General features: G+C 45.1%; 5 protein-coding genes across 9 annotated transcripts; all 5 read left to right on the top strand.

Moving 5' to 3' along the window:
- The first annotated feature begins 488 nt into the window (after window positions 1–488).
- ATP13A3 (ATPase 13A3) lies at window positions 489–59,509 on the top strand. 4 transcript variants are annotated; one of them, XM_032697621.1, is made up of 34 exons: window positions 489–569; window positions 1,682–1,735; window positions 21,984–22,077; window positions 23,974–24,147; window positions 24,907–25,077; window positions 25,392–25,462; window positions 28,072–28,152; window positions 29,901–29,970; window positions 30,824–30,958; window positions 31,684–31,756; window positions 32,482–32,613; window positions 33,610–33,789; window positions 36,677–36,834; window positions 37,491–37,679; window positions 38,516–38,577; window positions 39,177–39,327; window positions 39,416–39,532; window positions 40,212–40,229; window positions 40,319–40,472; window positions 40,558–40,678; window positions 41,914–42,038; window positions 42,910–43,088; window positions 43,551–43,673; window positions 43,756–43,835; window positions 44,502–44,544; window positions 44,637–44,746; window positions 45,605–45,701; window positions 46,391–46,463; window positions 47,280–47,457; window positions 48,124–48,311; window positions 48,750–48,838; window positions 49,012–49,092; window positions 52,783–52,872; window positions 54,332–58,864. In XM_032697621.1, exons 2-34 carry the CDS (start codon window positions 1,698–1,700, stop codon window positions 54,527–54,529), a joined length of 3,843 nt encoding a protein of 1,280 aa, XP_032553512.1. In that variant the 5' UTR covers window positions 489–569; window positions 1,682–1,697; the 3' UTR covers window positions 54,530–58,864. The 4 variants fall into 4 exon arrangements, with proteins under 4 accessions (XP_032553512.1, XP_032553513.1, XP_032553511.1 ...); XM_032697622.1 differs by lacking the exons at window positions 489–569; window positions 1,682–1,735 and adding exons at window positions 17,548–17,586; window positions 59,434–59,509 and having other exon boundaries at window positions 54,332–54,500; XM_032697620.1 differs by lacking the exons at window positions 489–569; window positions 1,682–1,735 and adding an exon at window positions 17,549–17,586.
- On the top strand, window positions 59,496–66,086 carry LOC116791532 (platelet glycoprotein V-like). 2 transcript variants are annotated; one of them, XM_032697625.1, is made up of 2 exons: window positions 59,496–59,592; window positions 62,750–66,086. In XM_032697625.1, the coding sequence occupies exon 2, from the start codon at window positions 62,776–62,778 to the stop codon at window positions 64,690–64,692; it is 1,917 nt and encodes a 638-aa protein (XP_032553516.1). In that variant the 5' UTR covers window positions 59,496–59,592; window positions 62,750–62,775; the 3' UTR covers window positions 64,693–66,086. The 2 variants fall into 2 exon arrangements, with proteins under 2 accessions (XP_032553516.1, XP_032553515.1); XM_032697624.1 differs by lacking the exon at window positions 59,496–59,592 and adding an exon at window positions 59,605–60,197.
- A 5,964-nt stretch (window positions 66,087–72,050) lies between these two features.
- LOC116791611 (leucine-rich repeat-containing protein 15-like) lies at window positions 72,051–77,133 on the top strand. Its single transcript, XM_032697815.1, has 2 exons — window positions 72,051–72,147; window positions 73,769–77,133. Exon 2 carries the CDS (start codon window positions 73,774–73,776, stop codon window positions 75,547–75,549), a length of 1,776 nt encoding a protein of 591 aa, XP_032553706.1. The 5' UTR covers window positions 72,051–72,147; window positions 73,769–73,773; the 3' UTR covers window positions 75,550–77,133.
- Window positions 77,134–78,128: 995 nt separating this feature from the next.
- Window positions 78,129–80,838, top strand: CPN2 (carboxypeptidase N subunit 2). The gene is made up of 2 exons (XM_032697804.1): window positions 78,129–78,274; window positions 79,048–80,838. Exons 1-2 carry the CDS (start codon window positions 78,263–78,265, stop codon window positions 80,677–80,679), a joined length of 1,644 nt encoding a protein of 547 aa, XP_032553695.1. The 5' UTR covers window positions 78,129–78,262; the 3' UTR covers window positions 80,680–80,838.
- A 1,020-nt stretch (window positions 80,839–81,858) lies between these two features.
- LOC116791737 (leucine-rich repeat extensin-like protein 5) lies at window positions 81,859–87,395 on the top strand. The gene is made up of 2 exons (XM_032698029.1): window positions 81,859–83,239; window positions 84,756–87,395. The coding sequence occupies exon 2, from the start codon at window positions 84,759–84,761 to the stop codon at window positions 87,393–87,395; it is 2,637 nt and encodes an 878-aa protein (XP_032553920.1). The 5' UTR covers window positions 81,859–83,239; window positions 84,756–84,758.
- Window positions 87,396–106,168: the final 18,773 nt, after the last annotated feature.

The following is a 106,168-nucleotide window of genomic DNA, read 5'->3' as shown; positions in this document are numbered from 1 at the left end:
GTCCTGCCCCACAGAGCTCCCCACAGCTGTCCCCCCATAACCCTGTCCCTCCATGGCCACGTTCCTCATAGCCAAGACCTCCCACAGTTATGTCCCCCAATATCCATGTTCCCCATACCCAAGTCCCGATATCCATATCCTCATATCCATGTTCCCCATAGCCCTGTCCCCCCACAGCCAAGTCCCCATATTCCTGTCCCTATACCCCTGTCCCCCATATCCCTGTCACCCCCATGTCACCCCCATGTCCCCCCATCGCCCCCCCGCCTCCTCCCAAGCTCCGCCCCCTCCCCGCTCAGGCCCCGCCCCCTCCCCGCGCGACACCCGCTCTTCCGGCGCGGGGCGGGGCTGGCGCGTGCCGCTCCGCCGTCACTTCCGCGCGCGCCCCGCCCCGCCCCGCCCGGCCCCGCCCAGCGCGGCCGGCGCGTGCAGCCGGTTGGCGGCGGATCCGCGCGCGCCCCGCGAGGCAGCGGCACCGCGCGCGCGGCGGGCGGGGTGGGGGGGGAGCGCCGGTCCCGCGCCGGTCCCGCGCCCGCCCCGCCGGCGATGGGGCTGCGCTGAGGCCGCCGGTGAGTGGGGGCCGCGGGGCCGCGGGCACGGCCCGTCAGGTGAGGGAGGGTCCGCGGGGCCTCCAGCGGTGCCCGCGGCCCCCGCCGGGTCGCGACGGGGCCGCTGCCGGGTCGCGGGTCCCGCGGCCGGGGTAGCCCCGCCGCCCGGGGATCGGAGGGGGCGCGGGGCCGGGGCGGGAGCGCGGGCGCCCGGCGAGTCCCGGACACGTGCGCGCCGGCCCCGCTGCCCCGCGCTGCCCCGGGGCCGTCCCGGGCTTTGGGGCTCCCTCCGGGGAGTCTCCAGCCCTCGGGCAGCGCTCCCGTGGCGCTCCCTCCCTGCCCTCAGCCCAGCTCCCGGCGGGGCCCGCGGTCCCGGGCGCCGAGCGCGTTCCGCTGGCCGGGCACACGTCAGCGTGTGCTGCAGTGCCGGGGCCGGTGCGGAATGTCGGTGCTCCTGCACCGCAGAAAAACTTTCCCAGCACAGGATGAGGACTCAGTGTGTCTCGTCCTTTTTTCGGCACATGAGTCAATGCGTTCTGCTGCTGCTGACAGAGGTTACCGGGTGCTTTTCTATCAGCTGAGCTCTGGAGACGGGGATCTCGCACTGCAAGCACCTCTGACAGCCACTGCGTCATCCCAAAGAGGAGGCCTGTTTATGCTTGTTCAGGGGTAAACAGCTAGTGGGTGAATTAAACACTGAGAACTGAAATGGAATTGGTACTTAAGGTGAAGAAGAACTTGATGAGTATCTGCAGTATTGGCTCTAAAAGCTTGCTGCTGCCACCAGTGCTCTGGCTTGCCTGCTGGGATCAGTGTGTCCCTGCAGGTGCTGTGGTTGGAAGACAGTTTTGGAGCCCTTCAAGAAGCTGAGATAACACAGCCTCCAGCAGTGGGAGATGGTGAACTCCAAACTGTTCTAACATGAGTGCTGAGGGTTGTCTGGCCGTGCTGGCTGGCTGCTTCCTCTTTGTTTGACGTTTCTGAGAGTTTTATTCCAGCTTTAGAGTTGGTTAATGTGTTTTTTTTCCAGTATGCACTCATTAGGACTGTACGGTATTTTCTTAGCAAGGGCAATCAAGGTTACGTTTCATTTAGCCTATTCATTACCCTGACTGTTATTTTTTTTATTGTAGGTGACTCAGACGTTGTATGTATGAGATTTGTCCACACACTGGCTCTTCAGACAGGTTAGGGATGTTTTTCTGCCATCAGTTCCATCGTGTCTGAAATAATTGCTACTTTTACCTTTTCTTAAAGTAAAAACTGACTTTTGTACAACACTGTTACGTCCTGTAGAATATTGATTTTCTTGAACCTGTGAAGAAACAGCTTTTTTTTTTAGCATTGTTAAATTTACTCTGTGGTATAAGTCAGGCCCTCATAAACTTAATGTCCGTGTGACAGTGTAATGGGTGACAGCAATAGGTCTTTACTGCACATACACTGAAGGGATGTTTCTTTTGGTATGTGGCATGACAGTGAGGGCTACATACTGCTACTCTTGTAAGCTGCTTTTGCTTGTTGCCTGATTACAAATACGTTTTTACAAAGTTTAAAGAAAATATACTGCGTGAACTTTGAACTCAGCATGGAGGGTTGCAGTGTGAGCACCTAGATCAGCAGGGAAAAACTGATGTGCTCCAAGATTATCAACTTGTAAAGTGCTTCAGAAAATGAGTAGGAGAGATCTTTTTAACTTTGTTTTTGACCAAAGCTGACTATCCATGACACAGGGAGGCAAAAACAGTGAAAGGGATCTGAGCAGTTCTGCAGACTCTTCTCTCCAGCAGAGGTGCTGGACAGCAGCTTCCACCTTCCTGAATACCTCCCAGGAGCAGTGGTGCCTCCAACAGTGCTTTCTAGACTTTGAGCTCATTATGCTCTCAGCCCTTAATTTTTTTGTTGGTTGTCTTCTAGAATCAAGTGCCTGTTCCTGTATTTCATTTGTTTCTGCTCTAGGGAGGACTTCATGACTTGGGCAGGCACTAATTCATCCCTAACACGGAGAGGGATGAAACGTCCTAGCTGCCCGGTCAGGCAGCTTGCAGTGCCTGGCAAGGGAGTGTGGGGGCTGCTGAGCAGGAAGGGAAATTGCATCACGATGGCTGAGTGATTGAGAAACTTTGTGATTCAGTCCTGTTCTGCTGGTGTCCCATGTGACAGGCATGGTGCATCAGACAAGCTATTTTGCTGTGGTCCTAATAAATTATTTTAAAAAACAAATTAACCAAAAAACTGTATTGATGTGGAACCCTCAGATTAATTTTTCTCGTTTTCCTTGAGGAGGTAGTATCCTCACTGTCTTCTGTGTGGAGTATAAAACAGTCAACAAGACACAGATTTTCAGTCATAAGGAAACAAATTCCATTTGTTCTGTGCAAGTAAAATACCTTTTTATTGTTAAAGCCAAATCCAAGTGGGTTGCCCAGGTCATAGAGGAAATCTGACATGGAAAGGTCAGGTTTTCCTCAAGCATTTTGACCATTGCACCCTTGTTCCTTTTTCTGGGAAGTTTCAGATACCGTTTGCTTTATTTCTGTAAACAACAGAAATCTGCAACAAGGGATTACTTTGACTTAACTTGTCCAAGGTCTGTTGCAGAAATTATTACTTCTGGTGTGATAAATGTCTGAGTTTAGTGCTGTGCAGGCCAGGCAGAACGGTTGTAACACTTTCCTTGTTTAATGTCTGTGTGGTATGAACCTGATGGCAGCTGGCATGGAGAGAAGAGATTTCATTCCTTTCTTACCTTGTGAAACAAAATCCTTTAGTTAATTATTCAAATACTTTGAGTTTTGGAAATTAGAAAAAAAGGGTTTCCTTAGATTTAATTTTCTCAGTGCCAAAACAATATCAATGTAATATGAAAATGCTTGTGCAGCGTGTTTAAACTCACATTTCGAATGTCTGCAAGAATTGCATTGGAGAGCAGAGCTTTTATTTAAGTGCATGCTTTTTTTGGGCAACGATTACTGGTCTCCACAGCATGGCACCTAGTGTGGTCAAACCTGCTTTGGGTCTGGAGTCATGCTGTTGTGCAGATGAGTAGGCTTTGTGTACTTTCAGTGGTGAAAAAACCCAACATTCTGACTAGTGCTTGGGTCTCATTATGTTTAGCATGTGAGAGTTTTCATACAAAACAAATCCTAGTCCAAAAATCCTAATTTCAAAATTAAGCACTGAAAAGAAATGTTTTAAATAACTGTAAAGCTAAAATGTTTCCCTTTCACTGTTGCACAATGAGCTAAAAATAGTTTTCATTCATAAAAAAGCTGCTTCCTTTGTTAAATAATCTGTGTAGCAGAGAACAAAAGTTCATTTTGTAGTAAACTGTAGTTGTATCATAGCTCCAAGCCTGACACCTTATTCCTGATTGAAATAAGACTGTAAACTTTAATCTGTGGTTGCTGAAAGGCAGGCTTAAATAAAAAAGGATGGGTGATTCGCAGTTTCTGTTCAGGAGTTATGGATGTGTCTACACAAGAAGCTGAAGTGCTGTATCTTGCTGCTCCTTTTCTAAAATGTACAACTTCAGCACCATCTTTGTGGAGCTCTGTGTGTGGGTTGGGATTGGGAAGGGGTCCTTCTGGCCGTGGAATCTAGCAACGTGATCTGAAGTGGTGCAGTGTCAATGGCATTCATAATCCTATCAGTCTTGCCAGAATTAGCTGCATATTGCATTCATTCTGTATTTTCATTGTGTTTTTCGTTTGAAAGAATTTAACCCTTTTTTTTTTGGTGTGATTCTGGTTTATTGGAATTGTGGCATTGCATCGTTCATCTTAGAGCAGCTCTCCGGAAGAGGACCAGGTACTGGAACTGGTAGCAAGTCCATTACTTTTTTTAGTTGGGTTGAGCTTTTTATGTGGTATTTGAGACTAAAAGACCATCCTTCAAAATCAAAATACCCAACCCTATTTTTTAACCTTAGCAAAGTTATGTGATGGTGATATTTTCAGTTTAGAGGGTACATATAGCAACAAAAATGGCAACTCCTTTAAATTTTATTCTAGCTAGAAGATGTTAAAATGAAAGGTGATAAATGGCAAGGCCTGTGAAATCAAAGCTCTTGATTCTTTTAAAGGGTAGGAGATAACAGTGTAATGGAAAGGATTTTGAGAAGCAGAGAAAGTACCAGCTTATTTTATGAGCTTTTACTGACTTTGGATGCAAGATTGAAATATATGTAGGGTGTGAAAGTAGGTCACATTATGAAGAACATGTATAACAGTCTAGTAGAGGCAGATATTGCAAAGGCCAAAGTGCAAATGGAATGGTAACTAGCAAGAGGCATAAAAGCCTTTAAGAGTATGTTAACAGTAGGAAGAAGATAGGGAAATGTCTCACTTGGGAGGGTATGTAGCTACAGAAGGTGCAGAACATTTGAAGTTCTTAGTGCCTGTTTTGCTTGTCTTCTTTCACATAGTTGTCATGCAGGTGCTTAATCTTATTAATACTTGTGATAAGGTAGTATTTTACACTACAGTGTACTTCCCCTAGATGTTTGTCTGCTGGCCCTGATAAGCTGCACTGTACAATTCTCAAAACAGCTCAAAAATATTGTTTAGAAATACTCAGAAGTAGTAGAAGACTGGCAAAGGATGAGTCTTCAAACAGTTACAATGGAAGAGAGATGAGGAAGAGGAGTTGAAATCTGGCAGTTTCCCTTTGTCTCAGTTTTTTCCATGAGTTGAGATTAATAAGTAAACATTCTATTTTCAGGTGCTTGGAAGATACAGTGGCATGAACTGATCTGTGGGAAAAGTAATTGTGTCCAAAGTCTTAGTGTCTTTTTACTGAAAAGCAAAAGGCTCTGTGGCTATGGCAGAGGCAGTGGAGGTTCTGTCTCCTGATTGATTGATTTATTTATTTAATAAGATTTGCCTCATTTTAGTGGTCTCATAAGTAAATGGATGCATGATCTGGGGGTAGATGAACCTATCTGGAGAACTGTAATTAACAATTTGGTGTTAAAATGAGAGGTTATGTTGAAGAGTTCTGTCCTGGGTACAGTTGCCTTTAATGAAAACATCAGTCAGCTGGCTGATTAAATGTACTTATTAAATTCTCAGGGCCTATGTGTTGGAGGACATGATGAGAGTTCAAAATAACCTCAAAAATAGCATGGCATTCAATAGGGACAAATGCAGAGTACTGCACTTAGGCGGGAATTGCCAGCTGTGGAATTGCAGGGTGAGGAATAACTGGTTAGCTACTAGAAAAAGGACCTGGGGGTGTACTGGATCACAAGTTGAACATGAGTCAGTGTCATGCTGTTTGCAGAAAAGGCAAATATCTTCCTGGGATGTTTAAACAGGAGTATTGTCTGAGAGATGTAAAGTTTAAATCCGTTGGCTTTATTTGCTGTTGGTATACAGTCAGTGTGCAGACAGCATCTGTTTTGGGTGCCAAAATTCAAGAAGAATTTGGACCACTTGGAAAGAGTTCAGAGTAGAGAAATGAAGTGATCACAGTTCGAGGAAACAACTTCATAAATGTGGAAGAAAATCCAAGTTATTTTGGCAAGAGATGAGGAGTTTAAGGGGAATGCAAGAGATTTCAAGTATTTAAAAGATTTGTAGGAAGGAAATGCTATTTTCAGTGACCGTGATGGGCAGGTTGAAGTGGGATTAAGTTCCATCACGGAAAACATCGATTAAGCTTTTAACATTTCTCAGAGTAAAAATAGTGCTTTAAGAACTCTTTTACTGGTGGCTATGAAGAACAGGTTTGTATTGAGAATAGACTAAACTGACTGTTGATGTCCCTTTCATCTCATTATATAAGATTCTAGTTTTAGTTGGTGTCAAGTTTGAGGCAAGGCGGGAGAAATACGCGTGATTCCTTTTGTCCATCTCTTGGTCGTACCGTTTGAGTTTAGACCTTGTAGAGGTTCAAATGGTTAGAACCCTGGTGCTTGTATTGGTTTGGAAACGTGGTGTTCTGGGTGTTACTGTCTTCTCTTGGATGCTGCCTCTTGCCAACGGAGCAAGTTTTCTTGTGCTGTCAGGATGTTCTGCATCTCCATGGTGGAGTTACTGCGTGGTAGCAGTGTGTGTGTGAGTTAAGCATAGCAGAGCACTGATGAATTTCCATTCATTTTAGTAGTCTTAGTAGCTTCAGATTACTGCTTTACACTCAGGTGATAATTCTATAATGCACAGTTACAGAGGTCCAGCTTTGGCTTTGCAGATCTTTTTGAAGTTCACGTGCTTTGGTGTATTCACCAGTACCAGGACCCTAAGTGATGGACCCATTGCAAAGTGGAAGGTGCAACTGTGAGTATAGCCATGCTATTTTATATATTATTATTTTCATGCACTCTTATAATTGCTTTTGATTGTCTGCAGTTGTCTGCATGATAAAACAAAGGATCCAGCTATTCCTTCTATTTCAGCAATTGATTTGTAAGAAAACTGGAGTGTGTGAAAGCACTTAATGCTGTGCATTTTGCTGTCATCCCATGTCTCCAGATCAATGAAGAAAAGTACAGTTACCCTTATGAACTCCACCCTTTAGATCTGTCGTGGTGTTTAACATCAGCAATAGCAAGAGCTTATCTTCTGGAGGCTACATTTAATGCAGCAGCAGATAGCAGGAGCTGAAAGTTCAGTGACGTGGGTAATGGTTGGCCTCCAATGTGGAGATCATACAGTGTGTGGGCAGTTACATTGCATTACCTGCCTGACTTTACCTTTACCCTGTAATAGTATTTATTGAACTGTATAACTTTTGGGTACAGATTCATTTCCTGAAAAGTCTTATTACTGTTGAATTGCTAGAGAATTTTTTCTCTGAGGAGAGGGTTAATTTTTCTTACCTCTGTTTCTCAAACAGGAGGACTATTTTTATCTTAGAGGGTTCTTAACATATCTGCCATTGTCACTAGGTTGTGAAGGCTTGATCCAAAGCCCAGTGAATTCAAAGTGTTGTTCCATTGGCGTGAGTGCTCTTTGGCTGAGGGTGCTGCTGTCTGGAAGTGGTGCTTCTGTCACTGTAGCAGTACTCCAGATCTGACAAGCCAGCAAAAAGTTCTTTTCAGACCAACTGGTAATTCAAAGGGAAACATAAAAGGGCTGTCCAGTGTGCAGTTCTGCAGAGTGCATTAACCCTATCTTCAGCTGGTCCATTGAGTGAGGACCACAAAAATGTTGTGTTTCAAGAGAGGATCCTGCATCATAACCATGCTTTATGGCTAGAGGCAACCCTACTGAGCCTTAATACTGAATATTGAATATTGAAGACTTGTGTTGTGGAAAGGAGTAAAGGTGTTAAGTCCAGTTTGGACAGCCAGGCTTTAAATGCCAAGAGTGTATGGATGAAACAGCTTCTGCCTGTTTGTTGTTCTGTGGGGTTTTACTGCTGCAATGGCTATCTAGTGCTTGGGTGAGATCAACCTGCGATGAAGGGCATGTGTCTGGAGCAGAGGCAGATGTTATGTGTCTGAGTGAACCGAAGAATGTGGAAAACCAGTTATGCAATCTCTGTTGGTTGAAAGTCTGCTTGGGCTCCTGACTTCTTAACTTTCATTAGTTCACCTACAAATTTTAATTTTTGTTTGCAGTATAATTTGCATTTTTTTATGACCATTTCTTCTCCAACAGAAATAACTTTAGTAATGAACAGGCAACAATGTAGGAACACATGTTTCACCACACGAATTGCATGGCTTTTGTAGGGGGAGAGCACAATGGAAAAATAACTCATGGTCTTGTCAGCCTGACAGTCCTTGCTCTGTAGCATGCAGATGTTGGTATCCTCATAGCACTCTTCCTCTACCACCCTTTCCGTTATCCAGCAACATCCCTTCCCCAGAGAGAGACAGGTTTTGTCAGTAGTGAGACTGTTGGCATAATTGCATCCTGAGCATGTGTTGTGGAGGACTTTTATGCCTCAAGCTGGTTCTGGGATACTGGTAGTGTTTATAACACCAGTTCTTAGCCTGTGGTCAATTCAGTAGTGACTATCTGTGTGTTAAATTGCAGCTGTCTCTTTGCTGGAGATTACTGGTCCACATAACTCCACTGGTAAAACAGGTCATAGAAGTCTTTGGCTCAAGTTTCAGTGTGAAGTATTTTGAATTCGCGTAGTCTGTATCTTGTTTGTGGAACAAATGTAAAGTACCTAATTTTTTTTCCTGCTTGCTGTTATCCTCTGATGGCATAAATGATTGGAAAGAAATAGTATATTAAATGCCATAATTGTTTGTCCACCTGAAGTCAGGTAACACTTGCACGAACATTGATGGATGTGGTAGAAGAACTCACACAGCCTGTAGTCAGACAGTTGTGCTGGTTTATTAAGGTACTGTCAAGAGAAGATTGGGTTGAAAATATTTTGGTGTGCACCCTGAGAAAATACTTTTTGTTGACCTATTGCTAAATTGAAGTAGTTCACCTTTTGTAAAGCTCATTTTCCTTGAAGACTGTAATTTTTGGTATTGTGGATGTTGAGCTGTACTTATGCAGTTCAGTTTGCTAAATTTGTGGGACAGTATTTTGTGGTGAATCATCTGTTTGGTGTTTCATTCTATCCTCCCATTTTATCTTTGCTAGATTCCTGAAGTGTGTGTTTTATATCTATGCTTCCCTCTGTCAGAGAACATCTTTGTTCATGGATACTAATTTTGATTTTAGCTAGGTTAATATTTCTTAATTTTGAAAGTGTGCTAGTGAATCTACTATATATGGCTATGAAAATGGGATTGATACCTATAACATCAGCTTGAAAGATAGTAAAAATTCAGTAACTTGTGGCTGATTAATTTCTTAATGTTCCACAGAAGTAACGTAATATTTGGAGCTTCAGACTTTTTCAAAACCTTTTTGATAGTTTTTCTTACATTCAGATTAAGTAGTTGCTTGGCAGTTTCCTCTTCTGAATGTTGTGGCCAAGGAGAAACCAAAGTGCACGTTCATACGATGAGTTGTGGTAGTGATTGAGTTTTTTACGAGTTCTTTTGTTTTACCTTGAAAAAGGAATGCATTTTTAAAAACTCCGTGAGGTCGTTGTTATGTTTGATGGGACTCGATGAGGAGGAATGTAGTACTGAAGTGATGGCCAGTTTGATTCCCTGCTTACTTATGAAAAGTCATTAAAATATTCATTTTACATCTCTCATCTGGTGAGCCACCACTGTTTGTTCTTGAGTGAAAACGTACTGGGTGTGATAAGTGGGATCTCAGACTCACAGGGTGTCTGAGGTTGGGAGGCAACTCTGAAGGTAATCTTGTCCAGCCCTCCTGCTCAAGCACAAAATCATGTCCACATGAAGTGTATTTTTTTAAAATATACATAATAGTATTTAATGCTCCTATTCCATAGATGATTTTTTTTAATCATCAGCACTTCATGTAACCAGCAGATTAACTAATAGTTTTTAACTGATCTTAATTAGCTACTTGTGTAGTGTGCTATTTTCTCATTTATTTGTGGCATTAACGTATTATTTGTCACATGCAAATCCTTGTTGGGGATGAGATGTTGACAGATACTGAGGAGACATTGAAAGATACGGACAAGGATGATCAGAAGTATGGAATGACCTCTGGAAGGGAAGCTGTTAATTGTTTCTGCATGGAGAGGATTGAAGGGTGTGGGATAAAACAGTTTTATAAAATAATCAGAGGTGTCAGGAAGGGAGTAAACGAGGCATGACTTTACTGTCCCTTCAAATACAAGAAGTGGGAGGCTTCAGCTAAAACTGTTAGATTGAGGGTCAAAATCCTTCTCCATGAACTCAGGTGTTCTTTGCAGGATGTTGCCAAGCTTAAAATGTGCCCTAAAATGATTTTAAAAAACCTAACAAAAATCCATTTACTATTAAATAAAATGTTAGGGTATTTGGCTCATGAAGCTCTTGAACTACAAGTCTCTGGGACTGGAGAGTGTGCACTGTGGAGCATCATTACATGACTCTACCAATGCTCTCTCCTTGATTGCTGCTCTTCACAATGCTGGGGAAGTGCACATTAGATCTGACCTTTCTGGACTGTTTTTTTGTTGCTCTATTAGCCTTCAGCCTGACTTTCTGTTCTTTGATACAAAGGGTATAGAATAAAAGCTACTCAGGCATGTATTGCATGTGAAGTATCGTGGCAGTCATTAATGGTGCTTTAGGAAGCTGACCTCTGTTTTCACCCAACATTTATGAAAAAACAATGCTAATGGGGGAAATCTGAGTCAAACATCTGGACCAGAGGTATCTGAGAAGAAACTACTTTTGAATATTTGGCTAGACAGTGGTGATATTTCAGTTAGTGAGGTCAATGCTTGAGGAAAAAGCGCTCCTTGATACATTTAATGTACTTGAAACATTTCTGTCTTGCTTTTAAGGAAGCTAACTTTGCTCCTTACAGCAGAGAAGATGGATATAGTTACACCTCTTAGTACTGTTATAAAAAATTTTGTTGGCTAGGAAAGAAAGAAAAATTCTAAAAAAGGTATTTCAAATGCAGACATAAATTCTCCCCTAACATGTCATGTCTAGAACACTATTTCTCCTTTAAGGTAAACCTGTGGGATGAAAGTTAACTATAAATTGAGTGATAAGCAAAAGCTATTACTTATAGGAGAAGCAAGACTTGAGACCTTTACTGACGGTCATCAGTGCTGAGAAGATTGCAGCAGTTGAAGGGAGATCTTGTATCAGATTTTTGGAGTCTGTTTCTGTTATACAGGAGATGTCTCCCACTGCTCATGCTGTGGAGGTCATTCCCAGGAGGCACAAAAGCACTGCAAAGTGCTTTTAAGTGGAGCTATTTAAGGTAATGATGAAATGAATTGTAGTAGGCTGAAGGGAGATCATTTAATTTCATGGATTGTAGAAGCTCTTCTCCAAAATATAACAGTTTACTAAATCTCTCAAGCTCTTCTGGGTTTGTAGGGCTGTTCTGAGTGACTGAGATGTAGTAGCTGGATGGATGTGGGCCAAAGTTTACATTGCAGGCACGGAGGCATTGAGTTAAATGTTACAGTCCTGTAAGTCTATTCTCTTCTTGTCTTTGTCAACCTTCTCTTCATGGAAGGAAAGAGTGGAACTTTTCCTCCTCGGTTTTCTCATGTTACCTCATATGGTAGTTGTGAGAGTAAATTTGTTATGTTCAGGAGCTAAGATGTCAGGTTGTATAAATTCCTGTGCATAAGGAAATTGTCTTCTACAGCAGTCTGATCTCTGAATGGAACTGCTCTGCAGATTTTTCTGTTACTTATTTCAGTCACTGTAGGTTTGAGATCAAGGCAAATACATTGTAATACGTGACATCTTAAATTGTATTAAATTCTTTTATACAACCTTGTAACTTTTATTTTTTGTGTTACATGATATTTAGAGTTTTATCAGTTTCTGTCATGCATAGTATTTCTATTGATTGATGGGTTGGTTGCACACAGGAACAACTCTTTCCCAGAAGTGTTTCTGATCTAAGTAAAGTGAATGTGCAACATACTTGAGACTCTTCGTAAATTTATTATGACTATTTAAAAAAGTGGTGTTTTCAGTAAACATTAGAAACCCCAGATTCAGTGGATAGATTTTCTTATAGAATAAATTTTTAGAAATGAGTACAATTTGGTGCTGTTTCTGTTATTCTAGAAAATACTCTTGTGTGTGCATTTAGCAGTTACATAGTTGAACTTAAGAATCTTTAAGTTTTACGTTGTAACTTCAGGAAACTGGAGAAATACTGCTGCTTTGTCTGAGAAGGATTGGCTGAAAGCAGTGAAAGGTATTAAGTCATACTAAGGATGGGAAAGAAAGATGCTAAAGCCGATTGCTTGCTTATGATGAGTATGACTGTATGTGCCTCTGAGGAAACAAAAGTTAAATGTCTAAACTTTAGAGGAAAGTTCATCTCTTGTGATTAGTCTGGTTGTGCTTGATGATCTGCCTGAAGGCGAAGAGAAATTTGATTCAAATGTTCTTATGTTAACCTCAAAAATATTTTCCAAGAATTTAGAGGAAGAGGAAAAAAAGTCATTGCCTCCTTTTATTGAGCATCCATTCTACAAAAGCAAATATATCCCAGGAAGCAGATACTCTACATCGCACAATAAGGCGGCAGCCACACAGGAAAGGTTGGGCTCTTGGCACAGCCCCTGAGGGGAAATGCTTCCTTGAAAGGACCTATTGTTGCTGGGTCTGGGTCTTTGGACTCTCAGTTCTCCCCTAGAATGGTTGTGGGTCTCTTGGTGCTGGCATGGGGCATGTTTGCCATCTCCATTATCTGGCCATAATAGTGTTGGCTATTTAATCCGATAGAAGGACCGAGTAAAGTTCACGCCTCATGTGAGAAAGGAATGTTTTTTTGGACAGGACTTCAGTGCTCAGCTATTGAAAACTCATGCTGGGTGTAATGGCACCATGCCTTGCCCAAGGTATTTGAAACAGCTTAACTTTCTCTTCCAAGAATAAATAAAACATTTCATTGTCCCAGTTGTCAGTCTGTGAATTCTAACCCAAATGTCTGGAATACTCTTCCAAGAGAAAAAAGAAACAACAAGCATCCAAAATAAATGTATGCCTTGTTGTATTCCCTGACTGTGGGACAGGTCTTCTTTCCCTCATGGCAGCTAGGTAGGAGATCTGGAAACCTGAAAAGGAAACAAGGAAAGACTGTATTTCTGTGAGCTTGAGAGTGGGAACAAGCTTTGGGCAATTTTGGCTTTTGGTGCTTGATTTATCAGTTTAAAATTTTCATTAATGTGAGTAGCTACTGCCTGAAGTCAGATAAATGAGATACTGAAAAGGTTAGGTGGTAGAATCTTGTGTAATTGTCCTTGAGATGACCAACAGCTCTCCTGAGTTCTCTTCTAACATATCTTCAATTTGTGCATGTGCTGCTACATTAATAACACATTTCTATGTGGTCTGAGAATAGTGGTGTGAAGACCAGGTAGAAGGTAAGTTTTGAGTATAGTATTGGTTATAATACTTTGTTATCATGATGAATTGTGTTTATTGTTAGATGTAGAATTATCTTTCCTTAATGTAGCATGTACTCTACTATAAACATTGCAATTGCTATTACAGCCTGCAAAAAATATACTTTACAAAGAATACACTCTACAAATGTAAATACAATTTTGGTTTGGTGATTGTTGGATACAATGGTCTTCCTTAAGCCTAAACACAGAAACAAAAGCTTGTATTATAACAGAAAGCCCAAGATGGGAAGTGATAAAATAGGTATTGAGTGGAGGGCTTTGTTAAAATTTAGCTCGTGTACTTGTAAAATTTCCATGTATTCATTAAACTATTATGTCATTCTTATTGTTAGAGCTTGGTTAGTTGACTAAAGTGTTAAGCTTTGTTTGTAGTACAAATTATAACCTTAACTCCTTTCAAAATACAGTTGGAGGATTTTTAATCTTCCATAGTTCTTTTAGTTTGTATGTCTTACCCAAGCATCTGTTGTCCATGATGTGGATAACTTTGTATTTAAGGGTTCAGCTGCAAGGTACTGGAGAATTGTAAACTGCATCAGCTTCCATTTTTGTAAGGTGCATTTCTCAGGGTTAGGGTGCCTCTCAAGGAGAGTATCTCTTGTGTTTGTAATGTTAACCACATGCTTGTAAAAATACAGATACGTTCAAATAATACTGAAAGCTTTACAAGTGCATTTAAACTACATGTGTAAGCTCATGGTAGTGCATGTTGAAGTAAATGTGATAACCTTTTGTTTTTTGCGGGCACAAAAACGTGATAGCCCCGGACCTTTGGCTAAGTGTATATCACCTGTGGAGGGTTGTGTTTCAGTTTCAAGGTGGTTTTTGAGTGACATGGGTTTTATGTTTCGGAAACAGGCAAAGAGACTCTCCCACATGGTGTCAGAATTGCCAGGTGGTGTGAGAAGTCTCTAGCATTGTGCTGCAGCTCAGGCATATGGATCCGTCCAAGTCCAGGGTGTAGCATAATCCCGTCCACCACAAACCATGGCTGTGGTCCTGGGTACAAAGTGGGAGTTGTCACTGCAACAGTGACACACACCAGAGCAGCAAAAATGCCGAGTGCTGGCACACCTGTGTACAGAAGCTCCTTGGAGACTGAGAATCTATAAAAAAGAACTTGGAAACTCATTCTTTTGAGGAGGTCATGAGACTAATGATGAATCCTGATAACACACTGTTTGGTGACGTCATAATGTGCATTTTAGCAGAGCTTTCTTATAGCCTTTTAAATAGACTCCTAGCTTTTTAATTGCAAGTCTAGTAAAAATGGTCCTTTTTTCATTCTGAGTGGCTGCAGGTTCTGCCCATCTGTTTCAAAAGCCACCAATGGAGAAATTTTAGGAAAGAGTACATTATTTTTATAGATGCTGAAATAGGATATCTTAGGATATAAAGGAGAAGGACTGGAAAGGAAATGTGGGACTTATGTCCAAGACACTGTGGGCAGAAATTTTGTTTTCATGTCTTGAAAGCTTGAAATGTGTTCAAAATTGCTTTTTGGTGATGGATTTTTAGCTTGTGTAGCATATTATATACTACATTTTGAGAAGAACGTACTCGTGAATATTTTTTAATCTTCGTTTTTTTCTGGTCCTTTCTTTTTCTTAGCCTTGTGTTGTTGTCAATTTATTTATTGTTACAGCATGTTTTAAATGAAGCCAGTGTTTTAGATTCAGCTTTTCAGGTATTGTGTGTGGAACTCGTTGGCAGTTGGCATGGGCAGGAGCTGCAAGCTCAAGCAGCAATAGCTGATAAGACTTTTCCTTCTATTTTTATAACTCCACTTAAAAGTGCACTTTTTCTGGAGCGTGTTCTCCTAAGCTATACCTAGAACTTTTTTCCTTGCCTGCTGGCAATTCTGACTTGAGGATAAATATTAAAGATGCATTGAAGGTGGATGTATCAAATGCAGCTTTGCATGGCCAGTGCTGCCAAATCTGTACAGCCCAGGAGGTCTCATTAAGCAAGATGCAAAAGAGATCTCGGGTCAAGGGCAGATTTTTTTTGTGTCTGCTGAGAAATGTTTTCATGGTCTGGGGGAAAGGTGTTCTTAATCTTTCTGGAATAATTTTGAAGAATTATTTTCATTGTTTTTTACCGCAGTACTTAGATAAGAGATACTGTGTTTTATATGCATATGGGCATATTATAACATTCAAATTTGAAATACATTTAATATTCAGAGCATCTTTTGGCATTTGGCCTGAGTGCAGAACTGTCTTCCAAAGCACCATTCTCCATGGATGTTTCAAATGGCCCTGTGGAACACCTGGTGCACAGCCCTTGTAAGGTAATGTGGAAAGGTGGCTTCTATGTCAGGACAAAAGAATCAGTCTTTTTCAGTCACTTTGGAAAATGAACTGCCATCCTCTTCTGTTAATGGTTGACTATAGCCCAGGCTGAGTTTTCATCTTTCCCAAGAAGCTGGGTGTAGTTTGAAATGGAATATATTCTCAGAAGATACATTCATTCCTCTCCCTGGCCTGTTACGGCTCTTCTTGCTTGAGTATTTCTTCGTGTTTAATTTCATAACTACCAGTATGGCAGAGATTGAGCATTAGCTGATGTTTTGTGTACATAAGGCAATTCTCTTATCTCCATTATAACTCCATTGCATGAATCCAGAAAAATTTTACTATAATGCTTGGAAAAAAGGACTATTTGGTACCTGCTTTCAGTATGTGGGAATCTCATGTAACTGGAACAAGAATAAGCCCTGGTGATAAACATTGCCTTAGTAAGGTCTGTTACCTTGTGAGGTTGATTCCTTATTGGGGTAAAGTGCAGAAATGTTTAATTTCTGTGTGACCTAAATAACGTTTGGGTTTCTAGTTTCAAAAAAACCCCCTTTTTTTCCTGTGTTTTGGCACCTAGTCAGGATACAGTTGAAGATTACTTCCAAAATATTTTTTAGTTCAGAAATCTTAAAGGCTTTTAATGGCATTGAGCTGTTTAGAAACTTAATTTTCAACTCCAGAGCTGTAAGGTGTCTCTTAGTGTAGGATGCATTTATTGAAAATAAGTTCTGAAAGAGGAGGTTTAGCCTTTTCAGTAGCCCTTTTGGATCCAGGAGAGCCAGGCAGGTCACTTGCTGAGACAATAGATCAGGATGTCAGTAATATGAATCATGTTTGATCTACACCAGGATTGTTTTCTAGACAGGTCAGTCAGGGTTTTTTCGTCTTAATTTTCTTCCTGTATTAGTTTACAGTGTTTGATTTATTTCATGACAGTGATTACATTGAGAGCTGGGTAAGATTTACTCATATTAGTCTTTGCACATAGGTGGATTTGAAGTTTGGCCTGTCTCATACACGTCTCCTGCTTTTTCTGTCTGCCTTGCTACACGTCTTTGTTTGCCCTTCATGTTCTTGCCAAAGCAGAGCAGGTTGAGCCTTGTCTTGTACAGAAAAGTCACTTCTTTCTGTGATATTCAGGTAGTGACCAACTTTCCTTTCTTAGCTTTGTAGCACTTGATCTCTAAAGGTCGTCTCATTTGGTGTGTCTGATTGCTTCATTTATGCTCTGTGATAAACTTTAAAATGCTGAGAGTGAGAAATGTGTGTATTTCTGAAGTGCCGCCTTTGCCATCGATTAGCTCCTCAAAATGAATGTTGTTGTCTTCACTCACAACCGCTGTAAATACAAGGAAGGGTTTGGTCCAAAGCACACATGCTTTTAGCTGGACAGATAGTATCAGGGCTCGTGCATGGACCTGCAACTGTCTGCAGGCTCCTGGTGAGGCATTTGTCCTTTGAATAGAAGGAGCTGGACCGGGCGGCTGATGCCTGGAAGCGCAGCCTCAGCGCAGCCTCCGCGCCAGCCCGGCCACAGTCTTGCAATTGTTTGGCCACACTGGAGGGAAGAGGAAAAAAAAAAAAAAGCATTCCAAGCAGTGCCAAATTTTCTTTGATATGTTAATCTTTTGATAACAGTTTGAAAAGCCCTTGGAGACTTTTTTTAGATTTTAGACAAAATAGTTCATTTGTCAGGACTTCCCTTGTAGATAGGGTCTCCGTTATTAAGAACTGCCTCGCCAACTCATGGTAACAAAAGCAAGTGGAGAGGACAGCTGCTGGACTGCTTGGTGGTAAGAGAAACTCTTAGTTATCACAAGATTTTTTACAAATATCTGAAAAGAATAAATAGGGAGTGTTTAAGATACAAATGTGTTAGTTTATTTACTCGTGTATTTTAAGCAGACAGGTGATAACATAGCATAAGCAAATGTAATAACTTGATAATTTTTTGTGAATATCCACACGTGGATTTTACTAGACTTCGGCTTTAAAAATTATATTTTAATCTGAGAAGCTTGGGTTTTAAATTACACACTGATTGCAGGAAAGCTGTAGTTTTTACAGACCTTGAAATTTTTCTCTTGAAATTTCCAGTTATAATGAAAAACTGGAAGAATAAACTGATGGCAGCAATGTGTATATAAATGAGTTAGGGTATTATTATATGTAAGGATTGTGGAATTGGGACAAATGAATAGAACAGAAGGAAGATATCTTTACTTCCTACCTCCCAAATCAAACTTTAAGGGTAAAATTTACACTGAAGTAGTTTACTAATTATGCCAACTGTTAGAAAACTGATTTAAGTTAAGCCAATAGTCCTTTGAAAGTGTTGCTTACAGAACTCTTCAGGCGTACTGATTGAGACTTGCTGTGGTGTTTTTAAAACAATTTCTTTAATAGACATACCATGAAGTCACTTGCAACTTTATACTGTTGCTGCAAATGTTTATTGCCTATAAATATTTTGGTAAAATTGCTTGGTATCTTGGTTGTTTAGTCAGGCTAGAACAACAAATACCTATTGGTGTAGTAATTCAGAAAAGGTGCACCACTTTCTTCACTCTGGGGGATGCATTTAGTTTTAGGCTGTATTTTGCAAAGTTGCAGATTTACTGCTTAAGCTTGTGACTCAAATGTATGCTCTTAGAAGTACTTGCAGTTCAGACACTGTTCACCTGATCTCTAGACCATTTGTTAAATTTATTAAGTCCCTAAGTTATTCTAAAACGTTAGGAGTGATTTCATTCTTTTGATCTCGGTGGCAAGCAGCATTTCTTTTACAAACATTTTTGATATTTCCTATCTCTGTCTCTAGAGTATGCTTAACTATACAATAGCTCCATAAGTAAAAATTATGTGAATGGAGTGACAGTAACTTTCACTATTTCCATTGGTTTTAGCCCCTTTTTTGTAAAGGTTTCTATTTTCAGTTTGTTAAAGGGGGAGAGGATTTCTCCAGCTATTCACTCCAGGGAACTTGGACTGGAGAGAAATTGAGCAGCAGCGTATACTGTGCATCAAAGACACGTTATATTTGGATATTCCTATGTCCATGTTGCTTATTGCAAGTGGATTTCAACCTCACTTCAATTTGAGTACTAGTAAAATGTCATACTCTGTCATGGTCTGAAAAGTCCAAGGCTCATATTTAAATCATTGATTAAAGATTTAAATGTTTAAATGTTTAATTTCCCCCCATATTATAGAAGAAAGTAAAGATCAGAAGCAGATTGCTGAAGTCTTTTCTGAATTGGTGACATTCCTTCAGTCTGACCCAGCAGCCTAAAGTCACCCAAGGAGGGCAGCCCTGTGGAGTCCCTGTGGTGGTGTTCAACCCCAAATTTCAGCAGGGCAGTGAGAGACAAACAAAGCAGTTACCTGTTTGAACTCTGGATGATGAGCCTGTGCTGATGGTGTGCTGGAAGGGATACAATTGGAGAAAGAGTGCTGTTCTTCGTTGTGGAAAAGAAATTATTTTCATGACCCATCAACTGAGAAAATATCTCTAATGTTTTCTACGTATAAAGATTTGAATTTGAGTTTAATTTTGAAAATTACTGGCAGTATGTGCAATGTTGAGAATGTGTGTGTTAGTTGAAGGTTGCTCAGTAAATGAGTATAAAATAATGCAGATGGAGCTAATGATGCAAGTCAAAAGTAGCCTCCTAATGCTCCTCATGGATTCCCTGTTTGATTCTACCCAGGTGTTCATAGAACTCATTGAATCACAGGAATTATTGCTGGTGTTCTTAGCGCTGAGATTTCCCCTTGTGCTTCTTCAGACCCACAACTTGATGCTCCTTCATTGTACTGGAACAGCCCCAAATGAAGGCAGTTGCACTTCTCTCTCGTGCTGCCGTGGTGTTCCATAATGTGCCTGTGCTGACGTGTTGGCCATATGGAAATTCCAGTTGAGATCAATTGATCTGAAATCTGTTTGCAGATATTTTGCTCACTGGTGCTTTCCTGTATCAAGTTGTTGCTCGGTGTGTCTGTCAAGTTGGAGTGTTGCCTGCAGGCACTGTTTTTGGTGGTACCATATATTATAGTGGGAAAGTGCGTGTTCGTTTAAGAGCACATTAGTTAAAGTATGATTAATCTGATAATTCTCTTCTGGAGCTGTGAGCTCTATTAGAAGTGTAATTCTGTAAATACACAGAACTTTTTTTGGCTGCGTGACTTCTTGATTGAAAATGTGATTTTATGGTGTACATAAAATTGTTTGATGTGATTAATTCAAAGATTGTCCTCAGGAGCTTTTTTAGCAATCCCGTGTAGATTTAGGACAGATTTTTAACTGGTTTCATATATACCTATATCTTTCCCAGAATAAAAAGCTGCTTAGTGAAGAAAAGGGGCAATTTAAGCAAAAGTGTGGTTTAGAATTTGCATGGCTTGTGTGTTTTAATTTCCAAATAAATCTGTGGTAAGATTATAGATTACTGTTGGAATAGCAATAGAAAATTTTCAGTTTAACAAGGCAAGGAACATGTGAGCTGGTGTTTCTATGAAAGGAGACAGTTGTTGCCAAGTTAGCTTCCTTCTATTCAGAATAAAATGCCAACTGTATCAAGCACTCAATTTATGAAGTGCTGAGCTGCTTCTCACCTGAGACTGAGCTCTGTGTAGTGATGCAGTTCTCTGCTTTGAGTGTGTGTTTTTTCTGCTAGGATCTTATTTAACAGTGGGAGTGGATTTCTGAGGAGACCTAGATTTGGGCAGCGAAAGAAACCTTTTCTGTTGGGTTCCTGCTTCATTTATAGGGTTAACTGGAAAGGAGGTGGTAGGTTGCAGAAAACACATGAGGATGTGATGATGTTGATAAGCTGCAGGAGTTGGGAGGAAGGACCCCTTGAAGTTGGCACTGCTGATGAACGTAAGTGCGTGGATCTGAGGGCTGGCTTTGAGGGAATCTGACTTGGAGTCTGGTGGTTTGGTTTGTGAAAATGTTGGGGAGTTAACAACAGCAAATAAGTTGGTAATGGTTGTGCTACCTAATACTAATAACAGCCTGAAAAAGCACAATTGCAATAACTACTTGTGCTATGACTTAATACTTGAGGACTGGTTACATGCTGTGGTAGTAAGTGCTGTTTTCTGAGAGATTTATGTAAGTGCAGTAAATAAAATCAAAGGCTGTACCATGTCAGTGTAGAGAATTATAGTTAATCTGTGTCTTGGCAGGTGAGCACTGGCTGTTCAGTGGTTTTAACTGTGGTAGTTGGTCCTGTGGAAATATGATATGGGTGCATTAATTAGACATTGTACACAATTATCAGGACAGGGGTGCCCAAATGAAGGTTAGATGCAGTTTTAATTTCCAAAATTTAGCTTTCTGACATGGTATTTTTGATTTTAGTTGTTTATGTGATGCTGAAAATTGTGATGAACCTCATAGTATGGTGTAGCCTTTGTAGTTTTCCCCTATTGCAATAAGGATCTCCGTGCCCTACATTCATCTCGTAGACAGCTTCATATTTTTTCATGTCTTTCCCTATTCATGAAACTTGTGATTATAATCTGTCCTCAAAGCACCTCAAGATCAGCAACTGTGAGAGATTTACAAAGAGAAATGAACCTTTTGATACAAATTGAATACTGAAAAAAGGGAAAAGACTGACCATTGAGCATGTCTTGATTTAGAAATACTAAACTGGGGACCAAACCTTTTTTAGCATGTACCTATTTTTCTGCTCGGATGAGAAATGCACATCTCAGGGGTACAGTGCCTTTCCCCTCGAAGGATAGCCCAGCTTCTGAAAGCCTCTGATTGGCGCTATTACATGCAGAGTAGTACAAATGTGTAATATTGACCTACTTTTAAGCTTCTTTTTACAAGTTTAATTTACATTTCCATCATGAAGCTTGTAGAATGTACCAAAAACTGCTTACTGCATGTAGAATGTTAGTGAAATTGATACAAGCTTCCTCCCCCTCTTTCCAAGCCTGCTGTTTCTGCAGTATTTCACTTATATTCATCCTGTGTTCAATTTTAAAGCTTTATAGAGCTCCTTGGATCATTACTTCTGGAAACCAGTAACAGTGCAAATTTAAGATCTGTATTAATATTTGGCAGTGTTTTATGTATGTGTATGCACTTACAGAAAGTTAACTTGAAACAACCTCAAACTTAGGTATAAAATCAGTGATGTTGCATCAATTTTTAATTCTTTTGTTGTTGAAGGTCTTCCATATCTCAAGTCGAGAAGTTCCATATCATACTAAACATGGAGAAAGAAGAAAAGAAATATGTCAATAAAGCAGAGGAAGATGAGATGGTAATGAATTCTGTACATCTATTTTTATACAGTGAAAGAAACACATTTTCAGAGTTTTCTGTCTAAAGTGGGCATATCACATCAGGAAATGGACTGTCTCAGTATAAATAATTTATCAGTTTTATAAGGTTATCTGTGATAATATTTTTTTGTTATTAAGAAATCTAGTCTTGGGATAGGACAGGTTTTTGTTGAAAGTCTTTGCAAAGGTTTTGGATGCTGGTTGAGGTCACTAGTCCAATAGATAGCACATTTTGGTACTTAACATTTCTTTTTTAAAATGAAAATAGAAAAGAAGTGGGTTGTGGGTTTTTTTGGTGGTGATTGTTTGTTTTTGTTTGTTTGTTTGTTTTTTATCTCCAAATCCTGGAGCTTTTTTCTTATCATTTAAAACAGGTTAATGCTTCATAACATGACTGTACTTTGCATACTCTTGCATATTTTTGTTTATGCAGATAAGACCCACTTCTGAGGACCTGACAAGAACTTTTGTGGGTATTTAGTAGCACATAAACTTTGCTTCCTGCTGGAGCGATGATACCTCTTACCGTTTGTCCTGGAAGATGCAGCAATAGGCTTTGACAGGAAAATACCAGAAGTTGACTTGTAAATTTCTAGTCTATTTGGGTATATAGGGATTTATTTTTTTTTCTTTAGAAATGATAGGTTTCTGTGAATTAAAGTCTTTATTCCATCCTTGTGCACACAGCTGGGAAAAGTTGCTCTTCACCAGACAGCTCTAATACAGAGAGTAGGCAAATACGTTGTACAACAGGAGATGCTTATGGCCTGATCACTCAAATAATTGCTTTTTGGAGGAAATAATTTAATTTTGCCCTAAAAAGAGGCATTAACTTCTCCCACTGTCTTTCACCCTCTGATTTTTATTGCTAAGAAGTGTTTTGGGAGTAACAGAGAATGGGCTTTATCTCTGCTTTTTTGTCAGCTGAGAAGGTGGCAAAACAAATTTTTTGAAAAGCCTTTTGTTAGGGAAGGAGTTTAAACAACTTCTAATACTGTTTAATGAAAAGTAAAAAAAAAATTGCAAAAAAGTTGATGTCAATGTGAACAATGGGTGGGACTCAATGGGAAACTTCATTGCCCTTTTACAGCAGGAAATATAATCTAATGATGTAATGTGAAACTCAGGAATGTAACACAGCATCCAGTAAGTCACTAAATTATTTTCTTTTCCTGGCTGTCATCAAGTTAAGTTGGTGCTTGCACACTAAATACTTTGAGGTTTTTTAGTGGGAGAAGAGGATTTTTGTAGCTGGTGAAAGTTACAGAACCTTTGAGTCTGACTTGCAGTTTATAATGTAGCATTTCTTGTTAAATGGCAGGCAAAATAAACCACTAAAAGTAGTGTTTGATAAATGTATTTACAGGTTTGTTTAGAAAGTATGAAATCCAGCCTGCAGTGGTAATTCAAAAGTGTATATGATAGCTAATCAAATGCTAATGTTGTAAAATCAGCATTTGACAAAACCACATGCTTTTGCTCTTAAATACTTAGTGACCTGTGCTGTGTCACAGTCAAAAATGTCATTCACTGAGAGTTAAGGCAGGTTGTGTTGCAACCTCAGTCCTTAGGGAGCAGTGCAGAGAGGAGCCAGGTACTGCAGTGAAATGTTTTGCACTGTGTGGGTGATCTGCCTCTGTCAAGCTTTTACTGTTGTTTGTATTTCTGACCGAGCAAAACAGTGTTCCTTTTTGCTGCCACTCCACCATGTACTAAATGTTTTTAAATCTTTCCTTACCCCAGAAAAGCAAGAAGAGAAAATGGCTTTGAAATTTGATTTTCTTTAAATACTGCATGCTATGAAAAATTAATGTTGGCATCCTGAGCCAGAGTAGTTAAGAGGGTCATTGTTACTTGTTTCTGCTTCCATGCAGGAGATCTCTGGCTATGATCTATGTCGCTGGAAGTTGGTGCTAGTTACTGTAGGAGTGATCTGTTCTGGTGGATTTCTTCTCCTCCTCCTCTACTGGATGCCTCAGTGGCGTGTGAAAGCAACATGCAAAAGGACTACGCTCAAGGACTGTGAAGTGGTTCTGCTGAGAACAACTGTAAGTCTGCTTCTCCCAGTTTGCAGTTCTTTGCCATCCCTCTTCCTGCTTGCTGGAATACACAAATCCTTGCCTGCAGTGTAGATGTGGTTGTGTTTTACAGCACGGCAGAATTGTTGCTCCTTGGTACTGTATGTAGGTTCGCTGCCTGTATGGGAAGACTGACAGCTGTTTGCAGCTGACATAGCACAAAGTCTTTAGCTTTCCATTTTAAGAATTAAATACATGAATGCTGTTGTCATCAAAAGTTACAGAACAGATACCTTTTTCATATAAGCTGATAATGTGGTTTGCAGGTTTCCCCTCCCTTGTTCAGCAAAGATATATTTGTTGAAATAAGGTGTAACTGTTGACCCCAGTGTGGTTTGATTTCAAGACATTTTCTTCCTGCACAATTGCTGTGTGTAGTCCCTGGTTATGATCTTGTGTTTAGTCCTCAGTTATCAGAAGGTGTGGGGTGGGTGCAGCAATCCCATAGTTCCTCCTACTGCAGAGTAGTTGTGAAGGCCTGAATATGTCAACCTTCAGGTACCAAGACTCATTGCTTACAAAAAATAGATCTTTTGTTGCAAAAAATATGCTTTTAGAATTGCGGAAAGAAAATTATTCTTAAGGTAGCTGATACTGAGGATATGTTCTGTAATTATGGGTGGGCTTTGCAAATCTTTTATCTGCAGTTGACACATTTTGCTACAGCTGTTGTAGTAAAATGCTGTTTAAATGCTGTTTCAAATAACTCATTTCCCCCCTCTTTTTAAGGATGAATTCAAGATCTGGTTTTGTGCAAAGGTTCGCGTTATGCCTTCTTTGGGAGCCAATCCTTTACAGAATCCTAACCCTATAGTACACAAGGTTTCAAATGGCCATGCTGTTCATTTCTGTGAATCTGCTGCAGAAGAGAATAAAAACGACTTGAAAAAATATTTGCCTGTAAGTACACCTGCAATACTGTGCTTGCTAATTATCAAGTATCTCAAGTACTGCTGAGAGTAAACACAATACAGCACACATGAGCTTCTACTTTTGTCTAGAAGGCTAACTCATTCTTTGGGTGGAACACAAATCTTCTCAATAACCTTTTACTGGAAACTGTGGAATGCTTGAAAGATTATGTTGAAAGAAAAGTATTTGCTTTTCAATGAAGCTTTTCTACATTCACTTACTGTCGCTGCCCAGAATAAAGTCAGTCAGAAGAGAGGTGTTGAGTGGTGCCAGTTTAATATCTGTGTCTGTTGCCTTTGCAGATTCGTTATTTCACACATCACAGTGTGAAGTATTTTTGGAATGATTCAGTTCAAAATTTTGATGTTGTAAGGTAAGAATACCTTTTGCTTTTGTGTTGTGCTTCAGACATTTTTTAAAAGGTACAATAGAACATGCTGAAAATTGGTGTCATATTCTGAGCAGCTGTTTTAGGTCACTGAGTCTTTGTTTGAACCATAGTGAGCACAGGGAATTCAAGTCAGTGTGAGTTTGGAAGAAAGGTGTTTATTTGATCTGCCTTGATCAAGCATGATTCCTGCAGGGTGACAAGCTGCATGCCTCTGCAGGCTTTTTACCTGTTCTTGGAGTCCTATTTGAAAATCAGAGCACCTGTTTATAGATAGTAGTTGTACTTCTGTAAACTCTCAAAAAGTTTGCTTCTGATGGAATAAATTACATTTTTTGTGTTGCTGCTGAGCTGGACCCAAAGGGAGAAGGGGAATTCACCAGATATGTTGTTGCTCGTCTTTGTGTAGGTCTGCTGCAAATGAAATGGAAAGTTATCAGCAATTAAAACAGTTTAAAGAAATGATCATAACACAAGCAGTTACAAAACTGAGCAATCCTGCTCTGGGAGGGTGGAAATGTCTCAGTTCATGTGTAAATAGTTAAAAGCTTTGTATGCATTTTTTATGTTAAGCTTCCCATGAATTACAGTGGTGCAGGTAGTGACACTTGTCATTTTGCATTACAAAGTCCTATTTTCATGCCTATGGTGTTCCTAAATTAGACTGTTCGAAGGGAACATTTCCCACAGATGCGATTAAGAAACTTTACTTGTGTGTTAAGAACAGGTATTGGAAAAAAATCATATGACTCCATGTGTTTAGAAAAAAATGTTGTTCCTTAGCATTAAAGCACTGACTTGAAACTTGGCATTTGTTGGCTGTCTGACTGTGCCTTTTGATGTTCTTGTGATAACTCAGTCAATTTATAAGCCCCGGAAAAAAATCTCAGATATGCCTGTGAAGTTATGTGAGCATTTATTCAATCACATTCTTGCTGATAAACCAAACTTTCATTTGTTTGATGTATTAGCCATGGCTGAGCCTGACCACTTGTTTAGTCAGGTACAGTAGCTGAGCTGGACATCGTTATTTAGCTGTTGAATAATAAAGAGGAGAAAGAACTGGATCTGAGACACTCTGGATATTGTTAGAGCACTAAATCACTTTTTCACAAGGTCAGATAAAAGTACCAGTTTCCTATAACTTTTCTCTAAAGTGAATGGTCGTTTAGTGAAGTACTGGATACCACATGCAAAATAATAGCTGAGCTTATGAATGATAAATAATCTGAAAAGAGGTCTTAAAAATTTGTCCTTTGCCAAGATATATTTTCTTATTTTGCTCTTCAGTTCATGTGTATAAACCAAAAGTTGGTATTACCTAATAACATGGTAGAGAATCAAGTTAATACTTGAGAAGAGACAGTATATGAGACAAAGGCCTTTAAAGTAAAATCTGTAAGGCAGGCAACACACTTGTGCTTGTGATCTAAGCACAGTCCTGCATCATGGAGAGGATTCACACTCTGCAGCTGCTTATGCAAGTACCCAGGGACAGAACAGTTTGATTACATAATGAAAGATGTAGCACAACACAGAAAGGAGGCAAATTAAGATTTCTTGGGCAACTAATTCAGTTATGAGAGCTTGAGTTTCATATCATTGTTTTTATATTACCATCATATTAAGATCACTGTTTTTAAACACAGGAAATGCAAGTGTAATTGTTCTTAAACTAAATCAGACTTGGTCACAAAGCCAAAGAGGATGCAACTCTGACCTTGGATGTCTGTTTTGTTTTAGCTAGTGTCAACTGAGTCTCTGAGTGGGTTGATGAGTGCTTTGTATAATAAACTGTGTGCACACAGGGATTTCTTTTTTTTAATGCCCTGGGAATTCAGTCTGTACCAGTACTGTAAAAAGCAGAGAACATCCTGCTAGAAGGTAATATTTTCCTGTGCATCCAAAGTATGTCCATGAGAAAATGCCTGGATATTGGGCATGATACTGTCTGATTTACTGAGTTGGGTAGTTAAAATGATCCCATAAGTGCAAACATAATGATGTTTCAGATGTGCTTGCTTATCTGCAGATCTTCTGAAGTACAGCATTTGCTTTCACAGCATGTAGAAAAGTCCTGTGAAGATGAGTCTTCTGGTGTTAAGAAAGAACTGAAAATGTAGACTGTACTTTTCCTGGTCATGGACAGCATTTTGATAGCAAGATGCTGCCAAGTAGCTGTGGTACAGATTTATTTAATAAATTGACTAATAATTATTTCTAAAATACTTCCATTACTGCTTAGAATCAAATGAAGATAATTTGAAGAAATATTAATGCATATTGATTGCTCACTTTTTAGAGGCCTTTGAGTACTAGTTATGCAAGTATTTTACTTCATTTTTTTAAGTGTGTCTCATTTTTGCTTGAAATAGGTATGACTATCCTGCAGAGTAAGACATGCCAACAAAAAAATCTGCTGTTAATGTTTCATTAGTAACTACAGTTCTGACAAAAACAGCTTAAAACATAGACTTGGTTGTTTTATAATACAGTGCACCTCTTGGCAAAGACCTAACTCTTTTGAGTTACTGAAGACTTACTTATAAATATCAGGTTTCTTAAATAACTCATTGACTTTTTCCTTTACTCAGAGGTCTAGATGAGTCTACGTTCTGCTCTGCAATTCACAATGAACACAGCACAGGACTGACAAAGGAAATGCATGATTACAGGTAATATTACAGTATTTGAGCTAAGAATTGTTTTTGTTCCATTACCTGTGCTCAGAGTACCAACAAAACTAGAAGGCAATAGAGTGAGCAGTATTTGCAGACAGGCTGCTACACTTCTTCAAAGAAGGCTGTTATATAGATGAAATCATTGTTTTTCTTACCTGTAGATTAAGTAGGAACTAGACTCTGATATTACATTGACTTACTTTTCTCAAGCAACACTGACCATGGGAATTGGATTGATTAAAGTAATTCAAAATATATTTCTGAAATTTTATTTAGTGCTTAACATTTTGAAATAGGATGATGGTACAAAAAGATTAGCTAACATTGTTTTCAACCACTTTGACAGGTGTACAGTGAAATTTGGCAGTTGATATAAAACAATGTAGTTATTTTTTCCACATAACTCACCTTTAAGCAGCATAAATGTTACCACAACATACTGTCATTGTTGAAGGACGTGTATGGGTTCAGGGGCAAATAGACTGATGCCCAGTGGAAAAGTCCATCAGGAGTTGTTTAGCTGGAAAGGTTCTTGCTTGCCTCAAGCTGCAGATTGTTGACAGCTCGAAGGGAAAGCTGAGCAAGATCACTCTGCTGCTGCTTGGTTTCTTCTAGTGGTCATTGTGAAATAGGGGATAGTGTGCTAGATGGCTAATAAGGATTATTGGATACCAGGAAGTAGCAAACCTGACCTAAACTGCAACTAATTTCTGATTATTAGGAAGAGCAGGCTGAAGCTTCCCAGGTCTTAGGACTTTGAAGTGTGTCCCATAGCTTATGTGGCTCTGTCTCTGGTTAGTTGGAGCTAAATGCATTTTCCACTTTTTCTTTAAATTATGATTGTCAAGAAATAACTTGGGGGAAAATAATTACTGTTTTAATATGCTGCTTTAGACTAATGGTGTAAATATGCCTGTCAAGTAACGCAGATGGAGTGCATAGGTAGAGAAGAACCTAGTCTAGAAGAAAGGTCTTAAAATGTAATTTAATGGCATGTAGTTCAGGGATTTCTTAGTTCTCAGTTGTGAACAGCAAACTGGAGTATATGTTGTGATATTTATTGTTAGTATTCTAATTCATTGATACAGTACGAAAACTAGAATAGTTTCTGTTGCATTCCTGGCTGATTTTTTGGAAAATGAGACCTTCTTAGAGGTTAAAATATGGAAGCATCTGCTTGCTTATCATTTCATTTTCTGGCAGTTTGTGTCTTTTGCTACAGTAAAAGCCTTTCCCCTAAGATCATATTTTAAGGGCTTTTTCACATCACTGAGATTTAACCATCTTGGATCCCATCAGAACTTAGTTTCTTGCTCCTCCTTTCATGATTTGCCTTTCTTCATTCTAAGAATAAAAGTAAGATACAGGACCTTGAAAACTGTGTCTAACTGTAGGGTAAGAGATAACACCCGTTTGAGCTTAGTTTAATGAGAATCACACACTGGCTTTCAGAATGACATATTTAATAACACTGGACCTATACACAGGAAAATCTTGTTATGAAAGAACTTAAAATTAAGTTACAGTTTAAATTGAAATATAAAATAATTACCTTTGTATTGGAACATCTCACTGTGTAAATGTTTTCTGATAAGCACCTTTTGAAACAATATGATAAATAAAAGGTGCCACAGATTTAGTAATATGTTATACTTTCCCATAGTAGCGGAATTACTTTCACATCAGTAAGACTCCTGATAAAAATCTTACCTTTTTTTTTCTATTTTTCTTTTTTGATACAGAAAAGCATTCTATGGAGTAAATGAAATTGCTGTGAAAGTGCCTTCCATTTTTAAGCTTCTGGTTAAGGAGGTAAGATCTTTTCTTTATCAAATTAAAGAAAAAAAACTATATCATTGAAAGTTACTGTAAGTGCAGTGACTATTGACTATTGGAAACCTTTCCCCAGAGCCCAGCACTGTAAAGCAAAATTATATGGATGATTTTTACTGAGCTCTTCATCTCTCCTTTGAGCTAAGGCTCTAAGATGCCTTAGCTGTAAACTCTTCAGAATTCACAACCTGACGCCTTAGCAAGGACATTAGAAAACGTGTCAGAATTCTTGGAAAGGGTCAGCACCTTATTTAATTTTTTTAGTTAATTTAACACATAAAATGACAGTGTTCTCCATGAGGAGCCCAGGTATCATATATTACAACATATGTGGTGTTGTTTATACTTCTGTTGGATTGGTTCCATTGTCTTTGTATCAGGTGGATTTGAATAACTGGCTTGTTATCTATGTGCTGTAATAATGCACAACAGAATTTTGAACAAAGAAACTCTCCAACCTGAAATAACAGAGTAAGAACTTGAGGTATCAGTGCATTTATTAATAAGAAATAGAAAATAACATCCCAGTTCATTTAAGAATTATCACTGAAAGTGCATCAGATGTTCCTGTCATTTTGCTTTGAAGTGTAGGGGAAAATGCATACTACAGTCTTCAAAATCTGCATTTGTGTATTATTTTAGTGAGAAATGTGCTTTCAAGAAGTCAAGGAAGTAGTGGAAAAGTGGGATCAGCTTGGCAGAACAGACAAAAACTATGTATATAGAACTGAAATGTTTGTCTGCTTCATGGAGGATGATAATTCTGACTTTCTTCTGATGGAGAACCTGTGTGACCTTTTGGTGTAACTTTAATGTTCTGTCACTCTTCTAGGTTCTCAACCCTTTTTACATTTTCCAGTTGTTCAGTGTGATATTGTGGATCACTGATGAGTATCACTACTATGCATTAGCAATTGTGATCATGTCTGTAATATCCATTGTTAGCTCACTCTACACCATTAGAAAGGTAAGTTCAAAGAAAACAAGTGCATCTTTTTGGATTTTTACTGATTACCTTATTTTACTGTGAAATTGCCTACAAATCTTAAAGAATTTTTCAGAGTTATACAGGTAGAATATTGTTACACGTTTTGCCTTTTTGAGCTGAAAGAATTTGGATTTACAGTTTTCTTTGAGACTGCCTGGACACAAGTTTATGTACTAAATTGTATTGACAGAGGACTCTGTCTTGCATTGTTTGCTTCTGTTTGAAAAAGCCCAACAGAGCTGAGCACCAGTGTAACGTGTGGATGTGTTAAATTGGTCATTCAGTTTTCTTTGTAGACTTAGCTGTAGCTGATGGAAATCAAAATAGTAATCATCCTTAAACTGCAATCTCTGAATTCAGACCAGAGGGGGAAAAAAGCCCTCTTACCTTTCAAGTTCATACAACTACTGCAACTTTCTCTGTTGTATGTGAATGACCAAATGTTTTTATAACATTTTGCATGACAGCATATATTTGCTTCCAGAGTGCTGTTTGAAATAGGAGCCTGTACAGGTTGATGCACTCAAATTTTATTTGCCCATAAGTTTTCTAAATTATGTTCAAGAGAATGTTTTGAGTAACATTTTGTTGTTAAACAATGTTATTACAGAATCTCATCGCTTCTACTTGTAGAGCTAGAATGTACATTTAGAAGAAGAAGACAAGCTATGCTTTTCAATAAAAGTCTTTTCTTCCCTTTGCAGCAATATGTTATGTTACATGACATGGTAGCAGCTCACAGCATTGTAAGGGTTTCTGTCTGCAGAGGAAACCAAGGTAAATTTCACAGGTGGTTTGGAAGGTTGAATTTAAGTTGTTCATGAAGTGTGAGTGTAAAGTGAACGTGCATCTGTTCTTTCTTTGACAACATTGAAATGTTTGAGTTTCTTAGCAAATTGCATGGGAAAAGGCGAAGTTGCAGAGTGAATGTAGATAGCATAATCTGTTGGGATTAGCCTTCTGGATGGTATTTTTAGTGAGCCTCAGGTTTGTTCTAGATTAGGTGCTTGTCCTCTTCCTGTTTCTCGTTCTCTACCATTCCACTTACGTAACAACTTTCATTGTAGTTTCTTTCTTGGCTTAAAGATGTGCATGCATTGGGTCTCCATTACAGTTTATTACCCAGCAAGTTGGTTTCTGGACTTCTGCTCATTTGGATACCACAGCAGTTAAAGTTGGTTGGTTTGTGGTGTGTGATATTGCTTTGTAAGACATACCTTTGTGTTGGACTCATGTCTTTTTACTGAAGTGACACTAGTTAATTGTTAATCTCTCTTGTACAAGCTTGATTCCTTTCATTTGTTACGATGAACTATAGTCATGTGTTTGTGATGGAATTGGGCTTATCAATGGCTTTTTCTGTATATTTTTAAAATCATTTCATGCCATTAATGAAATGTAGTCTTAATTGTCACCACCTGGATCTTGGCTGTGAGGATCTTTATCAGATTTTGTAGATGGTGGCTATTTTCAAGTAAACTTTTTTGTGTTTTAATTCTCAGAAATAGAAGAAATCCTTTCCACCGACCTAGTGCCTGGAGATACCATGTTGATTCCATCTAATGGGACAATTATGCCCTGTGATGCAGTACTTCTCAGTGGTACTTGCATTGTAAATGAAAGTATGCTAACAGGTAAAGTAAGCTTGCATGGCTAAATGTATTAGTTTATACCTGTGTTTATGCTTTACTTGCAGTATGTACTAGCAGAAGTGGATATGTTTATTTTGCTTGAAATGTGCCTGTTCTTGCAATTACACATACTCCTAAATACGTATATACTTGTGTTCTGCTTGTCTGCAACAGCAGCCTGGTGCTGTTTGGCAGTCCAAATATGGTTTCTTATTGAAAAGATGTCTTTGTGATAGTTTGCCTTCCTACCTTTTCACTTGGTGTTCTCAGTGCAGTTTGAATTCTACAGCATTGCTTCTTCAGAAAATTTTTTCCCAAACTTTTTAGCTTCTTCCAAGAATGAAGGTAGTGAATAGAATTTTATTTAAAACTGCAGATTATTATCTCAAGTTGTGCCTGCATACGCTAAAATCAGAGACCTGATGTGTTTGAAGAACATATCAGTGAGTAGGATGGACTTTGTATTATTCCTAGGATAATCTACCCAAACTGACAGCTTTTAGAGGACTGTAGTTCAGAGATTGTGTTTTATCATGTTCAATTTTTTTGAATATACTTGAGCCTCTTGCTGCTGCTAGCAACTAATAAAAATGGATTGCAGCCCTAGCTTGAGTGCACTTGGTCACCAAAGGAGCTGAGAGTAATTTTCTTCAGCTTCTAATTTTTCTGAGTAAAGATGGGGTCATGCTTTTCAGCAAGATAAGGAAGCTTGTCCTGTTTCTTTCAATGAACTGTATTCTACACCTATGTGATTTGAAGTAAGAGGCACAAAAGCTGTATTGGTGAATAAGGAATAGAGTTAAATAAATAGCATTTGGGTAAGAAATCTGGTGAGCTGAGGCTAAGAGGTGAGAGACTACCTAATAACATGCTGGAAGGAAGATTGCTCCCATAATCTGCCCCTGTGCTGGTGAAGTGAGATTATATTGTGTTACTTGTAGTTGTGAAGGATAAAATGTCCTTCTTTGATCTTGCTTAGAGACTCTTCTTCCATTTAAGGTGAAAGTGTTCCTGTCACAAAGATTAATCTGCCGAATCCTTCAGAATATCCAAAAGCAATGGGAGATGAACTCTACAGCCCTGAAGTGCACAAACGGCACACTCTGTTCTGTGGAACCAACGTCATTCAAACTCGGTTCTACACTGGAGAGTTGGTCAAGGCTCTGGTAGTGAGAACAGGTATTGATTGCTAAGTTTGTCACTTGTTAATGTACTACTCCCTTTTGTAGGTGTATGTCAACTGGCTGATACTGTTAAGCTTGGATAAAGGAGTATGCCCCAACTAATTTGATAAATGTCTTAAAACAGTGATGGAACTAGATGGTCTGGAGAGTATCAGTGACAAGCAAGAAAGGGAATCAGTCTTCAGCATCAATTTAAAATGTATTTGAATGCATTTTCAGACCCTTTAGATGTCTTCTATGGTGTGTTGGTTGAACTATGTGGGTCTCTTAGAAAAGGTTTGACATACCATCAGATTGGGAGGGTAGTGGGGAACAGCTGATTTTAGTGGAGTCTTCGACAATGCCAAATGTTTTTCTTTACCCACAGTTTTGTCAAAGCACATGGCATTTGCGTAGAAAAATTAGTTTCATCTCTCTGTCTACAGAAATCCTTATTCATACTAATATGTAAGGGATTTGGGGTTAAATAATACAGATGTTTTATTAAAAACAATTGCACAGGCTAACATAGTTGTGGGATTCTGCTTTACAAAGATCATCTTAAGAAAATTAGTACAAAATAAATGAACACAAGCTATAATCCAAGGTACAATAGAATTGGATAGAAGAAAATGTTGACTAGACTGCTACTTAAAGCAAGTTTTCCACCAAATTACTTCATCCTAATTAACCTCTTCTTTCTCTGATGTCTTCTCTTGACCTTCTATTAGTCTATTTTAGCAGTAAACATTCTGATTTTTTTTTTTTTTTACACTGAACTCATTGATATATTCCTAGGGGCTTTTATTAGTCTTTTTTTTCAAAGAAATATTTCTCTTTCCTTGAACACTTGTGCCCTTTAATAATGTCCATCTCAACTTGTTTTGTTTCTTAAATAAGAAATTTCATGAGCACAGCCTGAAGTGCAGGTACAGCTGGGTGATCCCCAACAGCAACAGAAATGAACTGAGCTGCTGGAGGTGTATTCCTTCTGCTCTGCAGGAAGGATAACACTTTTTTTTGAAGTTTGACACCATGGTCTGTAACCCTTACAGGGAGAATTGTAGCTGCTTCCAACATGCTGAGTCCTACTCCCCTGACATCTGAAGTCATGTTTTTAGTCTGCTCTTTGCCTGTGACAGTGAGTTGGCTCCTGTTGTAAACAGGATGAATTGAGCTCTGTGGACTTTGTTCAGGTTTTACATATGGAGAAGTATGCTTTTCCTGCTATGACTATATATAGAGAGAGGAGCAAAGTGATATAAAATCCTTTGTTCTTCTGTCTGGTTTGCAGGGACAGCTTTTAGGCAAGTAGGGAATTTCCCTCTCCACAGAGCTGGATAGATGTCACAGCACTTGTAGCTTCTTGTTCCTAAGATATTTGATAGTAAGAACAAAAGTAACCCTTGCATAGTGGCATACAAGTAAAGATACTTTTATCTGAGAGAGGGTGATGCCTCAAATTGAAGATAATAGAAAATGTAGTCCTTAAAAAAATTCTGGGAGAGCAGAATTCCATCTGCTTGTGTGCAAAGGCATGTAATCCTAATCTTGTCATAAACCAGGATATATGATGGATCTGCTGGAACTGTACTCACAGTACTCTTGAAGTTAAGCCTTTAACATGACATGTTTGATGTTACAGCTGAAATACACATAAAATACTGATGAGCTAAATGTATTCTTTTTTTTGTTCTGAAACTCAGTTCATGAATATGTTAGTATGTATGTCATTGTGGCTTAAATTGTAAATAATTTAAAATTGGTTATTTTGTTTTAGAGAACAGAATTTTTCACTGTATGTCCAGTGTGTTCTCAAAGACACCACATTTTTCTTTTCTTTTATTGTTTTACCCTGATGTGTTGTAGCCTATGTGGCTACAGAACCTTCTGCAAAACCATTAAAAAAAATCAAAAGTAGTTCTTATTTTTTTGTTGAGTACTATTAAATTACAAAGCATTTATGACTAAGTACATACAGACATGCTGAACTTCTCTGAACATGGTTTGTGTTCTGCAGTAGCAAATTCAAAGCCTGGAGGCTTCATGCCTTGTTCCTCTTGTGATTAGCTCATCCACTTTAAGATTGATGCAGTAGATGCTTTGTTCTGGTAGAATCTTGTATGCCACATATTGGGGTGGAGGGCTCAGCCTTTGCTGTGGTGGCTTGCAGACTGAGTAGCTGTCACTAATGCCAGAAGACCTGACATTGATGTTGAAGTTGTAGTAATAGACTTTGAAGTCTAAGCAGATAGAAAGTGTTTTGGGCATACAAAATTGGGCACTGGCGTTGGCTTCTTTACAGGTTGAAGCAAAGGTTCAAGGAGGATCTTGGAGTATCTATTGGTTGTTTGACTGTAAGACCCTTAGAAGGGTAGTCAGCTAGTTTAGGTGTCAAAATGTGATCAAGGGGTGGATTTCTCCAGAGGGTGACTCTCTGCACTGCAGTTTGTTTCTGAATCTTTCGTTCTGGCTGTCAAGGAAATTACACCAACTTTCCATTTATGTATGTGATGTTGGACTCCAAGAATAACTTCATTTTCTTTTTTCAAGAATTGGCTTAATTAGACAATAAATATATCCACTAGCTCCCCACTGTGAGGGACAAAACACAGTACAACAAACTCTGCCATGCCAAACCATGTGAGGGATTACTGCTGCTGCAGAAGAAGGGTTTGTTTGCATCAGTTCATGTCCTTGCCATAGGAGAAAAGCATTCAGTATGATGTGCACGTACATTTTTGAAGCACCTTAATTACAGTATTGCAAAACATCTGTTACTGGATATTGAGAAACAGTCATAATGAAATTAGTAGCTTAAGGGTTTTATTGAGGTTTTTACTATGGTTGAATAGCTTTGCTGTTGTTTATACTTTTAATAACTAACTGCTTTTTATTTCTAGGCTTTAGTACTGCTAAAGGACAGCTTGTTCGTTCCATACTTTATCCAAAGCCAACTGATTTTAAGCTCTACAGAGATGCCTATTTGTTTCTTCTGTCTCTGGTGGTGGTGGCAGGCATTGGATTTCTTTACACAGTTGTCAATAGCATCTTAAATGAGGTATGTTTTAATTTCTAGTCCAGAACTGCCTTATTTTAGAAAAGGGTTGACTATGACTTCCAACACACTTCAGATGCTGAGAAACAATTTGATTAAGAGAAAATTTCTTTGCTTTATTTTGTATCAATAGAATGAGAAAAACCAGGTTACTGAGAATAAAATACATCACAGAAGCAGAATTTGTATATATTACAGAGAAACTTGAGTTTACTTCAATTTCTGTTGACCCAATTACTAGATTTTTATCTTTGTTATACATAAGATTGCCATCTGACTGATATCTAGTTGGAAGAAATAGCATACAGCACATCTAAAGCATGCTGTGGGCAAATAAATCCTTATCAAGAAATTGATAACTGATAACCTGATAAGTTTTTTGGTTTGTTGGGTTTTCGTTCCCCTCTCAAAGTTCGTCATTATTCAGTTACTGTTTCAAAGTGATACATTTTCAGGGGGAAAAGTGGCAATGTGAAGTTATGGGTTGTGGATAATTTAGGACTGGATTAGTGTGGTTGCTGATGGTGGGTGAAGATTGTGCGAAATGTCTGGGCAATCTGGAACATGCTGTACTGGGCTTTGCTCTTGGTAACACTTCAGTGGGATAGTGAATCTTTAAGCAGTGAGATCTTGTTCATTAACTCTGAGCTTTGTTGCAGGTTCCAGCCCATACCATCATCATCGAGTCTCTTGACATTATCACTATCACGGTGCCTCCAGCACTCCCTGCTGCCATGACTGCTGGCATCGTTTATGCACAAAGAAGGCTGAAGAAAATTGGCATCTTCTGCATCAGCCCACAAAGGATAAATATTTGTGGCCAGCTGAATCTTGTGTGTTTTGATAAGGTTAGGTAAACTTTGGAACTTTGCCATGTCTTACAAATGGGAATTTGTATAGACAAAAAAGGAAAATTACTTTTCGTATAAGTTAGGTCATTTTTTATCTCTTAGCTTCCAGGTATTCAGTGTTTGCCATCTAGTAACTCTCTTAATTTATTCTTCTCTAAAAAGTTGTTATAATAGAGATGTTTTCTTATCTCAAGACTCCCATGTCCCAGCTTACTACTGGCACCCCAGAAATGTGGGAGTTGAGGTTTATTAAGAACTTTATTTAGTACACAAGCTTCTGAAAAATTGAAGCGTGAAGTCAGACTTGTTTCTCGTTTTCATTCATTTCAATGAAAAGCCAAGACAGCATACTTTGTTATTTATTCCTTAATAAAAACATGAGTGAAAGACAGTAATGTCTCTAGCCAGAATTCTTTCCTTTTGGTTATTTCCTAAATAAAATTTATTTTCCTCCTTAGATTTTATCTCAAATAATAAGTACCCACACTAAGGGTCAGTACCTATTTTCCTTTGTTCCCAATCTCTGAATATTGAAATGTTGAGCTATCATCTTTGGATTTTAAGGATCTGTTTCATTGTCCTGTCTCTAGCAAGGGGCATGATTGCCTTGAACGTTTTTTTGAAGTTATTTAGTGGATTTGGAACTTAGTTACCAGCAAAAAGCAAGGGAGATACGCTATCTTTTGTCCTGAAGGCTTGATTTGTAAGTGAATTTGAAAGAAAGTATGTTGTTCAGGTATAATTTGGCTAAATAGCTGTTAATTTTTGCTTTACCTGAGGATAATTTGTTTCTGAAGGCTTTTTCTTACCATACCCCTTGGTCTGTTTTGCAGACTGGCACACTCACTGAGGATGGCTTGGATCTTTGGGGAATTCAACGGGTGGAAAATGCTCGGTAAGGGTAAGCTCAGAGCTGATAGCAGATGTGATACTCAGTTGTGCTGTAATGGCTTCAGCAGAATAGAATAGAAAATGAAGTGTGATCTGATATATGCTTGTGTTTCTGTAATGAGCTGTAGGAATGCCACTGAAACTATGGCTTAGGTGTAATTCAGGTTGTAACTCCCTTAGGAAGCTGAGGAGGAATTTTCTTTGTTAAAGTCTGAGACCTCATTAGGTTCATACAGCAAAACTGTTGCAGTCCAACTGTTGCATGTTTCCTTAATCCTGTCCTCCTAAGTGATGACTTTTTGGTCTGCTAAAATGAATGAGCTTAGCTAATTGAGTTAATGACAAAGTGATAAGAGGCCTTTTTATGAGGGATCAAACTAGACAGTGAATGAGTATTTGAAGTGGAGTGTTTGAAGGAGGAAGAAGTTGTGATGGTTTCTGAAGATTCCAGCCCAGAGTCTTAATTTGTTTTCTGTGATGTGTGAAAACACGAGTGAAGAGACTTATGCAGTCAATTTTCTTCTGTTAATCTAAACAAACCTTTTGAATTGGCTCATAATAAATAATTATAGTGCTAAGTATATTATTACTTCATTGTTTCAGTTTCCTTTTGCCGGAAGAGAGGGCTTGCAGTGAGAGCTTGCAGAAGTCCGAGTTTGTTGCTTGCATGGCAACTTGTCATTCCCTTACAAAAATTGAAGGGGTACTTTCTGGGGATCCACTTGATTTGAAGATGTTTGAAGCAATAGGATGGGTAAGTGCCATTTTTTTTCCTGAAAATCGCATTATGAGAAAGTCAAAGTTAATGAATGTATAAATTAGTTGATTTTTTTAAAATACAGATTTTAGAAGAAGCAACTGAAGAGGAAACAGCCCTTCATAATAGAATCATGCCAACAGTGGTTCGACCTTCAAAACAACTTTCCCCAGAATCCAAACAAGCAACAGATCAAGAAATGGTATAAAAATTCAAAACAATTGGTTTAAGTTAAGCAAATACATTTTGCTATATGTTGTGGTTCTGGCTGATAAAATTGAAATGGGATCAGAACTGACAGATAGAAGAAACATGTTTAAACTGTTGTTGAAGGCAGTGGTTCAGTATAGGCCAGTTTCAAGGTGAGCAAACTGAGTGTCAGCATTACTGGCTTAAAAACTAATTATAAAGTACAGTAATGCTTTTTGAGTTTATGCCTTTTAATATTAGTATTGTTACCAAATTCTCACTGTGTACATGCACAGCAGTAATTACTGTGCAATAGTTGACGTGTGAATGTTCTTGAAACTTCTTACATGAAATTTTGGGGATATATTCAATAACTGTGGCCTCATTCTGAAACACTGTAGTAGTACTTTAGTCATTTACATAGGCTAAACAGACACAGGTTGGACTGTGAGAGGTCTTGCAAATTCTAATCAAGAAATCAAACCCAAAAGTTCTACTATGTCTCACTTAAAGAGTACTAAACAGATGCAGTATATTTATATTCAGCTTTTATGACATCCATTGAAAATACAGTGGGACAATATCAAGAATGCTGTGCAGGTTCATTTACTGATTTGTGTTGAAATAGTTTGTAGCTGAAGAAATACTTTAAAATTAATATTTACAGTGAATGTGTTTTTTCTTTTTTTCAGGAACTCTTTGAGCTTTCGGTAAGTGTGCTTTTTCAATTAAGCACCTGCCTATTTTTGTTAGAATCTATGTGGATGTAACTCTTTTCCTTCCTTCCTGTGTGACACAGACTGGTTATGAGATTGGAATCGTGCGCCAATTCCCGTTTTCCTCAGTTTTGCAGCGTATGTGTGTGATAGCAAGAGTTCTAGGGGAGAAGAGGATGGATGCTTACATGAAAGGTGCCCCAGAAGTGATTGCCAGCTTGTGTAAGCAGGAAACAGGTAAAGGAACAAACTATTTTTATCTCTTGTGTAGCTCAGCTGTAATACGAATATTTTAATAACTCTAAACTTGACCTTTTTAAAGTTCCTGTTGACTTTGAGCATGTCCTGGAAGAATACACTAAGCAAGGCTTCCGAGTTATTGCTCTTGCTCACAGAAAATTGGAGTCTAAGCTTACATGGCACAAAGTCCAAACTATTAATAGGTAAGAATGACTTCACTTTTTTAATAAGTAACAGGCTTTAAAAGCTGCATGCTTTGGATTAATATGTAATGTGTATTTTTGTTTAAATCAATTACTACTCTTCTTTAGCTTTCTTCTGTCTTGACATATATATAGTTCTGCGCAGCCTTTAATTGTGCCCTGGACAATAAACAGAAATTTAGGATAAAGAAGTGTTTTCTGCAGTGAAGTGAATTCAGAGGCACATCTTTAAAGCTGGAAACAAACTGTAATGTTATTTTTATGGTGTTTTATTTACACTGTTGTGGCAGAAAATCTCGTCTGATTTTTTTTGTTTCTTGCACAGACTTACATCATCTGTGTCTATTAAAGATAAGGATAAGGACATGTAGTGGAAACCCTCCTGTACATGTTTGATGCAGTTTCTTTGTCTCCTAAAGTCAGCATGTCTATTTTGTCATTGCAGGACTTGTCAGAAAGGTTTGGAAGGTAGAAAGGTTTCTTCCTTCAAAGAGTAGTATTTCCTGTTGATTGTTTTTCAACTAGTCTTAGTTTTGTGGACAGTACTATCTTTTCCACAGTGTTCAGAAGTGTAGCATAGCTATGAAATTGCCAACTTTGACTGTGTTCTTTTGTATCAGCTTTGTGTACAAAGATGAAGAGTTTGCAAAGCACACACACACAAAGCAGAGAAAGGTGTTTTCCAATTTCAGGTGTGAAAATCTACAGTAGCAGTAGAATACCCAAGACCTGTAAATACACTGACTTTTTCATGTAAACCAAGGTTAATTAGTTTCTTTACTTAATTAGCTAGTGTCTATTAATCTTACTGTCTTTGATAACATAATTTGGTAGCTTTTATGTTAAGGCTCAGCTAATTCAGAAAATAGAGATGTGAACTCTAAACATATCTTAAAATTTGGCTGTCAACGCAGTTAGCTTCAGAGGATGTTGTCTAGCAGTAGCCTTTTTGAGACTGTAATTTCCTTTAAAAAGAGTTTTCATGGAAGAAACTAAAAATTGTACTTGAGATGAAACAACATTTTCTCATACTGGTTTTCAACTAAAACAAGGGGAATAAGTATAAATGATTGTGATGATACATCTCAGGTCACTTTTTATTAAGCAAATTATTCACTTCATGGTTAAAAATACACATTTCCCTTTTCTTTGATAAACAGAAAATCAGGCTTTTAAAGCTACATCTAATAATTGTAACTCTTCTAATGTTTTCTTCCTTGTCTCCTTTTCATCAGAGATGCTATTGAAAGCAACATGGATTTTATGGGGTTAATTATAATGCAAAACAAGTTAAAGCAAGAAACCCCTGCTGTACTTGAAGATTTGCATAAAGCCAACATTCGCACTGTCATGGTTACAGGTTAGCATGTAAACATTCATACTCAAATGATAAAAAACCATCCCTTTTTGATCTTCTTTTAATTATAGTGTATGAAGTCAAATAGTGTCAGTAGGCTGGGATTACACTGTTTGTAGCAAGGGGGAAGTTTAGAAACTTGTTCAAGTTGCTTTGGTAAGTCAGAGATCAGAAACCAGAAGAGGCTTTAGTTCTGCTTCGTAGCTTCCTCTCCCTAGGTCCGTGCACAAGCTACTTTATACTGAATTGAAGGGTGAAAACCTTTAGAGGTCTTTCAGATCAGACTAAGGGAAAGTCCTGATCTAATTTTATGACTGATCCTCCTTTGAGCAGGAGGTTGAACTAGATGTCCTGACAGTCCTTACCATTTTGATTTATATGATGAAAAGCCACTTTGTATTGGATTTTTTGGGGGAGAATGAGTTATGTCCCCGTAGGTGTGCAAAGCGTCTGTGCTCAGTGTTCCACACAATACATGTGTTTGCTTTTTAAATCACAGGTATTGCAGCTTTGAAATGTTGTGCTAGGCTAGCAATACAACTCTGTGTTTGCATTTTCTGTGGCTGTTTAAAAAGCAGTGTTTTAAATGGCCACATGTTTTCTGCCTGACTTTCCCCATATACTAAGATTTGATTAGTAAGAGATCTTTATGGCTCAAAGCAGCACATGAAGTTTATAGAGGAGGGGTTTACTGAGCTAGGCTTTGGATGTTGTCTTGTAGGCTTGGTTTGTCCTCAGGTTGCCCCCTGGTACATTAGGCAGTCCTGCTCCTAGTTCTAAACCGGCTTTGTTAGCTTTTCTCTTACGTGGAATATCAGTGTATGATATTGATTATTTTCTAACTGAAACCCTCTTAAATGCAATTGTTTAACAGGGGATAACATGTTAACTGCTATCTCTGTGGCCAGAGACTGTGGAATGATTCTACCTCAGGATAAGGTCATTATTGCTGAAGCACTACCTCCAAAGGATGGGCAGGCTGCCAGGATCAACTGGCATTATGCAGATACCCTCGCAAAATGCACTAGTTCATCACCAGCCATAAACTCAGAGGTAACATGACCATTATTATGCCCTTAGAGTGTAAGCAGTTAGTTTTACTGTTGAGTTGCTTTTTATGTTATTCTGTTAAATAGTAAATCTGCTGTTAAGGTCAAATCAGAAGAGATGTATGTTAACTTTCAGATCTTCAAATACCAAAGAGCAGTAAAGCAGCAGGGAGAGTAGTTTTTCAACTGTAATATGACATTGGACATTTTAGTTGTCCAGAAGACAGGTTTTTTTCCCAACATTTCAATTTGTTAAGACTACTCTAGCTGCTTGTAGTTGAAACATTAAACCACATTTTCTTATTGCTAAGTAAATGTTTTCATTGTATGACGTTTTCTTTCAAGTAATATTCATAGAAACCTCCTCTTGTGTGGGATCTCTAGGAATACTCCTGAGTTGTAGTTTGAAATGACAAGGTATCTGTGTAAATACATTACAGCTGGAGTATTAAACTACTTTTGATAGGATATTCCAGTTAAATTGGTCCATGAAAGCCTTGAGGATCTCCAGATGACAAAATACCATTTTGCAATGAATGGGAAGTCATTTGCAGTGATTTTGGAGCATTTTCAGGACCTGGTACCCAAGGTGAGCATTTTACTTGAGTGTGGGCACTTTTGATGGTGAGCAGACTTTGCCCTGTGAGATTAAGAAATCTTCTGTCTTCCAGCTTGTGTTACACGGCACTGTGTTTGCCCGCATGGCGCCTGATCAGAAAACTCAGTTGGTGGAAGCTTTACAAAATGTAGAGTAAGTATTTGCTTAAGCATAGAAAGTGGGAGGGTTGACAGCGTTTGGTGTGATAGGAGACAAAAGTTGTGCATGCTGCTAGCTGTTCTGCCAGGAGAAAAAGGTTGGGCTAACAGAACTAACAGAACTTCCTTGTGTTGGTAAATCAGCCTGTTAGCCGAGCAGGAATGAGAGTAGTACCATCTGCTGGCTAGTTGGGAAAGTTTCATGCTGTTCATTAAGTTTTAAATGAGGAATATGTTCATAAACTGACTAACATTTTGTAAATGCAGTTGCTTGGTTTAATAAACAAACCCATCAAATGTCTTCTGTGTATTACAGAAGTATTATCGGGATGACTTCCGTTCACATTGGTCAGTATGTGACTGTGTTGGTGTTGGGCCTTGCAGTTCTGAAGTGTCTTTGCCTAGAGCAAAGATGCTTTAGACCACCTCGGGATGATAGAGGGCTAATTAAGCCATTATTGGTTTGACTGGCCTGCCGTAGTCGTGTTACTTTTCTGTCTACTTCCTTATATTTATAATGACAACAGTAGTTGTTTTCAGCATTAATGATTGCCCACTGTTATGCAAACCCTGAATAACTCACAATAATATAGAAGTATTTAATGAAATAAGCTAAAGGTATCATGGTTAGGAAATGCTGATGTCTGTTTGGTTTTTACAGTTACTATGTGGGCATGTGTGGAGATGGAGCGAATGACTGTGGCGTAAGTATATTTTCATTTTCCAAACAATTCAGTTAAACTGTACAGCTGAAAGCAAGTTTTATAATGGTCTCTATTTCAATGTTAACTGGCAGGCACTGAAGAGGGCACATGGTGGTATATCTCTGTCTGAACTTGAGGCTTCTGTGGCATCACCATTCACTTCCAGGACACCCAGTATTTCCTGTGTGCCAAAGCTGATCAGGTAATGCCACTTACTGTGAACTTAAATGCGTCTGTGTAACTCATTTTGCATGCCCTATATTAGTGTATGTTTGCTGTAGGAGGCCAGTTTGAATTAAAGAACAAGCCACGCATTTTTAGTGGTTCTGTTTCTTTACTGAAAGTACTCTGAGCAAAGGCTTGCCATAGCGTGATTTAATATTTTGTTATAAACTCCTTTGTCCATGTAAAGTTAATATTTCAGAGCATGAGTGAGCTTCTACACATTAGTCTTTAATTTTATGTCTTAGTGACTACACTAGTTTCCATAAAGGCTGTGTGTAATTGCAGCAGTAAAATTCTTCAGATAATTGCTCAGCACTAGACAAAGTAGAACACTAATTTTCTAAATAGAGTTTGACCAATTTTTGACTTTAGAATTGGAAGTTAGGTAATGATTTCAGATAAAGGTCAGCCAAAGAAAAACCTAGAAGTCTGTGTGGAACTAATGAAGTAATGCATTATCAGAAACGTTTCTGAAATCAGCAACTCTGTGGCTGACTGCATGTTCATTCAGTCCATGTAGTAAACTAATGCTTCATAAATGCTTTTGCAAACAAACCTTTTTAAAACCTTAATTTTAAAACCTCTGTTGGAAAACCATATGAAGTCCAAACAAGACTGAGGTAAGGTGGTGGCTCAGTTCAGAAGACGTGTTCACAACTTTGATGTTGATGGGAGTGTACTTACTGTTCTGACTCCAATTTCTCTGTATTTCTGCAACCTAATGTCCCTCAAAGGGTTTGCTGGTGTGTTTAATTGCAGCTAACATTTTGCTGGACAGAACTTAACTGCTTGCACAGAAAGCTTTGTAGTTACATGATTGCATCTGTTTTGACAGGGAAGGCCGTGCTGCTTTAATAACTTCCTTCTGTGTGTTTAAATTCATGGCATTATACAGCATTATCCAGTACATCAGTGTTACTCTGCTATATTCTGTAAGTATTCTCTAAGTGCTTAAGCAGTGTCAGCATAATTCAGAGATTTGAAATTGATAGATACTTCATACAAATTGTTGCAGGTCTCTTTGAGTACAACACATGCATTCTAAAACTATATTTGGACTAAAAGTATTGTTAGTATTTTGAGGTTTTTTGTATTAACTGTACAAAGTATATTGTAGTGTTTATATATAGGAAAGAAATTGCAAGTATTGAATTAGGAAGGGGGAAAAGTGAAATAGAGTATTTCCTGTTAATATGATTGGATTCAGAATATAGCATGTGGTAGAAATCCTGTATTTTAATTGTATTCTGGGTAAATTAAAGGTACAGGGTACTAAGGGACCTTTGAGGTGGAAATTTTGACAGCTACATGACTACATAGTAATGTTATGATGTTTAGAGAACTGCAAGCCTAAGTTATTGTTTCTTTGTAAGATTCACTAATATGATTACAAACAAATTGCAATTACAAATAACTTCTGCATCTTGAAAAGGAAATTGGTTCATACCTTGATAGTTCAGGAATTGTTCTGTGGATTTCCTGCAGGTAAAGGAAGCCAGTTTGACAGGAGACTGTCTTGTTTACAGAGTGAAATTTAAAGAATTAAGGCTGTAAGAGTGTCACTGTAAATTTTTCTGGGGGTGAAGCAGTTACCAATATTTCACTTGTGATTTCTCTCTAGATCCTGAGCAATTTGGGAGACTTCCAGTTTCTCTTCATTGATTTAGCAATCATTTTGGTGGTTGTCTTCACTAGTAAGTATTGTGCTGAATTACCATTGCTGGCTTCTGTGAACCAGTTTTTGCTTGATCAGATTTTTTTCAATATCTAATTACATGTTTGAGTGAGCACTGTGACATATAGTGAAGATGTTACGACTACTACAGTATATGCATTAAAAAAACCCAAACCACCACTGTATACTGAACTAGATTAATCAGAAATTTGTGAAATGTCCTCATACAAGAAGTAGGTTGTGGGCATGATCTTAGAGAAGTAATTCTTCACAGTACAGGAAGTCATTAATCTTTACTGATATGATGAAGCTGTTTTTGGAATCAAGCCAGGAGATGTTCCAATATCATCTTTCTCAAAAGTTTAGATTTCTTGCATTTTTAGTTGAACTGCTGTCCACAAAATGTTAGAGTATTACCTAGTGAAGCATTTGATTGCACGTATGAGCCTTGCACTCAGTTCACTGGCTAACAGTAGAATTCCATTTTCAAGTTCAATAGAAATCTATTCTTTGAAGCAATGGCAGCCCAAAAGTGAGGAGATGAGTTGTAAGTCCTTGTGTCAGACAAAGGGAATTTGGCCAGACACTACTAATTCCTTAAGTCTCATGGCTGCTATTGTCCCCTGCTATGCTGTGCTGCTGGGGAACCAGCCTGTAGAAGGCACTGTGGCATTATTCTAGGCCTGCATGATCTTTTCAAGGTGGTTTCACGTTTGCAGTTCTGGACTAATTTTTGAAATGATGTCATGAGCAAGCCATTCTAATTCCACAGAATGTGAACAGAGTAACTCTTGAAAACCATAATGATGTCATTTGTTTTTCATTCTCTTTACAGTGAGTCTGAACCCTGCTTGGACAGAACTTGTTGCCCGAAGGCCTCCGTCAGGTCTTATCTCAGGTCCACTTCTGTGTTCCGTTTTGTCTCAGATCATCATCTGCCTTGCTTTCCAAACCATTGGGTTCTTTTGGGTCAAACAGCAGTCCTGGTATGAACCTTGGACAGAGGACTCTGAGTAAGTGTTTCAGTGGCTCTGAAGGATACAGTAGTGATTGGAAAGCTATAAGCAATAGTTGCTCTCCCTCGCCCCACTTTGGGGACTTTGTAAATAAAGCTTCTCTGTGGCAGCTTGTTAGTCTACTGATTTTTTTGTGAAAAGCATACTGATAACATGGGAGTTGCCCAGTGGCCGAAAAGCAAAATTGTGTCCGAGCCATACAGCAGGGTCTAAAGACTCCTCAACTTTGAGACTGTTGAGACAGAAATTTGAAATTAATGGTTCAGATCTATTTTAACTCTTTTATATTATAAAGCTTTATTTTCCTGTTAGAGTTACCGTAAATCAAGTTTATATTTTTGAAAATGAAGAGGTATTTTAATGTTTTTTTTTTAAGATAGCAATGTTTTCTTACCCGTCTTTAAAGTCTGTCTATGGTAATAGTTCTAAACAGTTAATGTAGCAAATATACAAGCTGGCAGCATGAAAGAACTCGAAGCTCTGAATTTACAAAAATTGCTGCCTCCCTGCCACAGTTTTGAGTCTCACTACCTGTAATATGTTCTCAGGGATGAGCTTTTTTTGCCACTGTTGCAATTTGTTCTGTCATTTTACCTTTGTAAGTAAGTAGGCTTTTTTGCATCTTTTCCATAACTCAGTATTTAACTTTTTTTTATATTGTAGTGCATGTAATGTACTGGACATCATGAACAACAGCTCTGCACGCCATGGGAATGAGACTCTTCATGATGAACATTACATTAAAAATTACGAAAACACAACTTTGTTTTTTATATCCAGCTTTCAGTACCTCATAGTGGCAATTGTCTTTTCTAAAGGAAAGCCCTTCAGACAACCATGCTACAAAAATTGTAAGTCCTTTCTTGTATATACAGTTCCAAATAAAACTCTCAAGTGACTGTGCTCTTGTTTACAATTCTGTTTTGACACTTCATTAGCAGTAGTGTTGCTAAGAGAATATAATGCGGTTATCCTCTGATAATCAGAGCTAGAAATAGGGAAATATTAAACTGTAGGGAGGAATTTGTGTTAATACTTGCTTTCTTTGTAGTAATATATGTGTATATACGTTTCAACTCCACAAGTGAGCCAGGGAGAGAGTGAGGCCTTCTGTCTCTTTATGGGCTATCGAAATGACTAGTATATTGCCAAAATCTGCCTGGAAGGGGTTTAGAGGGAGAAAAGAGGTTATTTCCAGGAAGTAATGAACCCATGATAAATGGAAAAACTGCCTAAAACTCTGATTGTGGGATGGTCCAATTCAAATATTTTTTTTTCTTCTTTTACAGTTCTGTTTGTTATATCTGTGATAGTTCTTTATGTCTTCATATTTTTCATCATGTTGCATCCTGTAGAACCTATTGACGCATTTCTTGAGGTAAGAGCCTGCTTCCTAGGATAACTGGCTGCTTTTGGGACGAGCGTGACTCCTTTAGAGCTGTAACTTCACATCACTGGGTGGGGAAGGGAGAATTTATAACTCTGAGCCTGTTGTGAATGTGTGTTTACTTGACATGTGATTTACTAACCCCTGGCAACTTCTTTTCTCAGCTCGTGTGTGTGCCAAATGAGTGGCGCCTAAAAATTCTCAGCATCGTTATCATCAATGCAATTGTATCTGTGCTGGTGGAGGTAAGAAATTTAAATGGAGGAAATGCTTCTCTGCTAAGTGTGCATGTATATCTTTTGTTTAGAAGATCTCTCTTCACAGTTTGCCAGTGTAAGTGGCTGCTGTGTGTATATATCTAAAAATGGCTTTGTAGGCTAGATTTAAGGTGTCAAGGTTTTCTGTGTTAAAAGCATAATTTTAAAACCTTTTTTTGTTAATTAGAAAAAAGGGGGAGAGGAGCTGAAAGACTTAAGAGTTCAACTATTTCATAGAAAAATATTAATTTCGTAGAAAATTATTTCATTTATTTGCTGTGTTACTTCAGAATAATAACATACTAAAGGATTATATAAAATCCTTAGGGCAACCCACCTTCATTCATTTAGATCATACACATAGCTTATTATTCAGAATAATGCATATCTGTGTAACTTGTTCATCTGATATGATCAAAATTCAGAAGTAGAGATATTCATGCAGATCTCCTTTTTCCATCCCCAAGCTTGTCCAAAGCCAGTCACTCTGGATGTTGAGCTCTTCTGCTGTAATTCAGTAGTGTACAGAAACATGCCCTACCCTTCATCCAGGACCCCATTGTTGTTTCCAAGAATCAAAGTTTGACAGATAAATATTCAAGAGAAGTCTGGATTCCCAGTCAGTCATTTATTCCTGTGTTTAGTTCTTCTCCCTGTTACACTGATGTGTCATTTCCAACCTGAATACGTTTGGGTTTTGGTTGCAGTCATTAGTCACTTTCTTCCCTGCAAGATGACAAAGGCTTCCAACAATATCTAGTGCTTGCACACTACAATTACCTGTTTTTATTGTATAATATTTTCTGCAGTTTCTAGTCAGTGCTTCCATTACTGTGTGAGGGATTGCTGTCAAGGTAACCAGCATACTGTTTGCTTGGATCATATAATTTTGACCTTTGAAGAGTACTACAGCATTAATATTCTTTCCAATTGACACTTTTTTCCCCTTTTATTTGTTAAGTTAAATCAAACAAAGGTTTTTTTGGATATTGAATCAAAATTATCATGGCTTTGTCTTTAAAATGTTGTTCCAAATAGAATTTGCAATATATGCTATTATGTTGCTGCCTATTGGAACATATTTCTCAGTGTTTTCATGTGACAGGTGACACCTTGTCTTTTCCAAAACATGGCAGTAGTTATTAATTTTCTTGGCCTTTTTCTTGTTAACAAGTTTATCCACTCCTACAGCCCCTGTGCCTTTCTTACATTGTCCTGTAGCTACTCTAACCCTGCTTGTGATGTTTTCCTTTATGCCTTTTCATTCTTTCATTTTTCTTTATTAGTAAACTCTCAGTAGTTTTCTTTTTTTTTTTTTGTCCTCCTTCTTACTTGTGAAAAGTTAAATTTTATGTATATTGCTGTCTTTGCCACTGAAACAAAAGTTATTCTGAAGCTGCAGAAGCATGGCTTTTTTTATCTTCTAGTAGATTTAGAACAAGCCTCCTAAATAGAAATATCTTTTCCTATTCAATTTCAGTTTTCAATGCAGTGATGAATATTACTGAGAGAAGTAAACTTACCTTCTGCTGAAAAATTCGTTTGTTCTCTAGATGATCTTTCTAACTTCTATAGAACCTGGTGTTGTTTCTGTTCTGGAAGTGTAAGGGCTCCAGTAGAAAGTCTGTACAGTGTGTCAATCCATGTATCAGCACGTGCCTCTTGAGGACAAATCGTTCTCCTCTGGTTTAAATAAATGTTCTTAAGGTTCCACTCCTCAGCCTTGTTGGTTGCCACATCAATCTGTAAACTTGTGAATTTCTACTAAGCATCACGTAACCAATGTAATTATTGCAGAGTGTTTGCTTTCACCCAGTATTTGAAACCACATCCCACTCTTTTTCCTATGCAGGTCTGGGTTAGCATCTTTCAATTTTAATCACTTAACTCATAACTGAACTCGTGGGGTGATTTGTAACATATCCTTTTTTAAACAGACTTGCCTATTTATCTTGTTGCTGGTACTTTAGTAATAAAATAGAAGTACCTAGAGTTTTCTTGACATGAAGCGTTTGAGCTGTTATGCTTTGTCTTAAAATCAGTTTCTTCCACTTTCACTGTTAGTTGAATGCTTTGTTTAGGCAGATGAGTTGTCTTATTGTACAGCACGTGTCCAACAGAAGTATTGTCTCGTGATTCTCAAATCCCAAGCCTTGTTTTACGATACACACTTCACCTTCCATAACTTCAGTCCACTTCTTGAACTGCATTTGCTCAACTCCAGCAGTATTACTCAGGCTCCCTGGAGCTTTTTCATGTGCCAGCTCACTGGGTCCTGTGTGTTGTGTAGAAATCGCAGGTGGTTTCATTCCTTCACTCCCAGTATAGCTCATTGTCTTTCCTTGTGTGCCTGGCTGGCTGTGCTCCCTACACTTTTCACTACAGACTTAGGTGGGTACCACAAGTCATATTCTGAGTGTCTGGGAGAGGCCACTGGTGACATCTCCTTCCATCTCTTAACAAGGTACTCTGTGTATATATATCACCTAGAGTTTGTTCTGCTGAGACTAATCCCTTAGTAATTGCCTCTTTAAGTGTCTCAGATTGTATCTATCCTCTTTGGTCACACTTGCCAGTTTCACACTTTTGTGTCACACTACAGTCATATCTAGTTTCTTCATTGCTTCTACAACAGGAACAGTTTCTAATTGTGGTTGTCCCAAACATGTTTTCTGAAATGCTCTGTAAAGCCTTGCTCCTTCCATGTGGGTGCCAGACTAGGTTCACAAAGTATGCAGATTTTTTCTACCAGATGACAGAAAATATTGCACAACAAAGGCAGATCCTAGCAGCTGTTCCTCCTTACCCCTGATGCCTGGTGTAGACATATTTTAACCAGACTGGCTTCAAAAATGAACATCTAACAAGCTGAAGATTTGTTGGCAAATGCTTTATAAAAGCACTGTCAAATTCTGGTATATTACAAAATCGTAAGCACTATAAAATCTGTTATAAAAGTCTGGGTAATCAGCTCCCCATTTTCATTGGCAGAGGTTAGTCAGATGTTAGAAATGGAATCTATCCCAGGATCAGAGTTGTAGGCTCAAGGCTATGGAAAGTACAGGTTCACACCTGTGTTGTCAGATTTGCTTGAAGCTCTTGATTCTGCCCATGCAGCTGGATGAGAATAACCGAATGTACCGAACATACTGTTCAAGTTCTGCCCTCTTAAAATCTGGAATGACGCCTACTGAATTCCTTCTTTCCCGCTGGTGTCTCAGCTTTGCCACCTCACTGCAGCTTTTCTGGGAATGTCACTGCTTTTAAAACAGACTACGAACAAAGCATAGCTCCAGCATGAAGTACACAGTAATGGTTTATGGGGAAACTGCTTTAAACACTCATGTCTGTGATGTTTCACAGGTTTTTTAGAGTATTGAAACACATTAAGAGTGTGTATTTGTATGGTTTTTACCATATGTTTTTTACCAAAAGTTTTGATCATTGTTGCTATTGATTTAAAGTACATGTTCATATTCTTAAATCTCACGCGAGCACTTTAAGAATGAAAATGTTTATCACGTTAAGTACCAACGAGTAGTGCAGACTCTCCATTTTGCTTGGCACTGAATTAGTTATGCCTAACACACTATTTCAGGTTTTATTTGTAATGTGCACACTAACAACAAATGATCATTAGTTTCTTTAATTCTTCCCGCTCGCTGTAATGTCTCACAGAATGTCCTCCTTGATATGATCCTTTGGAAGGTTGTGTTCAATCGAGACAAACAAGGAGAATATCGCCTCACCATACCCCAGCCGCCCCAGGTTGGAGACGAGTATTTTGCTGTCATCATTTGAGTGCATGTGGATTAATTTGATTTTGTCTCTTAATGATCTATAAGTGTCTGTTGCCTTATCTTAAGATTAAGTCTGCTTAAATTAGATTTCTGTTACTAGAGTATTAAAAGTAAAGGCTTCTGGGTTTATATTTTTCTCCTTAATGACGCTTACAGTTTAGTCTGTGTACAAGAACTGTGAAGCAAACCTAGAGGGTTGCTTTTAAGACTTTTCTCACTTTATCTTCAGTTTGCCCATTAGCAGATTTTATTTGCGTTGTCACAAATTAGTGTGCTAGGACTGGGAACATCTTGATTTGTTTGAAGCAATTAAATTGAATTAAAATTAATTTGGTTTAGAGCTTTAGATCATTGTCTGAGAGCAGTAACTGCTAGCATATACAAATGAAACAAAACAAGATGGGAAATGAAAGTACATTATTACTACTTCAGGTGGTTTAGGAGACTGAAAGATTTTTCAGGTGACCATGAATTTTGCTCTGGTCTGCCTCTCTGCTCTTAATTCATGAAGGAAATCTATGTGAATCCCATAAAAACTACCTTTACTTTAAGCCTGTTGGCTTATTACTTTTGTCTGATTGTACATTTGTGCTTGCTAGAATTACAGTGGTTTATTTCTCAGCACTAAATTTTATTTAATGTATTCAGATTTACATTTGTCCTTTTGAGGCTGTTGAAGAACAAATTGCTTTATGTTCACTGAAGAATGGAAACTGCGCTTAAGGCTCATGTTCACAAATTGATAGAAATTTAGCATGATGAAAACTATAGAATGTACCTCCATTAAAATGTCAGCCCTGCAGTCTGTAGGTGCTCTCTGAGACATGAGAGGGGTTCACTCTCAGGAATGAGGAATGGTGTTTCTCCTCCCCAACTGACTGAGTTACATACATTTAAGACTGGGAGAGGAAAAATAGGAAGGAAGACTTAAGTTCAGTAATTTGTGTAATTTAATACCTGCAGTGCTTGAGTTTCAGAGTATCAGCAAGTTAAATTCTGCTACTTTTGGCTGGCTGGCTGCTTTCTGTTTAAAAATTCATTGCTGAAGAAGTGTTTTGAGACTCTGGGAATTTGCTTTTTCTAGACCAAACTTCTGTTCTCCAGTAGTAAAATCATTTAATGTTCCCTGTTCTACCTGTGATTATTGAAACTGTTATAAAGTATGCATAAAAGCTGTTGGTGGTCTTAGATATTATGATAATGCAGAATACTTGTTTTTTCTTAATGCTTTTTAAATGTCATGGCTACCATACTGTAGAAGAGATGACACAAAAGAAGAGTTTCTGTACTACAGGTCCAATGTGACAATGAAATAGTAAATTAGAGACTGAAATAAGTGTTTTTCTTTTAGTGATTTACTGCATTGTTAGTTGTTCGGTTTTTTTTTCCTACTGTAATCCAATTTTCAAATCTGTTCACTTCTGCAGGAGGCTGGGGACCGTTGTGGAGTCTGTTTCCTCTCTTCCCTGTTTGGCTGTAGAGAGAAGACACCGAAAGCGAAGTATATGCACCTAGCTCAGGAACTGCTGTTTGATCCAGAATGGCCACCAAAACCCAGGACAACAACAGAAGCAAAAGTACCATCCCAAGAAAATGGTTCATATCAAATCATCACTGTAACATAGCAGTGGATCTTGGTGGCATGTATTTTTAGTAGTATGCAGAAGAATGTAATTTTAAGGCTTTATTTGAAATTGCAGTGTGCTAAATGTCAAATTCTAATGCAGATATTTCCAACTGTTTTGTCTCTCTGAATACAAAATTCAGAGTCAGACATCTTATGGCTATACATTTTAAAAATGTAGGTTACCTGAGGCAGAACAAAAATGATTGTGTTTCCTTCCACCTTCTTTCAAATTTCATTGTTCCTAAATGAGATGCATTTGAAGGTTTAAACTGCAGGGCAGTTAAAACAGATTCACATTATTTGCCTGAAGTATCTTAATCATTGTTATAACCTGCTTACCTGGGCATGTGTTCATGTAAACCCTATGATATAATGGTTTCATGGTTGTACTAGAGGTGCTTTGTCATGCTTTTGTTTTTTTGGTGTTTGTTTTTTGTTTGGTTGGTTTTTTGTTGTTGGGTTGCTTTTTTAATCCTGATTGAAGAAAAGCTTTGTGCCTCAGAATGGTTCTAAAGTTTAGGTGTGTGTACCTCTAAGTTTGTCCCCACTATTAAGGAGTGTTTCCAGGTGTAATGTTTGGGTTTTTAAGTTCAGTTCTTTAGTCTGCCACAGCAGAATTCAGAATGCTGTAGAAGTAATATGCTCTGTCCTTAAGAAGAAAGCATACTGCTTTCAAGTGGGTTCTTGACTGTTCTAGCTAACCCCAAGGAAGGGCTTAGGTGGCCTCTAGAGGAGGAGGCATTTGGCTACACCCTAAAGTTTTTGGAGAAGGAAGGCTGGAGAATCTAAATACTTTCTTCTATGTCATGTTTTATTACATTTAGCTATGCATTTTTCCTTAGACCTTCCTTTTTCTAGCAGAAGGGTTGGATTATCCCTTTGTGGACCATGTTTTATTTGTAAATCTCAAGATAATGTTCCTATATACCTTGAAGTAGTAAGGCCAGAGTTACTGCTGCAGGGGAAATGGGAGTAGGGGGGAGGTGGATTTTCACGTGCCCACGCCTGGGATTTGTGCACATTAAGAACATGGGCACTTCAAAGAGTCTGCCAGTGTCTTCAGTGCTATATGTAGCTGAATGAAAGAAAATTAAAAGAAAATTGAGCTAAAATCTGTCTTGCTGCAGAACTATAAGGCTTAAGCGGATTTTATTTATTTAAAAAAAAAAAAGAAAAGAAAAGAAAAGCTTGCATCACCACTAATGCTGCTTAAGCACTTGGGGTAGCCGTGCATCATTTTGCCATGAGGCAGTATCAGAACACAAGACCACTAGAAAAATAGGTCTGCAAAGATGTAGAGGCAGGCATCGTTTTCACTTACAAGGCTTAAAACTTTTGGTTTGTTTTTTTTTTTTTTTAAACCACAAATTACTTTTCCAAACCATCAACAAACTTCGTAAATGTTTAGAAAAGTCTTCTTTAGTGTCTTTGGGAAGATGATAAATATTGAGTCTTGATCATCTGTTTTGACCAGATGCAACTGACTGGTCCAGACACCACCAAGCTTTGGGAGGGGATCTGCAATCTGAAGAAGTCACAATTCTGTAGAGGTCCTTTAGAGAAGGAAGTCAGGTTCTTTAGAGTAGTCATGGAATGAGGGCTCCAGACTCACTGGCTGGCTGGGATTGTTTTGAAATGTGTGTATTCTGATGATGTAATTTGAGGTTTTGATGTTAGGGATTTTTTTTCCTTGGGTTGTCTTGTTGTTTTTTGGATTTTTTTTTTTAAATTCCCGTGGAGACAATTCCATTCCAGCCTTGTTTTAATGAGTGGAATTTTTCAGATAAGGCCTAATTCCCTTGTGCTGTTCTGTAAGGCAGTATGGACAGTGTCCCTGCTGCTCTTAGAATCATTAAGGTTGGAAAAGACCTTTAAGATCATCAAGTCCAGCTGTAAACCATGTTATCATCAGTTGTCAATCATGTTATATGGTTTCTGCAGTGTTGAACTGTGCCAACAGGGAATTTAAAAGTGGTGCTAAATGGTTTGGAAGACCTTTTCCTAGAACTTGGAGGTTGAAGTTATTAGAACTTGCTCCTCAGAAATAGTATGCATATGGTGTACTATCTCCAGTCCAGCTGTCAACTCTTCCTGATTTTTTTGTTGTTGTTGTTTGTTTTTGAGGAGTGGAGCGGGAGTAAAGGGGAAGTGGTTTTCTTAGCATTCATTCAACAGGACAATGTTCTTATTATCCTGGCTTCTTAAGGTCGTAAACCTTGAACAACATTGGTAGCTTTTAAGGGGTCTGCTATTGTGGACTTGGATAAACTTATTAGTCATGAACTTGAGTCATTTGACTAATTTCTGCCGATGTTGATTTTACAAAATCTTTGTAGCATGGAATAACTGATGAAGAATAACTCTTAGCTGCATAACTAGTATTCAGATTTAAAGAAAAATAATATTTTAGTTCAAAAATGTTGTGAAGCTATGCATCTTAGACCTGGGAGCTGTGACTTACCCTTAAACGCATAAGCTTCTGCTTTCCATTTCATTGACCATTTTAGATTTGCTGTTCCATGAGAAGTCAAAGAAAATATTTGTGTCTTTCCCTTTTATATGCTTTTGCTTAATACTTTCTCTAATCTGATAATTTCTCTCGGCTTATTTGGTTTCTGAAGGTAGTTTCCAGTCTTATTCTAGTTTATTAGACTTACCAGAAAGTGAGGAAGAAACAGCTTGTTAAGGTAGGCTTATCTTCAGAGAACATTTTAGGGAACTCTGACTAAAACTGAAATTGCCAAGTGTCTCTCAATTGAGTGACTAATGGGTCATGAGCACAGTAAACTTGAATATTTTGCAAATGGGAGCTGTTTTCCTCAAGGTCTGTGTTCAGGGTTGGTAAATGTTCCTGAGGTTGCATGCTTGAGCTCTGACGCTTGGTCAAAAATAATAAACCAGCTTTTCTGAGAATCCTTCTTGTTGTTGCAAGTTCAGCCACAAAATAAGCTTTTGCATTTTCTGCAATTATTGGGATTTATGCCTTCCTGCCCAAGAGCTGAGTTTGACCACCTATAATTTTTCTCATTTTGAGCAGTTTAGTTTTTCTGGTTTTCAGAAATGCAGCAAACTAGATCTGCACTAGTGTATTCAGTTTCTGTTTTGAAGTAAGATGAAATTCATTTTGTAGTGAAAAAATCTCTTCTAGTGTTCATCTTGGAAGCCTAAATTCAGGTGAACAGACCAATTTAGTGAGCTCCACTAGATACTGGGTAGACATTTTCTTCCTGCTGTATATTTTGGCCTTATGTTGAGGAGTTTGATTTATTATTAAATTATTTGTGTATGCAGACTTTAATCTGTACGTATTTTATTTTGATGTTTTAGGATTTGTAAATATTACTGATTTTTAAATATTATTTATGCACATACTTAAAGGACTGGTCTATCCAGAAGAGCAATTGCTAAATAATAAATGTTACTTTTTAGAAATAAATTGCAAGATCATGAAATTGTATATCCCTCAGGGTTATTTTTAAAGGTTTTTTTTTTCTTTTCCCTTCAGATTCAATTAGCAGTAACTCTAGTTTCATGTACTATAGAACTAAATCTACTGTAAAAAGAAAGTGCTGCAAATAATGCTTGAGTTGAAGCAGCTAAAACACCCACAGAACTGACTGTCCATATTCATCGTAACTTCAAATTGGAAACTCTTACTGTTGCACTTTTTAAAAGTTGTTGGATTTTTAATTCTATTTATTTTTTTTCTTTCTTCATGAAGATTGTGCTGAACGGTCATCCCAAATTGGGTAAATAATCCTGTACTGTATATGTATATACAGTATAATACTAAGCAGATGTGGAGTCCTTTTTATGCTGCAAATTTTTAACGCTTATGTTGGTCATCGCAAAATGAGAGAGCTCAAGTCCTGTAGGATTTCTCCCATGAAATTCTGAATTGTAAACTTAGGTTTTTGTATGTCTAAGGGAAAGCTGTGGGTTTTTGACAATTTTTAGAGTCTTGAATATGTTAATTTTATACAGTAAAGCTTCAGGTTTTTAAAACTATTTTCAACAAACTGCAGCTTGTTTAATAATTATGCCAATCAGAAACTACTCAGTTTGTCATGAATTCCTCAAGCCTAACACAAATTAAAATGTTCATCATTACAGCACTCTCTAGAAGCTCAGCTTCCTTTTTATTTTTAGATCTGAAATGATACTACATCTTTGTATTTAAAATATGTATTGCTGCTCTAGAATGGTACCCTGTTGTCAAGAGGCATACATAAATAACTGTACAATAGAATTGTAAATAGACTTGTAAATCATTTTTGTGACTGAAGCTCTTTGAAAATAAAATTAAAATGAACAGATATTTTAACTCCTTTCATTAGTTTCATGAAATTGTTTTTAATTATTCTGTATAGACCTAAAGCTCATTGAAGAGCAGAGACTTATTCCCACTGAAGTCATGGGTATCTTGATCAGCACCTCTGTATTTTTGAAGGTGGGGGTGGAGAAGTTTGCATGCTGTGTGTCAGTGTTCTGCAGTGGGATCATACTGACCATAGTTTTTACCTGGTGGTTTATAAGAGCTGTTTTAAAGCCAGACCTTGTCCATGTGATAGCAACTTGTTTCCACCTTCCGTTGTTCAGATGTTCCTTCTGTTCTTTGACACGCGGGAGGTGATCTTGAAAATACTCTTGGGCGAATGCTCCTGGTTGTGAGCTGTCACTGTTGTCATGGTCATCTTCAGAAAAATCACATGGAAATGAAGAAATCTTTTCCATTTTTGGGCTCACCTTCCATTAAAACATTCATTGGCAGAGCACATTATTTTAAACTTGAAGACAAGATACTTGAAATAGCTGGTCACTTAATAACAGAAACTTAATCTTTCAATTTCAAGCTACTGTTTTTGAAACTTAGCTTTTTGAAACTTCACTTTTTTCTTTCAGAATCTTTCAGGCTCTAGGTTTTGTTGTCCTGTCACTCCAGAAGACTTTGAGTTAAAACCAGAAACCAAATGTGTCGACCTTGGAATGCTTAGCCAGAGCATTAAGTAAAAAAAAATTAATTCCTTACTGAAATTTCTTTGACTCCAATCCTGCAAGAAAGTAAGTCAGAGCAGCTTTGTGAAAGTACAATCGCTTGGTTGTTTAAAGTGGGTGTGTCCACTCCTTTAAAACCTAATGCACCTGTGTAGCAGACTGTGGTGAACCTGTCTAACAAATTTGAAATTTCTGATCACAGTTTGCATGGAAATGTAGATTTCTGACTTCACCAGGTTTGCATTGGGTTGACTGAAGCCCATACTCCAATATCACTCTCAAAAGAAGCTACAAGTGGGTTTTGTGCTGTTGTGCATGTGACTTAAAACTTTCTCCTGTTCTGTGAGTGGCCTCAAATTGTACTTTTGGAGTTTCATACAACCTATGGAAGTTGGTTGCTTGCATAAGTAATTGTAGGCAAAAATCTGCTCTGAAGCTTAAAATATTCTTTGGCCTTTCCCAGTAGTTGGGCAAATATGGGTAAAAGTGTTATCTAGAGGATGCGTTTTGCTGGTTTACTTCCCATTTAAAGCGCAGAGTCATGGTGAAGCCTGATTGCCTGCTATGCTCCCAGTAAGTTCCTCTAAAAAGCAGATAAGTTTCTAAGGTACAGCTCAAAATTCCTTTCTCATGCTTCTGTGAGTTTAGGAACTTGGAAGAAAGTAAAAAAGGTAAGCACCCACTGTAAGTGATACCTGTGCTCAGTGTTTTGTGAAACTAAATTCAAAACTGATTTGAGACTTTTAATATAGTAACAGTATTCATGTGTTGCTTCTGGCATCCTTTTGTAGTCTTGAGAAACATTAAGGGCGTGGCAGAAGGGGAAAGAGGCTGTAGATCAGAATGTGGTAAATGACCAGCCAGGTTGGTGCCCTTTCTGGAATGCCAGGTGTCTCACGTGAGGGTTTGAGAAAATTCTCATACACGGGAACGTATAGTTATGACCTTTATTGTGGATATTACTGTATTCTGTACTGTTAAAATCTTCAGTTATGGAAATTTAAATATTTCTTCAAAAAACACCATCAGCAGCTCTCGATGTTTGAGACCCATAGGATTATCCAGTTGTTGTGCCAGTCACACACGTGTGTGGCCTTCATCTCTTGCAAAGAATTTCAACCATTTCATTGTTTGTTTGTAAAAACAAGCACTTTCTGCACTTCTGAGCTCTAACCTTGTCTTGTTGTATACTCCTACCTTTTGTTATGAGACCAGGAAAACAGACATCAAGTGTTATCCTGTTTCTTATTTTACAGACTCTGGCCTGTATTCATGCCCTCTGAGGGACCTGCATTTCCAGTCTATAGCATAACTTTTCAGGGTTTTTTTTCCCCTGTTTCGTTCTCTGTATCCTTACTTCTCTTGTCTCACTGAATTTTGTAGTACTGCTGTGGTCTTGGATTGAGTTGGTGCAGGTTGAGATGCCAGTCAGAGCTTGAAACAGAAATTTCTTAGTCTGTTTCTGCATGGAGGGTGCCACTCATGGGGGATTGTCTGGGTTACAAGTTTACTGAGGTAGAAGTATCACTGGTTTCTGAGAGAGAGTCAGTTTGGAGAGTGCAGATTACTAGGAGGGTGAGATTCTCTGAAAGATTCTTGTTTGACATGGAAAAAGACCTTTGGAAGAGTGACATCTTGTGCTCTCTTTGTGATGCACGTCTCATTCAGTGAGCTGTAAGATCTTGTTTTGTGGCACTGTGTTGCTGGTAGTTGATACCACTGGATGCCCTGTCCTTCCCTTCCCGAGGAAGGGATGCAGATTTTACCAGACCTCAGTACTCTGAACCTAAACAAAATTTTTTTAAGTTTGTTTTTTTCTTTTTAAACACTCCCTTTTGACTTTTTTTTTTTTAATGCAGCAGCTGGTTTGGATCTGCAGCTGTTTCGGGTCTGTATGGTATGGTATGTTCTTGTCAGCAGTTCAGGTGCATGAGAAGCTCTGCTGTTCCTTTGACTTAAATGATGGGAGTTGTACCCATGTCTGTCTTGGAGTTGGTATGAGAGACCTTCATCCTTGCCCCTGGAAAAGAGTATGTTGGGATGAAGTCCTCCTCTCACACAGTGTTCCTGATGCAGAAGACAGCTATTCCAGTTATGTCTGTGGAAGTTGTCTAGCTATTCCAGCTGTCCCAGCTGCTGTTTATCCTGCTGCTCAGCCAGGTGTTTGACATCCAGGTTTATGATGCACTTGGACTTCTTGATTTCACTAAGGAAGTATTTCTAGACTGTGGATTTCTGTTTAAGTTGCTCTTTTAAATATTACCGTTTATAGCTACAATGATTGCTTTCCTGTTCCTTTTTTTGTTTGGAAATCTATACAACTTTCCAACTTTGTGGTATGTTTCATGCAGATCTACCTGTATTGCTACAACTTTCTATCTAACTTTGTGGCACTTTTTTCCTCTCATTTCACTGTATTTTTAATACCAGGGATAACTTGGTGTTGCATTAAGCTGTTGAAATGAGACTTATTGGTTATCAGAGGCTCACTACTGTCCTGTGCCACGTGGGCTCTTCTGTGTTATTTAAGGCTATGTCAAAAATAGCCTGTTGCTTCTTGTGTGTTCTTGGGCTGTTCCAAGAAGCGATCTCTTGAAAATGCTGAGACATGATTTAACTGAACTGTGCTGTTCTGCTTTTTGCCACTTAAAATATAGGATGCCCTTTTTACCTCCATTATCTGTTTTTGCAGGCTAAACTTTATTTTTAAACCTCAGATAGCCCACAATAGAAAAATACTGTGGGTGCAGGACCTTTTGATAATTTTTTAGAAAGATTTTCTGCATGCAATTTAGTATAATGAACTAAACCTTGTCTAGTGGAAGGTGTCCCTCCCACTCCATGGTTGGAACTAGATGATCCTTAAGGTCCCTTCCAACCCAAACCATTCTGTGATTTTGTAATGCTTTTCTGTTCAAATAAATACATATCTTATGACTACTTAGAGTTTCATCATGGTTTTTATATGCTTTCTTTATACTTGACTAGTACAAACATAAACAAGGAATACTTGATTTACAAAAGACCTTTATCTGTACCTCTCAGTGTAAGCTGAGCAGCTTATAAATATTTGCAGTAACAGAGATTTTGAAGTTTGCTTTCAAGCCAAGAGAAATTTTGCACACATTTGCAGGTTTTATGATATAATCACACATCTTTGTGAGCTGCTAAGTTATTAACTACTTGTGATCAAATCCTGACTCTCTCTTATCTCTTGTAACAGCTAATGTTTCTGGCACTTCAACAAGGATGTTGGTGTTCCGTTTGTCACTGATGATCAAGCTTTTCTTCCAGTTGGATGCATCGGTTTGTCCTGAGAAGTGTGACTGCTCTTCAAAAAATGCAGTTCATTGCTCGGGTCCCCACATAAAAGACCTGGAATCTTTAAATCTGCCTTGCAACATGACACAAATCCACATAACGAACACTAATGTGCCGTACTTGCAGGATGTTTTTTCTAGGATGGTGGAACTGCAGCATCTCATCTTGTCTTCAAACAACATCTCTCTGGTTTCACCAATGGCTTTTAAAGGCTTGAGAAATCTAAAAATCCTCAAACTGCTAGATAATAAGCTTGTTGAGCTTCCTCCAGAAGTGTTTGATGACATGGTGCAGCTTCAACAATTGATCATCGAAAGTAACAGGTTGAAATCCATCGAGGAAAATCTGTTTGACAAACTAGCTAGTTTGGAGGAACTTTACTTGAACAAAAACCAACTAACAGCACTTCCTAGTGACGTGCTGAAGAATCTTACCAAACTCAAAGTACTGAACTTGTCAAGAAATTACTTAGCAGCACTGCCTAGAAATATATTCAGTGCATTAGCCAGGCTTGAGAAGCTGATGCTGTATTTTAACAGGCTGTCTTCAATAGAGTCTGGTATGTTTGATAACCTGATGGAGCTGCAGGAACTCTTCCTGCATTGCAATAACATCCAGTCCATCGCCCCTGATGCATTTCATCGTCTTCACAAACTGAGGCGCCTGACGCTCTCCAGAAACAAGATTGAGCTTTTGCCTTCTGGGCTTTTTTTGCACTTGCATGACCTGTGTAAACTGACCTTATACAGGAACCCACTGAAGTCTCTTCCAGAAATACTGTTTGGAGAAATGAGGCATCTTGGTAGCCTGTGGCTGTATCACACAAAGCTCTCAACGATACCAGATTTTGTGTTCAGTAACTTGACAAATTTAGAGCTTCTTGTGCTGAGTTTTAATCCAGAGCTTACGGTTCTTCCTAGGAATGTGTTCAGTGGCCTGAATGAACTGCGAGGCCTTTCTCTGCATACAAACAATATTTCCAGTTTGCCAGAGGGCATATTTCTGAGCCTTCAGAAACTGCAGAACGTTTCCCTCTTTGATACAAGGCTTGAGGTTCTTCCTAGAGACCTCTTTCATAATCTCAAGCACCTCCAGAAGGTTTACCTGAATAGTACTAAGCTGCAGTCTCTTCCTGCAGACTTCTTTGCCGCTTTACCTGAGCTGCAAGAAGTTGTTCTTGACGACAACCCTTGGAAATGTGATTGCCAAATTCTTGGCTTCCGAGAGTGGCTCCGAAAGAGCACGGAGATAGTTAAAGATGTGCCATCTCTAATGTGCCACAGCCCACTGGCACTGCAGAATATTTCTCTTGTGGCTCTAACCATCGATGGCCCGAAGTGCCTGCCAAGCACAGCCATTACATATCAGACGCTCAGCTCAACTTATTCCCAGACCTCGACGTCTCCTGTGACGGAGCACTTAAGATCATCTTGGGAGATTTCTGTAACAGCAGTGTTTGACATGGAAAGCAGCACAATTCCTCCTGAGACTCCAGGTTTTACCTACTCCCATGTTGAAGATGTTGGACAGCCTGGGTTTCGTTTCTCAGATGTTCCAATACAAACTTCTCCCAGCGTCATAGCACGAACTGACAATGTCAGAGGAACAGATTTAACTACTCTTGTCTGGTGGGATGAGTTGCCAGCCCACAGGAGTGCTAAAACTTATTTTAATACCAGAATTGCTTATTGCCAGCTATTCTTGTGCCTTCACAGTTTGATTTTAGCACTCCAGAGTGTAACCATTGTGCTCAGTCTCTATGTGATGGGTAAAACCAGGCAACTCTTGCACTCCAGAAATACTCCTGCTCAGCCTGTAGTTCTGATAAGATTTTTAAGAAGATAGAGCATACTAACCCAAGAGAGGATTAGAAGCGTTGCCTTGGATGCAATTTAAGCAATTGATACTCGATTCAGATCTGGATTACAAATCTTCATAGCAAGGATCATAAAGACCTTGGCTTTACAGCATAATGAAAATGTGCTTTTATGTACATCACACTTTTTGCCAGAAGTGGCTGTAATCACTGTACATTGCTACAGCATCTGGTGCAGGAACCCAGAGGGAGAGCTGAAAGTGCCTGTGGTCACCTCTACACGTCCTCTGTGGGTTTCCTGCTTTGGCCCTCAGCCCTGTGCCTGCTCACACTGCTCCAGTGGAGTGGCATTAACATAGGGAGCTCTACACAGGAACATGGCTTTAACTGTGCTTTAGAGAGTGCCCAAAGTACTCCAAATGCTATTATGCCTTACACTGCCTGTTTTGTCTCCTTATTGAGAAAACAAATGGTATTTTTGGGAGGAGATGCTGGGAAGGACCTTTTAACAATGGGAGTGTGGGTGGAATGGTATGGTTGCAAGTGTCTTAGCTTTTGTTCTCTGTCCTCAGCCCCTTTCCAGGATGTGGCATTAGGAAGGGGTACCATTTAAAGCTAACAGCAGAGGAAGATGGTGAGATAGGAAGTATAATCTTGATGTATTTTATTGTTTGACTGGGGAGGGGGAGAGTTGGAAACTTTGTAAAGTTACTACAGCTCTGAATTTGAAGTAAACACTTTCATCCTTAAACTTTGGCCAGTGGTCTGAAAAAGCAAGGTATTACTGGCTGTGTGATGCAGGGAATCTTGAAACCAGAATAACAGGCAGATGCCCAGAACTGAGACTGGGCTTCACAGCAATGTATTAGATTGGAGCTGGTCTTGACTGAGGTGGGAGAGAAAGGCATGGTCTCTCCTGGGGTGGCTAGCCAAACAGGCATGCAGCCAAGCAGCAGGGAGCCTGCCTGAACTGAGGGCCCTGAAGTGTCACCACCATTGTGAAGTTGACTGGGAACGTACAGAAGTCCATCAGCTTGGAGTGTGCAGTAGCATTTTCAGTCTGGCTATTTTTTACCTTATTACATAGTGCTACTCCCTGACTTCCAGGCCTTTCAAGTGTTGATATGCGAAGGCAACTACAAGGCAATAATGTGGGTTTTGCTCTTTATACCAAAATGCTTATTATTATTTGAATTATATAAATATATTAGTTTGTAAGTAGACCGATAGCTGTCCGACTGCCTGTGCTTTGGTAGCTCTTGGATTTAACTATTACCTTTTAATTATGTGACTTAGCTTGTTTTTAAAAGCTCTGATGTTGTGCTTGAAAACCTTTGGATGTGGTTCCCCAGCTCCTTGGGCCAGAGAGCCTGTACTCCACGAGTCCTTTTGTAGTTGTACTGACTTTCTAACTATTGAGGGCATTTCTGGATGGCCTTAAAATGGCACAATACAGACCTGAGGTGAAGAAAGCTTGCATTTGCTGCAGATTTGTGGCTGCAGATTTCTGTGTGTTACTCTAGGCAGTGAGAATAAAGTATTACTGCTTTGTTTCAGGGCATTCTGCTGCTGGGTTTGAATACCTCTTCCAGGCTGTGAAAGGAGACAATGTGACTCTGTGGTGTGAAATGACCATTGTCTTGCTGTGAGGTTTAACAAAATTTAGTAAGCCTGGCTAAATGGGAGTTAGAGCCATCTCTAAAGAAGCAGAAATGCCAGTCACTACAGCTGGTGCAAAGCAAACTGTGACTGGATTCAGAAAACAGATGCTCCAGAATTTTTATTGCAATACATTTGAGAGAAGCACAAAACTAAGAGGAAGCTCTCTTGGTGGTGGCTCTGGGTGGTTGCATGCTAGTGTTTAAAAGGAGACAGTTGTTACAAATTTAGGTTCTTGTTGGACAGCTGTAATGACCACTTAGTGTTGTGCCAGCTCCAGCGCTGTCATATGGTGCCACGCAGGCATCTGCTTCCAGCAGCAGGAGATCAGTATAATCAGGACTAGCAAGAAAATGGTTCTACAAGCCATGCTGGTGATCATTCTCCTTGGAGAAGGAAATGTTCTGGCTCCAGGCATGCACAGTATCTGATTTCTAAGGAAAAGCACCCCTTTGCTCGCCATGTGGGTGTCTGACACCCTGATGTCTGACCTCGGGGAGGGCAGTGGGGCAGCACCAGCTGCTGTTTTTCTGAACCCTCCTCTGGCCACCCCAGCCCTGCAGAAGGGCCAGCTGGGCCCCCATGCTGCTCCTTGGCTCCCACATGAAGTCACTGATCTCTGGCTCTGGCACGTGGGGGCTCTGGCAGGCGGCTGCATACAGGCAAGTGCTAAGAGGAGGATGATTCCTCTTCACATGCTGTCATCGGGCTTTCCCCATGCTTGAGCCAGACGGGGAAGTGAAGTCATCAGGCAACAAAGGGCTGGAGCAATGAGAGCCTGGGGTGTTTTACTAACTCTTCCTCTGAGGTGTCCTGTTTTGAGTGCCTGTGATTCATTGTCTCTTGCCCAACAGAGCTCAACCCTTCCTGCAAAATTCCCTGGCCTGAAAAATCCAAGGATATCCTTATTTATACTCCATCTCTGTTTTTCCCGGAGAGGGAAAAAGGTCAGCATGATGCAGCTGAGGCAGGCAGGAAGGCAGCAGAGGGTTCTTGGGAAAATGCAGATGCATCTCAGACCCCCTCTGGGCTGCCTTGCCTGGCTGCTGCCTCAAGGCACCGATCCCTTGCCACTGAATAGGAAAGGTTTTTCTCCATCCCTGCAGCCCAGGCCTCCATGATCTACTGCCCAGCCTTTGCCACCAGGCTAGGCAGGGGAGACACTGGGCTGGAAGAGCTGGAGGTACCTAATCCCTGGTCAAGTGGGTCCTGACATGGAGCATTTATGGTGTCTTCACCAGGCCTGGACCAGCCTGGGGCTGCTGACTCGGCAGCCCTGATATCAGAGCATTTCCTATGGATGACAGAGGAGCTGGGAGGAGACGCAGCCAAAGGCACGTATCCTCTGGACAAGGCTGGGGCTGTGAGTATTTACAGACTCTCACAGTGGTCAGGGGCCCAGAAGCTCCTGGTTTGTCCCTTCTAGGAAAGGACAAACTAAGGAGGTGTCATGCCTCCATTTTCATTGCCAAAGTCTGGGTTCACATTCTCTTCTCTTCTGGGTGTTTATGAATGGATAAACCCTGGCACAGCCTCTTGGTTGGGCTATACGGGGCAAGTCCCACTTCACTTCGGGATGGGGGGCTGCTGTTCCAGCAGCACCCGGAGCCATCCCCCACCACTCCCCCGCCGGGCTCAGCCCCTCTTGTGCAATCTCTGCTGTAGGACTGACGTACCAGGCTTCCAGCTGTGCCTTTGTGTCTCTCTGGATGGGAAAAGCTTGGGGCAGGGAGCCAGTGATGGCTGGCAGCAGTTCTGCAGCCTGCTGAACACTCCTCTGCTGCCTTCCCCTGGGGAGAGATGGGGTCCCTTCCCCCTTCGGATGTTGGGAAGAGGTCACTGGGGCCCTTTCTGGTGCTGGGGGGGGGGCTTTACAGAGATAAAGAACAGGGTGAAGCTGGTCCAGCAAACACCTCATAGTGCACAAGCCTCACGCCATCGCCTCCTGCTCCAACCGGTCCTTCCCCCCTCTCAGAGCCCATCGGACAAGCTCTTTCCGCTTCGGATTATCTCTCCAGGCGGACTTGGCTGCGAGCCCCACATTCCTTCCAGCCTAGTGCTGCCCTGAGCCTGCGCCAAGCCCTGCGTGCTTCTGCTATCGCTCGGGCCAGGGCCGGGTCTGGAGGAGACGGTTCTGCTGGTGGGGTGAGCCCCACTGGTGCTTGAGATCCTACATGCTATTTCCCTTGAGCTCCAGGAGGGTTGTGGTGGTGCTTGGATGGAGGTTAGCCTGATGGCCATCCCTGCGACCATCTTGGAGGGACCAGGGCTGCTGCTCCCTCCCAAAGCTCCCACTTTGCATAAGCACTTTCCCAGGGAAAGCAGGATGATCCCATCCCTTGGGTCAGATGCAGAGAGGGCATCATCTGGCCCTGCATTCCCTGAGCAGGGAGCTGAACATGCCACTGGGGCTGGATCATTTCCTCTATCGAGGAGCTCTCTGGTTTGGGTTCCTTAAGGGATTAAGGTGGGCATGGGGTGAAGTAGGGGCTACTGGTGCTTCTCTAAGGGGTAGGGGGGCCCCAGCACCAGTCCCTGAGGAACTAATGCCCCTTTCCTCACCTCTCAACTCTGGCTTGAGCCTGTGGGTCCTGCTGCAGGGCTCAGACCCAGAGGTGTTTCACTACACTGGAACACAGGGAGGATCCCCTCCATGGCCCCTAGCCCGGCCCTCCACCCTCCTCCTCCACTTCAGCAGTGTTTGGCCTGATGCCCCGAGTGAGCCGGTCTCTGTGAGCACCAGGGGCCAACATGGGGGTTTCTTGTAACGGGGCTGGCACTTTACAGCAGTGCAAAGTAATTTGGGGGGGTCCCAGCACTGCACTGTGGGGAGTGGTGGGGCCTGGGGACGTTCCATCCCACCAAGGGTGCCAATTTAGCCAGGAGCTGGAGGTGTACAGGGAGCAGGGGCTGAGGGGGGAGCAGGGGCTGTGGGGAGCGGATGAGTGTGCTCAGCTGCTTGGCAGATGAACAATGCACTCTCCCAGCCAAGCCCACAAGCTACTAATTTTAGCGATTACATGAATTTTTCCAAGCAGTCTCGAGTCCCTTGGTGATTCAGAGCTGCTCAGCTTTGCTGCATCCGCCAGCCTCGCCGTGGAGATGTGCTGGAGCAATGCCAGCACGGATGGACAGACACGGGACTGGTACTCTGTCCTGTAGCAAGGCAGACCTCCCTAGTAATAAGTGACACTGCTCTTCTGGGGCTCCATAACCTCCTTGGAGGTGTAGGGGTTTGGCAGTGGCTCCACAGTATCCCAAGCTTGGTCAGGGGAGTTCAACCTCTGGCTGGTGTGGCTGGAGGTGAGAAAGGTCTGCAGAGCAATGCTGGATGTGGGGCTTTCCCCCAGCACTGGGAGACTTGCTCCACTCCATCCAGCGCTGTGTGAGCTCCTGGTTATGCGGAGTAGCCTCTCCCTGCAAAATGCTAATCTCACCCTCCATCATATCCTTATGCTGTCTTGGGAGCTGCCTCTCCCCTCCAGATGAGTGGGGTGTGTCTGTGCTGCTGTCTCAAGCTCTCACACTCTCTGCTTCTCTGCCTTGTGAGTAGCCTGGGGCAAGCTCCCATGCGCTCACCTCCGGCTGCGGGAGTGGTGCACGGGCTTGTGCCTTTATTTTTAGGAATGTCTTGAAAATAAGTCATCCCTCCCAGCCAGAGCCACGTTCCCAAGGCCCAGGTAGAGGCCAGTGGATTTTTGTCAGGGCTGTTAACTGGACTTCTCTGAAACTCTGGGCACTCTGCGTGGCAGTAGGGATCATAACCTGATCACCCCCCTCTTGGCGCGGGGTGTTTGAGGGTACCCACCACTAAATCCCTGGGGCAGCACCGCTTGGAAGGAGGTGAACCCGACATTCCTCTCTTAAATTGGGCTTGGGCATCGGAAGTGCTGGGATTTAGTTTCTCTGTTGCCTTGCTGAAAAGCTGTGTGCTTCTGGGTGAGTCAGAGCGGGCAGGAGCCCAGCAGCGCTGGCAGCGGGCAGACAGAGCCTGATAAGGCTGTGATAAGGCCGCCAGAGCCCTGCTCTCATGCCAGGGCTGCAGGGAGTGGGCAGCTCCCAAGCCTTGACAGCAGCTGCACTGCTGTCAAGGAAGCAGGGAGATTATTTTGGGACCCGTGATTCTGGGAAAATCTGCTATATCAATAGAGTGTGAGCTAGAGCACTTGGAGGGTGGTGTTTTCAAAGTGCCCTTTCTCTGTGCCCAAATGTCAGGGTTTTGCCCTGGAGCAGGCAGAGAGCATGGCTGGGGAGTTGTTTCAACCTCCATGCTCAGTCCCCAGCCAGAAAGGGGTCCATGGCCATCCAGCATGTCCTGTGGCAGCTGGGGCTATGGCAGTGGTGGCAGTTGCCTCTGGCTGAGGTCCCACTCCCTACCATCTTCCCACGATCCCTGTCTCCTCCCTCCAAGACTGTCTGGGAACTCTGCTCTCCATCCCTGCAGTTTGCTGTTTATCCTGGTCTGGTCCCCTCTCTGAACAGGATTGCTGTCCCTTCCACTGCCCTGCACCCTCCCACCCCTCACAGCACGACACACTGCGGCGTGGGGATGGAGGCCGCCTTCCTCCCCCTTCTCTGGCAGCAGCCCCATGCTGTTCCCATCTTGAGCAGCTTGTCAGCACCAGCTGGGACCTGAGCAGGGGCTGCTGCAACTGGCGGAAACATGGGTGGGCTCAGACGGGATTAGATGTGGTCAGGCAAGTTCCAGCTGCCCCGTGGTTAGCATGGGACTGCTCTGGCTCCAGGAAGCCCAAAGGGGCCACGTATAGTGACTCTCAGCTGCTTCCTGCAGGATATCCGTTCCCATTAGCTGCCGGACTGGGACAGCCCTGGAGAGGTGGGCAGGGTGGGGAGACCCGGGCTAGGTGGTGGGGACCAAGGGCACCCTGGTGTACCCATGTGGGCTGGAGGGGGCAGGGTAGGGGTGGCATCAGGTGCCCCTGAAGAAGTGGATGGGATGGCTTGGATGCTTCCCAAACACCCCTGTGTGCCAGGCTCCATCACCTGTGTGTCAGGACTGCTGAGGGTCCAGAGCAGCGGCAGCTCCTGGGAGATGGCAGTGTGTGCTGCTCTGGAGTTGCAGGGATGCCTGCAATGGGTGTTCCTCAGTGCCCAAGTGTTCCTCATGGCTACTGGGAAGTGCTCTGGCTTAGGCTGAGGGCTCTCTGAAGCAGCCTGACCCCTGGTTGGCACCTGCATAGCCACTGGCCCTGGCGTGGTGCCTGTTTCCTGGCAGAGCTGGTTGAGGTGCTCAGGACAGAGCCTGGAGTGTGTGCTCATGGGTTCCTGGCCTGTTTGCATCTGTGGCTGTGGGGGAAATGAGAGCTGTGACATGGGCAGGGTCGGTGTACCGAGGGTCTGCCTGCGCCAGCAGCCCTGGGCAGGAGGTCCTGATACTTGCAGGAGCCATAGATGGGGAGACAAATTCTGTGTTTGTGCTGAGGTGATGCCATGGAGCAGCCCTGGTGTGAAGTGTGCCAGTGAAGGCACACAGCTGTCCCACTGAGGACCAGGGGGGTTCCTGGGGCCAAGCTGCTACACTGGCTGACATGAGCAGCATGTTCATGGGGCCATCTTCTTGTCTTCAAACAAGAGCACGGGTGTTCAGGAGAGGGAAACTCCATCCTTGAGATGCTTGCTCTGCCGAGGAAATAGGAGTTGGAAGCAGCTCTGCTCCAGCGCTTTCCCTAACCTCGACACTGCCCCTGTGCTGATTCATTGATTTGGACGGGTTATATACTGGGAGGGGAAGCGTGAACCACACTCAGCTCTCTTGCCAGCACGGAGCTGTGCTCACTCGGCGTTCGTGGCTGCAGGACACTCGGGTAAGTCTCCTCTCTGCTACTGCCCCTGTGAGCAGCCCCGGGTCTGGGGGACTCCCAGGGCAGCTCTGGGGGTTGGTGGTGCATTGGTGGGATCTGCATGTTCAGCACCTTTTGTTTTGATGGAGATGTTTATCATGCAAGGCTTCTCCAAAAAAAGTGAGACCACTTACACACTGTGGGAGCTGAGAGAGTTACATGGGCAATGTATCCCAAATAATTATCAATAGAGAAAATTAAGGAAGGCAAAGTAACATTTTGGGGGGCTAATGTTAGGAGCAGTGGGATGCTGAGGGGCTGAGCAGTAGGGAATATTTAGCCTCTTGGTCTGTAATTTTTTTGTCCCTAGAAGAAAAAGGGAGATCAATTGTTTCCAGCTGCCTTTCCTGAAGGTCTCTCCAGTATGGATGCTCTCTGCGCTGCATTACCAGGGAGTGACATGAGCTGGGCTTTTGATGTGCTGAGCCTTTGGGGAAGTTTATAAATGGCTCACTATAAACAAAGCTGTTCTTGGATGCAGATTGTTTCCATATGGGAAACATAAACTCTGCTGGCTTATGGAGGGTTCCTCCCTCCCTGCCTGAGAGCAAGCATGTTCCTTGGAGGGAGTGCAGGGAGGGGGGCAGGGGCTGTGCTCAGCACCCCAGGGTGCTGTGCCAGCTGGGGCACTGTGGCCACACCCCTGTGCTGCTGGACTCGCCTGTTTGGCTGAGCTGTGCTCAGAAGGTTTTCCCCCTCCCTTATGCCCTCAAAGCTGGTAGAGGGGGGCTGCTCCATGCCAGCCTGGCACAAGGCTGCTGCTTTAATCTAGGGAGGGAGAAGAGGGTGTCCATGGTGTCTGTGCTTGTGGGGGAATGGATAACTTCACTGTAAAGCTCTTGCTTCTCTGGGCACCACCCCTGGGACCAGCCTGCAAAAGGTGCCCACAACAGACACCCTGCTCTCATGGCAAAAATCAGCCAGAGCTGAGACCTTCTGCTGGGAATGGGGTGAAGACAGGGCCACCTCTGTACTCAGCCTGTGCTGGGGAGCTGGCAAGGGTCCTGTTGACCCAAGCTCTTGCAGGACTGGAGCTAAAGCGTGCCTGGGCAGTGGGTGCTGGTACTGCTCTTGGCTCTGCAACAGGCGCTCAGGGCCGCTCGCTGCCAAGGCAGAGCTGGAAGGGCGCTCGCAGATGCTGGGGGGAGCACCCAGCACCCTGGGTCCTGTGTGGCTGTGGGTGCCCCAGGCTGGCTCTGGTCAAGGTCTGGGCTGTTTGGCCATGCCAGGAGGCAGTGCTGCTGGCAGCAGCTCATCACACTCTGTAAAACAGGAAACCATGCTCCCGGCTGCCAGAGGAGCCAAGAGAGGTGGGATGCCAGGGATGCCGCTAATAGCTGTGGTATGGCAGCCAGGCATTGTGGCCCCCAGCTCTGTCTCACTTTGCACTCCTGCCTGGGCTGTGCCAAGCCCTGCCTGCCCCCAACCTTCCTTGCCTGCCCTCCTCTGCCTCATTGCCATGCTGGGGACAGAATGGCCACAGACTCGGTGGCCTTTTGCAGGGAGAAAGCAGCACCCACCCCTGGCAGTGGCCCTGGGAGCTGGGAAATTGCAGGGGCTCAACCCCCCACCTTTGTTTTTTCAGGCCCAATGGAGCAGGGAGACTGGCAGTGGTGGCTGCTGCTGCTGGTGGGCATCCAACTGGCCAGTGGCCAGTGCCCAGAGCAGTGCCAGTGCATCCGCAGCGCCCAGGTGGAATGCTCTGGTGCTGGCATCACCACGGTCCCCAGCCCCATCCCTGCGAATGCCATGACCCTTCAGATCATCAACACGCGCATCACCGAGCTGGGTGAGGCATCCTTCGGCAACGCCTCCCTGCTCATCGGGCTGCGCATCGAGAAGAACAACCTGTCCCACATAAGCCCTGGGGCCTTCCAGCACCTGCCCGACCTGCGCTACCTCAGCCTGGCCAGCAACAAGCTGCAGGAGCTCCCTGTGCAGGTCTTCGAGCCTCTGGACAAGCTGGAGTCTCTACTTCTCTCCAGTAACCAGATCCTCCAGGTTGAGCCTTCCCACTTCACCCACCTAAGCAACCTCAAGGAGCTGCAGCTGCATGGGAACAACCTGCAGGAGCTGCAGGAAGGGGTGTTCGACCAGCTCACCAGCCTCACCAAGCTCAACCTGGCCAGGAACAACATTGACCGCCTGCCGCCCCGGGCCTTCGAGCGGCTGGCACGGCTGCAGGTGCTGCGGCTCTACGAGAACCGGCTCCAGCAGATCCCAGCGGGCACCTTTGATGGGCTGCCAGAGCTGCAGGAGCTGGGGCTGCACCAGAACCAGCTGGAGACACTGTCCCCGGAGCTCTTCGTGCACAACACCAATCTGCAGAAGCTCTACCTGTCCAATAACCTTCTCACCACTCTGCCGAGTGGCATCTTCTTGCCCCTGCACTCCCTTGCCAAGATCACCCTGCATGTCAACCGCCTGCGGGACATCTCCCCCAGTGCCTTTGGGCCCATGCCCAACCTGCGGGAGCTGTGGCTCTACGAGAATGAGCTTTCCAGCCTCCCCACTGGCGTCTTCAGCAATCTCACCCAGCTGCAGCTCCTGGTTCTCAGCAAGAACCGGCTGCGTTCGGTGGCACCGGGGGCTTTCCAGGGCTTGGGGGAGCTGCTGGAGCTGTCGCTGCACTCCAATGCGCTGCGCCGCCTGGATGCCCGGGTGCTGGAGGGGCTGCCCAAGCTGCAGAACATCTCCCTCCACCACAACCAGCTGCAGGCGCTGCCGCGGAGCCTCTTCCGGGCCACCCCCGGGCTGCAACACCTGCAGCTGCATTTCAATGCCCTGGAGTACCTGCCCGCCGGCATCTTCTCCCCCCTGACTACCCTGCGAGAGGTGAGGCTGCACAACAACTCCTGGCGCTGTGACAAGGGCATCCTGCCCCTGCAGGGCTGGCTGGAGGACAATCCCCACAAGGTGGGTGAGACACCCCCCCTGTGTGCCCAGCCTCCTGCCCTGCTGGGCACTCCCATCGCTGAGCTGCCACGGGACCAGTTCCTCGACACTCAGTCCCCCACTGCCTCCCCCCATCCCAGCACCCACCTTCCTGCTCACAGCTCTGAGGCAGCATCGCCGGAGGGCGCCTGGACGGAGGCCCCCGCGGGGCTGCCGATCTCCCCACGGGAGGAGGAGGAGGAGAGGGAGAAGGAGGGAAAGAAGGAGGAGGAGAAGGAGGAAAAGAAGGAGGAAGAGGAGGAGGAGAGAGGGCAGTGGGGGCTGACACGCATACAGAGTGGAGTGGTGGTGGCAGTCATCGTGCTGGTATGTGTGGCCCTGCTTGCTGCTCTGGTGGCACTGGTGGTCTATGGCTGTAGGAAGAAGAGCCACGTCGTGCTTATGAGGATGAAGGCACCGAATGAAGCCTGAGTGTCCAGCAGACCCTGGGGGGAGAGGTGCTCATGGGGCATCCCCTCTCTGTGGGGCCAAGGGACATGACAGTGGCTCTGCATCAGCTGCCCTTGCTGACTGGGATGGGACAGCATCACCCTGTATGCTGCATGTGCCGACCACTGTCCTTCTCTGCTTTGCCCTGCCCCTTCTCTGCAGCAGGGCATCCCCCTGGGTGATCTCCTGTGGCTGCCCTCTATCTCCAGCCCCTCTTGCCTCCAGTGTAGCCTCTGTGCTCATTCCTTACCCAAGATCTGGCAGCTAGGGTCTGAGGTGCTGAGAGGGATCCCTTGAGCCAGGAGCCACAGCCTGGTAATGATGGTGCTTACCCCAAATAACAGGACTTCCCCATCATTCAGCTTGCATCCTTCCCTGCAGTGCTGCTGCTCTCGTGTTTCCTGCTAACCTCATCCCTGCCCAGCCCCTCTTCCCCATCCTCTGCTCCTGTCATGCCTTCCCCCTGCCCCTGCCTGGACAGGCAGTGTGAGCCGTCAGGCCGTGCCGAGCGAGCACCTTCGCCCCGGGAGAGCTCCGTGTCCTTGTTTGTGCTGCGCCGTCACTCGCCTGTGCCCGGGCAGGGTTCCTCGGGGGGCAGGGCTGCTGCCAGACTGATACACCCTGAGTGTCTCAGCCGCGTCCCAGCTGCCCTCCCTGCCTGCAGGCAGGGCATGCCAGAGCACAGCCAGCATCCTCCCCTGCTCCAGGCATCCTCCTGCTGCCCTCCTGCGCTTCCAACCAGGAGAGTCACGGGGCAGTGTGCTGGCGTCAGTGGGGTAGGAGCAGCTCCCCAGCCCTCACTGCACGCTGGTGCTGACCGTACCGTGGCCCTGCCTCAGGCCCATGAGGTGCTGGGGGGCCTGGCACTGGCCCCACTGCAGGGGGAGTTAGAGGAGTGGGACAACGGGTGTGAAGTGTCTGCAGGGCCTGGAAGAGACTCTTGTGCTTATGTCCCTGGGCACCTGGAGCATGTTTGGGCTGCTCCTGCTGCAGCCCATCCTCGATACCTGGTCCTCGATACCTCATGCATCCTCCACCAGCTAGTGAGCAGCCTGTTCTTCTTGTGCTTGGCAAAGCTTCTTCACGCTCTTCTTCCTCTCTTGAGTGCCCTGCCTGTATGTGCCCAGTCTCCGTGCCTATTCACAGCCCTTGGGCAGTGGGAATGCTGGCAGCACACAGTGGAGGGGTCAGCAAGCACTAGCTGCTCTGCAATTCACAAATGGGTACCACACCATGCCTGCCCAGCACCTGCATCCAGTGAACACCCGGACTTCTCCAGCTGTAGCACAGCCACAGAGGAGTCCAGCTCACCTCCATGTGTGCTGCAGTGGCACCAGGCTGCCTGAGGATTGCTGCCATGGGACAAGGGTCACACTCGGTGGCCACCCCATAGTGCTGGCTGCTCACAGCACCTCAGGAAGCAGTGCTGGCAGAAGCAGCTCCATGCTGGTGCACATGATGGGTCACTCCTCTGGGCTGGGTCCTGCATGGCAGCAGAAGACATAGGACTGTGTCATGGGGCCATTGGGTGCTGATGTGTGACCTCTCCATTAAAGTACCTTTGTCCACCCACTGTTTATTCACTCCTTCATGGTGTACAGCAGGGGAATGGCCCAACAGGGACAGGGGCTGTGCTCGATTTCCACTCCTAAGAGGTTTTTGTAGTGTTGAGAGAAAGCCCGTACAGGATGGTGGGGCTGGGAGAGGATTAGTGGATTGCTGTTGCAGAGTCCTTGCTGGTCCCTGGACTCCAGCCTGGGGTGAGGGACCAAGAAGGGCTCAGCCATCCAGCAGCAGCAGATGGCTCTTGAAGAGTGAGCTGATACCACAGGAGCTTCTCAATGGAGACACTGAGTGCGTCCTGTGCAATCCACTGCTGGGGTGGGGAGGAGCTTGCTTGGCTCCCTTCAGAGCTGGCTACTGCTGGACTGTGTCAGCTGAGTTTTTCTGTGTATCACTGTCTGCTCCATTAAGCCAGCAGTAAAGTGGCCCCCCCTCCTGACCCTAGGGGTGCCTCCATGGCACTGCCACCCTGCCCTGTTCCAGTACAGGCCCTTGCAATGCAGCCCTTATGGTAGTGTGTGCTGCTCGCCCAGGCAGGTTGAAACTGCTAGTGAGTCCAGCTGGTCCATGGGTCCCTTGCCATCCCACTGCTGGCTGGGATGCAAAACACCTGTTGTCACCATGATGGTCCCACAGTGGTCCCCTCCCCACAGAATCATGGAATCAATAAGGTTGGAAAAGACCCTAACATCATAAAGTCCAACCTTCATTTGCCTTGCGAAGCTGTGCCTGGTCCCCTCTCTCGTGACACAGATGCTTCTAGCATCATTTCCCAGTGAGATTTAATAAAGTCCTGGGGCTCTCCTAGGGGGTTTCTGGAAACAAGCCTGCTGACCTCAGTGTGGAACTGGAGCCACCCCTGCCACTGTCCCTGGGCCAGTGGATGTCCGGGGCCAAGACCTCACTTCCTTGCCAGGATGCTCACAGGCGGCTGCCTCTGGCCTCACCTCCAGTCCTCCGGGGTTGGGTTATTTTTCAAAGTGTTCCAAGGACACGGGTTGTTGTTGCCGATAAGCAGTGAGGGGCAGCTCCACCCCAGCAGGAACAGCTCGTCTCCTGGCTTCCCATCCGCCCCAGAAAACACTGTCCCATCTCAGCAAGTAGCATCCCTGCAAACCTGACCATCTCCACGATGCCACATTCGGTAAGTGGTGGGGCCACAGTGCTTGGGTAGTTTGGGGGGCCTGGGATGGGTGGGAGCCACTGCTGGCTCTGGTGAAAACAAGCGAGGTGGTGGAAAGGAAACGCCAAGCCCAGCGCTGCTCTCAAGTGTCGGTGTAAGTCCAGGACAGCCCCACTGATGAGGGGTGTCTGCAGGGGGTGGGCAACATCCCCCACCATGAGGCAGCACTGGCAGGTATCCCAAGTAAGGAGGGACTGGCAGAGGTCTGGAGGTCACTGCCTCAAAAAGTGCCTCCCATGGGCTGGGAATAGGCATTTGGTCAGGCTGAATATCCCTTGGGGACGTTTAATGCTGCTCTAGTTGCTTGCGGCAAAAGAAGTACCCGATGGGCAATTGGAAATATAACTGGTGGAGCCCACTTCTGTTGCCCCTGATGCAGAGCAGCCCTTCAGCTTTGTCTCCGTCACCCACTGTGTGCAGCACAGCCCTGTGCTTCACATGCTCCCCTGCCCCAGAGCCTGGCTTCGTGCCCTTGGAGACATCTCATGAGACTACAGGTTCCCACCAAGACAGTTTCCTTCCACAGACCCACATGGGTCTCACCTCAGTCACTGCTCTGCAGGATGTGGGGATCTTTGGTGAGGGTGGCACCACTCTAGTTGTAGTAGGGCAGGCTGGGACAGAGTGTAAGAACCCTGGGGAGAGATGTGGGAGGGAAGCACTCCCCATTCCTGCCTGTGGGTGCAGATTTCTGCCTTGTCAAGGCAGGGGGTGAGGCTTGGATCCTTCTACAGTGCAGGCTGGTGATCTGCGTGCTGCTGGGGCCGGGGTCCCTGCTGGTGAGGGGGCTGCCCCTATCCTGCCCCCATACCTGCCAGTGCTACGACACCTCCAAAATCTTCTGCTCAGACGAGAGGATGCGGGAGATCCCGGCGGGCCTGCCGGGCAGTGCCACACAGCTCTTCTTTGTGGAGACAGGCCTGAGCAGTGTGCGCAGGGGGGCCCTGGGCACCAGTACCACCCTCACCAAGCTGGTCTTCCTCAACAACAACATCCAGGAGCTGGAAGCCGGTGCCTTTCAGTGGCTGCCCAGCCTGACCGAGCTGGAGGTGTCAGGAAACCCCTTGCCAGCAGTCAGCCTTGGGGTGCTGATGGGGTTGACCAACCTCAGCAAGCTCTCCCTGGGTGCCAATGCCATCAGCTCCTTGCAGCCAGGATTCTTCACTGCTGCATGCAGCCTGCAGGACCTGCGCTTGCCAGGGAACAGGATTGTGGCATTGCCCCCCGGCATCTTCCACCCACTCCGGCAGCTCCAGGCCCTGGACCTCTCACAGAATGTCCTGGTTGAGCTGCCAGAGGGGCTGCTGGCCCCACTCACTGCCCTCCGCCTCCTCAAACTCAGCGACAACCTGCTGGTGCGGGTGCCCCCCGGCGCTTTCAGGGCACTTGGCCAGCTGACTGAGCTCCACCTGGATGGTAACCGGCTGGAGGAGCTGCCACCCGGCATCTTCACCGGGCTGGGGGGGCTGCGGCGGCTGCAGCTGCAGCACAACGCCCTGGGCAGCCTGGCCCCCGACATCTTCACTGGTCTCCTCAACCTCACTACCCTCAGCCTGGAGGGCAACCGCCTGGCCACCCTGCCTGCCACCCTCTTCACTGGCACACCCAGCCTCCTCCACCTCTCGCTGGGTCGCAACCAGCTGGAGACGCTGCCCCGGGAGCTCTTCTCCAACCTGTCGGCGCTGCAGACCCTGGTGCTTTCACACAATGCCATGTTCTACCTGCCCACTGAGGTTTTCCAGGGACTGGCAGCACTGACAGCACTACAGCTGAGCCACAACAACCTCTCCAGCCTGCCAGCAGGGCTCCTGGCTGGGCTGCCCCTCCTCACTGTCCTGGCACTGGACCACAACCGCCTGGCCCGCCTGCCCCTGGGGCTCTTCGATGCCAATGATGAGCTGGTGCGTGTGGGGCTGTCTGACAACCCCTGGGCCTGTGACTGCCACCTTGCCTATCTCCTGCACTGGCTCCAGGGCTTTGCTGAGCCCCTCATCCATGGGCAACCCTTCTGTGCCAGTCCAACTGCTCTCCAGGGACAGTCCCTGCTGGAGGTCCCCCGGGGGCAGCTGGAGTGCCCGGGAGGACCTGGTATCCCCCCAGAGGAAGGTTGGGACAGGGATGCTCCAGGACAGTGCACCTACAGCAACCCTGAGGGCACTGTAAGCATGGTCTGTGATGCCACAAGCTGCCAGCAGCTCAGCCTTCGCCTCCCTCCTCCTCCTCCCGAGCAAGTGCAGGGGTTGGGGCCGGCGTACCAGGGTACCTGGGTGCTGCACTCCCACTGTGGCACACTGCAGGTCAGCGTCCTTGTCACAGCACAGAGCGGGAATGAGGCCACATCGCCAGGTCTCCCTGCTGTGCCCTAGAGCTCAGGTAGGTGCCAGCTTCTGCACTGGAAACCTCAGAGCCAGCCTGGGAAACAGCACCCAGTCTTGCTCTGCTACCCCTGCCTTGGTCACCAACCATCACTGAGCTCTCCACAACAGCTGGCCTGGTGGTATTTATTCTCCAAGCTATGTGTTTCCTGTATATTTCAAATACAATTAAAATGTATATATTATTTCTGTGCAACCAGTTCCCATGGTTCTGTTCCCTCACATCTGCCTGTGTACCTGGGAGAGGTGGTGAAGGTCGATGTGATCCACTGGGGTCTGGTCTGGGGCTGTGCATGGTATGGTGTGGGTGCAGGTGCATGGTGGTGAGTAGGTGGCTCTTTGGCACGCTCATGGTGTGCTCATCTCTGCCCACTGCAGCCCACCAGCCCCACCTCCTGCACTGCTTCCTTTGGCACTGCAGACACCCAGCTGCAGCCTGGCAATAACTCTCAGGGCATGGTTTTGGGGTGTCCAAGGGAAGAATGGGTGAGTGCTACTGACTACCCAGCAAGGGGCATGGGCTGTCTGGCTGCAGGGTGAGCTCCAGCCCAGACATCCACTGGTTCGTCCCCCATACCCTGCCAGGGCTTGGTCTGCAGCCCTGCAGCCTGGAATGCAGGAAATTCCACCTGAACAGGAGGAAGAACTTTACTGTGGGGTGACTGAACAGGTTGCCCAGCAAGGCTGTAGAGTCTCCTTCTCTGAAGATACTCAAAAGCCACCTGAACAGAGCCTTCAGCAATACACCCCAGGGAGCCCTACTTCAGGGGGGAGGTTGGATTAGATGACTTTCAGTGGCCCCTTCCACCCCTCATCTATCCTGCGATGCTGATTCTGTGACCCGTGGAGAGGAGACACAGAGTCCCAGCAGCGCTGCCCACGCAGGGGGTGGCAGGTAAGGGGGGTGCTCCCGCGGGAGGAGCGGGTGTGGGTGCACACACCGGGGTGTAAGTGCGTGTGTGTCTGTGCATGGTGGTGGGGCGGTGCTGCGGCACCATCTCGCGGCGACAGGGACAGCGCTCCGCGGGCTGGGCAGCGCCGGGGGATCCTTCCCTGAGCCCGGCGCCCCCCTCGGAGCGCCCCTCCCGGCCCGGCCCCACTGCTGGGCTGTGTGTCCTTGGAGGCCCTGCCCTGCTGCTGCCCACCTGGGTGGGCAGGGTCTCTGGTTGGCCCCACCTGCCCTGGCAGTGGGCTGCGATCCCAGCCCTGCTTTAGCCTCTGGGTTAAAGAAATGTGTGTATGTGGCATTTAGGGACATGTTTTAGTGGTGGACTTGTCAGTGCTGGGTTAACAGCGACTCGATGATCTTAAGAGGTCTTTTCCAACCTACATGGTTCTATGACTGCCAGCCCCATGCTCCTGGGAGCAATGCAGACAGGCAACACTGCTTCCCAGATACAATTCTGCACAGTCATCCTGCTGTCTCTCCCAAATGGGGGACTACCACTGTGCTTCAGACATCTCCCAGGTGATGCTGGCATGGCCACCTCCAAGCCTGGACCAAGGTACTGCAGTTGGATGCAGTTCCCCAAACCTGGCACAGCTGCCACACTGTGGCCTGGGGTGGCTGGTTGCAATCCTGTTGTGAGCTCTGTCCCCTCATGCACTTCAGCTCCTGCCACTCTGCAGATTCTGGAATAGCCTGGCACCAAGTGGGTACCTGGAGGCATACAGCATTGATGTTGGAAAGGAGTAAGGCTGTTTAAAATGTGCAGTGGTTTGTTTTTAAATTTGCCAAGAAAGCTGCAATGAAGCCCAGCAAGCACAATCTGAGCCTTAATAAGCACAGGTGAAAACTAAAGAAGACGTTTAAATGCAATCAGTGCAATTACCCATTGGGAAGTGATGGATACCCAATCAGTTCAAGTCTTTGCATCAAAAAGGGTGTTTCTTCCGACAGGATGCCCTGCACCAGCCAGCAGCCCTGGGTGTCCCTGCAGGAGGGTCTTTGGCCTGTGTTAGGGTGCAGGACAGGACACTCAGCCCCAGCCCTCTGGTGTGGAGCTGTGGGGCTGAGCACAGAGCGTTGGCGTCGACATATCTGTCCAGCCACAGATGTTATCACTGTTATGAGCATAAACAAGTGGCTCCAGAACTGCACCTTTAGCTACATAAGCTGAATCCTGAGGAAGGAAACAGCTTACTGTTGTGTCGGTGGGGGTGGTGCCTATGAAGCTGGTGGGTTATGCTGCTGGAGATATGGGACTGCAGGGACCATTGGCTGCAAAACAGGCTGGCCTGGAAATCTTCAGGTTTCCCTGGATGTGACTAGTCAAGTGGCGCCAGGAGATAACGCCTGGGGAGTACGTGACTGAGTCCTCTCCGAGGGGTTTCTGCCATGGCCTCCCACACAGGGGCACAGCTCCGCTGCTGCCTCCCCGGCCGTCCCTTATCTCCCCACGCAGACCTGTGCCCTGATCTCACTGAAACCAGGCCCTGGGCCTGGGCTGTGGATAAAAAGCTGTCCAGGTGATGGGACCCCCATCCGGTGTCCTCACTCCACACGTGGTTTGTTCCTGCAGCCTGGACTTGTCGGTGAGTGCTCCGCCAAGTAAGTGATACAAAAGCTTTTTTTGCTCTTAAAAATGTTCTGGGAGAGGCCCTGTGGGGGGCTGTTGATTGTTTCCTTGCAGCAAGAAGCAGGAGAGGCTTCAGTGCCATGAGCTGGATGGGGATGCCCCTTCATGACCCTGCACTGCTGGAGGGTGGGACAAGCAAGGGATCACACTGAGGGTTTTAAAAGAGCTCTGCAGTTCAGAACTGTCTGTTTTCATCCCCATGCACCCAGCTGTTTCCACCTGCACATTTCACCCACTGTGCTGCTCCTGCAGCTGAAGTGAAGCAGGCACTTTTACACCTGCAGCCCCAGCTCCTCCACCTGAGTCTCCCTGAGGAGAGGATGGGCAGGGATCAGCAGTGGCTTCTGCCCTGGGCAACCCTGCAGGGCAGCCGGCACAACCAATGTCACCACCTCCCATTGGTTTCTCTTCAAACCCAGTGGCTTTCAGCCTCCTGTATTTGCTGAGCTCTCAACATTTTAAAAAAACTCCAACTTCTCACAGCTAATGTACCCTCCCAACATAAGGTTTTTGCATGTCAGCTTTGACGGACACCAAGAAGCAACCTATAGCTCTTTTCCCTGCTCCCACCCACGGCTGCAAATCAAAAGTTGGAAACTGCGATCCCAGTGCAATGCTCACAGCAGTTAAACCCCAGCTAATGTGTTAGCTGAGTGTTTCCAAATGTTTCCACGGAAGTGGTGGGCTCTACTAGTGGGTGTGCATCAGTGACTTCACTTTCTACCTGCAAGGCCAGAGCCCTAAACCTTAGTTAATAAAGAGTTCCTCTATGGACATTTCATAGTGTTTTAACAAGCCTTGCTCTAAAGCTTGGTTGCTGCTCACAAGTTAACCATTTCTGTCTGACAGAGCTGCACAACTAAGGCCAAAATATGGTGCAATTATCAAGAATCCTGAAAAGGAGATGCTTAGGAGCCATGTTTTAAATGATTGCCCTGAACTGAGAGAAGCAGCAAGGAAACAGCAAGTCCACCCAGCATGGTGTGGAAATTCTGAGTACACAAGATCCTCTGGTCTTGGCTGCCTCGTGGGACCCTTGTTGATCCCTCATTAGCAAGTGCAGGGCTGACTGCTCCTGTTGTTGCATGAATGGGCTGTTGCCCTGCTGACTAACTGGACCCACTGGGGCAGCACTAATGAGCAGCAGCACTTTGCCTTCTTCACCCAGGCAGACACCAAGCCTGCAGCTGAGACATGGGAGGAGGGAGAGAACACACTGTCCAGCCCTTGTCCCCCTGGAGCATCTGCCAGTGCCAAGCCATGAGCTGGCTCGCTCTCCCTCCCCATCCCTCTGTACCACAGCAGTGAACTCATCTAAATGCAGTGTGTTTGCTTGCATGGTCTCTCTCTTTCTTATTGAATGAGTTACGATATCTGAGTAGAAGAGTCCTGAGGGCTGAACAACAGTGTGATGCCACAATTCATGAGCTGTGAACACAGGTTTTTTGTTCTTCATAACTGATTTTTTTTTAATTTTTTTTTTCCAAGACAATGTACCAGCATTTCCTTTTCCTTTTCCTTTTCGTCCTCTCCTTCCATCCCCATAAATGCCAAGATCAAATCCTGGGTGAAGATCCATATGAAATGCCCAAAGACTACCAGCAAGTCTACCGAGGGACAAAAAATGATGTCAAAGAGATCCCAAAGATTGCAAAGCCCTTCGTTTCTGAAATGATCTTTGTGCAAACCAGCATCACTGCTATAAGGAAAGGTGCCTTCAGGTACATGCCCAACCTGATCAAGATTTTGTTTATTGGCAACAAGATCAAGACAGTTGAACCTGGAGCCTTTGATAATCTGGACAAGCTGAGGGACTTGGATATCTCTGGTGCCTCATTAGAAGAACTATCTGTGGGCACTTTCCAAAACCTCCCAAGCTTACAGAGGTTGGAGCTGAGAGACAGCCAACTCAGATACATCCCCAAAGGCCTCTTTGATGGGCTGGAAAATTTGGGAGAGCTCTCCCTGCACATCAATGCAATCCCTTCTCTTCCAGAAGGCATTTTTGATTCTCTCGTCAATTTAACCTTTTTGGACCTGTCTAGAAACAGGATCACAACTCTTCCTGTGAATGCCTTTAGCAAACTTACCCGGCTGCAGGTCCTCCGGCTGTATGAGAATGAGTTGCAAGACCTCCCAGAGGGACTGTTGGACAGTCAGACAGAGCTGCTGGAGCTCAGCCTCCAGAGCAACAGGCTCAGGGCACTGCCACCCATGTTCCTGAGAAGCCTGCCTCACCTGGAGAAACTCCTCTTGGACAACAATCTCATCAGGGTTCTCCCACCTCAGGGCTTTTTTGGTTTAAACAAATTGAAGCTGCTGACTCTGGGTTCAAACCATATCATGGAGCTCCCCTGCTGCCTTTTTGACACCATGCCACACTTACGGGAGCTGGACCTGGGCAGGAACAGTTTGGCCACACTTCCAGATGGCATCTTTGTCAACCTCACATCCCTTGGAAAACTCATCTTGTCCCACAACCAGCTGTTAGCCCTGCCAAGAGGAGCCTTCACTGGGCTCAGCAAGCTCCTGGACCTCCAGCTGGACACAAATCAGCTCTCTGCTCTGGATGAAGAGGTCTTTGCTTCTCTCCCAAATCTGAAAACCCTCAACCTTCGAAAGAACCAGCTGGAGAGTGTTCCCCAAGGGCTCCTGGACCCCCTGAAGAAGCTCAGCTCAGTGTATCTGAGTGGTAACCCATGGAGGTGTGATTGCAACCTCTGCTCCCTGCACAGCTGGATCCTGAGTAACAGTGAGAAGATCAAATTGTCCACACAAGTCTCATGCAAGAGCCCACCCCATCTGGCAGGGCAAGCAGTAACATTGCTGAGGGATGACCACTTAATTTGCCCAGCTACTCTGCCTCTTTCAGCTTCTTTTATCCCACCTCTGCCATTTAACTCCACATCATCACAAAGGATGTCAACTTTACCATCACTTGGAGGCTTGTCTACAGCAATGCCAACCTTGCTGTCATTGGCAGCCTTTCCCATCAGGACATTGACAACCGTTCTGTCACCTGTGGTCACCTCTGCCATGTTGCCAGCTGTCCCAACAGAGGGCACCTTCACCACTCCATTGCCAACTGTGCCATCTAAGGCCTTTGTCCCCACCCCACCATCAGCTGTGCTTCAGAAGGCCTTAAGCAACAGCCCATCAACAACCAATGTGCCCAAGTCCTTCATCACCACACCATCAACAACCATGGTGCCAAAGACCTCCATCATCACCCCATTACCAACTGCGCTGCCAGAGACCTTCATCAACACACCAACAACTGTGCTGCCAACAGCCTCCATTGCCAAACCATCATCATCAGCCGTGACGCTCAGGGCTTTCATCACCAGCCCATCACCAGCTGTGCCAACTTCAGCCATCGTAAGCCTACAGTCTCCTGGGGCCACCCACCCAGAACCTGTGCCATCCACTCTAGCTTCTGCCACCACGCAGGTGCCAACAAGCCCTCTGGCAGCCACCACCAGACATTTGCTTCCTGTTCTTCTGGTGCCCACCAGACCACCGGCAACCACCACCAGACAAGTGCCTCCTGCTCTTTCAGTGCCCAGGGAGAGGCCAGCCACCATCCCACAGGGAACACCCAAAACCTCCCTTGTCTCAGCTCCCTCCGTGGCACTCTGGCCATCCCCCAAGACTGCTGAACTGGGCATGGTCCCACTGGCCTCACACTCCCCATCCCACCATGCTCCTGCACCAGGCAGGGAGCAGGACCATGCCACCACATGGGACTTGTCCCCAGCTGGCACCCAGCCCACCCCCAGTGCTCCCCAGCATGCTCCTGCCCCGGCAGGCACCGTCCTACTCCCAACGCCTCCCATCCCTTTGCCGCCAGACCACACGAGCCCCTGCCCGGCCTCCCCGCCCCTGGCCCCCAGCGGTCATCGTGCCTGGGGCTGGTCCCTGCGGGCCAGTCCACGGCAGTGCCGGCTGTCCCTGGCGCTGGGGCTGGCCGCGCTGGCGCTGCAGGCAGCCTGCACGCTGCTGTGGGGGATGCTCGCCCTTCTCCTTCACCAGGACACACGACACCGCCCCGGGCCGCCTGTGAGGCTGCTGAGCCTTCAGGCTCTGGCTGATCCGGGGACCCCCGAGCCAACTCAGGCACCACTTTAAGCTTCGCTGCCCCTGTGTGACCTGGGCTGTGCCCGTTGTCCTTCTTTGGGATCTGCAGCCGTGCTGGCCGCAGAGTGTGTGTATCCCTGGGGCTGGGGACCCAGCACCCAGGCCGTTCCCAGGATAGGGGTCTCAGTAGCCAGGCCTTTTTGGGATGCCTTCCAGCTGACGCCCGGCGATGCTCGCAGACTGGAACCCTATATGCGGTGTCCCTGCCTGATGGCCCTTCTGCCAAACGACACTAGATGGCATCCCGACACAGGCAGTGGCTGCCACCGCCTTCCTGCGGCCACTGAAATGCCAGAGCCCCCGCACACGCCGGCCAGGACCCGCCGCACCGCGGACACGGCCGCTCTTGCTCGCAGGGTCAGGAGCCCCGGCCCGAATCGACTCGCCAGCCCTGGAAGGTACCTGCAGTCCTTGGGGAAGGACATGCCAAGGCTTCCTGCCCCGCGCCCTGTCTTCTTCCCCGTGCCATATTACGGGATGTGTCAGTGCCTGTACTCCTCTTCCCCTCTCCTGTTCACCTCTTCCCCTCTCCTGTTCTCTTTCCTCCTCCGTGATATTAAAGCCCCCCCTGCACCTCTGGTGCAGGGATTATTTTCATCCCAGTGCTTTTCTTGCCATGACCTGCTGTGGAGTGTTCCTGTTGCTTGCTGGAGTGTGGGGTCCCCAGTCAGTGCCAGCCATTGGGGACTGGTGTAAGATCAGGGCTGCGCACCCTCCACAGGCAGCAACACAGTGAGACAACAGATGTGCTTTTCTTCCCCCTCTTAAACCTCATGTCCCCCAAAACCTCTTGACAATGCTTCTTGCCCTGGTCCCTCTGGTAGAGTGATGTTTCAGCATGGCCAGCCTTGTACTTCTCTACCATGACCTCACCTGATGCTGAGCCCCTGCTGCAGGCCGGACACTGGCTCTTGGGAAGCTTAGGAGGAAGGGGCTAATGCTCCTCACAACTGAAGGGTTGATGTGCACCTTCACCTCCAGTCCTGGGCTCCTGCAAGGCCTAGGGAAGCGCCAAACTTCAACAAAAGTGAGGTTTCTGCCATTGCAGAAAGTGCTGAAACCTTACCTGGGAAGCTTTATTCCAGAATTTGAGCCAATGAACACAGGGGTTGTTCCCTGATTTCGGTCTCTGGGTAGCTTTTTGGCTCTAGGCTCAGTGTTGACTTTGCCCTGTGCAAGGTAAGCTACTCCCAAATTCAATCACTCCAGTTCCTGGAGTTGCAGGTGTCTGTCTTCAACTCCTTGCCTTTGCCACTAGCACCTGCTCTGTCCTGTCCTGCCTTTGGGTGCCCTTCCCCTGTTGTGGGGCTGCCTGCCTTTGTGGGGTCCCAAGGGGAGAGTCCCTGAAAATCAATAGTCTGGACACGTATTTTGCAAGGAAAAACAGAAAAGCAGCTCAGAAACCTCCTGGCCAGCAAGCCCTGAGCCTGGTGCCCAGTTCCCTGGGCCTGGTGTGAGACCAGGGAAGGGGGAAAGGGGCTTTGTGTTAGGGTACCTGCCTGCAGCTATGCATTAGGGACCTGGATATACCTCTTTGCTAAGAACCTGTGCAGTGTTACAGGCCCTTCGGCTATTCCTTGAAGTCCTGCTGACGGCTGTGAAATACGGGAGGCGAGCGTGGGGCAGCACATCTGGGCGGGATGGAGCGAGCGGCTCCAGGGCTGGGGTTGGCACGGCAGGTAATGAGATACAGATGAGGGAGAGGGAGTGTTTTTTCTGGCAGTCCAGATGGACTCGGCTTAATACTTGATTTAAAGGGTTTGAAAGTGGGGCCTGGCTGCTGGGGAACAGACCCCGAGCACTTCCCGGGGCAATGAGGGGGGGTCTCCACTGGGTTTTCAGATATTTAATGGCCCAGCGCAGTCTAAACAGGGAAGTACTTCGGGGTGAGATTAGCACAACATAATCACATCTTAAAAGGTCTTCAGAGACACAAGGCACGTCCGCTCTCGTATTAATTACTTGTTATTAATAAAGCTGGGGTCAGGCGCGAGGTGTTCTCTCCGGAGCGGGCTGGTTCCCTCTTTGCAGAGCGGTGGTGTACCTGAAGGCAGCACAAAGCCTTGCAGCCTCCACCTGTGCCCATCCGGCTCTGGAAACCAAATGGCCAACATTCCTACAGCTGCCTTTAAAACTAATTTGCCCCATAATACCCCAAAAGGGCCATGTCTTTCTAAGTGCCCAGAACACCTCGGAGTGCTGTAAAATAATGACAGCCAAGGGTGTTCTCAGCACGGGAATTTCCTGCTATGATTGATTTCTAATTTGCAATGAAAATACAGCCGCCCATGTTGCCGGGACCAGGCTGGTGCAGCTGGCTCACAGGCAGGAGTCACCTCCCTCCATCACGTTAAGAACAATCCTTAGAGGGCTATAGCTGGACTGGAATGCCCAGGATTGCCCATGCACCGAATGAGATATCACCTCCCTTCACTCTCCCTCTGCTTGCTGCTCCTTGCATAGGATGCCCCTGGTTTTTGCTTTGGGAAAAAAAAAAAGTGTGAGCATCCCTGTGTGGCAACTCCAGGCTGCTTGTGGCATTGTACACCTCTTCCTGGTTACTGTGATTGCCCGAGGTCCTCATAGCTCACCTCAGGTGACCAAAGTTAGAAGCAGAGACAGGACACCATGCATGTGTGTCCTAGAGTAGTGCTGGGATCAGGAGTCTCCAGCATGGCCTGGAAGTTTCAGAGCTGCCACTGGCTCTCTTCCTGCCCTGTGCAGGTGAGAAGTGGTTCCCACAGCTCTGTCACTCATGCTGCAGTGCTGACCTGTAACCCCTCTGCCTGTCAGCCCTGCTGGGAGACCCCCACACTGCGGGTGTGTTCCTTCCACCTGCCTCTGTTCCCCTTTCTGCCCCTGGGGCACCCCATGGGCAGGAAAGGGGCTTGTGAGAAAGAACCCTTTATTGTGGCTGGTGGGAAGTGGGGCAATGAACACCTGCATGAGGGGATTTGCACAATAACCTGGGCGAGCAGCAAGCCTAGGCTTTTGGCAGGCAAGTTTTACTGCTGGCTTATGATGGGAACATGTCCCAACTCGTGGCCACGCTGCCATGACTTCCTCACGGGGTGCCTGCCTCGTGCGCATGTCCTGAACACGTGCAGAGCTGTGTTCAGTGCACGTGCACACCAGTGGCTGCTGGTGTGGTTTCAGTTGGCATGGAAGTACTGGGGGCTGGCTGCTCCATGTGCTGTGGGCAGGGCAAGAAGGGGCTGGTTTGGCACCTGATCCTATAGGAGCAGGGAGGTGCTGGTGATACTGCTGGAAGAGGTGGGATGGGTGACCTGGGACCTGCAGGTTGAGGACCTGAGCCAGGGTAGCTCCCTGGCAGGGGCAGCTGCAGCTGCTGGCATCAGCCTAAGGACTAGCTGGGCAGGCAAGTGCAGCACTCATTCACCCCCTACTGCGCTCAGCAGAGATGGTCCTGGGCTGGCAGTCGTTGCTCAGTGCTGCTGTGCCCCCTCGATGCTGGTATTGGTTTTGAACACCAGCACCACTCTTCCATGTGTCTTCTGGATGGTTCGTCTCTCCCTCTCCATCCTTCATCTGCAGCAGCCCTCCCCACACCCACTCACAGTACCCATCCAGTCACATCAAGCTGCCCCTTGCCAAGGAGCCCCGTGAGACGCAGGGGGCAGGAGCTGAACTGGGACATTCATTCATCTGCTTTGGCCTTGGCATCTCACAGCCCTCCTGCAGCGGGGGCCCGACCTCCCCCAGGGCACATAGGGCAGCGAGAGGGCACCCAGCATGGGGGACAGGGCTCAAATGGGGGGGGGTACCACCGGCACTCCCATCCTGCCTGCCTCATGCCTTGGGCTGCCCAGGCTTTTATCCAGGCAGAGCATGAGAGCGAGGGTAAGAAAAACAAGCCGGTGCATCCACCCTCGAGCAGTGGGAGAGCCCAGAGGGGCGGAAGTCTCTGTTTGTTTAAGGTGCAAACAAGTGCTGTTAATCTGCTGCCTGTTTGTATTTCTTTAGAGTCTCTGAGTGTGGGGGGGAGCAGAGATGGGGTCTCCCCTTTGTGCGGGGGCAGGGTCAGGCTATTGGAAGTGAAGGTGAGAAAACACAGAGAGGCAGCTGGAACCTGCTTTGGGAGGGAAAGATTTTTTTCGGCTATTTATGATAATTAATGGGAAACGTTCCTCAAGCGTTTCAGATGATTCTGTAATGAAGTTGGGCCGAATGTTTCCGCTTTGTTCCCCTGAAACCATTAAAAATCTCCCTTCTTTGGCTGCCTTAATGCAATGCTGAAAAGGCACAATGGCATAAAAGTGGCTCTGGGCAGGGTGGCTTGCCTCCCGCCCCACCAGATAGAGCCTTTCAGAGCCTGGATTTTCTGGGTTATAAAACCTCTGACTCGCAATGTTCATGCAAAAGCTGCTGTGGATCCCGTGCCCAGGGCTCCTTCATATCCCTGATGTGGGTGGGTGTGTGTGAGTACCAGCTCGGTGTGCTCGGGGGGGAGCACAAACACACCGGAGTGAGAAAGGGCAGGCACAGCCAGGGAACCCATCTCTCCTCTGTTATAGAAAAGCTGCTTCAGCCCGTGGTTGTTCTGGGAATTTGCTGGGGTGAAATGCTGCACTGGGAGGGGACCAGTGTCCGTGCAAGGGGAAGTGGGGAGTCCAGCCCAAAGGAAAGTCCTTCTAAGTCAGTGCTGTTCTGGGCCAGATCCTGCTCTACCTGCTGGGCTGGGCAGCATCCAGGTACCAGTGGAGAGCAAGGAGCCTGAAATCCAGCCATGACCCTCCGGGTGAATCATTATCAGTCTCCTCTGAGCTGGCTCAGTCTCCTCTTGCTTTTAGCAGTGGAAGGCTTTTCCAGCACATGTGATGAAAAGAAAATCCACCTGCCTGATCTCACACATCTATCAGCACTGTTTCCCCAGGGATGATGTATAAAGCTAATGGGAGCTCTCCTGCTAAAGCTATGATAAAAAGAGGAAATGGCAAGAGCTTTTAGCATACTGGTGGGGGCTAAGCATGATGGATTTTGGTGTCCCCATCAATATTCTCATGTGGGCTCCTGTCAATTAGCTTAGTCTCCTAGGCTGGGATATGGGGCTACAGCTGGCCAGGGGAGCTGTTCCCTTTCTGCTTCACCTTTGGCTGGGCAAGGGTGGCTGGGGAGCACTTGGGCACCCAGTGTGGGCACCCGGCAGCAGCACAGTCCTGCAGCGCTGGCACCTTCCAGGCCAGGCACCTTCCCTCCCAGCCACAGCTGGTGTCTTTTAGACAGCGACTGCTAATTGGGATCACGTTGTCCTTAATGCCCACCCTCTGCCCCATGGCTGGAGCCAACATGCCCCACTAAGGCACTAAATTATCAGGCTGTGGAGGAGAGGTTAAGGACTGGGAGCATGGCTTCCCAGGAGCTGCCTCATCCCTCCGCCTCTCCTGTTCCAGTCGTAATCAAACAATCATATCAACCCCCTCACTCCTTTCAATAGGGGAAAATTTGCAGACAAATTCCTGCTAGTGGAATGCTGGAGCTCTCCTGGGTGGTGAGATAAAGATACCTGTCATCTCTGCCTGTCCCCAACACCGGCTCATGCTGGGAGCATGGCTGGGGAGCTCCATGCTTTCCACAGGCAGTGTGGGAATGGATCAGGACGGCTCCCTGGAGAAGCACATTCCCTAAGATAATGCATGGCCCACAGTGACACAATGAGCCCTGCTGTGAATAAGCTGGAGTCCTTACCTCTGGTTTCTGTTACTGAAGCACCACTTGAATTGTGATGCCTTTGCCAGTCCCCATGTCTGTACCGCCAACCTTTTCCCGGGAAAAATCTCTAGATATACAGTAAATTTTCTGTGGGAGCTGGGGTAGAGGTACTGGGACTGAGATGGAGTATTTGGTATATGCCTGCAGGCAATGGTGGTGGGTCCCGGGTGAACTGCAGTGTGTTGTCTCATAGATGGGGACATCAGTGCGGCATCATGCTTTAAGCCTCCACATTGATCCAAATTGCTCTCTTGGCAAAGTTTGCAGTGGAAAACCAGCTATCTTAATGTATAAAAGTGATGATATTAAGCCTCATGAACATGGCAAGCCCATGGCTTCACCAGCAGCACACAGCAGCTCTGGCCAAGACGCAGTGTGTTTGAGGGACCAGGTAGCTCCGGTACCACCCTCATCCCTGCCAGCATATCTCCACCCCTTCACTCTGCCTCCCTCCCAGGTCCAACGATTGCTTTCCAGTGAATTATTTACATAAGCTCCCAGCAGTGGCTGGAGACAAAAACTCAGGTACAGAGCAGCAGCAAGCTCCTGACCTTTCCCACCGCCGGACAAACGGAGCCAGCAGCACGAGGCGGGCGCACAAAAGCGCTGTGCCGGCCGGAGCGCTGACCCCGCCGTGCCACAGCTACCTGCTGCTCTGCCACAATGGCCCCACGGCCCCGGCCGGCCTGCCGGGGCGATGAAAAAGGGTCTGGGATAATAATGAGCCTGACTACCACTGCTCTCTTCAGAGAACCGAGTCAACTCCTTGGGAAGAAAGAAAAAAAAAAAGAAGGAAAAAAAAAAAAAAGAAAAACCCCTCTTGGATAATAAAGAAGTAACAAATGAAGACTGAAAGCCTATAGAAGGCGTCTTAACCCAGTGAAGAAAAAAAATGTCAACATCTGTGGAGCTGTCTGCAAAAACAGACCAAACCCCTAATGAATACCCTCTAGAAAAGACATTCACTCGAGGAAAGGCAAAAGGCTACATTTTTCTATGGAGGTATAAAGATTTTGATGAATCTGCCCTTTCCCTTTCCAGTGCAGTTGAACCAAGCACTAATGTTCATCTTCAGCTGTATTAAAGAGTGCGGAGGGGGGCAGCGGGGGGAAGAGTCTTGATCTGAAAGCTTATGGGGAGGGTGGATTTAGGGAGCCTGGATAGATGTCTGAGCACTAAACCAAGGAAGAAAAGCAACAGGCATTAGAGAAAATACTGTTTAACAAGAGTTTCTTTAGTCAACCCATTTGAGCAGAGATTGGTGTGCTATAAACGTAATCCTCTTAGTGCTGACTTAAACATGTTTGTACAAAACAGGGAAATATAATATGAATGTAATAGTCACGTTTGCTAAAATGCTTAATAAAAAGACAAAAGTCCTTTATTTTGATCTTCAGCTCTGGTGCGGGCTTGGGGCTCAGCAGATGTTTTCTCAGAACTCCGTTTGGAAAAAAAAAAAAAAAAAAGAAATTGAGAAGATGGTTGTGTCCCGGCTGGCTGTGTCACATGCAGTGACAAACCCTGGCACTGCAGTGTCTTCCCAGGGTTTGTTGCTGGACAAGCCAACCCTTGCCTAATGAGCCCCCCAGCTCTCCAGTGTGCCAGGTGAGCCAGGGGTTTGAACCTAAAAACACTTGGTGAGGAGCGGTTGGTAAACAAGGCATGTGTCAGGTGGGAAGGCACAGGCAATTTTCTTTACTGTGCCCAGAAGATTTGCTGAGGGAAACAGAGCTAAGGAATAATCCCCAACTGGTAAGGGTGCAGACAGAGTTTAGGTCCTGGGCTGTCAGACTCAGATCCAGCTGGAGCTGTTATAGAGGGACCATAACAGTCATCCTCAGGTGCATCCTACCTTGTGCTACAGACAGTGGGAAAACCAATAGGTAGAGTTGCTGTAATCACCATCCTAACATCTATGTTAATCAGAGACAAATTTTAAAGACATGGATGAAATGTTGCAGGTTCGTTCTCATTTTTTTTTTCTTTTCTATAGAATAATCATAGAAAATGCTAAACTGAAATGGCAATGTTTAGTTTTGACTTTGCTTGATAAACTTTCAATTCATGCTGATGCTGTACAGCCATACTGACTAATGTTAAACACATGTTTATCTTGGGCATTCTTGGTACTTCACACTGTGAAATACCAGCAATATGGGCAGAAGATACGGTGATAAAGTCAGGTCACTTTTCCATGTCTAATAGTCAAACATCCCTATTCCACAGTAAATTTCAGACCTTTCTTATGATTCTGGCCAAACAAGGGTGCTGCAGTACAGGGCAGCTCACGTGGTGGGGCAGAAAAAGGCATCTCCATAAGTACCCTGGAGGGTGGGTGCACTGTGCTCCCCTTGGCTCTCACATGGCACCAGGGAGCTGTTGATAGGACCAAAATAAAATGTTTTTCTCTATGTTTCTCAAAGAGGTATCATATTGCCCCAAGAAGCTACGGTTCCCCTTTGGGCTGGCTTGGGTGGGTATTGGTGGCTGGGACTTGGGCCAATGCGAGGGTTTGTCCTGCAGGTTTGAGTACCTGGTCATGCCACAGTGCCACCTCCTGGAGATGGAGGGGTGACATGGGGACAGGGCTGCTTGCTTTCTGCTGCAGCCAATGTCAGTGTAAACTAGGTAAAACTTGTTTCCTGAAGAAAATTTCCACTCCAGTAAGAAAAGAAATGCCCCAGCGGTTTTGGAAGCACATCAGATGTTTTCTGGTATGGTCCACAATGTGTACAGCGAATGCAAGGCATTTTCTGTGGAGAGTAGATATTTTCCACAATAACAACATATTTTTGTTTTAAGAAAAAAATCATCTGGTCTCTCAATTAAAAAGAAAGAAAAAGGGCTTTGAAAGCAGATATTTTCTGACTGCCAGGCTCCTGTGCTTGGGCACTGCAGCAGCGAGCAGGGATGGAGCAGCCCCTCCAGCTGCAGGGCAGTAGAGGGGGAGCTGAGTGGTCAGGGGTGAGCTGGGTTGATACTCGTGCCTGGTGCCTGTTAGTGGGTATGTGCAGAGGTTTGATGCCATGGAGTTCAGTTCCCTGGCATCACCCATCACCCTCTCTGTCACTTGTCACCAGGTGGGGAGGATGACAAGTCATGTGTTTCCCACCATGCCACCAAAACGGGTGGCAGCTCCAGGGAGAAGCCAGGGGCATTTAGAGCCAGACTGATGGGGATATGCCTGAAATGCAGACTAATGGGGATATGCCTGAAATGCAGTTCATCCAGATCTGTGCAGCCAGACAGAAGCTCTGGTGCTGGTCTTGGACAAACAGTCCTGGTTTGGGTGTGAAATAGTGAAAAAAGACTTTAAACAGCCAACTTGCTGCCTGCAGGGAATGGATGCATTTTTGGTAGTGGGAAAATAGGAAATGGGTTAATTGTTAAAGTCCACCGTCACTATTTTTTGGAGGCCGCTTCCTTGGCTAAAGGAAAATTAAACATAGATGATTTTTCCACAGGGCAAGGAGGCTCTTGGTGCTCAGGGCTGCTCCCTTGGGTGACAGTGCCCTTGTTCTGTTTCAGGCAGCAAACCTCTTGTACTGCATCTTCTCAGGTACCGTGGGAGGCAGAGGAAGTGCTGGAGCAAGGCAGAGCAAGGAGCATCAAACCAGAGCCAAGGAGCCAGCAGTTACTTGCTGTCTCCCTGGCACCTCTTGCACCCCCAGTCTGAACTTCCCAGGCAGAGAGCAGGGTGTGCAGCCCCATATGTAAAACCGCGCACCGGCAGGCTGAGTCTGGGGCAGATAAATGCAAAGGGCTCAAAGGCACAGCCCTGGGGGCAAGGGTTGCATCTCCTTGGTGCCTCCTCTTGCTTCCTCCCACGCCTGCTTTGTTTCTCTCTCTATTACCCCACTGGTGACAGCAGAGCCTCCAAAGCCTGCTATGTTTCCTTCCGGCACACCTGGTTCCCAAGCCTCGTGTGCTAAAGGCACATATCTTCACCAGCATTGTCGTTACTGTAACGGGAACAGCGCAGTTTACAGCCCAATAAACCCCAGGTCCTTCTGTGCAGGCTCCCCTTACGTGATGCTAATGCTTACAAGATGTGCAGCGCTGCGGGACAGCCCCGGGAACCCACGCCCAGCGAACGGCTCGTGTTTTACACTGCTCCGCAGCCGCAGCCTTTGCTAATTAATCCCAGGGACGCGCCTCCAGCCATCGGCAGCCCCACGGCCGCTGGGCGCCAGTGCCCATTGTGGGTCCCGCTCCCGGCGGAGCACAAGGATCTCTCCCGCCTGCAGTGGGTGCCCCTGGCGCAACCCACCCTTGGTCCCCGCTCTCGTCCGCAGCCCGGGGACGTTTATAGCCCAGCGCCGGCCACGGCTCGGCGGGATGCCCGGGCACCGGGGGAAGCACGGCATTGTCTCTCAGCGGCGTTGTGATCACACACTGCGGCTAACGTGATTTACATCCCATATTCGACCTCTGGCGACTTCAAAGCTTGGACGAGAGGGGGATTAAGTGGAGGAGCTGGGGCCAAGGGAGCCGGAGGGGGGCCTGGCTCACCTTTGAGCTCCCGTCATCCCCTCCCCACTGGACCCGGGATAATCATCTCCCTTTGTGCTGCCGGGGAAAGCTGGGGTGCAAACACAGGGACCTTGTCAATATTGGTTTTTGAGAAGACTTTTTTCTATTCTCCCATGTCTGGAGTTTTTGTACCAAAATCCCCCTGGGGCTGCCCAGTCTTCCCCTGGGAAATCGTGATCCCAGGGGTCCCTGCTAACACCAGCCATTGATTGAAATTTCACACCCACCTGTTTGCACACAAGATTTAATTTGGTTGATTCTTCATGCCCTTTTCCTGCTTAATCGTCAACCTATTGACCTTAATATTAAAAGGGGCTAAGGGCGAGGGAGAGAGAGAGTACATTTCTGTAAGGGAACAAAAGCTGCCAGAGAATAAAGTAGGCACAGCTAGCCCTGAGCTAATGAGTCCCTGCTGCACACAGAAGCAGGAGGCCCTGTGTGCTGCCCTTGGCTGGTGCCATGCTCCTCTCCTGTGTGACAGGACACGTTTCACTGCCCAACCCTTTCCGCATTGCCCTTTACAGGACCCACAAGTTTAAGGTCAGAGGGTTGGGAGACCACCCAGGCTGAGTCTGGGCACCTACCAGTGTGCTGTGGTCTGCTTTTCCCTCTGCACTCGTGCAGGGTGAATGCGCCTTGCTGAAATGTGCCCTGTTTAATGGAAGATGCCAGGATGGAGGAAACTTCACTCCAGGGATGCAGCAAAAGTAGCAGCAGTGGACGGAAGTCAGGAGCATCCTGCACACCTGCACGGCATGCGGTGGTCTGTGCCTTATCCTGGTGTTGTCATGTGACTCTTACACACACATCAGAGCAGCTCAGTGCTGCTGCCTGCACCTAGGGATAATGCTGCACCCAGGGATAATGCTGCATCCAGGTCCTGCTCTGGGACTGGCCAGCATGCCCTGTGAACTGGGTTGGGCACCTCTGCCTGGCACCAGGCAGCTGTGGTGCATAGCTGCCCTGGCCTGTGAACTAAAAGGTGCATGGGTGCGCTCAGCCCCGAGGCTGGCAGTCACCAGAGCTGTCCTGTGGCATATGTCTGTCGCTGTGCAGTGGCCGGGCACCCTCCCCTGTTCTCTGAGGGTCCAGCTGCTTGCTCTTCCTCAGAGCACAGGCCGGGAAAGGGTGGAGGAGAAGCCTTTAGGTGTCCATCAAAGTTGGAGAGGGGGAAAACACAGCCTTTAACATCCTGGTGGAAGGGAGGGTGGGATTGTCCATTCCCGCTGGCTGGGCTGGCAGGATGTGCAGAAACCCATGGTATGTCAGGCTGTGCTGGGACTGTGGGGGCAGCAGAAGGGACTGGATCCACAGGTAAAGGCAGGACATAGTCCGCATGGCCCCACGTGTGGTGTGTGCACGCCCATGGGGAATGGCACGTGGCTGCTCCTTGCTGAAGGCATGTGTCCAGCCCAGGGGTGAGACCCCAAGCAGCAGCTTCAGATGGGGGATACCAGCCAGCCCAGACCCTGAAGGTCTCTGACCACCTTCCCTGCATCCCCCTGTTTCACGGGGTAGGGTTTTCGGTGGCTTCTACACTTGCAGATGTAATCTGCCTCCTGGAAAACCAAAACGGAAAAGGAGCTCTATTTTTTCCCCTGCTCTGCCTTTGCTGACATGAAACCGGAGCCGTGTGGGAGCGGGCGAGCGTGTGGCTGTGTCACATGTGTGCGGCGAGCCGCCCGTCCCGCGCCCTGGCCGGGGCCGTGCGGGGGGAGCTGTGGGTGCGGGTGCATGTGCGCCTTCCCCAGGGGCACTGGTTTGGTCTGCAGAGTGCGGTCGTGTTTATTTAATATCTGACGTCCCTTCTGTCTTCAGCGCTGACATTAATTGCCAGACAATGAGCAATGGAGCCCAGATGTTCCCTGGCGGTGGCCTCCCTTCCTTCGCCAGCGCTGTGCGGGTGTTAAAAAATCCAAGGGGGAGTCGTGTTTTGGCCGCTGTTGCTCCAGGGCCATTATGGGAGCGCGTGTGGGGCTCAGGTCAACTGACCCCGTGGGGATGCCCATGCACAGGCAGTTCCTGCCCTCTGTGCCAGGAGCTGGGCATGGACAATGTGGAAGTCAGGGAGCAGAGGCTGTGCAAAATGCGGGAGGTGAGAGCCACTGGCAGACGGGCTGATCTCCAGGACCTCCCCAAGCACTTTCCTACCCCAACTGCAGAAAGAAGCTTTTGCCGGCTGTGCCCAGCTGCCACACTGCTGGAGTGCTCCCTTGCCAAACAGAGATTAACACTGCAGCCTGTCATTTCATAAATACCCTCACTCACGAAACAAGAGACAGACATGGCCTTATCTGAGAGCCACAGTGCCACTGGGGCCCCCACACATCCAGCTGAGCACTGTGCTGTGGGTCTGCAGCTGCACAGGGGCTCTGGGTACCCCCGGAGTTTGTCCTTTAGAGGTGGGGCAGGATCAGTGGAATACTGCTGATGGGTGTGTGAAGGCTGAAACAGCTGGGATGGGCACAGGAAGGCAGCATCTCCTCTCTGTCCTCTGCCATCAGTAGGACATGTCACGGGGAAGACTGTCAGGTGGTCTGTGTGTGGAGAGTAGCCCAATTTCTTGCTCTGCCAGGGGCTTACTATGCACCCACCACTGACGATTAGCCATTATTCTATGATTGGGAATAAATAATTAGAACAAAGGGTACTGGAGACTAGTGCAGGGGGTGGTGTTATTCTTAGAAATTATGTCCCTCACAGTGGCATCACTTCCTAAAGGGACACGTGTGACAGGGAGCATAACCAGCAGATCAGCCTGACCAGCAAATAACCCCTTGCACGGTTTCCATATTGCCTTTTTAAACAGGAAGGGAACATGATACAAACGCTATGCGAATTATGATCTGAAAAGTTTTCCTGGCAGGTTGTCACATGAGTTGTTAGTGTCATTCTTTGACATGCACACTCAAAGCCTTTCTGAACCACTGACTTAACCCTCTCACCCCTCGTGAGGGCTGCCAGGTGGAGCTTTTTTTCCCCATCTTTTGAGTCAGCCCTTTTCTCAGGTACCCCAAGATAGGATTTCACACCAACGCCTGAGCCAGGGCTCCCCAGCTGCTGAATTTCGGGTGCAGCGTAAGGGGCTGGTAAGTCAGGGCAGGCAGGAAGACATGATGCCCACTGCAGCTATCCTTTCCCCTCGGGGCTGCCAGGCTGGGAAATGACTAAATAATCCCTCCTGTGCACCACTACCTCCTTGCCTCCAGAGCACTGGGGCATCCTCTTCCCCCGAGACCATCCCCAGGCCAGGCTGGGAGCATGTGGGGGCCCATTGGACCCAGTGGGGCTGTGCGTGTGGGCAAGGGTCCCTCCCTGCGCGTGTGCTCATCTCCTTCTGGGCTGCCTTAGCTACAGCTCAGTGCAGAGCCCAGCTGCACTCTGGCCAGGGAACATCCGCTGTGGAAACCTGGGAGGAGCTGACAATCCCCAAAGATTGGCTGCACACCCGGCCAAGCAAGAGCTGCTGGCTCCCAGCCTAATTCATTGCAAATGTGCTTCCATGTGGTTCCAATCTGGAGCCCCTGCTCCCCGCCCCCCCATGCTGCCCCCCAGGGTTTGACAGGGGCTGGGAGCAGCCACGCAGGACAGAGCCAGGAGCAGAGCCAGGAGCAGCCCCAATGCTGGCCTGAGCATGTGCCAACCTCCTTGGCTCCCTGACCTGAAATGTGTCCCCCAGCCATTTCTTTCCTGGGGGCCACAGGGAACCTCCACCCCCACTATGGGGTGAGAGCAGCTCACACCAAATTTCTGCTAGGGACATGATGCCTGGAATGATCCTCACTAGCCCACACCCTGTGAAGGGGCTAACATCACTCCTTTGGCCCTTAGCCTGGCCCCAGGCACCGTCTTCCTGCTGGGTTTTGATTTTCTGCCAGTGGGACATTGGTGGGAGGCACTGGGTTGGCATTCCCCAGTGCCCAGCATCCTTATTTGCATCTAGGCTTTGCTTCACCCTCTTCAGCTGTTGCTCAGGCCTGTGGCTGCCTCCTACCTGTCCTTGGGCACAGGTGGGCCTCTGGGCCACGGCACCCCTGTGGGGTGGCAGGGTTTGGGGAAGCAGAGAGACAGGCCAGGACCAGCCCCCGAGGCTGCTGACAGTGCTGAATCCCTGCCCTTGCTCTGTCCTGCCTCTGCTGTGCTGCACCCCTCGGTCCCGGGCAGCGAGAGGGACACTGCGTCACCCCCACGCACCCCTCACACGATGACTCCAGCAGAGATGTCCCAGGGCAACGATGGGCTCTGAGACCCCCTGCCCCTGCAGGTCCTTGCTGAACTTTGTTTCCCCAGTAGTGTCTTCCCTAGAAGCAGGGCAGTTCTCTCAGCCCCCCAGAAGGGGTGCTGTGGGGACTAAGGACCAGAAGATCTCTGCCTACACCCTGGTGCACAGTCCCAGCATCAGCACTTGCAGGCAGGTCTTCCCCTTGTCCCGTGCATACACCTGGGTTTAACATCTCAAACTAGTGCAAACACCATAAATTCACTTCACATCTTCCACCTGAGGGTCTTTCCCCATCTTTTGGGGTCCTTGACTACGTCCTGCAACGGCCCTCCAGGGCCGCCAAGCAACTTTAAGCTCAGTTTAAAATGAGTTCAGACTCCTCTCCCCCCAGGCTCATGCATTTGAAAGAAGATTGCATCAAAGTTTCAAAATAGTCAGTAAAAAATTGCTCATTAAGCAAAGTTGCAGGCCCTCTCCTTTGCCGTGTTTATAGCAGGATTAAAAATGCCTGGCGCAAGGTTAACCCTCAGAGCATTAAAATAAAATGGCATAAAATGAGTTCAGTTCTCCTCAGATTTCAGGAGAAGCAGGGTGAAGCATGTGGGGGAGCGAGCAGGGCCGGGGCCAGCACCTGGAATAACATCTTTGGTGTCAGTGCAGCAGCGGAAAAGGAAATGAGCAGTCAAGGAGCCGGGAGCAGCACGGTGGTGGCCAGGCAGGCTGGGCTCTGTTGGATGCCCCATCACCCCTCACCAAACTCAGAGCCCCCCACAGGCAGTGCTGGTACCCCGGGGTGGCTGCACTGTGGCCAAGGGCAGCATGGCCCTCCGGGCAGCCTGCAATGCTCATGGCGCTGGGAAGAGTGACCTGGACATGTGGCTGCTGGTGGAGATGAGGAGATGGGGTCATTCCGTCACCCTTTACCTCCAGCCATCCAAGTGGGTCCAGGTGCCAATAAAAGAGATATCTCCTTGGCAAGTGTTTTGGACTCTGGGTCATAAGCAGCTCAGCTGAAATGCAGCAGTAGTGAGGACTGGGGAGGCTGTGGGAGGACGGGGATGATCCCTGCAAAGGCCTTTGCCACATGCTGTAATAGCAAGGTCATGCTGGGATGAGCTTGGCCGGACCTTGCAGAGCACAGGCTGCCTGGGAAGCCCTGACTCCACAAGGCTAGGTGCCCTCCCTCCACAAAAAGCAAAGTTAACCCCTTCGAGGGGGCTCAGGGCTTCTGTCAGCCTTGCAGGGGCAGTGTTAGGGTCTACATTGGGGTGGTGGGGGAAAGCTGACGCCTGATGCCCTGCAAGGTGTGTAGCCCTCACTGTGCTGGAATGCTGCTGCCCTGGTGCAGTCAGGCATTGTTCTTGTCCTTTTAAGATCAGAAAGGTTTTGGGGCTGACATTAGCTCTGATACATGGAGGAAAATGTACAGCAGGGTAATTAAAGTGTAAGAGCAAGACTGGGTTTGCCTTTAATGGCTTGCAGCTGCAAATATTTTTGTCTTCCCAAGTCCACTTGTAAGCTGTCTAGCTGTATTTCTCATCCTGGCCAATTAGATTCCCATGTGTGCTGCAGGAGTGAAAATATAGAAAGTGAATAATCCTCCAATTCTGCTCCTCGCTGCAGAGGCCTTTGAACCTCTGGCTGCCGGGGCTCCCTTCCACTCCAGCCCCATCACCACCCTGGCCAGCCCTCTCTGCACCAGCCCTGGCTCCCTTCTTTGCAACTGAACTTCAGCAAGTCTGCCTGGGCATCACCATGTTTCATCTTCAAGCTTTTCTGATCAAAGCTGGGGACTGTTTCCCTCCCCCACTCTTTTTGCTGAATTTTACAGCCATTTTCCCTTTTGGATGCTGGTTTTCTGCCAAAAGTTCCACTATAAAATCAAAAGGGGCAGTCCATTAATACCAGGCAGCTGTAACAAGTACACTATTGTGTTGTCTCTTCCAAGGTACCAGGGATTTTTAATAAACTGTGGGATGTGGGGAGCTGGTCGCCTGCAAGAAAGGGGGGCAAAGGGGAGGAAGAGGTTGCTGGCAGAAACCGTGGTACCATAAAATCCAGCCCAGTGGTGCAGAGCCCATGGCACGCTCGGCACTGCGTGTTGGTGGGAACGGTGAAGGAGGCACTCAGCAGTCTCCCTGCTCCCTTCCAGCTTCAGGATCAGGTATCAGTCGGGAAATGCCGCTTGCTTTGATCTCTGTGGGCTGATGAGGCTCTTTGCCAGGACCCACGCAGTGGAAACAGGCTCACTGTCCCGGCTGCCCTGCACCAGGCGCCCATGGCTGCCGGGTCGGGTTGCTCCAGGGCACCCATGCACCAGCTGGGAAACTGGTAGGGAGCTTTGAGAAGTGCAGTGAGGTGTAAACCTAAAACAGCTATGGCCATGAGGAGCCCAGATCCTGGTTCACAGTCAGGTTTGGGGTTCTCTGGGAAATGTCCATGTTATTTCCAGCCCAGCTGGGGAAAGTCCCCAAGACCTGTCTCATTCCCCATGAGGGACATCAGCCAGCACCTAGTGAGGCCACATGTGTGATTCCCCTCGAGACCCCAGCAACCTTGACCAAGCTGCAGGAGCCAGGTGGGCAGAGCAAACCCCAGCCAGAACTGCCACAACAGCCAATGTAATTAAGCACCCCTTGCTGCAAATCCCTGAGGATTCTGTCCTCTGCTCCTGTGGGGTGCAGGAAGCACACTACAGAGAGGTGAGCAGAGGGTAAGGAGGCAGGTTCCTGCACCAGAGTTTGGGAGAAGCAGGGCAGAGGGGCCAACTCTGTGGGCTCACCATTGCAAGTCAAGGTGAGGCTGGGCTGGGAGCAGATGGGACCTGTTCTGCTGGTGAAAGAGTGTTTCTGCTATTTATGCTAAGCGGTGGGAATGCTTCTCAAGCATTTCGGATGGCTCTGTAATGAGGCCAGCCTAAATATGCCAGCATTGTTTGTGCCGGACAATTAAAAGCTCCCCCTTGCCACATGAACGGTGTCTCTGGTGGCGGAAGGGCTCGGGAAGGCGCGGGCGAGGGCAGCCACAAAGCCCGCCTTTTGTTCCGTGCTCCTTTGAACCCGCTCAAAGCCCCCGTTTCAAGGGGTGGCTTTTGTTTCCTTTTCAGCGGGCCTGAACCCAGAGCCGCCTGTTGTTTAGCAACACAGAAATGTGACCTTAATTGACTCTGCTCTCGGGTGCACTGTGTAAATCACTTCTGGCACCCAGGGGAGTGTGTGACGTGCCCCCCTCCCTCCCCAGCCCCAGTACACCCGGGAAGCATCCTTCCTCCGGCCTCTGATCCCTGGCAGGATGGACCCCAGCTCTGCGCATCCCCGTGTTGCAGGCTGGCAGAGGAGTGGGATGCGAAGCAGGGCTGGGAATACTCCTGTATCCATGGCAGAGGGTTTCCCATTTTCACGGGACAGCTGATAAAACCATTTCTCTCTCCTCTTCAAACCCCCTTTGCAGCCAATGCCTCCTGCTCGTGTTTATGGTCCAGCTGGGCTGGTAAACCTCTTCACCTGCCTTCCCCGGGACTCACCGGGTTAAAGTGTATTGCAAGATAAATGAAATGATGATGATGAAAATGATTAAGTGATGAAAAGGTAACAACTCCTCCTGTGAATGTCTGACACACACTTAGCCAGACGACTTATTTGTAGGATACCAGGGGGCTGATACATTAACAGATATAATTTGCGGTCTCCCGAGGAGAGGTTAAGGGCTGGGAGCACGGCTCCCTGGGAGCTGCCCTGGCTCTCCACCTCGCCTGCCCCAGCCTTAATCAAGCGATCATCTCAGCCCGCGCCTCGCTGGCCTCCTCTCTCCTTTCAATGGGGGAAAATTTGCAGACAAATTCCTGCCAGCGGGACGTTGGAGCTCTCCTGCGTGGTGGGATAAAGATACCTGTCACCTCCACCCGGCCCCGCTGCAGGCTCACGCTGGGAGCATCGTTCAAGGAGCACCATGCTGATACCCTTATTTGATTACGCCTCTTCATGCCTTCCTCTGTGCGGGAAGAGCTATTCAACAGCGGCACTGCTGTGCTCCCAGCACGGGCTGGCCCCACTGCTGGCCTTTTGCTAGCCCCACTGGCGGCACGCCGGGCATCAGGGCTGCCCAGGGGGGCCCCACACCACCGCCTTGGGCCAGGGCTCTTTCCGAGGCTTTGCAAGAGGGCCTTGGACATGCCATTGATTTTTAACCAGAAAAACTCAAAAATTAAAGGAAAATTAGACTTAAATAGAAATATGAATGACTCCATGAGATAAGGGCTCTGTTCCTCCTTCTGCTTCTC

Source organism: Chiroxiphia lanceolata, chromosome 10 (genome assembly GCF_009829145.1).
Source record: "Chiroxiphia lanceolata isolate bChiLan1 chromosome 10, bChiLan1.pri, whole genome shotgun sequence".
Lineage (NCBI taxonomy): Eukaryota > Metazoa > Chordata > Aves > Passeriformes > Pipridae > Chiroxiphia > Chiroxiphia lanceolata.
Note: the sequence above shows the minus strand (reverse complement) of the source record. Positions and strands in the feature narration are given on the sequence as shown.

Bases quoted from the DNA above. Each gene is read 5' to 3' on its own strand.
- LOC116791611 (XM_032697815.1), top strand. From the start codon at position 73,774: ATGGAGCAGGGAGACTGGCAGTGGTGGCTGCTGCTGCTGGTGGGCATC.
- LOC116791532 (XM_032697625.1), top strand. From the start codon at position 62,776: ATGTTGGTGTTCCGTTTGTCACTGATGATCAAGCTTTTCTTCCAGTTG.
- ATP13A3 (XM_032697621.1), top strand. From the start codon at position 1,698: ATGTATGAGATTTGTCCACACACTGGCTCTTCAGACAG. The intron at 24,148-24,906 runs GTAAGTCTGCTT...CCTCTTTTTAAG, and splicing joins TGGTTCTGCTGAGAACAACT to GATGAATTCAAGATCTGGTT. The intron at 47,458-48,123 runs GTAAGTGTTTCA...TTTATATTGTAG, and splicing joins CCTTGGACAGAGGACTCTGA to TGCATGTAATGTACTGGACA.
- LOC116791737 (XM_032698029.1), top strand. From the start codon at position 84,759: ATGTACCAGCATTTCCTTTTCCTTTTCCTTTTCGTCCTCTCCTTCCAT.